Below are 124,154 nucleotides of genomic sequence, written 5' to 3' on the forward strand. Positions count from 1 at the left end.
CCCTGAAAAATGGAGACAGCTATAGTACTTATTCTGTTGGACTGTTGTGAGCATACACAAACAAAAAGTACTTAGAACAGTTCCCAGCAAATGGCGTTTATCGGCAATTCACCAGAACTGCATTAACATCCTTGAGAGCAAGTGTGCTCTGGAATACAGAATACTCGGAGTGTCGCAGTTACACACAATGAATTCTGAACTTAGAAACAGCGGCAGAGACACAGTCTCCCTATAGGAAGGAGAAGGGTGCTAGATTCCACTCCAGAGAAGCTGGAGAAAATTCAGGTTTTGTCTTTGTCTCTATGGCAGCCTCTTCAACCCAGCTTTATTCACTCCTTTACTCATCCTTAACGTCACGGCTAAGAACACCCATTCTGGAGTTGAATTGCCTGGGTTCAAATCCTTTCTCTCGCTCTATAGGGAGGCTAATCACATTCTGGGACAACTGGAAGATTAGGTAGCGACACATTTTTGGAGGCTAAATTTGATATTTAATAAAAATTCAATAGTGAGCATGGATAAGTCCAAACCTTGTTGATCTTCCATTTTTCTAGGTGAACTTTCTTCTAAATGGAAAATCATCCATGGAAAAAAGCTCCACGAGTTTGTCATTGCTATGGGCTTCAGTCAAGCCCTGACCCTTCCTCTTACTGGCTTTGTGACTTCAGAAGTTATTTAACATCCCTAACTGTTCCCTTTCTCATCTATGAAGTGGGGTAATGATATTACCAACCTAAAGAGGTCTGTGGTGAAGATTATACAAGATAACTCATAGGAAATGCCTCTCACCAAGCCTGGGGCATAAAGACTGTTCATTATGTATTAGATGCCGTTACTGTTCCATCAATGAACAAATATTTATTGATTTATTCTCCCATTTCATTTTTTAATTGGAGGAAAATTGCTTTATAGGGTTGTGCTGGTTTCGGCCATACAACAATGCAAATCAGCCATAATTATGCATGCATCACCTCCCCCGTCTCCCTCCATCCTGCCCCTCTAGGTCATCACAGGGCGCTGAACTCAGCTCCTTGTGTTCTATAGGAACTTCTCCCCAGCTATCTATTTTACACTTGATAGTGTACATACGTGGGTGCTACTTTCTCCATTCGTTTGCCTCCTTCCTTTCCCCACTGTGCCCACAAATCCGTTCTCTAGTCTGTGTCTACATTGCCTCCCTGCAATAAGTTCACTAATACAATTTTCTAGATCCCACAAATATGTGTTAGTATACAATATTGGTTTTATTCTCTTTCTGACTTCAGTCTGTATAATAGAACAAATATTTATTGAGCTTTTTTTCTATCAGAAATGCACCTGACGAAATTTGAGTGAAATAAAAGGAAATTATCCTCAAATTGGGAGAAGGATGTGCTGAGGGGCTTCAGAGAAAGACATTCCCCAGGTCCGTTTGCCTGAGGGGCCACTGTGTCCTCAACAAAACTCAGGGAGTGATACCGAGAACAAAACTATGGTTTTAAAAACCAAGCTTGAGGAAAATGGCTCAGTGTACATGCCACTAATCCTGGAGGTAGATCTCTAACTGGAACTCCACCCAGCCAGAGAGCCGGAAGGGCCTGGAATGAGATGATGAGAAGGTTCGGGGGACGCTGGCCTGCGGGGCAGTCAGTGAGTGTGGTTAACTCGGTCTGCACACTCGGGATCCTGTTCCACTGGACCCTCTCAGCACTGCTGCTGAGGATTCTGCCTTGATTCCATGGTGACCAGAGGACCCAGCTGCCTGTTCTGTGCCAAGAACCAACAGGCTGATGGACTTGGTAGGGCTGATTTTTTTACCTCTGGCTGGAGCAAAAGGACTCGAAGATGAAACTAACCAAGAAAACCAAACCCCAATAGTGTTGTAACCTCCAGCTTGAGTTCACACCATCTCATTTGAGTTTACACCATTCCTGGGGTGAAGTCACACCCCAGCATCCTTCCAGAGGCAGGAGAAAGGACACATAGGATGGGCTAGGATCTTGAAGACTATCACTGATACCACGTCTGGGCACAGCACTCTTGTTCACTAAATACTCTCACTCAAGGACGGAATGCAAACCTCAGTGAGGTAGACTCTGAAGGGAGATTCAGTTTGCAGGTTGTCCACTCCAAACCGGGCAGACAGGTCACTGTCAGGCCTGGTGATAGCTGAAGAGCTGCCTTATGTACACACAGGTGGTGTTCAAACATGTTCAGTCAGTTCAGTTCAGCCACTAAGTCGTGTCCGACTCTTCGTGACCCCATGAACTGCAGCACGCCAGGCCTCCCTGTCCATCACCAACTCCTGCAGTTAACCATCATCAAACAATAGATTTTTATCCCCATGTCGCGAATAAGAACCCACACACACAGATTGTTGAGTGACTTTCCATAGAACCAAAGCTGGTTCACAGCCATCTCCATCAGAGCAGCCTGTCTCTCTTACAACCAGAAAGCTTCTGAGAGCTGGAGATAAGAGGTTTCTTCAGGGCCAGCTGGGGTGAGGGAGTGATATCAGATTATAATGCAATCCAGAGTCTTTAAAATTATTGGTCATAAATAGAAGCCTAGAGCTTGTGGAAACTCAAAGAAACATCCTCTGCAGGAGGGCGAGGATGGTGAAGCAAGTCTCTGGGTGGCAGCGGCAGAGATACAAGAAAAGAAGCACAGCGGTGTTTTCCTGAGAAAGCTGGTTTTGTTTTGTCTTAGCACCTTAAAGGACTTCCCGAGGACAGGCAGCAAAGGAGGATTCAGGCTCAGGGCACACTAGGCAAGAAACACAGGGAGGTGGAGTGGGCGAGTAATCACCCCCGCCCTTCGTGGTCACCCCCGTTCCAAACACACACTGCTGGGTGCCCGCTGTTTACATCTCAGTCTAGAGGTACGCCCTCATGGGGTTTCCTTCCCACTCAGGCAGACAGGCCAGGCTGGAAGCCACCTCCTTCTCGACAGGCCAACCCCAGGCCTTGAAGAATGGAGCCAGATTCTTCTGCACCTTCTCAGAGAACTTCCTCACCCACAGGTTCATCTTGCCGGGGTTGTCACTGGGGATGTCAGAGAGGGTCTGGTACTCAGCAAAGAGCTGGGTGAATGGCTCCCACCCAAAGGCCTCCTGGAGCTGGAAAAGGAGGAAGGGGCAGAATGAGGTATAAGTCTGTGAAAGACTGCAGCATACATGTTCACGAGTGTATCTCATTTCCTATGATTTCTGTGTGTGTGTTAAGTCGCCTCAGTTGTGTCCAACTCCTTGCCATCCCATGGACTGTAGCCCACCAGCCTCCTCTGTCCATGGGATTTTCCAGGCAAGAGTACTGGAGTGGGTTGTCATTTCCTTCTCCAGGGGATCTTCCTGAACCCAGGGATCGGACTTGCATCTCTTACATCTCTCGCATTGGCAATGGGTTCTTTACCACCAGCGCCACCCTGTCTCCTGATCTTACTTCTGATCATAAACATGATCATGTGATCATGCTGGCTCATTCCACTTCTTGGTCACAAACCCTGTACTCTTTGAATCTAGTAGGGGGCTACACAAGGAACCTAATTGCTGAAAAGAGGTAAATCCTCAACAAATGACAATTATCTCCATTATCTGTAATTTCTTTAATTAAAAAAAACCACAGTATTCTCAGTTCCTAAGTGTTTTCAATTTAGGCATTAGACAGGTTTGAGCCTGACTGAGATGGAAATCGGTCCCCAAATCTGGGAACTTACAATATTTTTCAGACATAATAAAATCTTTGTTTTTTATTTTTTTTTCAGCCATCTCAGACCTGTGACTATTTTCAAGGCTACTGTTTTTCTCTATAGGACACTGCCTGTGGAGCAAAACAAGAAAGAAGCAGGTATGTCACAAGCTGTTCGACACGCAAGTGATTCGTAATTCATAGGGAAGAACCTACCTGAATGCCATGGGTGGGAAACTCTTATTTGCTAACATTATAGAAATTTTTGATTCCCTGGTGGCTCAGATGGTAAAGAGTCTGCCCTCAATGTGGGAGACCCGAGTTTGATCCCTGGGTTGGGAAGATCCCCTGGAGAAGGAAATGGCAACCCACTTCAGTATTCTTGTCTGGGAAATCCCATGGATGGAGGAGCCTGGTGGACTACAGTCCATGGGATCACAAAGAGTCAGACATGACTGAACAACTTCACTTTCACTTTTCATAGAAATTTAGAGCTAGCAGCGATCTTGGGGTTTCCAAAATCTCCCCTTTTTGTGGAGGAGAATCCTCTGAGTCTGGGGTATGAAACCGCAAGGACAGGTGTATTTTGATCAGCTTCCCTGTGATCTCATGGCTGTGTCCTCACTGACGTGGCCTTGTGAGTCCTCCTGCTCATCTCTGTTAACATATCACCACATTGAACATATTATTACACATATAACATTATGAAACATCTGCAGTGTGTCAGGTACTGAGCTAGGCAAAAATGATTAAGGGCTCTTGTCCTTCCGGAGGTCACTGGTCAAACGGAGAGACAGACGTGTAAGTGAACGAATCACAAAAGAAGTGGGCTTGTCCAGATGATGTCAGGAGAAGAGGACAGGAGAGCCGAGCTCAGACAGGTGACGTGACAGGAAACAGACAAGATGTTCAGTCGCAGGAGGGGAAGCATGGGGAGACACAGAAGCGGAATTGGCAGATGCGTTCCCAGCGGGGAGCAGCTCCGTAAACTGCAGGATAATCAAGGAGGTGGGAAACTGGGAGCTGGAGGTGTTGGTGAAAGTCTGATGATGAAGGGCCTGCGACACCCATCTAAGCGTCCCCCTTTCTTCTGAATGTGAAGGAGCACACTTGAGGGACTTAAACATGGAATATTCAGATTATTTTGGAGTTGGTATGGAAGGTGGATTGAAGGTGGTTGAAGCAAGATGGGGGAAAAATTTAAGAGGCTTTCGGAGCAGAGAGGAGGATGCTGAGGATCTGTGCTAAGGCAGCAGCAGGAGGAAAGACGGGGAGAAGACCTCCCGCAGGTCGGGAAAACAGAAGGTGCCCATCTGTCCTGAGACCAAGTCTTGGACTTCAGGACGAGAGGTCTCCCCAGAGCTTTTGCAGAATGAGCCTCACGGTGAGTGGTCAGCAGGTAGAGTGGAATAAGGACTTTGCCTTACACTTCAGCAGCAACTACCATGGGGGTTCTGCTTCCCTGCAACCCTCAGATTGGCTCTGGAAGACTCCAGATCTGATGCAACTCAGTTATCTCATTGACTGGGGCTGTCTCTCACTCAGATCTTCAGAAAATGAATGAAAAAAGAAAAATCAAAGCGAGAGTTTGGAAGTGCAAAAGCCTGGGCTTGTCACTGACTCCTGACCTCAGGTTCTGGGCCCATCATTTAAATGTGTGATGTTGGTCAGGATGCTTAGACTCTAACTCAGTGTGGCTGTGAAATGTGAGCCATGACCATTATTTAGAGGGTCATGGTTGACAGAACAGGAGATCTGACTGGGGAGTGGCTTTCACAGCTTGAAAATAGTGAACTTCAAAGCAGTATGGGAGAGGGGAAAGGGATTTCTGCTTATTTCACAGGAAATCAACTCACTTCGAGACTTTGGTGTTCTTCTGTCGGGTTGGTTATTTACTTATTCATTTTGAAGACACTTTGGCTTCAAGTGGGTGGTGGAAACCTGACAATTTCGGGGACAGAGTTACCTCCTGAGAGGTCTTCTTGTGATGCAGTTGCCCCTAACACTATGAAGGGATGCAACACTCACTTGCTGAGGGAAAGCAAAGCAAGACAATCAGCATTTCCGAGGCACTCATTAGGGGACGAAGGACAAGCCAGTGAGTGGGAGAGACATGACTCAGTCTCAGGGGTGTCTTACTCAGAGCGTCTGCTCTTGACCAATATACCCACAGACTGTATGTCTCTCTAGTTATTTTTTTCTCATAATAGCTGTCATTTTCTCTTACATATACAAAAGCACAGGAGGTGAGTAGGGGAGGTGTCATTATCTGCATTTTAGAGATATTTGACCTGAGAGGCACCACCATGCAGCCAGGGGAGGTGGTGGGCAGGCTGGTGGGGGTGGAAAGGACTTGGCGAGCTCCTGGGGTCTGGGATGCCCTATGATGGAGGGACTGGGGGCCCCAATCTCCCTGAATTTCTGCTCATTACCTGCAGATATGTTTCCAGAGCTGTCCACACTTCCCAGCTGCACAGAGGGGCTCCATTTTCCAGGTGCGTTTTGATCCTATTCTCCCGTTTTGGAGGGCTCAGAGCTGGGTGGGCCTGAGCCCTGGGGATGCCCAGGACCGTCTCGTGCACATAGACCGACCACAGGTTGCAGGTGGCCTCGGTGGTGTGCGGGGGGAACTCCCACTTCTTCCGCTGCTGGTTGTGCCCCAGCTCGTGCACGGGGCCCCAGAGCCCTTGGCTTCTCATGGCCATCTCATTGATGAGCTGCGGCACGGACTCCAGGTGGCACATGATGGGGTAGCCCGAGTGCATCCAGCCTGGGAACACAAAAGGAGAATGAGGCACGGGGGAGCGTCCACCCAAACCCATCTCCCTCCGTTCCTCTCCACTGGGTAACATTTCCTCACCATCCTGCCTGCACCTGATAATTCCAGAATCTCCCTGCTGACTTAGAAAGCTTGGTCCAAAGAGTGCCCAGCCTCCTTCCCAGACTTCCACTCTGGAGTTACGCCTCCCGCTTTCTCTGGCCCCAAAGAATATTAATTCTTTACATAGCCATTCTCATTACAAATCAGTGGTTCCTTTCATGTGAGTTTCCTTTGCGTGCCAGTCTGCAACATTAGGTCTTGTGTCCGAATCTGAGATCCTTGAGGCCAGGCAGTGTTATTCCTTCTCTTGTAGAAACCACTGTTGTCCAAATTCATGATTTTTAACAATGAAAATCTTGCCCTTTGTTCAAAGATTACAAAATAGGGCCAAAGGAATTTTTTGCATTCCCCCCCACCTTTTTTAAACAAGAGGTGTTCTTCTTTTCTCTAAACCTAAATACTTAGTATAAATCTTTTTACCCCCTCTTCTCATTGCCAATCTGAATTATGGTTGAAGGAGATATCTCAGAGGTTTTAACCTCTCCTTGAAACAACCCTCACCAGCGTCTTGAAGTCCTAGTACCAGTTTTTCTGAGACTGTTCCACCCTTCTATGAACTTTCACCCTGTAGGTGAACAGTATTTACCTTTTTTGCATGTAAACATCATTTCATCTCCATGTCTTCAATGTATTTTTCTCCTCTCACTTTATGGGTAAAATTCTGCCTTACACATATTGGATATTTGAAAAGGCAAAATAAAAGTCAGCAGAAGGGAAGAAATAACAAGGACCAGGCAGAAAATAACTAAAATAGAGAGTCAAAACACAATGGAAAAGATCAATAAAGCCAAGAGCTGGTTTTTTTGAAAGGACAGTCAAACAAACTCTGGCCAGGCTCACAAGAAAAGCAAGTGGACCCAAGTCAACAAAGTAACAAATGAAAGAGGAGAAATACCATAGAGATATAAAAAATCCTAAGAGAATACTATGAACAGTTATATGCCAACAAACTGGACAAGAAGAAATGGATGAGTTTCTTGGATGAGTTTCTAGAAACACACAGCCTGTGCAAACTGCATCAAAAAGAAACAGATAATTTGAACAGACCACTCACTAGAAGTGAAACAGAATTGATATATAGAAAAATACCTCTGTACAAACAAAAAGTCCAGGACTGGATGGCTTCACTGAGGAATTCTACCCAACAACAAACACAGTAGAATTTATACTGATCCTTCTCAAACTCTCCGAAAAGACCGAAGCGGACAGAATCCACCCAAAGCCATTCTAGGAAGCTGTCATCACTCTGATATCAAAACCAGACAAGGACACTACAGAAAGGAAGGAAGAAAGAATGAAAGAAAGAAAATGACAGGCTCAAAGAAATGCAAAATAGTAAAGAAATGGTGTCCACCCCCTAGGAGCATCCCTCTGGAGCACCTACCGGCTGAGATCTGCACATCAGCAACAATCCTCTCTGGACGGCGGAAAGGGAAGGGCTGGGCCGCCAGCCTGGCTATAGCCTCCATCATCTTGTCCCAGAGGCGGAGCAAGGGCTCTGGGTCCTCCAGGGCCCGGAGGTCCGCAGTCGGCACCGTCAAGATGATGTTGTCTGTCGCCAGCTCTCCCCAGGGAGCCGGGCTCTCCTGAACACAGCTCCTCCACGCCTCCAGCGATGTCTCACCTGGAAATAAACATCATGGAACCTGTCACCCACTTCCTCCACCTCCCTTGAGCTGAAAAACTGCAACCCCAGGAGGAGGACACCGAAATATGGAACGATTACGATGCACGTCTACATGCTGCTCAGAGAAGGTTGGGCCCCCAGACGCTCCCCTCTGTTCTGCCCTGAAGTCTCCATGGACACAGGGAGTTCTCATTCCTGCCCCCACTGCCATCTCCAGCAGTCCCTTCTCCTTCTGTCCACCAATCCTTTCGTCTCCGCTCCTTGGCAACCAGCCCCTAACTACACAGCATCCCCCGCTCTCCTGCTCCCCTCCACGTGCAGTCCACTCACCCAGCTTGTAATACGGGGCAGGCACAGCCCTCTTGATGGTGATGGACACGGGCCCCAGGTTACAGCCCGTGGGCACGATGACATAGAGAAGGCCGCCCCAGAGGCTGGAGACCGACTGCTTGGTCCTGTCCATATAGCACTGGTGAGTCACCACAGGGGCTCGACACAGCTTGCTGGCACTCATCAAGTTGTCGGTGTGGCAGCCAATCTGTAACTGGAAAGGCAATTGCACCGTGCGTGGGTGGAGCTGGTTCCCTGGGCCGTGGGTGTTGGGTTGTGTGTGGGGCTGTGTGATGGAAAGTACTGAGCAAACTCCAGCCTCCCCTTTCTGTAAGTGGTGCATGCAGACCATGAGATGGTAGCACTCTAAAAGTCATATGCACTGAACGGTACATAGAATCATATTTCTAGGGATTTAAACAGCTCCACAGTGGACTGACTTCCCTGGTAGTTCAGTTGGTAAAGAAACTGCCTGCAGGGCAGGAGAGCCGGGTTCGATCCCTGGGTTGGGAAGATCCCCTGGAGAAGGAAATGGCAAACCACTCTAGTATTGTTGCCTGGAAAATCCCATGGACAGAGGAGCCTAGCAGGCTACAGTCTATGGGATTGCAAAAGTCAGACATGACTTAGCAACTAAACCACCACCACCACCAGCACAGTGGACCACCATCAGGCAGACCAGACATAACCCTGAGGCAGATACTGACTAGTGTCTCATGGTGCCTCTGTACTAGACAGAACCTGGGCTCCTACACCAGGGATCAAGCCCCTGAGGTGGTTCTGATGCCGGGGATAAGAAGGGAATCCTTGGCCACCCTTCGTGCACAGACAGGAGGCCCATTCAGACACAGTGGGATGTGGGATGTGGGCTCATCCCAGCCTCCCTTCCTTCTCAGACAGATTGAGAGCATCTCGTCTGGAGGCCTTGGGACCACTTTTCTCAGGGTTACTGCAAGTGAGTGCGAGAGGGGAGACTGACCCCCAAGAGACCCTAACGTGGTAGGAAGTGACCCTCAGAATTGAGGCAGGAGCAATTTTAATTTGGCATCATGGTCTATTTTTGTGAGCGACGGGGTTATGCACACCCTTTAGGGATGAAGATAAAGACGTAAAACCCAGAAAGGCCGTGCAGGGAAATGCCTGAGGCTCAGAATATGTCAGGTGTCCTTTCCCCCACATTCCCATCGGAAGGTGGAGCGCTGAGGGCTTGTCTTAGAGGACTGGGTCTGATGTGAGGAGCTCTACACAAGCGCTCAGTTGTGTCCCCCTCTCTGCGACCCCATGGACTGCAGCCCGCCAGGCTCCTCTGTGTCCATGGGACTTTTCCAGGCCAGGCTACTGGGAGTGGGTAGCCATTCCCTTCCCCAGGGAGTCACTCCCTTAGGCACCCAGAAACTTAGCTGCTTCATCTGTAATGTGGGTAGGACGATGCCTTCCTGCATTCTGGTAGAAAAGCGGTGAGCTGGATGAGAATGAAAGCCTGAGGCAGTGGAGGGGGTCCAAGCCTTACCTTCAGGCCGGCGCAAGCTGCGGCTTCACACACGGAGACTTCTGTAAACTGTCCACTTGGGAGGTGCAGCCCCATACTCACCCAGGCATCACCGCCGCCTGACAAAAGGCAAAGCAGAGGCTGAGCTCTTCTCCCACTTGGTGTCTCCCAGCGCCTCCTAGACGTGCAGCCCTGCCCTGCACACCTCAGCTCATCCATGCTTCCTGTCTGAAACCCATCTAGGCCCTGAGCAGAACCCCAGTCCCATCTCCCTGAAAGTGTCTGATGGAGGAAGGAACTGGCCCACCGAACCTTCAGCCCCTGCAAGACCCCACGGAGCCCACGATCCCCCTGCCTGCCCCGCCCCGGTCCCTGGTGGCCTACCTGGGTTGCGTGCATCGATCTCCACTGTGTGTTCTGATAGGTACAGGTCGGAGCCGCAGGACCAGGCTCCAAGCGCCTGTGCCAGCTTGGAGCAGTCAGTGCCAGAGCGCGCCAGCTCCGTGGCCAGGCAGAGCACCACCGCCTCACAGGAGTCGCCGGCCACCGGGTTCTCCCGGCTCACAGCTGGGAGCCCTGAGCAACACAGCCGCCCCCTCAGGAGCCGGTGCAGGGAGGCATAGGCAGGGACCCCCTCCGCGGGAATCTGGAAGAAGCCGGCTCCATCCACTTTCAGTTTCGCCAGCCAATTCTTCTCCAAGTTGCCACCCTTGAGGTTCAAGGTAGCCTGGAATTCAGACAGCGCCCTGCGGAAGTGGTAGTTCAGGCTGTCGGCGGAAGGGACTGGGAAACAGCCCGGGTCCATGGTCCAAGCTAGGATGCTGAGGCCAAAGCTGTTGAGTATGACGTTACCGGGGAAATCAGCCAACACGGAGCGGCTGGGGTTCTGGGAGGCCCACCACCAGGCATGGCCCCCGATCAGCAAGCCCCCACCCTCGGCCACAAACTCCTGCAGCTGCTTAGCCTCCCTGTCGCTGTAAGCGGTACAGCAGTAGACGCACACGTCACTCGTCAGATGGGGCTCAAGACTGCACTCCAGTGCGTGCTCCGACAGCAGGGCGTGCAGTTTTTCTAGACTGGTATTCACCCCAACTTTGCCCGTCTGGCCTTTGGCCAGCCAGCGCACAGCATTGAGTAAAAAGGTTCCCATACTGGGAGCAGAGAGTATGCCCTCATGGGCAGCCAGGACCACCCGGCCCTGGCCATAGCGGGCAGCTGCCAGGAAGCAGCGCAGAGAGGCATCCAAGCCCAGGGGGAAGGCCAGGGCCCCGTGCACCAGCAGCTGCGAGGGGAGTCTCTTGGTCCCGATGTCGAGCTCTGAGATCCCTTCCAGGAGCTGCTGCTGATCCTGTCTGAGGTCCTCCCCACACCTAGAAAAGGAGCAGAGGGGCTGCAGTCAGATGGGGAACCACTGTGACCAGCTCACTGAATCCAGAAATCTGGGTACAGAGGTTACACACTTCACGCCAATTTTCTCACTCTCACTAGTAACACTGGAGATTTGAGTCACTTGTGTGACTCGCTTTATTGCAGTGGTCTGGAACTGAACTCACAGTATCTCTGAGGTATACCTATTACTGAACATAGAAATGAATGAAGTTAAAAAATAGATCTATTCTTCAGAGTAACATTTCTGTAAAGAAGGCAGTATAGAACATCAAATCCCCCTCTCCACATGCTAGCTCTGATCTAGGAATGTGTTACAAGTAAACTCTTCATACTACACTTGAAGATTTATACACTCGTTTTAAAGGGCTTCCCAGGTGGTGCTAGTGGTAAAGAACCCACCTGCCAATGCAGGAGACATAGGAGATAGGGGTTCAATCCTTGGGTCAAGATCCTGCCATGCCTGCAGGAGGGCATGGCGACCCACTCCAGTATTCTTACCTGAAGAATCCCACGGACAGAGGAGCCTGGCGGGCTATAGTTCATAGGATCACAAAGAGCCAGACATGACTGATGTGACTTGGCACGCACTCTTTTTAAAAAGTGTCACTTAAATGTGATGACTGCATTTACTACTTGGTACTGAGAAAAAGAAAGCTGACTGCCAAAAAACTGCTGCTTTTGAACTGTGGTGTTGAAGAAGACTCTTGAGAGTCCCTTGAACTGCATGGAGATCCAACCAGTCAATCCTAAAGAAAATCAGTCCTGAATATTCATTAGAAGGACTGATGTTGAAGCTGAAACTCCAATACTTTGGCTACGTGATGTGAAGAACTGACTCACTGGAAAAGACCCTGATGTTGGGAAAGATTGAGGGCAGGAGGAGAAGGGGATGACAGAGGATGAGATGATTGGATGGCATCACCGGCTCTATGGACATGAGTCTGAGCAAGCTCCAGGAGTTGGTGATGGACAGGGACGCCTAGCGTGGCTGCAGTCCATGGGGTCGCAAAGAGTTGGACACAATTGAGTGACTGAACTGAACTAAACACACACAGGGGGCTGACTCACATGCCATAGTTTGCCAATCTCTGACGCAGAATCTAGGTCAAACTTCTTATTTATAAGAAATATAGGGAACAAAGTAATTTATTCAACTTCACCACAGGGATTCAGTCAGCAAAACACAGACTGTTTTGAAGGAAACACATTCTATACTATGGGGAAACTATTCAGGACAAAGTACCTAGTTTCCTTAAGAAAATAAAACAGCAAGAGAGAAACAGAATTGGAAAGGAAACTCAGTATTATATGAGACATAGAAGTCATATAAGGCTATCAAAATATTTGGGTTTTAATAAAAGATCAATTCAAAAAACTGAAAAAATAAGACAATTATGGAAATGGAAAATGACATTAAGAAATCATTACTTCTTTTAGATGTGATAATGGTACCTTATGCTTATGTTTTCAAAACATAAACAAAACAAAAGATACTTCAGATTCCGTGGCAGAGATGAAAAATGTAGGCGTAGATGAAGAAAAACAAGAAAACAGGTTTAGTTTGCTGGATAGGAATCCTTTGGAAGTATTAAGAGGAATTAGTTGGTGAGATTTACCTGTTTGTCCCTAATACTTAAAGAGAAGTTGGAATGAATCAGATCCACCCTGCTTCTCTGAATAACTCCTCACCTCCCAACCCTTCCAGAGGGAACCAAGTCTAAGTGTGCCAGGCCTTGGGGCTGAGGACACTGCTAGCTGCTTTCTAAATATATGTCTGCCCTTCCTTGACTGGCCTGATCTCCAGTCAAGATCAAACAAGTCATTCCTAAACAAGTCAACCCTGAATATTTCTTGGAAGGACTGATGCTGAGCTTCAATACTTTGGCCACCTGATGCGAAGAGTCAACTCATTGGAAAAGACCCTGATGCTGGGAAAGATTGAAGGCAAAAGGACAAGGGGGGGGGGGTGGCAGAAGATGAGATGGTTAGATAGCATCATCGACTCAATAGACATGAATCTGAGCAAACTCCAGGAGATTGTGGAGGACAGAGGAGCCATGTGTGTTGCAGTCCATGGGGTCGCAAAGAGTCAGACACAACTTAGCAACTGAACAACACGCCCTTCCTTACAGCAGCATCTTGACTTCTTCAGAGGTGCCAGTGCCCACTTAAAAATATTCAGCCCTTCCGGCCCTCTAGCAGCTAGAGTTGGCCAGGTGAGCTAACTTTGGCCACTGAAACATTACAGAGGTCTGATGGTCAGAGCTCCCAGAAAACATATTACTATATGCATTAAAAGAGACATATGCAGCAGGTATATTCATTCTAGCTTATTCTTTGCCAAGGTGTAATTATATTGCCAAAAATAACAGTAGCAATCTTGTAGTCATAACGATGAAAGTGAAGCATCATCATGGGGAGGGGTATGGGTCATGGAAGTGGTAAAGGGGAAGAGAGAGATAGAGGGAGATTGGGAGGGAGAGAGAAAGAGAGAGCAAGAGAGGGAATGAATGAATATGCATGAATGAACCTGGGTTATCGTGAAGCAGGGAGTTAATGCCACAGTCCTGATTATCTGCCTGGACGTCGTCACATGAGAGAAATAAACTACAAGAACAAGCCACTATAGCAAGGCTTCTGCTACCTGTGGCCACGCACAGTGAGTCACTGATTTAACGAGTTATAAAAAACCACAAATATCCAAAGCTTCTGACCTCCTCTAATCTTTCCTTTCCTAGTCCTGTATAGCTCCCTAAGTGGAAACACCTGTCCTTAAAAGTATCTGATCATGGAAATCTTGACTCCTGTCTTCTCTCCCCACTCCAGTTCAGCCCACCAGCCAAGCCTGGAGGCAGGAAGGAGCCAAGGTACCTGTCTCCCTCAAGCTGCGCCTCTGGCCATCACTGTGTCTTCTCTGAGGCTCCAGTTCCCATCAGACATCCCTCCGTCTGGACTCCCAGCTCTCCTGCTGAACAGGCCTAGCATAGCTCCAGCCTGAGCCACCCGGGAAGCCCCCGCCACCAACCCAGGCACCAGACAGACTGAAGAATAAGACAAGCACTGCTAACAGACTGATTGTTGCTCTGGCCACAGACAGCAGGAAAAGTGAGAACTCAGCCCTTCCTGGGCCTCACTGCATTGCAGCTGTCTCTTCCTTTCTTTGTCATGGTTCTGAAAAGCAGTAGAAAATCACGTGTATTAAAGTGGAAGCTGAATGAAGAGGAGGATCAGATTTACTGTGAACATGCATCAGACTCCCGGTAGGGAAACACCACTCACCTGACTAGGAGAGGGATCTTGGGCACCTTCTTGGAGACCTTGAAGCAGTCTTTGTCCCCATAGGTGTCAGTGAAGTACACTCCGGCCACACTGGTCACCTGGTTCCCTGGGAACCTGGACAGCACCTTGTCACTACCGTGCTGACTGGCCCAGGACCAGGCCTGGCCCCCGATGAGCAAGCCCCCGCCACGTTTCACAAACTGGATCAGCTCTGCAGCCATGGTGTCATTGTAGGCACTGATGCAGTAAACCTCCAGGGGTTCTGCTGGTTCTGGGTGAACCTGTGCCTCCACCCCAGAGCCCTCCAGGATGTCTGCCAGGGGTGCCAGGGACGGGTGCACACCAACAGGCGCCCCAGCAGAGGGCGAGAGCCAGCGCACCGCATTGAGAAGAAACGGGGCCAGGCCGGCATCCAGCAGATAGCCCTCGTGGGACACCACCACCAGGCGGCCTCGGCCATAGAAGGAGGCCGCGATGAGGACCTGGCCTTTGTCGTTCACCATCACTGGGAAGGCGGCCTCTCCAGTGAGAAGGAGTTCACTGGGGACAGGGCCTTTGGGTACCTCCCAGCTTGTCACTCCATCCATGAGGGCCTCAAAGGCAGCTGCAGGAGTTGTCGCCATGGTTCAATGAGCTGCAGGAGAAGAAAGCAAAGACTCGGCTTGGTCAGAACAAATGAAGAAACGTGTGGGGGAAAAAAAGAAAGAAAACTAAATGCATTCAGGCACTTCCTTGGTATTCCAGTGGTTAAGAATCTGCCTTGCAAGACAAGGAACACAGGTTTGATCCCTGGTCTGGGAACTAAGATCCCACATGCAGCAGGGCCACAAGCCACCCTTGAGCCCCAATAGTGAGCTGGTAGAGTGGATCCTACATGCCACAACTAAGACCTTATGCAGCCATAAATAAATACATAAATAATGCATTCAGATAAAAACCACTTGTTAGGTTCCCCGAGTAGTAGAAGGCCTGGGGGTTCAGCAGGGAACACAAGAGACAAGGTCCCTGCTTTCACGAATCTAATACTTGAGTAGGGGAAGGAAAATAGTTAGGTAGACAAGCAGATAAAACGCAGCCATTAATAATATTGTTAGATGAATAAAACACAGTGATGTGATATCCAGCAACCAGAAAATTACTTTAGATGGGGTCACAGTAAAGGCCCATAGGAGAGAGTGACATTGAAGCTGAGACCTGAGATTTAAGTTGAGACCTGAAATGCTGCAAGTGAGCACTTTTTTTTTTTTTAACTTTTTATTTTGCATTGTATTGTGGTAGAGTCCATTAACAGTGTTGTGCTAAGTTTCAGGTGAGCAGTGATGGGAACATAACTCAAGTATCCGCAAACACGTGTCTATTCTCTGCCAAACTCCCCGCCCCTCCAGGCTGCCACATAACATTGAGCAGAGTTCTGTGACATACAATAGCTGTTTATCCATTTTAAATATGCAGTGTGGACACATCCATTCGAAACTTCCAAACTATCCCTTCCCCGCATCCTTCCCTCCGGGAGCATTTTAACAGAGAGAAGGCCCATGGGGGCTGGAGGAGCAGAACCAGAGTGGTGTGAGGGTGGGGCTGGATTCCACAGGAGCAAGAAGATCAAAGTGAGAGTTAACCTGAGATGACTCAGTACATTATTTCTCTGGACAAAAAGGTCAGTTGACCTTTCAGAAACTAAATTTGTTCTGGTAGCTTTGACTAAATGAATTGGGAAACACCTCCCAGTTTATTAGGTCTGCCCTCACTAGGGAGTTCTTCACCACTGCTAGGGGAGCATTCTGAGGTTTACCAGGACTTTGAAAATTTGGTGTGCCTAAAACTGAGTTCATTTTTCCCTTCAGAGCAGCTCCTCTTGGATAAATTATTTATACACCAGTCTTCCCATTTGTATAAAGAGAATAGTACATCTCTTGGAGGATTGTTTTGGAAGATGAAGAGAAGGCAGATAAAAATGTCCAGTCTCAGGTATGCAAGGAGAACAGAAATCATGAGTGTCTGTCCCTCTGCTGTGCTTTCTGGCCTCTCCAAGTGACAAGAGCCAGGTAGCAGGTGCGCTGTGTGCCCCAGACCACCTCCATCCAGCAACTGCCCTGGAGGACTCTCCTGGGCACTGGGAGACCTTCTCACCTGGGCAAGTGTCCAGGGCCAGCCCTGAAGTGGCGGTAAGCTGATACGGGGCAAGCTTCCCCTGGGGTAGAGCCATCCTAGGTGCATTCTGGAGCCCCTCACAGAGTTACCCCAGGAATTGGGCTCCAGCTGCCCACAGTGGTAAACAGCTCAGCAAGAGGCCCTTCCTTGCTGGAACAGGGTCCTTCCGGGCTTCCTCCTCTCCACGTCCTCACTATGCAGTTCTGGGCTCACTTCCCAAGTAAACTGCCTGTGCTCAGGTCCTTCTATTAGGCTTGGCTTTGGGGAACCACCAAAACTGACCAACACCAAACCCTTCCCTTCCAAGGCATCTCCTCCCTCCTGTTTCCATATACTGTCAGCCACCTCCATTTGCCCTTGTCCTTCCCACTTATCAAATACCATTCCCTTCAATTTACATTCCTATCCAGAGGATACCAAGCTGGTTTCTGTCCTCAAGATGCATTCTGCAGTCTCATCCACAATTTTCCCCAAGCCTACTCACATCTCTTCCTCATCAGTTTCATCCACTCCCCCAGGTAAAGCTGAGTGCCTCCCCCTGGATTTTAAGCCTGCAGAGTCTGGGCTTTCCACAGTTTACTAGACTTTTTTTTCCTTTCACTTTCTCCACCAATTCTCTAAAAGGCTTGGCTCCTTAAGCATGCCCAGTATTCCCCATAAAACTCCAGCTCCTTTTCTTTCTTTCTTTCTTTTTTAACTATCCTTCCCATCTGAGGGGCTTCCCTGGTGGCGCAGATTGTAAAGCGTCTGCCTGCAATGTGGGAGACCTGGGTTGGAGCCCTGGATCAGGGAGATCCCCTGGAGAAGGGTATGGCAACTCACTCCAGTATTCTTGCCTGGGAAATCTCATGGACAGAGAAGCCTGACGGGCTACAGTCCATGGGGTTGCAAAAGGTCGGACACGACTGACTGACGAAACAACAACTCATCTATTGCCTTATTCTGAATACTGCCCGCAGAAGAGTGATTTCACAAAAAAAGTACCAGTCCCCAGCTGGAGTATGAAGCCAGAGGGTGAATGATTTCAGTATGTGGGTTTGGGGTGGAAAAGCGCAGCAAGAGGTCAGGAAGTCTGAGGTCAAGCCTCTGACAAGACAAGCGAGCTCGCTCATGAATCCGAGCCTCCCTAGTTTTACAGGAAAAGCACCAAAAAGGGAAAGAAAAAACAAAAAAACTGGAGATGAGGAAAAAAGACGTTCTCAGAACCCTGACTACAACTGTCACTACGTTCGCATGCATGCACACGCATCCACAAACACACCCCCATACAACCACACATCTTCTGTCAAATTCTTGACCCAGAAATGCAAAGACGCGAGAGGAAAGCGTTTCGAGACGAGTGAAAATAGGGAAAGGAACGGCGAGAGGAAACCAGAACGTGAACCTAAGGAGACCAGAGACACCGCGACTGCCCACCACCTGGAACGATCTCCGGCCTGCATCTGGCACCTGGGGGCGCACCGGTCTCCCCAGGTCCTCGCCCTCCCCACCCCTCGAAGCCACCCACCCCACCCAACTGACGCGCTTCAACCCGCGAACTCACGCTACGGCGGCGCGGGGTGCGGGGAGCGGACCGCAGCGCAGGTACGGATGCGGAGGCGCTTCCTGCGCTCCGACTTGTAGGCTGGGGAGGGGGCGGGTCCCTCCCGGAGCCTCCGCCCCGCGGCCCCGCCCTGCCCGCCGCACCCCGGGAGGTGTCCTCGGGGGATGGGCAGCCCTGATCCTGGACACCCCTGGGGGTCAGAACCCCCGCTTCCCCAGACCCTACGAGGGATCCTGCTGTGTGCGAGGGAGCTGCGCAAAGTTGCTGTCACGTTTGATGAGGAAAGCACAGGCCAAGTCTCCAATAAGCCAAACTCGGGGCGGACAAGCCAACAACACCGTGACCCACGACCCGGGGTCGGCGCTGGCCCCGCGTGAATCAGGGTCCCTTCCCCTCCAGTCCCGGGTGCGGCGCCCGAGAACAGAGGCTTCCGCGTTGCCCCCACCGGGTTGCTCCTGCGTTGAGGGCCTGTCCCCTGGTGGTCAGTCTCCGGCGGCGCACCGCGCGCCGGGAGGGATTCGCGGGGATCCAGGGAGCTCCATCAGAACCGTCTGGGACTGTAGACAGGAATGTTGCCCAGGGATGTGCTTGCTGGCAAGGAAACGTGCCTGTTAACAACACCAGACACGTCCACTCCAGCTGAAGTGATAGAGGGGCTGCGGCTTGAATTTCTACCCAAGAGGAGTGAGAAGGTCAAAATCAAGGTTAAAGAGGCCCAGATTTGCTGGGAATCTGATTTTGCAGTTTTGCGCAGTCGATACACTATTTTTACTTTTAAGGATTTTTTTTGCTGTTTGTTTGTTTTGTCTTGTTTGTAGAAGGAGAGAGTGACGGTAGGGATGGGGCAATGCGGGCGTAGTTGAGGGTGATTGTAAAGATGTGGACCTTAGATCCCTATTTTATAACCTGTCTCTCCTTCGGGGCTAACACTGGTTATACATGTAAATCATTGCTCTGTTTATGGAGTTACTGGATGTGTATGTTTTTCTTAAAGGATCATGACTGTCTGTTAACAAAAATTACTTAAAAGCATCCATTAATGTCACATCCTCATTGAATTTTCACATGTACTTGACACTTCACTCATATTCTCTTCTGTCTCAGGGCCATGGTCTTCACCAGATCTCAAGTCTTTGTAAAACAGGTGGTACCTCCTCCAGTATCTTCCTATCCAGTTCAATTCTTTGTATTTCATTCAAAAAAATTTATTTCTAACTTCTTCTTTGATAAAGATACACTTGGGTAAACTCCATTTCTTTAAAAAAATATTTTTTGGGGGTTTTCTTTTAGGGTATAGCCTATTAACAGACAATGTTGTGATAGTTTCAGGTGAACAGGCAAGGGACTCAGCCATATATATGATGTATCCACTCTCCCCCAAACTCCACTCCCATCCAGGCTGCCACATAACAGTGAGCAGAGTTCCATGTGCTACACAGTAGGTCCGTGTTCGTTATCCATTTTAAACATAGCAGTGTGTACATGTCCATCCCAAACTCCCTAACTATTCCCCCACCATCCTACCCCCATCCTTCCCCTCCCCTGTACCCATAAATTTGTTCTTTGAGTCTGTGAGTCTCTTTCTGTCTTGTAAGCAAGTTCATTTGTATCATTCTTTTTAGATTCAACATGTAAGAGATGTCATAAGATATTTCTCCTTCTCTGTCTTACTTCACTCATGACACTCTCTAGGTCCAATCATGTTGTTACAAATGGCATTGTTTCATTCCTTTTAATGGCTGAGTAATATTCTATGGTGTATGTGCACCACATCTGCTGTATCCATTCCTCTTAAACTCTGTTTCTTGCCTCTCTGTATAGAACATGTCGTTTCTTCACTGCAGGTCACCCTCTCCTTTGCCAAAAATGAGGTTCAAACTTTGAAATCCAGCTTATGATTCTACCACTTTGTTTCTTTCCCAAGGTCACCAGTGGACCCCTTTCCAAATCTAGTCTCCATCCCTGCCTCCTGGCCTTCAGTACACACCGGGTAAGTAAGTGCTGACTGACTTCATTTTTACTCTTTGTTCTTTAACATTGAGGGGGGAAACAGAACAGGCTGCATTTGAAAGCAGGACTCCATCTAGGGCCGACTGTGGACTTTGAGCTCTATGCCCAGTATCTATGGAAACGACATACCGGCAGGAAAACCAGACCCCCTGGATGGAAGAGCCCCAGGGCTCGTACCTAGACTCTCTGTTGCCTAAAAGAATACCCTGATGATCTGTGTAACCGAATAGAATCATAAATTTTATTATGCTTATTGGGGTTTGACCACAGGCCTATTGATAAGTGTCCACTGTTAACTACCATGGGTTAACTTTGATTGTATCTTTCTTTTCCTTTGTTCAGGCTAGTTACAGGGAATTTGGGGAGGTGGGTTTGGACACGTACACTTAGGGTATATAAGGTTTTCAGAAAAACTGATCAGGGTCCTTGGCTAAGAGGAGACTCTACCTTGGGCCTGCCGGTGTAATAAACTGCACTCCACTATCTGCATTGTCCTTCTGAGTGAGTTTGTTTCCCGGAACGCGTGGCTACAACATTTGGTGCATTGGCCGGGAAACTCCTCACTTTGAGGAGACAAGTCCCATATGGGACTACTCCGAGGCCTTGCGGCTCAAATCTAGAGGGGGGAAGGTACCTTGCCCTTCTGGAAGGATTCTGCTTCCCAGTGCCTGGACCTTTCATGTTAGCAGGTAGTGGACGGCAGCAGGGGAACTGAGCGCTCAGGTGAGGAGGAACCCACCCATCAGAGTGGAAGAGGGGGCCTGATCACCCCCCTGGGAAGGACTAGAAGAGGCATGGACCCACAGGAGAGTGGAATAGGCAGGTGGCAGTGATTGCTTGGTACACAGGTTGATGAATGTGTTAGAGCTTAGGAAGGAAATTTGTGAATGTCACTTAGGAGGTGGTGTCCACGCTGTCTTGGGGAAAATTATTACCAAGCCATCGCCAGGGGGTCGTTAGAAGAAACTTGGTCTTTGTGTGCTTGTATTCTGCCCTCCCTGAGGAGGTGTCCCATCTGCTGTGAAATTCTTGACCCCCTCAGAACTGTCAGGCTAGAAGGAGTGGAATACATCAGTGAGTATGAATTGGCTTTTCCGGAGACGACCTGGGACGTGGGACGTTTAACCCATCTGTGTTTTCATTCACACCTGATGAAGCCCACCAAGTCAGAATGGATTTTAGAAGTTACGGGAGAAACAGTCATGGACCACGTGGTGTTCTGGTTTGGCCATGCCGACTGGCAGGTGAAGACATGCTGATTCCCCTTCTCCCTCTGGGATCTGGCAGGTAAGGCTCTTCTCACCCCATTTAGGAAGGAAGCGGAATGGCAATATAAGTGTTTCATTGAGTGGAAATATCAGAAGTACATAGGGTACTGAGAACTTCATAGACAGAATGAAAAGGAAAAGTAGAAGATGGTTTGAGAAGGTAAGCAAGATGGGGGGAAATGAATCTAAGGCAACTGTATTGCAGTGCATGATTAAACATTTAAAGAAGGGATTTGGAGGAGACTATGGGGTGAAGACGCCTAACCACCTCCACATACTCTGTGAGGTCGAATGGCCCCCTATGGGAGTAGGATGGCCACCAGAGGACACCATGAACTTAAAAATAGTGGAAGCAGTCTATAGTAGTCACAGGAGAGCTGGGACACCCGGATCAATATCCATATATTGGTTCATGGCTAGGGTTAGCTCAAGACCCTCCTCCTTGGACCAGGTTTTGTATCCAGAAGGGAAAGGGAAAAATATTAATGGCACAAAAATTGACTGATGATAAAGAAATTCTGCAGGATTTGGACGAGGATGACCTGTCCCCTTCTGCCGGAGTCCAGCCCCAGCAGGATCCAGGGGGTTCCCTTAGGATGAACGGCGTCGGCGAGTGATAGAAGACATGTGAGACCAGCCTTGATAGGGCCAAGTCTGTCTTTATTTTTTGACAACAGTTTTTATATACCCTCACTCAGCAGTAAAGTCCAGACGGGAATGTTCTAAGTTCTTTATCTCACCATGAAGCTTTCCAAGATCTAAACTAATGCTGGAGCTATTCCATACACCTGAAATATGGTTTTTAATCTTATCCCAATTATAATCTGTATCATTTACCTTTAGGGGTGTTACACAAATCCACCGATAGTTGGCGTGGCATGATAATGCTAACTTTACCCTTAAAGCCTGCAACTCAGTCCCAATATGCATGACTGCTTCTTATAGGGCATCTATTTTTACTTCTAATTTTCTATCTATAATCTCTTGCATAGCTAGAGCTAGAGAAACATTTTTTGACATATCATTAACATATTGAGCAGTATGTACTTGTTGAGTCAATGATACCGCTGCCACCGTGACAGAGGTGATTGCTGCTATCAAAGCCGAAATCCCTAGAATAAGTAATCCTGCAAATCGTCGGGAATGCATTAAATCTTGCAGTTGTTGTAGAACGGCTAAACCGTAATTGTCATACCAATGAGTATCTACTACAACAGGCACCATAAGATAAGGTGGACGTTGAAGCACGACAAAAGAACAAACATTACATTGAGGGGTTAAGCAGGATGAAAGCATGCATTGTTCACAATAAACTATATTTGGTCCACCTGAATAATTCATTTGTATGTGAAGCCTTTTTGAATCATTAGTAAACAAAAAAACGTAAGGGGAATGTAAACAAGCCATCACAGAATAGGTGGAATCATTTTCTGGCCGAGATAAAGTAACAAAGGAGGTGGCAGCAAGGGCTTTCCAAATTTCTGGTTGCCAAAAGGTTTTGCCCTTAGTAGTATAAGACAACATAGGGGGAACAAATTGATTATAATGCCATCTGCTGGCCGCCAACGGCCAAGGGACGGAATCATCTTTCCAATTGTCAATTCTACTGATAAATTCAGGAGAAGACATTGGATTATGACTTGGGTTTGGATTGCTCCAATCTTGTACCGAATAATTTCCACCTCCCGGTATTTTATAATCAGTTTTAGAATTATAGGTACAAGATTTCCATACTGGATATCCCAGGCGGTTGTCTATAGTTTTCCATATAACATCTGACGGAGCAACCTCAATACAATTTGGATATTTTGATGGAGCCTTAAGAAACAAGGATTTATAGGGGTCAAGGACCCCAGGCATACGGGCCTGTAATATCCAAACCATCCGATCTCCTGCAGTATCTAAAAATTCTGGTGTTGGAGAATCTGTCAAAATTGCTTTTTTGGAGGCTCCGACACATCCCTCCTTAGAGGGAGTGATAAAATCTCTTGGGAAATTAAAGCAAAGGGGAAGATCATCTGTTAATCCCCTAAAAGTATAATTGAAGTTAATGGGATAATGATCTTTGTTATAGGAAGTATAGGATCCTCCCAAAAGATGAGGCTGGTCTGTGTTGACCCGTATAGGATCATTGTTCCAAGTAACTACTTAGAAAGTTGGGGAATCAGGGAAATATGCCCAATATCTTTCTGATGTGGAAAAGGTAGCATTTACCTGGCAAGAAAGCAAAGCAAGCATGGCTATAAAAACCCTTTCAGGAGAGGCTGAAGCTCCCTGTAGAGAAGCTATTCCCTGTGTTTGTTGGCACAGCGACTTAATTTGTCGCCATGTGGGTATGGGGGCTTGTTGAGTTGTCCGTGCAGGACATCCTGGTGGTCTTTTAGGACTGTTTCCAGGATTTTGGTCTCCCATACAAAGCCGTGACATCTGTCTAGTGGGTGGATCCACCGTCTGTTCTTCTGGGATCTCCGCGGCCGGTCCTTTCCGAGTCTGTTGTACTTTCCAGGTTGGTGGCGGGGGCGTAGGCAAAGGAGTGTTCTTCCTCTTCTGTGGTCGAAGCAATGGGGGAACTGGATGTATGGGGGACTGTGACATGGTGAATTAGTCGTCCAGGACCCAAATCGGTGAGTCAGCACCCTGTGGAAAAATACAAGCATACCCTCGACCACTGGTTAGCAAGGGATCAGGTCCCTTCCATTGTCCAGAAAGAAGGTCTTTCCATTTTACTAAAGGCTTTATATCTTTTTGTTCTGGGTTCCAGTGATGAAACATAGCTGTTAAATCAGCTTGATCAGCATTAGGTTATTAAGCACAAAGAAGGCATGCTGCAAAATATGGTGCGGAGAACTGTATTTGAATTGCCCTTCTTGTAATTTAAAAATTTGTGTTTTAAGTGTCTGATGTGCCCTTTCTACAATTGCTTGTCCCTGGGGATTATAAGGAATTCCTGTAGAGTGGGGTATACCGAATTGGGCACAAAAATTTTTAAAGGACTTAGATGTATAAGCTGGAGCATTGTCTGTCTTAATTGATTTAGGCATTCCTAGATAAGAAAAGCAGGCAAAAAGATGTTGAACTACATCTTTATAGGCTTCTCCCGTTCTGGCAGTAGCCACAATAACATGGGAGGAGGTATCTACGGTGACGTGCACAAAGGATAATTTTCCAAAGGAAGGAACATGTGTCACATCCATTTGCCAAAGCATATTAGGCAATAAGCCACGGGGATTCACCCCAAAAGGCAAAGTGGGAACTAAAGTAGGGCAGAATTGACAAGTCCTAACAATCTTGCGTGCAGATTCTCTAGGAATATGGAACTGATACCGAAGGGCAGTTGCATTTTGATGATGCATAGCATGTGAGGCTTTAGCATCCTCAAAAGCATTGGCCACTATGGTTGGCCACTATGGTTTGGGTTAGCAAATCTGCCTCTTGATTAAATGTATGGAGCAGTCCAGGTAAATTAGAATGAGCTCTTATATGTCCAACGTAAAATTGTTTTGACCTTTTCCAAATTTGCTGTTGAAGGGTAGATAATAATTTAAAAATTGTGGTTTTATTTTCTGGCAAAACAGCCGTTTCAATTCGAGGAAACAACCTAACTACATACTGCGAATCAGAAAATAAATTAAAAGCCTGGTCTGAAAACTCTTTAAATGCCTCTATCACAGCTGTTAATTCTGCTTTTTGAGCTGACGTTTCTCCAGTATTTAAGACCCCTTTTGAAGTCTGGGTGACAATAGCAGCCTTTCCGTTAGAAGACCCATCTGTAAACACCAACATTGCCCCCTCAATAGGGGAAACTTGACACCTTTCTTGAAATATTACCGGATGTCGAAAGAAAAAATTTAACAAAGGACTAGCAGGTAAATAGTATAAAATTTGTCCCGGGTAATGACCAATGGCAATTTGCCAATCTTCATTTAATAATAAAAGGGCATTTAATTGCTCTTTATTATAAGACACTATAATTTCAGATGGCTCCTTTCCAAACATTTCTATACTTCTATGTCTTCCTTTAATTATTAAAGTAGCCACTAATCCCGGATAACAGGCCATGACCTTTTTAGCCATGGCAGGTAAATATAACCATTCTAGGGGACCCTCCTGCCATAGCACCCCTGTAGGGGCCACAGCTGTGGGCAACACTATAAATTGCCATGCCATATTATAATTTACTCTCTTAATATAATTTTTATTTAAAGCTTCTTCTACTTTTATTAAGGCATCTCTGGCTGCAGGTGTTAGCATTCTGGCAGAGGTGGGGTCTGGATCCCCTCGAAGAATGTCAAACAAAGGTTTAAGATCAGAAGTAGTCAACTTTAAAAAGGGTTGAATCCAATTTATATCTCCTAACAACTTTTGATAATTATTTAAAATAACCAAATTATCTTTTCTAAGCTGTAAAGGTACATGAGTAACTGTTTCATTATTTAGGATTCTTCCCAAATATGTTATAGGCATATTCACCTGAATTTTTTCAGGGGCCACCTTTAGGCCCCAGCAACTCAAAATCTCTTGTAATTTAATCAAAACTTCTTGTAAATAAGCCCTATCTGGGTGTGCTAATAATATATCATCCATATAATGGACTAAATAAACATCTCCATATTTTTCCCTAATACCTTGCAGGGCAGCATCTACAAACTTTTGACACAATGTGGGACTATTTTTCATACCTTGGGGAAGAACCTTCCATTGAAATCTCTGATAAGGTTGTCTAAAATTTTCTGAGGGAAAACTAAAGGCAAATCTTTTTTTATCTTGAGGGTTTAAGGGAATAGTAAAGAAGCAATCTTGAAGATCAATCACTATAACATTGTAACCTTGGGGAACAGCCACAGGGGAGGGAAGACCGGGCTGTAAGGCCCCCATATCTTCCATAGTGGTATTTATTGCTCTTAGATCTTGTAAGAGTCTCCATTTTCCCGATTTCTTTTTAATTACAAAAATTGGCGTGTTCCATGGACTAGTCGAAGGTTCTATATGTCCAGCCTTTAATTGTTCTTCTACTAATTGTCGTGCTGCTGAAAGTTTTTCTGAATTTAAGGGCCATTGCTCCACCCACACTGGATCAGGAGACTTCCAGACTATGGGGTCAGCAGCAAGAACAATGGCCTCTCCTATAAATTTGGATATCCTAAGCCTTGTCTCTCTCTTTTTATTTTTGGGACAACTGGTTTAATTTGTCCCTGTTGATCTTTACCCAGACCCATGAAAGGATTATAACTCATCTGCAACATCTGTGCAGCCACTTTTTCATCTGGGCAATACAGCAAAACTCCCATTTGAGCAGGAATATCTCTCCCACAAAGAGTGAAAGGTAATGAAGGAATCACATAGGGTTGAAAATGTCCCTGGCAATTTTTATCTACATACCAAGGTAAAATTTGTGAGCTCTTTGTCACTGAAGGTGCTCTCCAAATGCCAACTAGCTCATTAGCTGTGGTTTGAGTTGGCCAGGCACTAGGCCAGTCATTGCCTGCAATACAGGAAACATCTGCTCCGGTGTCTAGCAGGCCAGTCACCTTTTTACCATTAACTAGAATTGTTTTCATAGGTCTATTTCAAGAAACCTGTGTAACCCAAAAGGCATAATCACTAGAATCAGATCCTCCGTCCTGATGCTTGGCAGCTAGAGCTTCCTTTTTTACATCAGCATAATAAGGTAGCATCAGCAACTGAGCTATTTTTTGTCCTCTATAAATTTGAATAGTCTTGGTGGGAGGAGACACCATTATTTGAATTTCACCAGTATAGTCTGAATCTAAAACTTCTGGAATCACTGTGATCCCCTGTAAGGATGTGGCGCTCCTGCCTATTAACAGTCCCATAGTTTTTTCAGGTAAAGGGCCATGAACCCCAGTGGGAATTTTTGTAGTGGGGGAGTCAGGTGTTAATATTGTTGTGGTGGTGGAACAGAGGTCCAGTCTTGCGCTGTCTGGGGTTGTTCTGATGAGTTCTGTGATGGGACGAAGGGTATGAATGGATTTAATGTCATTGCCTCAATAGTTGTCAGGGCCTGAGGCTGGCCCCTCAATCCATTTCCCGGCTGTTGGCCAGAAACTAACAAGGTTCCGTTTTTATGGAACTTGGATTTACAGTCTTTGGCCCAGTGGTATCCCCTCTGACAGCCAGGGCAGGGGGTCTTAGGAAGATTGGGGGCCATAACCGTGGAGGTAGAATTTAATAAAGGAGTATTGGTGGCCTTTTGAGGGCAGGCACGGCTGAAATGTCCCATCTGACCACAAGAAAAGCAGGTTTTATTTAAATTAGTATTTTGTCCCTGATTATTTGAGTGGCCCTTTTGAGGATTGCCCTTGCCAGCAAAGAAGGACTGTATTGCCTGTTGATAAGAGCCACCCTTTATAGCTGCAGCTATGGCAACGCCCTGCATCATTGCTGGTCCTACATCTGCGCACTGTTTAATATACTCTCCTATATCTCCAGACTTTCTTATAGGGCGAAGTAAAGTCTGGCAGATAGAATTTGCATTATCAAATGCTAGCTGTTTTATTAAAATCTCGGCAGCTCCATCGCTAGGAATGACCCTGTGGATTCCTTCAATAAGTCGAGATACAAAATCTTCATATGGCTCTTCTGGTTTCTGTTTTATGTCATATAGGGAAGAGGTTAATTCTTTTCCTTGAGGCAAGGAATGCCAGGCCCCGAGAGCACAAGCTGTCACTTGTTCTAGAGCTTTACTATCGAAATTCATTTGGTCTCTAACTGATTGAAATTCATTAATTCCTGCCAGCATTTCTTGCACAATATGTTTTGGACCATATTTATAGTTATCCCTAGCTTGCTTATGGGCCAAATCTTCATATTCAGTTCTCCAAAGTAGACACTGTCCTCCAGATAAACAAGCCTTAGCAACTGCCCTCCAATCATATGGGGTCATCCATCTAGCTGCCAAAGCATCTAATAATGTTAAGGTATACGGGGCTGTAGCTCCATATGAGGAGCAAGCCTGTTTGAGTTCCTTAATCAGTTTAATAGGAAGGGGCTCCCAAGTGGGACTTTCTTCATCCGTATCATATGATACAGGAAAGCAAGCCTCAAGATAGGGGTCAAAATCATCCTCAAGCCTTGAAAGCACCCTTCTTTGTGAAAAACCTGAGGAAAGGTCTTTACCCCCTATATGGAGGGGGAGGCATGGGGGGTCGAAATAGCTCCATGCCTCTTTTATCCCATTTTATGGATACTTTAGGGTTTTTAGAATTGGATTTTACAGAAGGCCTAGTTGGAGATGTATCTCTTAAATTTTTAGGAGCGTCTTGGGCAGAAAAAAGGCCAATCCTCATCAGAATGATAACAAGTTTCTGCTTTCTCTAAATCTTCCTCATCTTGGGGTGAAAGTTGTTTTTCTTCTTCGTCCCTACCTTCTGGATGACTATCCGTGTTCATAACAGCTAACATTTGTCTTAATTCTTGATAGCTTGGTTTGGACTCATCATCGTTTTCATTTTTCTTAACTTTCAATCTTTCAGATTCGTGAGTCGGATCTAAGGCATCTCTAATCATACTCCACAGGGAAAAGGTATCGGTGGGCACCTTCTCCGGTCCATGTAAAGTATAATAATCTCTTAACTGTTTTCCCACCTTTTCCCATGTATCTACATTAATAGTGCCCTCCTCTGGAAACCAAGGGCATTGCTCTTGTACAAATGTGAAAAAGGATTGAAGGCTGGCCTTTTTAACCTTAATACCTCTCTTGTTTAATAGTTGTAATATTACTCCAATAAAAAGTTGCCTTTCTTTTGACTCACTATTACCCATTTTTATTAGCAATTAAAAGAAGAAAAAGGAAAGGATTTTTTGAGAAGAAGGAGCCTGAAACATACCCACCCTTTTACCCTACCTTTCTTATGTAGAGGGGGGCTGTAGCACCCTAGTGGGATTCTGAAGAAACCTAAAGCCTACCCACTTTCTTCACCCTACCTATCTTATGCAGGGGGGCCTGCAGCACCCTAGTGGGGTCCTAGCCATCCCGAAAACTGAACAATGGGGGGAGCTTACCTTCGGGTCCCTGTTTGGGCACCACTTGCCGGAGTCCAGCCCCAGCAGGATCCAGGGGGTTCCCTTAGGATGAATGGCGTCGGCGAGTGATAGAAGACACATGAGACCAGCCTTGATAGGGCCAAGTCTGTCTTTAATTTTTGACAACAGTTTTTATACCCTCACTCAGAGTGTATCCAGGATACAAGATGCTCACTCATATCTATACAGGGTTAGTTTACATTACGTCAGTTTGTCCTTAAGGAAGAACAAGATACTTTCTGCATTTCGTTTCTATAATAAATCTTTACACGTTATCTTTTGGCCTTAGGGCTTATTAACATTTTATGTAAGTCAGGTGAATGTAGGCCTGTTTTCTGTTTCTGTGGTGACCTTAACAGAAAAGTTACCATCTCATAGGGCAACAGTACAGCATGTCACAACATAATACAAATATAACCCTGTTAATACCAACATCAATTCTTCTGCAAAAGTTGTCAGTTAAATTTGTCTAAAAGTTTTACCCCATACAGACTCTGTGGCTCTAATAAGACGGCCTCTACCTAGCACTCCTGGCTAATAATTAACAACTATTTCACTGTTACAATACTAGGGCTAAGTTCTTATTTTTCTAGGTCTATAACTATATTAACAATGGTTACCATAGCACAGCCTTAGCACACTAAAAACAAAAACACAGCAAGCAAACGTTAACCCAATAACCACTTTTATAATAATTTTTCTTATATTTTTTAATTAAACTCCTTCATCCCTCAAAAATGCTCTATATCTATTAGGGCTTTTATATAATCAGGTTCTTTATACTATTCTATGATTAAAATGTCATAAGCAATCATGCATATTAGTACCAAGGGCATAAATGCATTTGACTAACAAACTACCAGCAAAGGAGCTCAAATTAAAACACTCCTTTCACCCTAAATAATCTCATAAAATACCACCACCTGAAAAATTTATTGATTAAAGTTCTAAATTGATTCTTATATGGGAAGAGATCGGGGAAGGCCTTCCTGCCTGTCTCAGAGAAATTAGGGAGTAGTCCATTGAGGCAGGCATCAGAAAGACAGATATCATCTTTAAGGTGAGTGCTGGGGGCAGCTTTGGGGCAGCTTTTCGGAATCCCTGAGAACCTGATCCACCTTGCCCGTCAGGCTTTCTCCCCATGACCTTGTCATGGGTAGGATCTCGTGTGCTGGCTCCCGGCACCCTTCCCCATACTGGATGATGACACGGCCGCCTCCCAGTGAGTGTTCCACGAGGACCGGAGTCCGCCTTAATGCCTGATCCAGGGCCAGGTGAAGTTCCCGCCAGCTCTCCCGGAGATCATAGAGCCATCGTTTCCGCAGGCCCCGATCCCAGCGATGGAGACTTCTGATCAGTGCCCCCAGGATTCCACCTCAGCCAGATCTCCTAGATTTTATCCACCTCTCCTCGTGAGTACTGATGGGAAGGGGGAAGAAAACACAGCAGTTAGACAGAGGCTGCGCTCCGCCAAGGAACAGGGGGAAAGAACCCCACTACAGATGCCCCTCAGAGAGCTACAACAGCCTCCAGTTGAGGACGTATGCGGCATTACCATCAGCCCCCTGTAGCCTATTATTACCAGCCGTTTTCCTCTATGGATATATTAAACTGGCAGAGACACGCTCCACGGTACTCCGGGGAGCCACAAGCCATGATCAGGCTAATGGAGACTATTTGAACCCACCGCCCTACACGAGGTGACATAATTCAACTACCAGTCTCCCTTTTCGGCTCTGAGGAAAGGACACAGGATCCTAACTGAGGCCAGAAAATGGTTAAGAGAAATGGCACCTGAGGGTACTGCAAAGCTGCAGCGGTGGGCAGAACCAGCCACCCGTGATGAGAGGCCCAATTGGAACTGTAACACAGAGGAAGCGAGGGACCATCTGGAGAGATATAGGGCAACTATTTTACAAGGTCTGAAGAGCGGGGCCAAAAACCTATGAGTATGGTAAAACCCAACGAGGTGCTTCAAAGGGAAAGAAAACCACCCTCTGAGTTCTACAAAAGACTGTGCGAGACCTATAGACTTTATACACCAAGAGATCCAGAGGCTGCCGGGTCTCAGATGGTGATAAATGCAGCCTTTGTGTCTCAAGCCTACCCTGAAAATGTCAGATGGGAGGACACCAAGGGACTCATGAATTTTTATACATCCCTGAATGCCCAGTACCTTTGCTGGGAAGAGACTTGCTGTCTAAATTGGGGCCACAAGTGACCTTTTCTCCCCATGAAAGACCCACTCTTTGAGTGGGCTCAACCACCTATTTACTCTTCCTCTTGGTAACCCCTCAAGATGAATGGAGGTTGCACGATCTTCCAGAAGGGAAACTGGATGGGCTAAACAGTGGAGAGAGAGAGAGAGTTGACTTAACAATTCCCTGAGGTCTAGAAGGAAGACAACCCCCTCAGGCTTGCAAAACAAGTCCCAGTGGTAATAGAACCCAAACCTGGTACAATTACGTCAGCACCCACCTTGGGCCTGCCAGACCTTGCTAAGCCGTTTACTCTTTACATGACTGAAAAGGATAAGGTGGCTATGGGAGTGTTGTCCCAGACTATGGGGATGCGGGACAGACCTGTGGCTTATCTCTTGAAGGTGCTGGACAATGTTGCCACTGGGTGGCCAGGATGCTTATGGGCAGCTGCTACTGTTGCCTTACTGGTCCGGGAGGCCACCAAGCTGACTTCAGGCCAAGATTTGATCATAAAAGTCCCGCATGAGGTCAACACTCTCCTGTGAGGGGACCCCCATAAATGGCTGTTGACATTCCAGATTACTCAATACCAGGGACTGTTATGTGAGAACCCGCATGTTACTATTGTGCCTTTTCAGGCCCTGAATCCAGCCACTCTCCTTCCTGTGGGAGAAGGTGGGCCCTCACATGATTGCAAGGAAATCCTAGAAGAAGTTTATGCCAGCAGACCTGACTGGAGAGACCAGCCAATCCCAGACCCAGAGTGGGTCCTGTACACCAAAGGCAGCAGCCTGGTGAAACAAGGACGAGGACTGTCGGGATACGCAGCAGTCACGGAAGAAACCATCGTTGAGGCTAGCTGTCTGCCATCACACTGGTCCGCTCAGCGGGCCGAACTATATGCTCTAATCCGGGCCCTCCAGCTCTCAAAAGGTAAGAAGACAAACATTTACACAGACTCCAGGTATGCTTTTGCTACTTTACATGTACATAGGGCTTTACATAAAGAGAGAGGTCTTCTGACAGCCAACAGAAAAGACATTAAAAACAAAGAAGAAATCTTGACTCTATTAGATGCTGTGTGGGAACCTGAAAAGGTGGCAGTGATGCATTGTTGGGGTCACCAAAAGGAAGGAGTCACCAAAACAATGTGACCCCACTGTTGGGGTCACAAACATGGGGAAACCGACTAGCAGATAAAGCTGCAAAACATGCAGCTGAGAAATCTGGGCCTGCTGGTGTGGGGGATCTATCAGAACCTTTGTACTCTGAAAAATGCCTGAGTTAACTTTGACTCTCACACAGTATACCCCGGCCCAAGACCAGCTGGCTGAAGCAGAAAGGGCCACCAAAAATGAAAAAAAGGCTATGCTGCCCCTGGACATAAATAAAAACCTCGAGGAATACAGTTAAAAGGCACTCTATGTGGACTTTAAACCCTGCCAACACTCATGGTTTGTACCTTCTCAGGATGGGTGGAGGCCTTCCCCACCTGAACTGAAAAAGCAAATGAAGTGGCTCACTGTCTGCTTCGAGAAATAATCCCCAGATTCGGGTTCCCAACCAGAATAGGATCAGACAACGGCCCTGCCTTTGTAGTTGACTTAATTCTACAGGTATGTAAAGCTCTAAATATCAAGTGGAAATTGCATTCAGCATTTAGGCCCCAGAGTTCTGGGACAGTGGAACGAACCAACCGGACCCTTAAAAGAGACGCTCTCCAAGTGGATCGTAGAGACTGACTGCTCCCGGGTGGACTTGCTTCCGATGGCTCTGCTCAGATTCAGGATGACCCCATGGTTCCACGGCTCTTCTCCGAACGAAACTGTGTATGGGAGGCCCCCTCCTGTAATAAAACCGATGTCAACAAATTTGCCTCAGGGAAGGGGAGATGAGATTTCACAGCAGATGGAACAACTGGGTAAGGTAATAAATCAGGTGACTAGGTTAGTACAAGAAAGGGTGCCATACCCCCTGGGGGAACAGATTCACGAATTTGTGCCCGGGGATCAGGTGTGGTCAAGGACTGGAAACATGACTCCTTGGCCCCACATTGGAAGGGTCCATATACTGTTGTTCTAACCAGCCCTACTGAGGTTAAAGCTGCACGTGTCACCCCTGGATCCACCACAGGGGGGTGAAGACAGCATACCATGCAGACCTGGAGGACGCCGAGTGGACTACACAAAGGACCCCACTGATCCCCGCGAAACCAAGATCATCTTAAAGAAGGAAAAGAGATGAAGCTCTGCAATCCACTGCTGCTACAAGGACTTGCTGGTATCATCTTGAGGCTAACCATAGTTTCAGTACAAAGAGGGACCTGTGCTATAATTAAAGTTGAATGTTGTGGATATATTCCTGATTTATCTGCCAATAAATCAGCCACCCTGGATGACATGAAAGGTCAGATAAAAGCTATGTCTGATGATAGTCTTCCTTTTTGGACTTCAGTCTTATCTTGGGTGAAGGGTGATTGGTGGAAAACTATATTTACCATTGTTATAGTTGCTTTGATCTGCTTTGTGGACCCTCTATTTTACAACGTATTATGAACTTTGTAACCCAAAGGTTGATGTCGTTCTCCCAAATTGGAGGTCGGAGAGTCAGGGTGCAATATATCCCTATGAATGATGCTCATACTATGAGTTAAGAGCATCAAGAGTGGGGAATGAAGGAGGAAACAGACAGAACAGGCTCCATTTGAAAGCAGGTCTCCATCTTGGGTCGCACCATGGACTTTGAGCTCTATGCCCAGTATCTATGGAAACGACACACCAGCTGGAAAACCAGGCCCCTGGAAGGAAGAGCCCCCGGGCTCGTGCCTAGACTCTCTGTTGCCTAAAAGAATACCCTAATTATCTGCGTAACCGAATAGAATCATACATTCTGTTATGCTTATTGGGGTATGACCACAGGCTTATTGATAAGTGTCCACTGTTAACTACCTAGGCTTACGGCATATGAATCACGGGTTAACTTTGATTGTATCTTTCTTTTCCTTTGTTCAGACTAGTTACAGGGAATTTGGGGAGGTGGGTTTGGGCACCTACACTTAGGGTTTTCAGAAAAACTGGTCGGGGTCCTTGGTTAAGAGGAGACTCTGCCTTGGGCCTGCTGGTGTAATAAACTGCACTCCACGACCTGATTGTCCTTCGGAATGAGTTTGTTTCCCGGAATGCATGGCTACAACAGCATAATGCTGTGAGTCCCCATGAGAAGAGGATGAGACATTAGGAATGCTCTCACAGGGAGGACAACCGTGTGAGCTCATGGCGAGAAAGTGAGTGCCCTAAGCTGCAGACAGAGCTGTCAGGGAAGCCGAACCCTGCCAGGACCTTGGTCTTGGACTTCTCCTCTCCAGAACCACGAGAAGTAAATTCCTGTTCTTTAAGCAAAAGGCAACTCAGAATTACCTAATCAGTAAGTTCTAACTGTCAGTAAGTTAGTGGTTAAATTAGTCTACATCATACAACGTGTTGACTTAAAAAAGATGCACACCACGAGAATTTTCGGTTAGTTTTTATTTGGAGCAATATGAGAACTGCAGCCCGGGAGAGGGCACCTCAGATAGCTCTGAGAAACTGTTCCAAAGAGGTAGAGGGGAAGGACAGAATATGTGATTCTGGTAAAGGGCAAGTACATGCAGTCAAGCACATAATTTTTGTAGAAAGCTGGTCTTGTGAAGCTTCTGCTAGTCACGAGAAACAAGCATCATCACAAAGGATTTTAGTGCTTTTCTAGAGATGAGGAGGTACAAGAATTGGGCTCATAAAATCGGCTCCTGAAAATATCTCACTATCTGAAGACCTGTCCTGCCAGTTTTCCAGGAGCACAGAGTGCCTCATTTCTGCTCTCCACTCTGAACTCCTTGAGGGGGGTGGTGAAAATCAGCAGCTGTAGCAGCACATGATTTAATTCTTGAAGAGGTCCTTGAAGATGGCAAGAGCTCATGGCAAGTGCCAATCTGTAATTGACAAGTGGAACCCTTTCCTACTGTTAAAAGAAATGGAGTAAATCTGCAAGTACTAGTATGAAAATGTTGAAAAGTATCAGGAGCCAGCACATGAGATCCCACCCATGACAAGGTCATGAGGAGAAGACCTGATAAGCAAGGCAGATCGGGACTTCAGGAATTTCGAAAAGCTGCCCGGCGCTCACCTTAAAGATGATCTTTGTCTTTCTGATGCTTGCTATATTAGACTACTCCCTAATTTCTGTGACACAGGTAGAAGGCCTTCCCCGATCTCTCTCCAAACAGAATCAACTTAGAACTTTAATCAATATGTCCCCAAAGGACGGTGGTATCCTATAAGATTATCCAGGATGAAAGGAGTGTTTCAATTTAGACCCCTTTGCTGGCATTCTAGCCTGCTTGGCAAATGAGTACTAATGCGCATGACCGCTCACAACACCTTAATCATGAACAGCATAAAGAACCTGATCACATAAAGGCCCTAATAGGCACAGAGCTCTTCGGGGGTGAGGAAGCCCTATTAGAGAACACGAAAATATTATTCTAAAAGTGGTTAGAGTTAAAGATTTAGAAAAATAAGAGTTTAGAATTGTTCATCTTAACCAGGAATGCTAAACAGGGGCTGCCTCACCGGAGCTGCAGAGTCTTTGTGTGGTAAACCTTTTAGATAAATTTAACTGAAAACTTCTGCAAAAGGACTGACCTTTGTGTTCATTAAGGAATAGATTACAGAAAACAGCTTTGCATTCACCTAGGTCATAAAATGTCAACAGGCCCCAAGGCCAGAAGATAATGTATAAGACTCTCACTAAGAAGTTGCAGAAAACACCCTGGTTTCCTGAAGGATAAGCTGATGTAATACTAAACTATTTTCCCCTTAAAAAAATGTAGTAACTTAGAATATAAAAGCTACGGTAAAAAAAATAAAGATTGGCCAGACTCTACTACACACCCCCAGTCTGGTCTCTCTCTCCCCCTCTCTCTCTCTCTTTCTCGCCTACGCCGTTCATCCTGAGGGTACCCCTGGATCCTGCTGAGGCTGGACCCCAGCAAGTGGCGCCATGAACAGGGAACCTGAAGGTAATTCCCCACCCCCCATTGTTCAGTCTTCAGGACAGCTAGGACCCCACTAGGGCGCTGTGGGCCCCCCTGCATAAGATAGGTAGGGTGAGGAAAGTGGGTAGGCTTCAGGTTTCTTCTTTAGGACCCCACTAGGGCGCTACAGGCCCCCCCTGCATAAGAAAGGTAGGGGAAGGAAGATGTGTAGGTTTAAGGTTTCTTCTTTTCTAAGATTAAGATCCTCTCCTTTTTTTTCTTCTAATTAGTAACAAAAATGGGTAACAGTGAGTTAAAGGAAAGACAGCTTTTTATTGGGGTTATATTGCAGCTATTAAATAAAAGAAGTATTAAAAAAAAGCTAGTGTTCAATCTTTTTTCACATTTGAACAGGAGCAATATCCTTATTTTCCAGAAGAGAGCGGTTCTCCTGGGTTCCCTTACCCTCCTGCCCTCCACCCCGGTGCTCTTCCCAATGAGATCTCTTGCTTTGTCAGCACGTGTGTCTCCTCTGACAATTCATTTATAAGAGCTCAGTTACGGGCCCTGGAAGGGGTCCCCCTTCCTGCAACTGGTGGGGACTCTTCTTCGCTGAGACTGACATCCTGACCACTCGGGGTACTCAGAGGCCAGCTTGCCTGCCAATGGACCAGACCCAGCCGCCGCAACGGGACCCTTTTGTCCCTGGTCTCCTCCTGACGCAGACAACTGGCCAGAGTGCCCCGACTAGTAAGGAACAAGAGACTTTATTGACCTCTCTCCCCTTCCCTCTCTCTGTCCTCTCCTTAACCCTTCCTATCCTTCCTGTTTTTCTAGTCCCCTGGTCCTGGACGCAGGAATTTGGTCAAAGGGCCTTAGCTTGAGCTGAGGATTGGAGACTGATCACCTCCTCTTGGCAGAGAACTCGAATTCCGGTATGGCCGAGTTCCAGTCCTCCCTTCTCTGGAAGCCCAGGGGAAAGTCCCGTAATGCCTGGGTGTCTGCAGGTGGCAGGAGACATCTGTAAGGCCACCCCTTTTGCCCCCCTTTCCCGCCTCGTCCTCCTGCTTCTTTTTCTTTCCTCCTCTTAAAATCTTTGAAGACATCTGAAGTTCTGTGTTTCTATAGAAGGTTTTCTGAGAGACTCTATTCTTGTATTTAAGGGAGTGTCTGATGAGGGCTGCCAGGTTTATATGTGTGTGTTTTAACTCTGTGTTCTGTGTTGTGATTTTTGATGGCCATTTTGCTTTTTGTTAGAACTTGATTTTCTTTCCCTGTGCCTTTGAGACCAGCCAGGGCTCTCAGGAACACTTATCTAGACCATCTCTAACTCCTGAGACTGAGGGAAATGGGAAAAAGCCTTTAAAAATCTTTATTTATTTCAACTTTTTTAATAAACTAGTAAATTTTATATTGTAATATCTAATTCATGACCAAACTTAAAAAATGAAGCTAAATTTTGCACTGTGTCTGTCTAAATATGTCTTGGTATGTCTTTGTCTCTGGGTAATATTTTTTAGGTTAATTTGAAAAAGAGGTCTAATTAATTGGCTTTAAAAAAAAAAAGGTAAGCACTTACAAATCAAATAATTCTAAATTAAACAATAAATTCCAGGTTCAGGTAAACTGGAAAATATTCAGTATTAAATACCTGATATTAATGTTTGTTTGTTGACCTATATAATATAGACATGTCTTAGAGTAATTAACATCAAGTAAAATATTTTCATTCTGCCTAGGTTTATTATAAATTAAATATTGTTATATTGTAATGTCTGTTACAAGCTTGTCAACAAGGAAAGTACCTCAAATATAGAAACTTAAAAAAAAAATGTAAATGAGATAGGAGCTTTTAGATAAACTATTAAAAATCATACTTTAGAAATGTCTCTCTAAAACAGTCCCTTTAGATTTTGGCAACCTGAATTTCTAGGGTTGTGCTAAATTAAGTGACTGATTTATTGAATAGCTAGATCATTAAAAAAAATAATAATAAGATTCTGAAACATTCATTACTGAACACTAATTTCCTCTTACAGAGAAACTAGAGATTTTGGACTATTAATGAATAATGTTTGATGCCGTCCTGAGATGTTCACTAAAAGGTTTTTTAGAAATTGTCACTGGTATTTATGTTCACCAATCTGTAGAATAATAATATAAAGGTCAATTCTTGGTTGCTTAAGGAAAGTAAGATGTGTGTGTTCAGTAAAGAAGGTATGAGGAAAAAAAAAAAAAAAAAAAAGAAGGTATGAGGAATGAAGTTACATTTTATGAAGGAAAAAGGAAGTAGGTCTGACTTACAGTTGGCTGTTTAAGGATGGGAGAACAAAGTAATGGGTACAGAAAGTGATAGAAACTAGACCCCAAGGAAAGAGTTTTGTGTATAAATAAAAGTTTTCTTGAGATGTTGAACTGCCTTTGATAATGGATTTTAAGTTTCTTTACCTCTGAAGTGATCTGTTCTATGTTTACCTTTAAAATATTCTTTTTCACTTTGGCTAAGTAAATATATTATTTCACAGTGATCTATATGATTCTACCTGACAGAGTACTATAAACCCTTTTGATATTTATTGACAAAACTGCCTAAATAGCTTGACTTCTAGCTGACTTTGGGATGCTTCAGAGGGCCCCTGAGACATCCCAAAGAGCTATTAAACTATCTGAGTTCATTTGACATGTTAAATTGCATGGGAAATATTGTTGGAGGAGTGATAAATCTTCTCAGGTTATACTGTATGGTTGATGTTACTTATATAGATATCCTAGAAAATATGTGAAATTCATAAAAATCTAATATGTCCTGGTAAAATGTTGTCAGTTATAATTTTTAGTTATCATGTTAAAGTGTTACAAGTCGCAGCAATGACCAGGCTACTTTGTTAAGTACAATTTAATTAGATTTTAAACATGCCTTGTATGGTTTCACACCCATGCCTTTAAAAAAATACTGCTAGTCAATCAAGATTTTTCTAAGACTTTTTAAAAAGACTTTTCTAAGATTAACTGATAAATTTTGTTTGTTTGCTATCTGGTAAATTGGTAACAGACTAGAATTTAGTCTACTCTCTATGTTAAGAAAACAAGGTTTTCTTAAAATAAATCTTTCAATAACAGATTATAAATTTCTTTGCCTTTAAGTGATTTATATTTGTTTTTAAAATCTTTTGTTACTTTAGTAAAGTAAATAAGTGCTATTTAGGATCATGGTACGTGTAAAAGCTCATTTTGCTTCTACAAAAAATAATCTCTCACTGTTAGACTTGTGCTATCCTAATGTCCTTAAAACATGGCAACCGTCTACCCCTAAATGGAAAAATTAAAAATGGGTGAACAATAGCTGAAAATCAAAGAGTCAGGGCTATGGAAAATCAAAGACGGCCACTTGGCTTTTCCCAGCTCCCTGACAAACCTCATTTTTATTTGATGGGTTAAAGCCTTCCCTGGCTACAGGGTTAATGTGTCCATAATAAAAAAATCACTAAATAGTAAGTTTTGTAAATTGTTAAACTAAGTTTCTAGTTTTGTTAATTAAGGTTTAGTGTTTACTAAGACTCACTTCTGAGATAGTTCCTTGTTATGTTATATTGCTAACAGATTTAATTAAGTTATTAAAAAAGACACTCTAAGTTTGTTTCTAAAGCTTATCTCAGTAATCTGTCTTTGGATGAAGATCAGATGCCTCATGACCTGCAACCAAGGCATCCTGTGCGGGCAACTCAACAAGCCTCCATACCCACATGGGGACAAATTAAGTCGCTTTGCCATCAAGCAAATAGCTTCTCTACAGGGATCTTCAGCCTCCCCTAAAAGGTTTTTATAGCTATGCCTGCTTCACTTTCTTGCCAGGTAAATGCTACCTTTTCTACATCAGAAAAATACTGGGCATATTTCCCTGACCCCTCACCTTCCAAGTAGTTACGTGGAACAATGACTCTATACGGGTCAACACAAACCAGCCTCAGTCTCTTGGGAGGATCCTATACTTCCTATGATAAAGATCCCTATTCCATTAATCTTAACTATACTTTTAGGGGATTAACAGATGACCTTCCCCTTTGCTTTAACTTCCCAAGAAATCTTATCACTCCCTCTAAGGAGGGGTGTGTCGGAGCCTCCAAGAAAGCAATTTTGACAGATTCTCCAGCATCAAAATTTTCAGATAAAACAGGAGATTGGCTGGTTTGGATATTACAGGCCTGTATGCCCAGGGTCCTTGACCCCTATAAATCCTTGTTCCTCAATGCTCCCCCAAAATATCCAAATTGTGTTGATGTTGCTCCTTCAGATGTCATATGGAAAACTACAGACAACCGCCTTGGATACCCAGTATGGAAATTCTGTACTTATAATTCAAACATAGATTATAGAATGCCGGGAGGCGGAAACTATTCGGTACAAGACTGGAGCAATCCAAACCCAAGTCAGGATCCAGGATCTGTTCCTGACTATGTCAATAGCCTCGGCCGTTGGCAGCCAGCAGATGGCATATAATCAATTTGTTCCCCCCATGTTGTCCTATACAATTAAGGGCAAAACCTTTTGGCAACCAGAAACTTGGAGAGCCCTTGCTGCCACCTCCCTTGTTACTCTATCTCGGCCAGAGAACGATTCCACCTATACTGTGCTGGCTTGTTTACCCTCCCCTTAAGTTTTTTTTTTTTGTTCCCTAATAACTCTAAAAAGCTTCAAATACAGATGAACTATTCAGGTGGACCTAGCATAGTCTACTGTGAACAATGCATGCTCTCGTCCTGCCTAACCTCTCAATATAATATTTGTTCCTTTGTGGTGCTGCGACGCCCACCTTACCTTATGGTGCCCGTCGCAGTGAGTACCTCTTGGTATGACAATTACGGTCTAGCCGTTCTGCAACAACTGCAAGGTTTAATGCGATCCCGATGGTTTGTAGGACTACTTATCTTGGGGATTTCAGCTTTAATAACCGCAATTACCTGTCACTGTGGCAGCGATATCATTGACTCAACAGGTACATACTGCTCAATATGTCAATGATATGTCAAAAAATGTTTCTTTAGCTCTAGCTACGCAAGAGATTATAGATAGGAAATTAGAATTTAAAGTAGATGCCCTAGAAGAAGTGGTCATGCATATTGGAACTGAATTACAAGCCTTAAAAGTAAAGTTAGCAAAAAAAAAAAAAAGTAAAGTTAGCATTATCCTGTCACACCGACTATCGTGGATTTGTGTAACACCCCTAAAAGCAAATGATACAGATTATAATTGGGAAAAGATTAAAAATAATATTTCAAGTTTATGGAATAGCTCCAGCATTAGTTTAGATCTTGGAAAGCTTCATGGTCAGATAAAAACCTTAGAACAATCCCGACTGGACTTTACTGCTGCAGGGGCTGCTAATGATTTTTTTCATACCTTTTCTAACTTTATTACTGGAAAAAATATCCTATCAACTATCCTCAGTTACGCTACTGTGGCAGCCCAAATCCTACTTTTCATTATAATCCTTCCTTGTATTGTCAGAATTCTCCGGCAGAACACTCAGAAGCTCGCGACTGAGATCCATCTGGCTGTCTTAAAAAATAAAAAAGGAGATGCTGGGAGTCAGCACATGAGATCCCACCCATGACAAGGTCGTGAGGAGAAGACCTGATAAACAAGGCAGATCGGGACTTCAGGAATTTCGAAAAGCTGCCCGGCGCTCACCTTAAAGATGATCTCTGTCTTTCTGATGCTTGCTATATTAGACTACTCCCTAATTTCTGTGACACAGGTAGAAGGCCTTCCCCGATCTCTCTCCAAACAGAATCAACTTAGAACTTTAATCAATATGTCCCCAAAGGACGGTGGTATCCTATAAGATTATCCAGGATGAAAGGAGTGTTTCAATTTAGACCCCTTTGCTGGCATTCTAGCCTGCTTGGCAAATGAGTACTAATGCACATGACCACTCACAACACTTTAATCATAAACAGCATAAAGAACCTAATCACACAAAGGCCCCAATAGGCACAGAGCCCTTCGGGGGGTGAGGAAGCCCTATTAGAGAACACGAAAATATTATTCTAAAAGTGGTTAGAGTTAAAGATTTAGAAAAATAAGAGTTTAGAATTGTTCATCTTAACCAGGAATGCTAAACAGGGGCTGCCTCACCGGAGCTGCAGAGTCTTTGTGTGGTAAACCTTTTAAATAAATTTAACTGAAAACTTCTGCAAAAGGACTGACCTTTGTGTTCATTAAGGAATAGATTACAGAAAACAGCTTTGCATTCACCTAGGTCATAAAATGTCAACAGGCCCCAAGGCCAGAAGATAATGTATAAGACTCTCACTAAGAAGTTGCAGAAAACACCCTCGTTTCCTGAAGGATAAGCCGATGTAATACTAAACTATCTTCCCTTTAAAAATGTACTAACTTAGAATATAAAAGCTACAGTAAAAAAAAAGAAGATTGGCCAGACTATACTACACACCCCCAGTCTGGTCTCTCTCCCTCCCTCTCTCTCTCTCTTTCTCGCTGACGCCGTTCATGCTGTGGGTACCCCTGGATCCTGTTGAGGCTGGACCCCAGCAGAAAAGCTTAATGTTTAAAATGTTTTGGTTATGGGACTTGCCCGGCGATCCAGTGGTGCAGACTCCACTTTCCAATATAGGGGGTGGGAGTTCCATCCCTGGTTGGGGAACTAAGACCTCTCATGATTCACATATGACAGAAGTAACAAATTCAATAAAAGACTTTAAAAATGGTCCTCATAAAAGAATCTTAAAAAAATAAAATGTGTTGGTTAGTGTGTGTAATATTATCTTGTTCATATGTTATTAGAAAAAGATTTTATATAGATAACGCAGCTGTTGCTTCTGCGGGGTGTGTGTGTGTGTGTGTGTGTGTGTGTGTGTGTGTGTGTGTGAATAACTTGATAACCGTGATTACCTCTAGGGTGTTTGGGAATGGAGCATATCCTTTATCTACTGTGGTTCTTTTTTTAAATATAGTTTTTATTTTCTTTTGCTTTTATTGAGATATAACTGACATACAGCGGTATGTAAGTTTAGGGTGCAGCATAATGATTTGATTTATATATGTCATCAAATGATTATCACAGTAAATTTAGTGAATACCCATCATCTCATATAGATGCAAAATTAAAGAAATAGAAAAAAATTTTTTCTGTGTGATGAGAACGGTTAGGATTTACTCTATGAACAACCTTCATGTATAAGGTATAGCATGTTTATTATCTTTATCATATTGTACATTATATCTCTAGAACTTACTTGTGTTATAACTAGAAGTTTGTACCTTGTGACTGCCTTCATCCAATTTGCCCTCTTCTCATACCTGGCCTCTGGTAACCACAAATCTGATCTCTTTTTCTATGAGTTTGTTTTTGAAGTATAAGTGATCTATAACATTATGGTAGTTTTCTGTTATATAACATAGTGGTTTGAAGAAAAGCTACAGCATTTAGGGGGGGAGCTTGCCACCTAGCTTCCCAGGTGGTGCTAGCGGTAAAGAACCCACCTGCCAATGCAGGAGACTTAAGAGATGTGGGTTTGATCCCTGGGTCAGGAAGATCATGTGGAGGAGGGCATGGTAACCCACTCCAGTACCCTTGTGTGGAGAATTCCATGGACAGAGCAGCTGGGTGGGATACAGTCCACAGGGCTACAAAGAGTTGGACAGGACTGAAGCCACTTATCACACACACACGCCTACATTCAGAATAATCACCTTGATAAATGTAGTTGTCATCTGTTACTGTACAAAGATATTACATAATTACTGACTATATTCCTCATGCTGTGCATTTCATACCTGCGACTCATTTATTTTGTAACTAAAAGTTTGTATCTCTCAATATCCCTCACCTATTCCCCCACATACCCCCTCTCCCCTCTGGCAACCACCTGTTTGTTCTCTGTATCTATGACTCTTTCTTGGTTATGTTTGTTTATTTGTTTTGTTTTTTAAATTCCTCATACAATATTTCCCTTTCTTATCTAATTTATTTTAGTTAGTATAATACCCTCTAGGTCCATCCATGTTGTTGAAAGTGACAAGATTTCATTCTATTTTATGGCTGAGTAAGGGAATGGCAACGCACTCCAGTATTCTTGCCTGGAGAATTCCATGGACCAGAGGAGCCTGGCAGGCTACAGTCCAGGGGTCACAAAAAGTTAGACACTACTGAGCGATTGAACTGACTGAGTGTGCAAAATTCCCCCCTACCAAAGGGCAATCTCCTCGTAGAAAATGACTCTTATTTTCTTATCTTAATTCGGTCATCACTTCCTTAGAAAAGACTTTCCTAATCTCCAGACTATACTAAATCCTACTCCTGATACACCTATACTAAATACCTGTGCTTCTTAGATCTTATCCGGGTTGTAATTTTACATTCATTTGTATAATCATTTGATTAGCATTATTCCTTCTCATAGGTTTGTATGCTCTGAGTGTAAAGTCTGTCTCCTTTTTGCCCACCATTGAGTCTGTTTCATTTCTGGCATATAGTATCTTAATGAATACATAAGTGTATGTTGAATAAACACGTATATAGTGAATGTTCAAGAAATGTCTGTTGAATTAGTGAGTAAATAAGTCTTTTGTCACTAGTATAAACCTATTTGGCAAAGAACCAAATGCAATCAGGTTTCAGAAAGAAAGAACATGCAGAAGCCTATACCAGGAAGACAATGAGATAAGACAGATGGGAATTTCTGAATACTTCAGAGCAGAAACCAGATATAAAGTGGGGTTAGTTGAGTTCTTGATCTCATACCAGGAAGCAACTGAGCTTTGGGAAGCCAAGTGGGAAATGGACGCTGAGGGTGGTCAGGCAAGTTTCATCTCAAGTGCTGAGTTCAAGATCTCTCTTGTGAGTTTGTTCTCTTAAATTTTAACTAATTTCTACTTATAGCAATCTCAGTCTATTGTACTGAGTACTGGTGAAGTACTATATTTATTAATATTTTTACCATATTGTTCTTAAGGACTAATGAGAATATTTTGGTGTTGATCTAACAGAAGGGTTTCAAACAAAAGTGGTTTTCCAGGGTCAGAAAGCAGAAGCAGCCCCACCATCACCAATGTATCTACCATTCGGGAGCAAGGTTGCCTGAAGAATGGAAACGAAGAAGAACATAAGGGTCCATTTAAAAAACTGGGAAATGAAAGATGGTGACCAGCATGGGTCCAACTACGTCATGTGAAGGTGAGGACCCTCAGGCCTTTCCTCCCACCCGGGAGAACACAGAAACTGGCCTATGAAAGTCAGAATATTCTCACTGGGCACATAATTTGTGACACACTCTAGGAGATGGAGATGATACTGTGGTCAGTAAGTCTAGGGAGAGGAGAAGACAGGAAACTATAGTATCAGATGGATTTATCTAGGTGCTGAGTTGGCTGCAAATTAAGTGCAAGGGAACAGAACGGAAGAAGCAATTATTTCTAATCCGGGTATCAGAGAAGAACTTGCAGAGGTAACACTAAAACCTAGCTTTGGAAAAATGTGCATTGCAATGTGAAGCTGTCGTAATCCACAGCATGAAGGCATGAGTGTGGAAGGCTTAGTCTGAGAAAGAGAAAATGTTCATTGTGAGGGAAGCATGTTAACAAGACATATCCATAGTGGTAGCTCTACAGAGCAGGGCCAGGTTTTAAGTGCTTTTGGCTGGTATGACAATGAGTTTGGATTGTAGTCTCCAGTTTGTAGGAGAAGGTTTTTAAGAAATGTCATGTAAGAAACACTGAGGTTTCCTCCTCAACGTCTATTTGCTGCCCCACCTCCCTTGTCCTTTCTAACCCACTTCCAATTTTATTCAGATAATCCACCTCTGCCCTACGAGATTCAGGGGGATATGAAGCTAGTTCCAGTTCCAAGGTTAGATATGAATTAACTCAAGCTAAGCATGCTAATACATACCCTTTGCGCCGCAATGACTTTTTTGTCATTTGTGTCATTTGTGGGTTATAAATAATATAATACTTCATTGTCTAGCATATGCGATAATCATACACAAGTCAGCATTGTCATTATTACTAGTGGCATGTCAGTCCATTTCTGTCAAATGGAGGAAAAAAATCTCTGCAGTAATTCCAGTTTCCCACATGAACCTGTATGCAGGTGAGGAAGCAACAGTTAGAACTGGACATGGAACAACAGACTGGTTCCAAATAAGAAAAGGAGTACATCAAGGCTGTATATTGTCACCCTGCTTATTTAACTTATATGCAGAGTACATCATGAGAAACGCTGGGCTGGAAGAAGCACAGGCTGGAATCAAGATGCTGGGAGAAATATCAATAACCTCAGATATGTAGATGACACCACCCTTATGACAGAAAGTGAAGAAGAACTAAAGAGCCTCTTGATGAAAGTGAAAGAGGAGAGTGAAAAAGTTGGCTTAATGCTCAACATTCAGAAAACTAAGATCATGGCATCTGGTCCCATCACTTCATGGGAAATAAATGGGTAAACAGTGCAAACAGTGGCTGACTTTATTTTTCTGGGCTCCAAAATCACTGCAGATGGTGATTGCAGCCATGAAATTAAAAGATACTTACTCCTTGGAAAGAAAGTTATGACCAACCTAGATAGCATATTAAAAAGCAGAGACATTACTTTGTCAACAGAGGTCCATCTAGTCAAGGCTATGGTTTTTCCAGTAGTCATGTGTGGATGTGAGAGTTGGATTATAAAGAAAGCTGAGCGCCAAAGAATTGATGCTTTTGAATTGTGGTGTTGGAGAAGACTCCTGAGAGTCCCTTGGACTGCAAGGAGATCCAACCAGTCCATCCTAAAGGAAATCAGTCCTGGGTGTTCATTGGAAGGACTGATGCTGAAGCTGAAACTCCAATACTTTGGCCACCTGATGTGAATAGCTGACTCATTTGAAAAGACCCTGATGCTGGGAAAGATTGAGGGCAGGAGGAGAAGGGGAAGACAGAGGATGAGATGGTTGGATGGCATCACCAACTCAATGGACATGGGTTTGGGTAAACTCTAGGAGTTGGTGATGGACAGGGAGGCCTGGCGTGCTGCGGTTCATGGGGTCGCAGAGAGTCGTACACGATTGAGTGACTGAACTGAACTGAACATGTACTTTCCAACTATGGGCTAGCATTAATAGTCACTGGCCTCCTGCTTCGATTATTTTCGGTTATGAGTTAAACTTAATGTGGTCCCATGTATTCTTTCCCTAAAGGGCCTCAAGGATTTGGAAAGGATTAGGCATACTCTAATTTAGGAAGAAAGATGGAAGAATCCACCTATGTGCATTTAGGGGTATGAGTCACTGGGAAGGTTAATTAAGTCAATGAAATGATCCACAACAGGTGTCTATGGCTGTTTTAAGAACAAGTGCTTTGATGGCCATGAAAACGCATGGCTCAGCTCTCCAACTGCAGGGAGCGGGTATGTAGTTGACAGACAGCCCCAGCTGATGTGTTCCAGAATCCTCGGCGCCAAGGTCACACACACCAGGAGCTTCTGCTGGCCAGTGATTTAATTATGGTGGGGATACTAAGGAGGGGGGCTTCCCAGGTGGCTCAGGGGTAAAAAATCTGCCTGATACAACTTAGCAACTGAGTGTGCACACTAAGGGGACATGGGATGTATTTGGTGGGTGACTTTTGCTCAAGGACTCTCCAGAGGCCTTGACAAAACTTTCTGAGACCTGCACTGCAATGTAAGTCATTCCTTCTTTCACGCTCTCCTTCACTGAGGTTGCAATGACATCACAGTCTGATGGCCCTTCCAGTCTCCTCTGGCTCCCTCTCTATTTTCTCTCACAAGTGTTTCCATGAATAAACCTTAATAAACCTCCAGCATACCTGACCTTATCTGGCTTCTGCCTCTTGGAGGACCCAGGCTAATAGAAGTGGTTGTATCTCCTAACATTAAAATGCTCAAATGTATTTATTAGAATTGTGTTGTATTCTGAGTAAAGGGCAAAGTCATCAGCTTGAGAGTATTTATGAAAGACTCATCCACTACATTTTTCTTTCTTTAGTACATGTAGGATAACTTCTATTCAAATTGTGGGGCTTCCCTGGTGGCTCAAAGGTAAAGAATCTGCCTGTCAATGCAGGAGGCTCACATTCGATCCCTGGTCAAGAAGATCTCTTAGAGGAGGAAATGGCTACCCACTCTGATATTCTTGCTTGGAAAATCCCATGGACAGAGGAGCCTGGTGGGTTATAGTCCACAGGACTGCAGTCCATAGGGTTGCTCAGACTGAGTGACTTAAGTATGCACGCATTCAAATTATAGCATGGTCTATTTCCAAGGGCAAGTTTCTTCCTGCATATTTATTTAAAGCAATGAAACTGGAGTTTGCTGGCCATCTTGACAGGTGGCCAGCCTGAACTCAGAGTTATATAAAGGTTTTCATATTCTCTTTTGGTCTACTTGTGAAATTAATATGGGCTTATATTGGCTCCTGTTTAAATCACAGAGACTTCACAGATAACAGGAGTGGGCATAGGTACAGGCTGCTATATTGTTGATGAGGAGAGGAGGGTCTTCTCTATATTTCTTTGGGTCCTCTTCTTTTTTTTTTCCATTTATTAGTTGGAGGCTACTTACTTTACAATATTGTAGTGGGTTTTGTCATACATTGACATGAATCAGCCGTGGAGTTACATGTATTCCCCATCCCGATCCCCCCTCCCACAGACCCAGAGGGATTGGGTAAAGTGGGTCCTCTTCTTAACTTGAATGTTTTTATACTGCAACCTTGATCATTTTGCCTTCCTTCCCACCCTGTCAGCACTGTCTCAGTTCTCGAATTATTCTAAATGATTTTGGCAATCTGTGAAAGTGCATCTTATGTCCAAATTTAGGCAGTTCATGCAAGGAAATGTTTAATACCTTCAAGAACATATTTCTTACATAATTATATGAGTTCCTATATAGTGCAGATGAATGGACTTAACTTTCTGATGGCCCTCAGGTGTATATACTTGTATTAACACAATCCTTAGCTGCTGACACTGTCATCACTGGTCAATGCATACCTTATTTGTATTTCACTCATTTATTTATTTCTGATATAGAGAGACCTATGAAGCCAACCACCTAACATGACACTTGAACAGTGGAAATAACTTATACTGCCTAAGCTTTCCTTTCAAAGAAATGCTTCTCTTTATGGCATTTAAATCACGAGAATCCAAATAAGTGACATTTCTATAACTCTCTGGAATTAGAAGTGGAATTGTGTTTGTGTAGCTAGATGTCTGAGAAGTTGAGGATCAGCCCACCCCTTCTCAACAGCACTTGGAAGACCGACTCCAATCATGTGGGTTAGTGAAAGAAATCTGTTTCAAAATGGAAGCCAAGCAGGGGTCCAAAACCTTTGGAGGAGTAAAGAACAGGCATGAACGAGTCCTGAAGGTGTTACTTTTGTCAGCAAGGTGGCACTACTGGTAAAGAACCCATCTGCCAAGGCAGGAGACATAAGATTCGATCCCTGGGTCTAGGAGATTCCCTGGAGGAGGCATGGCAACCCACTCCAGTATTCTTTCCTGGAGAATCCCGTGGACAGAGGAGCCTGGCAGGCTACATAGTCCATAGGGTCGCAAAGAGTCAGACACGGCTGAAGGGACAGCACGCTCTCATGGCAGTGTTTGATTACTTACTGGCCTGTTAAGTATGTACATTAGGGAGGTTGTGACCTTGAGTGGGGACGTTGGTTTAGGGACTAGGTAGATCAGAGAGTGATAGTATTAAGAGGAAATATGAAGAAGGATTTCCAATACATGCAGCTGCTGAAGACTGGCAGTAAGGTCAGTACTCATTAGAGTGCTCCAGCTGGCCTCGGAAGGTGGACGGTAGAAGAAAGTAAATGATGTAGAAGGAAGAGACTAGGCATAGCAGTGGACAGAGACCTGGGAGCCCGAAGATGGTTGGCTGTTTCTCTCAACGCAGGGATCCAGTCGTCATGTATGGGTATGAGTTGGACCATAAAGAAAGCTGAATGCTTTTGAGCTGTGGTGCTGGAGAAGACTCTTAAGAGTCCCTTGGACTGCAAGGAGATCCAACCAGTCCATCCTAAAGGAGATCAGTCCTGGGTGTTCATTGGAAGGACTAATGCTGATGCTAAAAGCTCCAATACTTTGGCCACCTGATGCGAAGAGCTGACTCATTTGAAAAGACCCTGATGCTGGGAAAGACTGAAGGCGGGAGGACAAGGGGACGAAAGAGGATGAAATGGTTGGATGGTATCACCGACTCAATGGAACTGAGTTTGAGCAAACTCTGGGAGTTGGTGATGGACAGGGAAGCCTGGCGTGCTGCAGTCCATGGGAGCGACTGAACTGAACTGAACAGGGAAAAAACAGCTGAAAGTCAATTGTAATGCTGAGGCAACAAGGCAAAGAGCATGCCAAAGAGACTGACAGATGCATAGAAATCCTCTGATATCATCTGGTCTCATATACAACTAAAACTTACCAAAACTATCGAACGATAGCTCAGGAAAGCTTACATCGTGGTCTTGAAATGCTCCTAGATTAAGAGACAAACATCATGTACCTTCTTGGGAAAGAACACTTGTTGGCAATTCTCATGAACACCCTGTTGAACATTCATTCACTTAACAGATACTTAATCAGCAGACACATGGTGAGTCAGAGACAAACTTTGTTTTCTGTGGAACACCTGTAGAAACAGGGAAGGGGAAGTGTGTCTGAATAGTTGGAGGGAATTTAGTGTGGTTAGAACTAGAGTGATGGGCAGATATGATGAGCCTGGACACCTTGGGTGTATCCAGGTACTTGAGGGCCTTATAAGCCATTTTAAGGGTTTTGATCGGATTGTATCTTAGTCAATATGTAGCCATGGAAGGATTTTTATTTGAGTTTATTAAAAATTTCTCAGAGTAATACATGCACAAGGTAAAAAATTAAATAGTACAGAAGGACTTAAAATGAAAAACACAGTTTCCCACTCCACCCTTTTAATACTAGTCCCATACCCTAGAGGTGATGCATTTAACAATTTTTATTTTTAGATATTCTGTTAACTAACTTCCTAACATTAAATAATATGTTTGAACAATAATTTCTTGACTTATTAACTTTAGACAATCTTTAATAATTCCCCATTACAAAAGATAAGGATTTAACTTACACTATTCCCACCTTTCATCTGCCTATCCTTTCCCAATTTTTTGATAGATATCACTTTTAATGCTTCTATTGGTTTAATTTATAATTTTGAACAGTAACTAATCCTTTAGTCCTTGTCCCATTAACTGTAGACTTTTCACCCCCATTTTGAATAGACAAGTAATTCTACTCTTCTCTCCACCACTCTTCCCTCAATGAATTCTCAACTTCTTTCTGCTTTCTTTTTCCTTTTATAAGATAGGTTACTTTCAGTTTTATTTCTGGATAAAAGATTAGGCCTCTCATGTTTTGTTTATAGGCTGATCAGACCACTGAATACCAATAAATAGTATTTACATTATTTTGGCTTTGTAAATACTGTTTACTGAGAGTTGGCGGCTCAGCAGTAAAGAATCTGCCTGCCAATGGAGGAGACCTGGGTTTGATCCCAGGGTTGGGAAGAGCCCCTGGAGAAGGAAATGGAAACCCTCTCCAATATTCTTGCCTGGGAAATCCCATGGACAGAGGGGCCTGGTGGGCTACAGTCCATGGGGTCACAAAGAGTTGGCCATGACTTATGGACTAAACAACAAAGTAGAAGCTACGATATTTTCTTCCAAACATATTCAATGTCATGATTCCTATGTCACTTGAAAAGAAATATACCTACCGCAATGACAAATCCAGTCTCTTCTTATATTCCGTGAGTAATTTTTGCTATCATTATCTCATAACTGGACTTGAATTTGATGTATTTTTGTTTTGTTTTCCTTTGTGTTTATTAAAGAATGCATCTCCTCCATTTCTCAAACATTCTAGCTTCTCAAGGATAATGTCTACGGCACAGAATCAGAGTCTAAGACCATGTACTCTCATCTGAAATGGGTCTCCTGGATAATGGTCACTCTGGAGTGAGCCTTCCTGTTGGATAATGGTCACTCTGGAGTGAGACATCTTGGGTGAGGTTCACTGTCTTCTGGTTTCCATTTCTTCCTCTTTCCTGATTTTCATCTTCATTTTGCTGCAGAATTTCCTTAGCAGGTGAGAGAGAATTTCCTTTCCAAGTGCAAAGAAGGTAGATGTTCTGAAAACTTGCATGTCAGAAAACTTCCTTCGTTTGGCTTGCTGTGGAATTTGGGTACAGAGATTTTCCATGTGTGAAGACATTCCTCTATTGGCCTATGTCATTGTGTTGCTGGTGAAAAATCTCCCAATCTATTTCTCATCCCTTTTTAGTTGAGCTAATCATGATGATCTAACTTTATATTTTCTCTTGGCACTTCTAATATCTTTGCTTCATCCTTAATATTCCAAAATTTCAGAAGATTGTGTCCAGACGTAGGTTGTATGGGGGTCTTCTCAATTTGGCAATTTATTTCTGTTCAATTGTTTTTCTTTTTCTTCACAACATTTTCTATGTTCTCTCTTCTAGAAACTCCTAACAGATACTGATTGTCTATATCTCCCCCCTGCCCTTTATATTTCCTATTTCTTTTTGCTCCACATCTGGGAAGATTCCCTCAACCTTGTCTTAGAGTCTGTCTACTAAATATTTTTGGCAGCCTTATTTCAGTTTAAGGGTTCTTATTTTCAATGTTTTCCCTTTCTTTGTAGCATCCTGTTTTTAATCTTACAGATGCACCTCACATCTCTCCAAAGATACAGATATTTTAAGTCATTTTTCCCATGCTAACTCTGTTTCCCCCAGAATTTGTTATATTTTTCAAATCTCTTGAATCCATGCTGCTTTCCTGGTCCCTTCCCCAACCACTCCCCCTAAGGCTCAATGTCTTGGGAATTCTGAGCCGATCATTTTCACTGAAGAATCAATATGAGTTTTTTATATAGTTGCTTGGGCTCCCTATGGTCTGTCTGCTTCTGCAGGACGTCTTTCTGTGACTGAAAGCACTTGGTTACTTGAGTAGGGATCTTGGCTGTCAACAGAGAATTAGCTAATAGGCTAGGGGCTCGTTTATTTCCATAAAAAAGAAATTTACTTTGGAGCACCAACTCCTACCTCTCCTCAAGCAGTTTATCTGATTCCTTTATACAAACACCACCAACAGAACAACCACAATAACAACAGACTTGAAACCAATGGTAGGTTGCCTGTGTTCTGTGCACAGAGGTTGGGGTAGAATGGGAGGGGAATCAATTTCACAACTGACAAAATTCTTTAGTAAATAGACTTTTCAGGTACCCAAGTCTCTTGGGGTTTTGTGTCCAGATCAGCTTATATTCTGCCTGCAAGGAGCTGTACTCTTTCATTATTGTGTCTTCCACTTTCTCTCTTTCAGGAATGTGTTGAGATCTTCTTCACTTACAACCAAATTCCTTCAGTTTTCTTTGCTGAGATGACTCAATTCTCTTTTATGTTTCTTGACTTCAGTTTCAGTGGGGCCTGGGGAGGGAGGGAAGTAAACTTACATGTTCAGTTCATCATCTTAAATTCAAAATCCCGCCGGAAGCTTTTAGACGGGGCGGTGACATGGACAATGTGACATTTGTGAAAGGTCCCCGGGGCTATACCACTGAGACTGGATTAAAGAGGGTAAGAATCAACATAAAAATAATTCTAAATGACTGAGCATCTAATTTTCTTTCTGAGAACATAGCAAGGTCTGGGACACTTGGGAGTCAAGATGCTTTCCCACAATAGCCTGTCAATGAAAATCCAATAAGCTAGCAGAACACTTGCATGGTGCCCTAGGGAGGACCGAAACCCGACGACCCCAGAACCCAGATGACTGGGCTGATACTAAAGGGATCGTCCCAGCACTGTCCACTGGGAAGCACTCCATTGGGAGCCGACCTCAGTCTTCCCTTGGACTGGCATTTGGGGTTTAAAAAAAAAAAAGGACTCTGTTCTGATAAAATTAGATGGGGGGTAAGTACAGGCACTCAAAGTGCTGGCAAGTAAGGACATAAAGGTCCTTCTATTTGCTGCTTCATTTCTTCATTTACTCATTTATTTGCTTGTTCAAAGCACTGTAGTTACTAACCCTCATTCTGCAATCAGAATGCCTGGGTTCAAATCCCAAATCTATCACTTAACTCACAATAAAGGCTTAAGCAATTTACTCAATCTCCATGAAGTTCAGTTCACTCATTTGTAAAATGGGAGCTGTGAGTTTCCATTCCATAAGATTACTGTGAGGATTAAATGAAGCCACCTGTCCTTGGCACATACACAACAGCCCACTATTTAATAGCAGTTATTTTAACTGCTGAATGAATAGTCAGCATCTATGTTTGAAGAACCTACATGATAGATATTTGAGAAGTAAGGGAAAACAATTCTGGCATTGAGAAATGACACAATGAAAGAATCCATAGAAAAACACTGTCTACGTCAAATCCTATTGTCTATGCCTCCACCCAAATCCTAATAAAGCAAATAAAACAGTGTCTTAAAGCAACTAAATCAAAAGACGTAGGAAGGAAAACTGGCTGGAAGCACACAGCTTTCATCCTGGAGCCCCAGCTCTACCTCAAACTACAAAGAATTTGGAGGCTCTCCATAAAGATTGGAAGAAAAGTTAAGACAATCTCTGAATGCACTCAACTAAATAAAATCTGGGTCAGCCACATTCAGTTATCTTGTTCCAGAGTAAAGATTTCTATTTGTGCACAGACTTTGTCTGCCAAACAGCGATAGGAATCTGTGTCACTACAGAAACTCAAACACCACCCCTCAGCTGGCTGCTCCTTATTTGCTAAGCACAAACATCCTCATGGTCTCGTTCTGGCTTTTCAAGTGATTTCCACGCTTAATCAAAGAAGGGATTGTACCGGACAGATGGAATTAAAGGAGACCGAACCCCAAGTAGCTTCAAAAAACCCCACCGTGAATACAGAGGCCTGCCTTTAGAGCACAGGGCAGTGTACCAGAATCCTTTCGTCTGCGTAGAGGGCAGAGTGGGACAGGATTAATTCACTGCATTGTAAACATGCCATAGCAAAGTGCAGCCCTGGTCTAAACTGACGGGAGTTAATTCGATACGAACAGTGGCCGCTCGCATTGTCTCAGCACCTACTAACTGCCAGGTACTGTCACTTTCAGAGGTACTAAAATTTAATCCTCACAATAGTCCTATGAAATAGATCCCACTTTGTAGAAAAGGAAATTGAGTCATAGAGAAGTTGAGGAGCTTGCCCAAAGTCACATAACTGACTGGTCAAAGTCCCAGGACTTGGGTGTAGGGGGTCAACTAGGAGAGACGATGACCTTAACTCCTGGGCTGCGGGCAGAGAGTGGGCCAGCACGAAACAAAAGCACCCCTCAGGGCATGCCTGGTGTCCACGCTCCTCAGAATTACCAGTCTAGGTCTTCACTGCAACCCCGTGAGGCAGGGATCTTTACCCTCAGCCCATACACAACGAAACGGGAGTTCATAGACAAAATGACTTTCCCAAGAGCTAAGCCTTATTAGATGGGCTCTTCAAATGGTACTAGATGGCTTTTCAAAGCTTTTGGAAAACTACCCAAGACACAAAATATAAGTTCTCAGGGAGTTGTCTGAATATCATGATCAATTAGTGTTTCCATTGAGTTCTATGGTAAGGTCTGGGGGAAAATGATAAAAAAAAATCAAGCCCCAGGGAGTCCTCAGGGTGAATACCTATAGCCAGTGATAGTGACCCGTAGGAGCAGAGGCCAAATCTCTCAGCACCGGCCAAGCACAGCGTCAGGAGGGACTCTGATAGCCAAGAGCAGAGGAACGAGCTCATAAATGGAAGGCCATGCTCCTGAGGATTTCTGATTCCACTTTATGTTCATAACCCACCCCGGAGATGCTACTAGGGTCCAGGGGCAATGAGCCGAGAGGGCAAGTCTAGAACTAAGAGACAGAGGTCGAGGAGTGAATCCCCATCTCTGCCTACCTCCCCAAACCTCTCTACCTGCCACCTCGCTGGGCACTCCTTACATCTGTGTGAGGAGGTACAATTTCATTATATTTTCCTTCCATTCAGGCAGATAGGCCAGGCTGGTTGCCACTTCCTTCTGGATCGGCCAGGCCCAGGCCTCAAAGAACGGAGCCAGGTTCTTCTGCACTTGGTGGGAGAACATTTTCACCCACAGATTCATCTTGTCGACGTTGTCTGTGGGCAAGTTGGTCTGGTTCCTGTACTCGGAGAAGAGACGGATGAACGGCTCCCACCCAAAGGCCTCCTGGAGCTGGAAAGACAAGGAGCAAGCGGGTTGAGACACCTGATGGGCAAAAGACCCATCGAACACTCAATGAATGAATGAATGCGTTTAACCCCTTAAATCTCAGCTTCATACCTATCACTGGCCCTCTCCTCTTTTACCTGCTCGCCTCGTGGGCTACTTTCATATTCTGATGATGAGAAGGGCCTCTGAGCCAGTACAGGGCTCAACACAAAGCAGACCCTCAATGAATGACGGTCCAGTGGTCAAAACTGCACTGATTAATATCAGGATTTACTACCAATATCATTGTTCAGCTGTCTCACTAGACTATGACAGTACTAATAGGATATTACATGAAGATTTAAAATTGGCTGAAGTGCAAAAATCCATTGTCTCTCACAGTTGTAAAGTTAAACCCCCACAACCTGGGAACTGCCACCTCGACCCTGACATAATCTGCACTAGCAGGAGGTCTCTATCAATTTGCAAGGTGACCAAAATGGTCTTTAGGAAAAAAAGGGAGTCCAGTAAAAGCAAGGACAATATATAGTCTGTGTGTGCCCTGTGATCAGTTGTGTCCGACTCTTGGTGACCCCAGGGACTGGAGCCCGCCACACTCCTCTGTCCATGGGATTTCCCAGGCAAGAATACTTGGAGTGGGTTTCCATTTCCTCCTCCAGGGGATCTTCCCCATTCAAGGAGCAAACCCACATCTCCTGTGTCTCCTGCCCTGCAGGTGGATCCTTTACCTGCTGGGCCATCTATCGTCCAGGTGGCCAGAGTTAAGAGTAAGGCAGAATTTTAGGAAAAGACAGCCATCTTGGTGCCATTGCAAACAGCCCACAGTAGGTTGGGTTATAGAGCTCGGGAACTCAGAGGGACATTAGCAGTTCCAACCTCAACTCAACTTCACCGAGGAGGAAGTTCTGTCCCAACACAGGGTTACAGCAGTCTCTTGGCAGTCTCCCTGTCGTTTTCGTGGTGGAGAGAATCAACAGTGAGAACTCGAGCAGGTGGAGGGGCCAGAGGAGGGTGCGGTTGGCCTGAGGCTGGGTTCCAGGTGACAAAACCCTATACAGTGAGCTGGGAACGGATCCAGGGGCTGGGGGCTGGAACTGGGTGCTGGGTGATAACTGAAAGGCAGGGGCCGCCCCCACGTCCAGTCCAGTGAGGAATCATGGCTTGCTTACAACATGGAAACTGAGGCACAGACAAGTCATAATGAGAAGACAGTTTACTCACCTAGGAGAAAAAAACAGCTCCTATCCCACACACTGTGTCTGTGTGTGTGTGCCCATGTGTGTGTGTGTGACTGGCTTTAGGGAGCTACTTAGACAGCAGTTTGGTTTCAGTCTCAGGTATGCCTGGGTTTAAAGCCGTGACAGTAGCTATATTTGTAGTATTACCTTTGCCTCTACCACTTTTAACCTTTCTTACTGCTTTCTGATTTTGTTCAGTCCGACTCTTTGCGACCCCACGGACTGCAGCACGCCAGGCTTCCCTGCCCTTCACTATCTCCCAGAGCTTTCTATCTACTCTCATAAATCTCTTCAAAATCCCAGGGTGAATGGTGGGGCTGATGCAATTACATCCGCTTTCGGGTGCTGAAAAGGGATGCCCTGAGGGTTATCATCCACTAGGACCTTCACCCCTGGACTTTGTCAGAGCCTCCCGCAGCCCGGGGTGAGCTGCAGATTAGTGAGAGGTGACCCCCCGGCCACCACGATACTGTCTGCCCAGGGTCTCCCGCAGTGGGGCTCCCGCCGAAACCCCCCCTCCACGCTGGCCCATTACCTGTAAGTACGTCTCCAGGGCCGTCCACGCATTCCAATTTTTCACATTGGGACCCTTCCCCAGGTAAATGCGGACTCTCTTCTCCCGAACCGGGGGCCACAGAGCAATGTTGGCTCGTCCTCGAGGGATGCCCAGGACCGTCTCGTGCACGTAGACACACCACAGGTTGCAGGTGGCCTCGGTGGTGTGCGGGGGGAACTCCCACTCCTGCCGCTGCTGGTTGCGGCCCAGCTCGTGCACGGGGCCCCAGAGGCCCTTGGTTCTGATGAGTTTCTCACTGATGAGCTCCTGCACCGACTCCAGGTGGCACATGATGGGGTAGCCTGCGTGCATCCAGCCTGGGAAAGGCAGGAGCAGGAGAGAGGGTTAGGGCGCTCTCCACCCGCCTAATTCTTCTCTCTGCTGTATCTCCCCAAACACCCAGAATGTTCAGAAAGGCAAACCCAGGCCCTTCCAGGCTTTTCTCCTTATCTTCTCATTCTGTAAGAATGCCTTCATCCTCACTCTGACCGGCTATAGGTACTGAGGCAGGTTTTGGATCACTGTCTACATCACTATTCAATTTTTTTTCTGTTTCTCTGGGAGTGCTCTACCCACGTGGACCCGTCATTATACTCTTTTCCTCAAAATTGAGAACCTGTGCTTCCCCTCCTCATTATGGAGCCGTCCACGCTGGCACTTCTTTACGGTGATCACCTGAGTATGCCAAGGACAACAGGGTCCAGGGGAGGTTTCCATGGTTCTTTAATTTTCACACACTCTTCATTTTTCAGGCTTCCTGACCCACTGGCAACTAGCCCTTTATTCAGTGCTTTCTCCCAACCCCTGTGACCCAGGAAGAGGCCCTCTGCTATCATTCTCCATTCCCTAAAGTCCCCTGACAAATGTCTGTGAAAGCCCAGCCCTTACCGTCTGCACCATTTCCACTGTTGGATAACATCTCCTGACATGCTGACTAAAACTGTTACCTATTTTAACATACTGCGTACATATAGTTTTTTGCTGTTCAGTCACTCAGTCATGTCTGACTCTTTGCAACCTCATGGAGTGCAGCACACCAGGCTTCCCTGTCCTTCACCATCTCCCGGAGTTTGCTCAAACTCATGTATGTATGGTTCTAGGGCCTGCTTTTCATGTGTCACATAACGCTTCCCTGGTGGCTTAGATGCTAAAGGATCCGCCTGCAACACGGAAGACCTGGGTTCGATCCCTGGGTTGGGAAGATCCCCTGGAGAACGGAAAGATTACCCACTCCAGTATTCTTGCCTGGAGAATCCCATGGACACAGGAGCCTGGTAGGCTACAGACCACAGAGTCACAAAGAGTTGAATACAACTGAGCAACTTTCACTAATTAATCTCATCATATTTTCCTATGCCATCAAAATATCTCTTTAAATGTCTTCCTAACATCCATTGAAAGTACATTAATTAACCATCCTGTAACTGTTGGACACTTAGGTAGTTTCTGATATTTTGCTGGGGGAGACAGCCAAGTCTCCTTTTTAATGTAATTTTTCCCTTTCCACTTAAATGGCAAGGATTACATCGCATGTGCTAACTCACTTCCATTGTGTCCGACTCTGCGACCCCATAGGCTGTAGCCCACCAGGCTCTTCTGTCCATAGAATTTTCCAGGCAAGAATACTGGAGTAGATTGCCTTTTCCTCCTCCAGGGGAATCTTCCCAACCCAGGGTTCAAACCCGCGTCTCTTGCGTCTCCTGCATTGGCAGGCTGGTTCTTTCCCACTAGTGCCATCTGATAAAGCAAGGCCCTGAGGGGGGCAGCATACACAGAGGTTTGCCCTGGGCACCCACCGACTGAGATCTGCACGTCGGCAACGATCCTCTGAGGCAGACGCAGCGGGAAGGGCTCGGCCCCCAGCCGGGCCACGGCCTGCATCACCTCGTCCCAGAGGCGAAGCAGCGGCTCGGGGTTCTCCAGGGTGCGCAGGTTTGCGGTCGGCACCGTCAGGATGATGTTGTCCGTGGCCAGCTCTCCCCAGGGACCTGGGTTCTCCTGGATCTGCCGCTTCCACTCCTCCTGGGTTGTCTCCCCTGGAAGACAGGCCACAGGGCTTGAAACTCACTTTCCCAAGTCCCTCCCATTAATACATACCACCGGAACCTCCCCAGTAGGAGAACACCAAGGCCGTCAATAACCACATACCCCTCTAACCTTCTTCTACAAAGGTCCCAGGGATGTGATGTGGTTTGGTCTTTATCTCCTTGGCCTCAAATCTAAAGAAGCAGACCTCCCTTCCCTCTGCCAGTCCAAACCTCTCTCTCTTCCTACACCAGGCAGCCCCAGAGGGCCTCCTCACCCCCCGCTCTCCATGTGCCTCGGGCTTTGCTCCAAGGCGTCCACTCACCGAGCTTGTAGTAGGGAGCATGCACAGCTCCCTTCACTGTGACGGGCACGGTGCCCAGCTTGCTGCTCTGAGGCACGATGATGTACAGGAGGCCCCCCCAGAGGCACGTGATGGACTTGGTGGGCTTGTCCAGGCAGCAGCGGTTAATCACCAGGGGGCCTCGGAACAGCTTGCTGGCCCTGGTCAGGTCATCGGTGTGGCAGCCAATCTGTATCTGGAGCAGAGAGATCCCCGAGCAGTGTGACCCTGGGGCACGTGTGGGCAGAAGGGGACAGTGCCCGGGACAGGGGGACAGGAAGGGTCATGGGTCCAGGAACCCCAGGTAAGTCCAGGCATCCCACCACTTGTAAGCCCTGTGTTTGAAACCCATGGAAGTGTACCCTCCCTCAAGGTCATAAGGAAGACTCTGTAAATCTATTCTCACGGGGTCAAACAGCTTTACGAAGGCTCCTACTGAGACGCAGGCCGGAGGGGCACCAGGTGTGACACAGACGCTAGTTCTGGGGAGAGCCACTCCCACCCAGAGTCCCTGGATGTCTCTGTAACAGAGAATCCCAGGCTGCCCGTTCCATGGTGGTGAATCTGGCTTTGGGAAGTTCCGGGCAGAGGGCATCCTGCCTTCTGACCAGAGAGAAGGCCCAGGAGGAAGCAGTGTGACCGGCTGATGCAGGGAAGGACTGATTCAGTCCTTCCTGTTCTCCAAGGCCCCTGTTCCTGGGCCAGTGGAGAGACCCCTGTCCTCAGCGGTGTCCTGGGACTGTTTTCCGTGGTTTATGGCTAAACAAGTTCCAGAACAGATACAGGCACAAAAAAACAAAATAGATGCTAACCATCACAATGACCCTCAAGGGGGACAGAGCAGGACGGTATCTGAATTTTGCAAACAGGGTGTGTGTGTGTGTGTGAAAGTGACAGAGCCGGAGTGGACTGGGCAAGTGTGTGACGTCATAGGGAAGAAGCCTGAATGTGTAGCACCTCATGCTTCTGTGTGAGATATACATGGGATGAAACGTGAACTGAGATTTACTGGATACCACTGTATTCTAGGGCACCAGCCATCTGGTATCTTTCTTCTCCCCATCTGACATTTAAGCTAAAAGCACAACACTTCAGCCAGAAGTTGGTCAGGGTTGAGCCCTGGGGCTCTGAAATGTATCAAATCCATACATTTAAGTCAATCAGTTAGATGTTCTGCCCCTTAGCTGTTTTATCCTAAGCAACTAAAGGGCAGAAATACATGTCCTGTGTTGCCAACTGAAGAGGAAAATGCAACCCACTCCAGTCATCTTTCCTGGAAAATTCCATGGACAGAGGCACCTGGTGGGCCGCAAAGAGTCGGACACAACTGAGAGACTTAACACGACTTAACAACAACAACATTGCCAGTAGGGTGTGTAGGAGGATTGAATAAGATGCCGACTATGAAAGCAGGAGCATCTGGCTTCTGCGTTATGCGGGGAGGTGGGGCATGCCTTACCTTCAGGTCAGCAGAGGCAGCGGCTTCAGGCAGGGAGACCTCAATAATTTGCCTTCCGGGTATGTAGAGCCCGGTACTCATCCAGCAGTACCTGGTGCCTGCCAAGAGTCAGGGAAGAGCAGGCGTTATCCTCCCCCACAATTCCACCTGCACCCAGCTTCCAAAGACCCGACAGGAGCTCTGCCTCCCTGCCGCCCTGGCTCTCATCTTCCAAGCATTCCCTAAAACCCCAACCTCCACCTCATTGAGATTGCACGGCAGAAGTTGGAGATGGCCCCGGAGGTGACCAGACCTCAGCTGAGCTGCGGAAGTCATCCCCCCACGTTCCTACCCGCCGGGCTCCCATCCGCCCATCCTTCCTCACCCGGATTGTTGCAGTTGACCTCCACGGTGATGGGCGATTCCGAGGGGCGCAGATAGGGGCTGCTGTAGATGTCTTCAATTTCAGGGACCAACAGAGAGAGGTCGCTTCCGGAGTGAGCGAGCCCCGTGGCCAGGGACAGCATGGCACCCCGGCAGCAGTCGTTGATGACGGGGTTCTCACGGGTCGCCACTGGGAGCCGATAGCGACTCAGCAGCTTCCTTAGGAGCCGGTGCACCGACATGTAGGCGGGGATCTCCTCGGCGGGGATTTGCAGAAAAGCCGCGCCGTCCGGGCCCAGCTTGGCCAACCAGCCCTTCTCCACGTTCCCTCTCTTCCTGCCCATGATAACCTGGAACTCAGCCAGGGTGGAACGGAAGTGGTAGGTCCTTATCCCCGCCTTGGGGGTACGAAAGGGCCCCGGGTTGAGGCTTTGGCTGGTGATGCTAATGCCAAAGGGGTTGAGGAGGAGGTTTCCTGGGAACCGCGCCAAAGGGGACACGCCTGGGTTCTTGAAGGCCCACCACCAGGCCTGGGCTCCGACAAACAGGCCCCCGCCCTCAGCGACAAACTCCTGCAGCTCCTTGACTCCGACATCGCTCACCGGCTCAAAGCAATAGACGCTGGCATCGCTGGTCAGATTGGGCTCAATGCTGGTGTCTATGCCCCCCACGGCGAGCAGCCCACTCAGAGTCCTCAGTTCTGTCTGCACCACGATCTTGCCTCTGCGGCCCGCGTCCAGCCAGCGGACGGCGTTGAGCAAGAAGGGGCCCAGTTTACTCACGGTGAATAGGACCTTGTGGCCGGTCACGACCACCCGGCCCCGGCCGTAGCGGGCAGCCGCTATGACACAGCCGTGGTAGGAATCTAGCCCCAGGGGAAAGGCTAAGGCCCCGTGCACTAGCAGCTGGGATGGGAAACAGTCCGAATTGGTGATGTCCAGCTCGGAAATCCCATGCAGGAGCTCATCTCTGTCCTCAGAGAGATCATCCTCACAACTGCAAAAGACACACGTGTTCTCTGTTACAAAGTGCTCAGCACAACACCCAGCACGTAGCAAGCATTCGACTTAGGAATCTCATCTTTAGCTCTTAGGAGAGAACTAGGAGGACAGACCTGCGCTCACTGGGTGTGGAGACTCGTTGGAGGGAAGACAGAGCGCCTTGACACTGATTCTGCTCTATCATTCTCTGTGTATTAACCCTCCAAAGGAAATCTTCAAAGAAGTCCTACTGGGTTTACTCAATACTGTATCTTAAATAGTCTGGATTTAAGTGTCTGTTCAGCCTTTGAAGCCTTATATAAAGAATTGAAGGAGAAATCATGGTTTCATTCTGCTAAGGGGGCTTGTTTGTAATTTCATGCCACTAACTTTCTGCAAATAAAGCCAACACAGAGCTGAGTGAGTGAGTGGATCGAGTGAAGAACCACTATTATCTCAAAAGGTGGAGCAGGGAGCTGACTGGCCTCAACTCTTGTGAGACCCTCCTGTTACTTGAACCCAAGAGGACTGAGTATCTACACCCAGAATTCCATACATTCACTTCCGGCCCAACAGGAGTGATATATATCCATGCTGTAAGGCTTTTCTCATCACCAACAATTTCTGTCTCTGTGTGTGTGCATGCGCAGTCGTGTTTGCCTCTTTGCAACCCTTTGGATGGAGCCCAGCAGGCTCCTCTGTCCATGGGATTCTCCAGGCAAGAATACTGGAGTGGGTTGCCGCTTCCTCCTCCAGGGCATGTTTCTGACCCAGGGATGGAACCTGCATCTACTGCACTGCAGGCAGATTCTTTACCTGCTGAACCATCGGGGAAACTCAAGTGGTCCTTCTAAGGGTAACAAACTCCTATAAGGCTTCAGGACACCTATAACCCCCAGAATGGGGATTCAGCCCCAGACAGTGGGATTATGAAGGGAATGAGGTAGAGTGCTCTCTCTCTCTAAGCTTGAGATCCCAGAGCTGGTTAAGCCCTTCTCATTAACTGTGAGTGACTGTATGGTCAGAGGGAGCTGTAAGGAAACACTGAAAAATGGGGGTCAGGTAGCAGCATGTTTGCAGTCTTGGTGTTGCACCCTCTGTGGTTGGCAGAGCTGTTATTAACTGATGGGGAAACTTCAGTCCTCCCAGCAGGCCCAAACCTTTCCTGAAGATAAAGGCATCTCCCTGTGAGATGGCTCTCCAGCCCCTAGAAGCACTGGCATTAAAGCCACTCATCCAGCTGTTTTTGCTCTGATTCCAGAATCACCAGACAACCCTGTGATTACGATATTGCTCCCAGTGATCATTTGCCTAAAGAAAGAAGTCATTCTTTCTCTGTAGAGCAGCTGGAGTGTTCTATTTATTTCTCCAGCAACAGCTTAGTATATCTTTAATTTGCTGATTTTATTATATATGTTAATAATTATATCATTACTGTTTATAAATAATTGTATTGTATATATTTGTATATATAATACAATATACAAAATACAATAATATATCATATATAATAACTGTATATATAATAATAATATATATAATAATTGTATTGTATATAATATTATACATTAATAAATAAAACTATTATTATATATAATTAATAATAATATGTGCTTAGTTTCCCAGTTGTGTCTTACTCTTTGTGACTCCATGGACTGTAGCCCACCAGGCTCCTCTGTCCACGCGGATTCTCCAGGCAAGGATACTGGAGTGGGTTGCCATGCCCTCCTCCAGGGGATCTTCCCAACCCAGGGATTGAGTTGAGCCAGGTCTCCCACATTGCAGGTGGATTCTTTACCATCTGAGCCACCAGGGAAGCCCAATCAATATTAATATATATATTAATAATATATATAATAAAATCAGCAAATTAAACATACACAAAGATTATGTATACAATATTAAATAAAAATGTTTTAGTTCTTATAATGAGTTCTGTTCATAAATTTTATGCAATTGTCCTACAAGTGCAGTCAGTAAAGAGGTGATCTACATTGGCATTAAGGTTTATACACTGGCCTGTTACAACAAAGTGAGAAACACTGAATGTGTCAAGTCGAGACCCAGGCACTGCGTCAATAGTAGGGCTTCTTCATCAGCAGGACCCTAGGTGAGGTCCTGCTCACCGATGAGGCTGGGACATCGTCAGAGTTTTGTCTGTTATTTCCAACAGCCACGACTTATGTGCAGGGGAAGATAAATGATTGTTTCATTAAAAAACTTGAAGTGGATTTTTACTTTTCCTGTCCCTCTCTGTTCTGAAATGAAACAAAAAGTTACATAAAAAAGAATAAAACCATGATAGTACTAGATTTCAAGAAGAGTGCAGTCAGCAAACAGGGACAGGAGGAATTAATAGGAAATATAAACCAAATTGATCAGAAACCCATGAGAAAAGAAGAATCTGTAACTGCACATAAGTGAAAGAGAAGATCAAGAAAACAAAAACAACAGGGGTTATCATTTGTCCTGAGAAAATGTACTTCAGTAACCAATAATGACCAATCTAGAAATTCAGTGCCATTTAACACTTGAACAGAAATAAAAAATAATTGATGAAAATTAATAGCATGAAATATAAGCAACTAAACTAAATATAAGCAACAAACTAAACAAAGGGAAAACTAACTCCCTCCAAAATAAGTGATACCTGGAGAAGGTCCTAAATAAATATTGTATATCATTGGAGAGTTTTTAGATATATTATCTCTCAGCAGGAAAAAAAAAGAGACAGGCTACTATAAAAAGTTAATAATCAGAATAAAAATATAACTGCCAAATAGATAATCCTATTTAATACAAGAGCAGAAAAATAAGTATTGATGTAGCTGAAGACTATGAATAAATCAACAGACAGGTCGAATGAAGTGATTCATTAAGAGAAAATGAAGGATAGATAAGAAGACTAATGGCTATCAAGAAGTTCTAAAAGCAAAGAACGAAGAAGAAATAAACATTTAATTTGATGAAAATTTCTTTGTGCTGAAAAAAAAGATCTGAGTTTTTAGAATGAAATGACATTACTGACTCAATGGACATGAGTTTGAGAAGGTTCTGGGAGTTGGTGATGGACAGGGAAGCCTGGCGTGCTGCAGTCCATGGGGTTGCAAAGAGTTGGACACGACTGAGCAACTGAACTGAACTGACTATATGAATGCAAACCAGTATAAATGAAATAGAGAAGGTCTGGTCAATTCATAGCAAGTTTATGAGCTTCAGAGTACAAAGAAAAGCAAAAAGCAAATTACTTACAATAAAAAAAGTGAAATCAGCGCCCTAAAAATAGTATTTCAGTGCAATGAAAATATTTCTGTATGACACATAGCTTCAGTAAGACTCTTCACTGCACAGAGAATACTGAAAGTGTCAAAAGGACTTATGAAATTCACCACTCACTAAAGTTTTTCAGAGAACTTACTTGAGGTTACGCTGAAGGTCTAGAAAAACAAAAATAAATACAATATAGGAACAGGTTGTCTACACGAAGCAGTGGTGGGCAAAAGTGCCAATGTGTTGTATAACTAATGCTGAAAAACTGCTGATAAAGTTCTTATGACATTTGATGTGACTGGCAAGAAATCATTCTGAATTAATATGAGCCACAGTGTTAAAAACAAAGTGAACAAAGAAACAAAGCTAAGGTAAAACCAAATTACAACCAGAAAACCAGAGGATTTCAAAACAACTTGGGCAGTAAGGAGTGAGCACAGAAAACTGCAGGATGGAAGAAATGGAATTCTTGTTTTGAGTGAAAAGGTAGATTATAAAAACAAGTTAATTCTCAACTCAGATAGAAAAATGTACATTTGTTAAAAAATTAAAGGCAACACGGTGAACACGGGTATTAGTGTATAATAAAAGGTGGCATTTTATGTTACTGGGAAAAGATGAACTGGACCCATACGTCGCACAAATACACAGAAAAATTTTCAACTGTATCAGAGATACAAATTTTAAAAATGAAACCACACATGCACTGGAAGAAACTAAGAGTGGACTCTTTCATTATTTTTGATGTTCGTTGTTCAGTTGCTCAGTCATGTCCAACTCTTTGCAACCCCATGGACTGCAGCACACCGGGCTCCCCTATCCTTTTACTATCTAGGTGTGATGAAAACATTCTAATTATGACGTCAAATCAGAGGTGATAATAGAAAAGATTAACAACTATTATACAGTGTCTTGATCACTTTAGCTTTCTTGTAAGTTTGGAAATTTTGTTAGTTTCATTTGCATCCAAATTTAGAACCAGTTTGAACTTTGGTTGGGATTGCACTGAATGTATAGATAATTTGGGGAAAAACTGACATCTTAAAAATATTGAGTGTCCTGATCCATCAACATAGTGTATTTCACTATTTCTTTAGGTTTTATTTAATTTCTCACAGTGATGTTTTGTGGTTTTCAGCATACATGTTGTATGACACATTTTATTAAATTTATTTGCTAGTATTTCATGATTTGGGGCCCTGTCTTAACAGATACTGTATTTTTAATTTCAATGACCAATTACTATTATATAAAAATACAATTTATTTTTGTATATTGACTTTGTATCCTGAAATCTTGCTAAACTCAATTATTACAGTAACTTTTTTTGCAGAGTTTTAAGAATATTTTATATAGATAATCATGTTTTCTGCAAACAAACATAGATGTGTTTCTTAATTTTAATCTCTATGCCGTCTTACTTGCCTTACTGCACTGGCTAGAAACTTAAGTACAATGTTAAATAAAAATATCCTTCCTGGCCTTGTTCTTAATCTCAGGGTATTTCACCAGAAAGTATATTCTTGGCTATTGAATTTTCAAAGAGGACTCATCACACTGAGAAGTTCCTTTTTATTTCTGGTTTGTGGAAATTTTATTATGATTTGATATTGAATTTTGTCAGTTTTTTTTTTCTATGTGCATCTATTGAATTATATGATGTTTCTCATTTATTTTGTATTAAGAAAATAATTAAACTGTTAATTAATTTTATATCTGAATCTTAAACCAGCCAAGCATTCCTAGAATAAGCCTTATTTGTCATGATATATTATCCTTTTTACATATCATATTTACAATATTTTATTAAGAATTTTTGCATCTATGTTCATGAGGGACATTGTTCTGAGTTTTCTTATCTTGCAATGTCTTTCTTTGGTTTTAGTATCAGAGAAATACTGGTTTAATAAATCAAGTTACAAAAACTTTCCTATCCTCTTATTTCTGAAAGAATTCATATAGAGTTAGTATCAAAAAAGACACAGTGCAAACTGTAGGCAGTGATTACCTCTGGGTAGAAGAAGAAGTCGTAAGAGGCAGAGGTGGGGGACGAAGGTCTTTCACTTTTTACTCTGCATCCTTTGGGACTATTTCCCTTTTTCCCAGTAAGCATATATTTTGAAATTGAAGAAGGGAAAATGTTTATAAAAAAGAAACCTGAATTGTGATTTAGCAATTTCTCTTCTAAAGTGGCACATCTTCCCGCTTGAATTCACTCTAAAAACTTCTAGTTTATTTTGTGAGAACCAGTTAATACAATTTTATTATATATGGCTAGGAATGTAGTAAGAAGTGCAGGGTTTGGTAGGTATGTACATTCACCCCACCTCACTGGGTCATGACCCTGACTTAACATCGGCAGTTAGCATTCTGTCTGTCTTAGCAATGACTTCCAAGGACTTGTGGATCCTTGTTACAAATAAGTTTATTAATATCTGTTCAGATATTTTATCTGCCTGCAATGCAGGAGACCTGAGTTCAGTTGTTTTCAGAACTACCTGGGAAGTCATATTCATGTTATCTTCAGTAATTTGGCAGGTTTCTTGTTTCATTTGTACTATTTATTTCACATAGATAGTCCATTTTCAAAATTCTGAAAGCTTCATAATCTAGAATTCAAAAGACTGTTTTATATACAATATCCCTTGACTATCTTTCAAAATGAAGTGGAGATTATCTATCTATCCATGTATGACATCAATTTCTAATGTCTGCCAATTCAGGTTTCACAGGAGTGTTTTCAAGCCAAGGAATTTGGAGCATGTGGACATTTCAAAGCATGACTGTTGTTCTACATTCTTTTCTCTGCATCTCTGATGATTGTGAATATACACAGATCACTGAAGACTGAAAACCAGCCTCAGTGGAGTAACAGCTGAAATGAGGGCAAGGACCTTCTACTACACTCAAGCACTTTCCATTTAAAGGTAGAAAGAGAGTGGAAAGCACACGCTGTCACGGTGTGCAGTTGCTAGCAGCAACCTCAGGTTTCTGAGTTCTACTGAGCCTAGATATCACAGCCCTCGTCCTACAACAGGTACTTGTTTTTTTGTATTTCCTTCAAGCCTGGTTATTGGAGATGTTTCTGCACTGCTGATTCTCAGATCTTTGGAAATCATTTCCTTGAAATAAGAAATAATGCCTGAGATTATAGCATATACTCAACAAAAACGCTGCCTTAAATGAATGGATGAATGAACAAACACAGAACAAGAACTCTAACAGAAGCCTGAGACTTGTGTTAAAATGGGACAAGGGCTTTCTTATTAAAAAAAAAAAGAGCAAACTACTGTGGTTGAGTCTCCTGAAACCTCCCTTAGACTGATTACCTAACGATATGTTTAATCAGTGTCAAGTCCCGTTATTGGTAAAGCCAATCCCGTGTCTAGTCCTTGCTTGGTTACATGCATAAAGACGATAAAACAAGGCGGCTGGTCCTGCTGCTGCTGCCTCAGTTTGATGGAAGAAATAGGAAAAGTATCAGTTAAGATATCAATAGCTATACAACTGGAGCAGAACACAAGACTTGGGGCAAAGCAGCATAACGATGGATGCCAGGTACATCTCAATGGTTGGAAACGATATTCATGACCTCATATGCTTATATGCCATAACATGAAGGCTGACGTCAAAACAATTAAAGTGTTTTAGGTACTTTGAACTTGTTTCTTCATTCACTGAATTCTTACAACCACCTTTAAAGGTAGTCATTATTAATTCTACTTTAAAGATGAGGCTTATCTGTGGCTCTGGGTTTTAGAGCAAGCAACAGACATTATTTAGGAACTTATTAAGGTTGGCCTCCACTAAAATGGTGCTTTTCCCAGTATCCTGAGTCTTGAAATGAGGCTGTGTTTATGACAGTGGATCTAGTATTTGTTCAAATGAATACTTAATAGAAAGAAGGTGGTTCTGCACACAAATACAACAGCCATTGCCCTCGGAGCGGGAGGTACAGCGAGGCCGGTGAGGATAAGCGGAAGGAAGAGTAGACACTGTTCGGGGAACAGAGCACCGGTGGTGTGGTCACACAGACAACATGGTGGCTTCAGCTCAGCTCAGTCACTCAGTCATGTCCGACTCTTTGCAACTCCACGGACTGCAGCACCCAGGCTTCCCTGTCCATCACCAACTCCCAGAACTTGCTCAAACTCATGTCCATCGAGCTGGTGATGCCATCCAACCATCTCATCCTCTGTTGTCCCTTTCTTTTCCTGCCATGTGGTGGGTAGTGCTCTACAAGGAGACCATGGTGCTTTCCAGGCAGGAAATAAGGGCAGTGACTCTGAGGCTTGTGCCCTGACATCTGTGGGTGTTCTTACCAGGCTCAAAGTGGATCATCTGGTTTTGTCACTTAGGGTTTTATTTTTATGATCATAAAAGTAGTAATTTCTTCTGATGAAAATTTGATTCATTTTGATAAGACCTGTGGACTGTTTACTCTTAGAAAATTTATCTTATTTATCTTAGTTAGAATGTAATTTAGTAAGAAATGTGCAAGTGACAAAGTCAAAGCTATCTTAATTCACACTTGCATGTTCAAATGTGGGTGTAAAAACAAAAACAAGACATTTGGGCAGAGTAACTAAACCCACAGGGACTTTCAATGTGAACTTGAACTTGCCAGTGATGGAAATAACCTCTGTTCTTCAATTCTAATAGAAACATGTTGGTGTCTAGTGTTGCCTGATACTTCTAAAATGAACTGACGATATGTAATACAGTATTATATAATTACAAGATGGCTGAAGATCCAAATCTTCAATAGAAAGCAAATGATTAAATAAATGAGGTATATATTAGCATTCACATAAATGCCAATTTTAACGATTGCACAGAATGTAATAATATATAATTATTTTTATATTTTTAAAGGTTACATAAAATGTAATCTTTCTATTTTATAATTTTAATAATTTTAAAGATCACACAGAATGAAAAATGTGTATGAACAGAATTCAAAACAGTATGTATATTAAGACGACAAGGGTGTAAAATTATGAATGAATAGGAAAGATAACGTACAGAGATGAAAAGGGTTACATTGTGGGGTTATGATTTAATAATCTTAAAATAAAAATTAGAAAGCAAGGGATCCAGCAGTATTGAAAAAGTGGTTTAAAAGAGTATGCCATGAAGAATAATCATAATTCAAAAATATAGCTGGCCTTTGAACAACATAGGTTTGAAATGTGCGGATCCACTTCTATGCACACACATGCATGATTTAACCATAAAGAAAAAAAATTCAGATTCAGAGAGATATAGGCATAACCAAAGAAAAAACAGGTATGATTTTGATAGCGAAAAACATCTCTTAAGGAAATGAACTCAACTAAAGGGGATTATGCTGTTAATAGAATTCGGCTCAGGTTTTACCATGTGGTTCTTTAGAATGGAGATCTTTGTAAGCTGAAGTTTGATCAACCCTGTGTCTCTGAACAACTCTTTCCTCACTGCACATGTGCGTATGGAGCTGTGGGGTGTTCCAGGAGTGCCATGCCAAGGACAGGCCACAGCTCTTCCCCAAAGTCTCTATATTAACCCTGGTGCGCCTGCCTCACCCAGTCCAACCTCACCTCGCTCTGCTCCCATCAGTCAGAAGTACCTATGCTTTTTGCTCCAAGCATGCTGAGAGGTTTCATGTACAATATAGGGCGTGGCCTGGTGTGATTTTTCTACTGCTAGGACTATTCCAGCTTCTCATCTCTTTCTTCATCCATCCAACACATGTTTACTGAGCACCTGCTAACCATGTTCAACACTGTATGAGGTGCTGGAGGACAATGTGAATGGAACAGGTTGGGTGATGCCCTCAAAGAACTTTCCATGGAGCCGGTCCCTGCATCCATCACCTGCCTCCTTCATTCTCCATCATCACGTGTTTTACTCCCAGAGATAAAATCATCTCTAAGATTTAAGATTAGCATATATGACTTGTGCCACCTTTCTGGTATCTCAGCTTTTGAATTCTCTAGCTCTTACTTCCATCCTAATCCCATCTGGCTGGATGTTTCAAAACCCTTCCCACAGCTCTCTAGACTTTGTCTGTTTTCCTTTTCCCTACATTTCATTTGCAAGCAACCTTGACCTATGACCTTCCTGGATCAGTCATGCCAACCCTGAGATTCAGCAATATATACATTTTATTAGGTCTTCCCTGGTGGCTCAAACGGTAAAGAATCTGCCTGCAACACAGGGGACCCGGGTTCGATCCCAGGGTCAGGAAGATCCTCAGGAGAAGGGAATGGCAATCCACTCCAGTATTCTTGCTTGGAGAATCCCATGGACAGAGGAGCCTGGCAGGCTACAGCCTGTGGGATCGCAGAGAGTCAGACACGACTGAGCGACTAACACTACTACACTACACTATACATTTTACTAAGCTAGATGCCGGGGGATGGAATGGTTACTAAGAAGTTTCTCCCATCCAAGCGCTAAGTCACCTGGTCTGAAAAGGTAGCAGCAACAAGGGACCCTGCCCTTCCTGTGTCTCAGGGTATTGTAACACTCTGGTTGACTTATGATGAATCTATGCTTGAATGTCAAATTCTCTTCTGTTAGCCTGGGAGTAGCCTGAAGACAGGAGCCATTGTCTGCTTTTTAACCTGGGACCAGCATCCCACTGGGCTAATGCACTCACCTCACCAAGACTGGGATCTTGGGCATCTTCTTAGAGACTTTAAAGAAACTCGTGTCCCCTTTGTTGTCGGTGAAGTACACACCGGCCACGCTGGTCACGAGGTTCCCCGGGAACGTGAACAGAACCCTCTCATCATCGCCCTGGTTGGCCCAATCCCAAGCCTGGCCTCCAATGAGCAAGCCTCCTCCACGTTTCATGAACTTGACCAGCTTCTCAGTCATGGTTTCATTGTAGGCATCAATGCAGTAAACCCCCAGGGAGTCTTTCACTTCCGGCTCAACCTTTGCCTCCACTCCAGAGCCCTCCAGGATTTTGGCCAGGGGTGCCAGGGAGGGGTGTACACCCACGGGTGCCCCAGGGGAAGAGCAAAGCCAACCCACTGCATTGAGGAGAAAGGGGGTGAGCTGGGCCTCCACCAAGTAGTCCTCGTGGGACGCCACCACCAGGCGGCCTCGGCCATAGGAGGAGGCCGCGATGAGGACCTGGCCCATGTCATTCACCATCACCGGGAAGGAGGCTTCTCCAATAAGGAGCAGTTCACACGGGACGGCGTCTTCGGGGACATCCCAGCTCGTCACTCCATTCATAAGGGCCTCGAAGGCAGCGGACGGAGTCGCCATGGCTGGACCGGCTTCTGCAGAGAGGAAAGCAAAGACTCAGCCTGCTGAAGAATGGGTGAACAGACAAATGAGCCAAGCGGCTCACTCATCCCTAGCTGGGGCAGCGCTTCCCACTGAGCAGATGAGACCCACGCTGTGAACAGACTCAAGCACTCACCGGGGCTGTCGGTGTCCCCAACCCAGGAGACCTTGTTGGGCCCTGTGCGTTAACACTCTTACTGTCAAACTAAACAAGCTCCACGCTTTTCCGTCATAGAAGGAAACAAACAGAAGTGAAGAACAAAAGCAGAACTGTGTCTCCAAAGACATACGTTCAAGAACTAACTCCCAGTACCTGTATGACCTTATTTGGAAATAGAGTCTTTGCACATGTAACCATGTTACGGTGTGGCCATAGTGGGTTGGAGTGGGTTCTAATCTAATGACTGGGCTTCCCTGATGTCTCAGCAGGCAAAGAATTCACATGCAATGCAGGAGATAGGAGATGCTGGTTCGATCCCTGAGTCATGAAAATACCCTGGAGAAGGAAATGGTGACCCGCTCTGGTATTCGTGCCTGAAAAGTCTCATGAGAAATCCGTGGTGGGCTACAGTCCAAAGGGTCGCAAAGAGTCAGACACGACTGAGTGACTAGGCAGAGAATTTAATGACTGGAGCCTTTAAAAGAAGAGGAAATTGGAAAAAAAAAAGAAGAGGAAACTGGGACACAGGTGCCCAGGGGAGAGACACACAGGCTATGAGAACATGAAGCCAGGCATCAGGGTCTCTGTGGTGTCTCTATGAGCCAAGGAATGCCAAAGATTTCTGGCGAACACCAGAGGTAGGTGAGACACGTAAAACAGACTCTCCTTCAGAACTTCCAGAAAGAACCACACCTGTCACACTTGGGTGTCAAACATCTAAGCCTCCAGAACTGCTACAGAGAACATTCCTGTTGTTTGAAGCTACTCAGTTTGTGGTACTTTATTGTAGCAACCACACGAAACCAACACAGTGGTGCAGCACGCTGTCTCCCCACCCCTGCTCCATCCCACTCGGCACTCGCACTGATCATACTAACCTCAGCGTGGGGCCAGAAAACCAAAAGCAGAAAGTAACACATTATGAATTTATAGCAGATTATTACTCGCACCCGGACATAGCAGAAAAAGGTGTATATGTCGATGGATGTGCAATCACAAAAACCCTCTGCTTCTTCACCTTGAGCCCCCTGCTTAAAGTCACTCTGCAGTCTGACCTCCTCTATGTGTTCTTTACTGAAGCACTTCCCTCATGGGCAGACGTGTTTAACAGTCAGGACAATCAGCCCTCACCATCCTCGCTGACCACTCAGTGGCTCTGGACAATGCCGTTCCCTGGTCCCCGAGGCTCTGACCACCTCTAACCTTATAGCCAACCTCACTGTCTGCAACCTCGAACCACTTCCTTCCTGGCCTTCCCTTTCCTCTTCTGAAAATGCAGAGATTCCTTAAGTGTTTATCTTTGGCCCTTACCACTTTTTCCTGTGAGAGACTATGCTCACTCAAGGTATTATGGCAAAGCAATTATTAATACAAGCTTAGGCTCTGAGTTAGGCTGTCTGGGTTTGAGTCTCAGCTCTGCTGTTTACTGGGATCTGGCAACCTTTCTCAGACTTGAGTTCCTCATTCATTAAGTAGGAAAAATAGCATCTACCACACAGGATTGTTTTGAAGATGAAAGGAATAGCATTGGTTAAGTGCCCTTCCATTATTTATTTTATATATATATATACATTGCCTAAAATTAGTTGATCTAGAGTATATTTTATATATATATGTGTGTGTATATATATGTATATATATATATATACAGACATATGTGTATATATATCTTTGCTTAAAATTACTAGATTAAGAATAATTTTACACACACACACACACACACACACACACACACACACACACACACACACTGTGTGGGCTCTAGTCCATGGGGTTGCAAAACAGTCAGATGTAACTTAGCAACTAAATAACAAACTACTATATATATATATGTGTGTGTATATATATATATATATATAAATATATATAAAATGCATATAAATGCACACGTGTGTGCTTAGTCACCCAGACTCTTTGCGACCCCATGGATGGTAGCTCCCCCAGCTCCTCTGTCCACGAGATTCTCCAGGCCAGAATACTGGAGTGGGTAGCCATTCCCTTCTCCAGGGGATCTTCCCAACCCAGGGATCAAACCTGCGTTTCCTGCACTGCAGGCAGATTCTTTACGGTCTGAGCCACCAGGGAAGTCCATATATATGTGTGTGTGTATATATATATCAATTATATATTATACATACATATATGTGTGTGTGTGTATATATATATACACAAGTATATATACATTCTTTGCTTAAAATTACTTAAGAGTAAGCTATTTAAGTATGCATATAATAAGGAATTCTTATAAAGTGAAAAATATCTAATGTCAGATTTTTACCAACACTGGATTAAGTGTTTATTGACTCTGATTTTTACAGGTTTCATATTTTAGAGCCAATACTAACACTAATGATTATATTTAGTGAAGTATTTCGATGGGTTCTTGAAAAAATCCTTGGCATAGCCCTTGTCTGTGCCTTCCCCAAGCCATGGATTCAAAGGCCCTGGTCCTGACATAACTAATAAACGCAAGACCCCTACTGAAAGCACATTCTGCCATTTGTAACTGTCTCTAAAACTACAAAGTCTTAACTTTTTCCCCTCCAAATTAGCTCCTCTTGGGTAAATTCCATAAGCTCAAGGTCCCTAGTTGTTAAAGAGTAATCTGCACCCCACAGAGAAGATACAATCAGCAGACAGTTGGTTAATAAGGGCTTGTCCTGCCCCTGCTCCTCCTGGGGTCCACAAATAGCTGGGACAGCAAACCGCAAGAGTCACGGTTGTGTCTCCTCTCCCTCCTGCTCCACATCCAGTGGTTTCCAACACACACTGTCGCTAACCTAGTTTAGGTCCTCAGTAATTCATTCCTGGACAAAACAGATCCGGCTTCTACGTCATCAGTAACTGTTCTCACCTTTATCCTTCTACAGTCACAGATTGTATTATTTCTCAGAAAAGAAGACCCAGAGCTTCATCTCTGCCCACAGGGGGAAATCTGAGCTTCCTCTTGGGGTTTAAGGCCTCCAGGGCTGGTTGCTCCTTACTTTCCAGCGTGTCTCCAGCAGCTTCCGGGATACCTGGCCTTCCTGGGCCTGCCCTGCTTTAACTTGAGATTCTCTTTCCATTCTCTTTCTTCCTGTTCCTGCTCCCACATCTTTCAAGCCACCAAAATCCTCCCCTTCTAAGAGAAGCTGGTCACAGAAGAGGAATCTTAAATAGCCAATTAATCTATGGAAATATGCTCAATCCACAGGAAATTAAAATAACATATATGTTTTCCATAAGCTTATATGAAAAGAAGTGGGGTAGGGGGCAAAGAAGAAGGAGGAAGAGGAGGAGGAGAAGATGAAGATAATTGACATCCCATGTCCCAGAGGCTTTGGAAACACTAGCACTGTCTCTGAAAGGCCTGAGAATCTGAAAGCAGTCTGATAGGGGCAACTCAGTTTCAAAGGTGAGCCCATCCTGAGACCAGCAAACCTAATAGCCTTTCTTACAAAAATGAGAGCAGCAGTATTGAAGACATATGCACAAGGCTGCTCACCACTACACAAAACTACAAATGGAGATGGATACATGAAAATCCTAGACGGGGAGACAGATGACAAGGAAGGTTTCCCAGAACCATTTTTGACTCCCAAGGGTGCAGGATCGCTGATCCAACTTCCCCGTATCCCCCAGATAGGCCATGGTACCCACCGTGAGGCCCTGGGGTGTAGCCCCCCACCCACCACCCATACATACTCTGCAACAGCTGCCATACTGTCGGTAGTGAGGATACTCCGAACTCACCTAGAGCAGGGGACTCTAGCTGGCTTTTCTCTCTCTAGCTGGCTTCCCTTGTGGCTCAGCTGGTAAAGAATCTGCCTGCGATACGGGAGACCTGGGTTCTGTCCCTGTTTGGGAAGATCCCCTGGAGAAGGGAAAGGCTACCCACTCCAGTATTCTGGCCTGGAGAATTCCATGCAATAGTCCATGGGGTCGCAAAGAACCAGACACGACTGAGCAACTTTCACTTTCACTGAGCTGGCTTATGGGAGAAGTATCTGTGGAGAAGTGACAAAGGGGATGGACAAAGTGGCCTGGAGATTTGAAAAGGAGGGAACAAGGGAGAAGAGGGGTGATTTCCTGCTGAGTTGGTTTCTGGGCTAGAGGGGTGGTGGCCTGAGGGGAGTGGGGTTTGGGTAGAAACACCGCAGCACCCCCTCTCCGTCAGTTTTCCCCTTTCCTGCACTGTTTGTGAGGCTATCGTATCAGACCTGATCTGATAGCAATGCTGTGAATGTGGCAAGACAAGTTTTGAGAGGGAGAAATGTTCGAGAAAAGTGTGATAATCTGTATTACAAAGCTATTACAAAGAATAGAGTTAAATCTAGTTTTCATCTACCTAGAAGAATGTCCTAGATACATCTGAAGTGAAAATTTCAAATCACTGCAATATGTAGGACACAAACCCAGTTTTGAATGGATAAAGATACTAATAATACTAGTAATTTTAGTAGTAGTAACGGTATAGTGCTTGCCAGGGCCCAGCATTATAAATGCTTTATATACATTACTTAATTCTGACAATAAACCACTGAGGTATGTGCTATCACTATCCTAATTTTTAAAATAGCCAAAACCAAACAACAAAGAAAACAAAAAACTTGATGGCCAGAGGATTTGTTACTTGCTTAAGTCACAAAGGTGGTAAGAGATCGATTTTTCATTGAAACCCAGGAAGTCTAGTACTGCAGTCCATGTTCTTAAGTACCAGAAACACATAAGTCTGTTGCTAGGATTTTATTGTGGTTGCACAGCTGCTCAGTCATGTCTGACTCTTTGAGACCCCATGGACTGCAGCTCACCAGGCTTCCCTGTCCTTCACTGTATTCTGAGTTGCTCAAACTTGTGTCCATTGAGTCGATGATGCCATCCAACTTATACAAGTCTGTTGTTGTTCAGCCACTAAGTTGTGCTTGACTCTTTGCGACCCCATGGACTGTAGCACACCAGGCTCCTCTGTCCTCCACTATCTCCTGGAGTTTTTCTTAGTTAACTTATTTATTTTAATTGGAAGATAATTACTTTACAATGTTGTGGTGGTTTTGGCCATACCTCAAAACCAATCAGCCATGGGTACACATGTTCCCCCCATCCCCATTCCTGAACCCCTCTCCCACATCCCTCCCTACCCCATCCCTCTGGGTTGTCCTAGAGCACCGGCTTTGTATCTCCTGGAGTTTACTCAGACTCATGTCCATTGAGTCAGTGATGCCATATAACCATTTCATCCTCTGCCGCCCCCTTGTTTTGCCTTCAATCTTTCCCAGCATCAGGGTCTTTTCCAGTGAGTCAGTTCTTTGCATCAGGTGGCCAAAGTATTGGCGCTTCAGCATCAGTCCTTCCAATGAATATTGATTTCCTTTAGAATTGACTGGTTTGATCTCCTTGCTGTGCAAGAGACTATCAAGAGTCCTCTCCAGCACCACAATTTGAAAGCATCAATTCTTTACCACTCAGCCTTCTTTATGGTCCAATTCTTACACCCATACATGATTACTAGAAAAACGATAGCTTTGACTATATGGACCTTTGTCAACAAAGTGATGTCTCTGCTTTTTTAATACGCTGTCTAGGTTTGTCATAGCTTTTCTTCCAAGAAGCAAGTGTCTACCTCCTTTGAATTTTTGTATCTATTACTATTATAATTAACAATAGAATGTACATGCATGCTAAGTCAGTTCAGTCGTGTCCAACTCTTTGCAACCCTATGGACCACAGCCCACCAGGCTCCTCCGTCCATGGCATTCTCCAGGCAAGACTACTGGAGCGGGTTGCCATGTGCTCCTCCAGGGGATCTTCAAACTCAGGGATCAAATCTGAGTCTCATTATGTTTCCTGCATTGGCAGGTAGGTTCTTTACCACTAGTGCCACCTGGAAAGCCCCAAAATAGCACAGATAATATAAATTCAATCAAGTAAACCCATTAAACAATTGAATATATAAATGATTAGATTCATCAACTGATTCTATTTCACTCATCCTAAAACATCTTTCTTCATCTCCCAACAAGTTATGCATTTGTCCACCAATAAATCTGATTTCCTCCTCTGTGGAGGTTCCTTGAACTCTGCAGCTGATTCTATCCCCACTTTAACCAGCTAACAGTGACCCCAACACTTGATTTTTAAACCAAATGTTTCTTCCTTGTGTTTGAATCCCTGTTTGCCCTCCTAGCTTCCTGAGCACAGATGGACACAGCCTGGGGGAATCCTTATTTCTCCCCTTAAGTTCTTCATCTTTGGTTCTCCTTATGGATCCTGCTTTCTCTGCTTTCTCCAGGCCCACTAGCTAATGAAACCCAAGGCACTTCTAAAGCAGAAGGTACCTCAGGCACAACTTGCAACTCAGCGGAAAGAGCTTTATAAGTCCCTTGCCCCTACCACAAAGAGGCCCCAGGGTACCTGCACAGGGTCTCCTTTTAAGAGCTGTTTCTGTAAGAGAGAGAAGGTAGAGGGCTTGCTTTGGATACTGTACCACACCTGCATTGTAGCTTGATTTCAAATCCCCAAAGTAGAGTAACTATGTGAGGTCAGGGGACATATTTTATATATTTGGATTCCCCCCAGGAATGAACAGGCACTCCACCGATGAATGACTGATAATGGATGTGGGTATTAAGGGCAAACCTGGGATCACTTCTACAGCATATAGCTACTCTGGCCTTGAAAAATGATTCATATCACAGACACCAACTCTACAGGTCTTGGTCCATTTTTACCATCAAACTCTTGTTTCTTTTTCTTTATATGTCTAATATCTTTCCCAGTGTCCACCATCTTCTGCTAATAGTAGCCATAATCAGGGTGGGTTCAACACCTTTCACATTCTGTTTTAGATATTACCAGCTCAATCTATTGATTTGATTTTCACTTAAAATGGTTTAATCCATACATTTAAAGAAATATGTAAGGCACATAGAGGGCTTCCCAGATGGCATTAGTGGTACAGAATCTGCTTGCCAGGGCAGGATATGCAGGAGACATGGGTTTGATCACTGAGTCAGGAAGACCCGCTGGAGAAGGAAATAGCAACTCATTCCAATATTCTTGCCTGAAAACCCCACGGACAGAGAAGCCTGGTGGGCTACCATTAGAAGGGTTGCAAAGAGTCTGACACCACTGAACACACACACACTAACGCACATGTAAGAATATGGATGTTAAAATACACATAAAACAATACACAAACTTCCATACACCAATCACCTAGCCTAAAAGACAGACCATTACTAATATCTTTCAAGCACTCTTGTGGCCTTCCAGAATCAGTTCCTTCCCCATCTCCATAGATGTGGGCATTCAAGACTTTACTTTTTCTGTTCCCCCAGTTCAACCTTAATGCACTCTCTTCTAAATTCCCAAGTTCCCTCCGGCGGCTCTCTGTCTTTCTCTCATTCATATTTGCTCACTTTTCTCACTCGGTCATTCCCAGGAAAATCGAGTAATGGAGGAGTATGGGCCCAGGAATGAGACCTGAGTTTTTTGTTTTTTAAATCTACCAGCCGCTTCCTACTGTGACCAGCCTGCTTTCCAGGGTGTCTATCACATGGACAGTGTGGGAGAGGGAAGTCAGCTCTGCGGCTGTTGGCGCTAAGTTCTGGTGTGGGATCCCCCTCCCACCTTCCCTTTCCAGGCTCTAGGTCGGCCAGATTTTCCTCCCCAGGTCCAGAGCCAATCTGCAAAGAGTATGTCGGTGACGTCAGAGGAGTGGAGAGGGGGCTGAGATGGGGGAAGCAGGAGGCGGAGGGGTGAGGGGAGGGGAGACCGCGGAAAAGCTCGCGTGCATTGCCATGGAATTCTCCTGGCCTGCTGGCAGGGAGCTCAGGGTGGGTTGGAGGGACACAGATCATCCGCCCCTGTTAGATAAACAGGCAGACAGACACACACCCCAACCAGTCTCGGGGGGGGGGGGGGGGGAGGGGGCAATGGGAGTGGGCGAGGGATCTCAGACCCAGAGACGGTGTTTGCAAAGATCAAAGGGCAGGAGGACAGAAGTGATGTTCCATCCCCAGCTCCCGGTGTGTTCCAGAGCAAGCCCTGCCACCACCCAGGGGCTACGGCAGGCTCAGCGATAAAGCTGCGGAGGAGAGGCCGTTTCTCCAAGGCCAGGCCTGCGCATAACTCGACCACACAAAGCAATTAAACAAACATCAGATGTCAGAACCCGTAGAGAAGCAATGCGGCAGGAGGGACGCAGAGCCGGAGAGCCGAGAACACTCACTCACAGGAAGGCGGACGCAACAGCGAGGGGTTCCGCCCCTCTTTTTAGGCACCCGCAACCTCTTCCCCTGCCCTGCCCGCGCCCCTCGGCCTCCGGCGCCTGCCTCCCCCTACCCGATCTCAGCGCACGGCCACTCGCCCCTGGTCCGGCCTGCTGGACGTCAGGAGAGGGCCACTCACCAGGTCGCCCCTGCAGCTTCCACGGAGGCAGCTGGAGGAAGCAGGGCTGCGTGCACAGAGGGGCCCTGGGTTCTGCGGGGAAGGGGCGGCCTCGCAAACAGCTCTAGGCTAGCGAGCTGGGCGGAGCCCGAGGGGGAGGAGGGGAGGGGCTCCCGACCAGTCTCCTCCCGCCCCCCGCTTCCTTCGGGGCGGGGCCGCGAGCCGAGGGGCGACGCTTGGCAGGGGACAGCACTTCTTTGTGTCGCCGGCCCAGTGGGCTGGGCATTGCGGTGGCCCCCATCCGGGCAGTGGGGGTGGCGGTTTTAATAAAGACATATAATTCTCTGACTATTCATTAGTAAAGGAAGAGGCTGAACAATCCATAGGATACAGTCTACAGAATTATTATTCAATCCTTATGAAGAGCTTAGATCTCCAGTTCATAGGAGGAATGTACTGGACATATTGCCTAGGGAAAAATAAAAATGGTAGAAATTGTTGAATAGGCTCTCGTTTTTATAATAAAAAGCAATCGCGTATATTTGTATTACGGTGCATGAAAGGACAGATTGATCTCTCCCTGCTAATATTGTTTAATCTGAGGAATATTGAAGGGCAACTTTTACATACTTCTGCATCATATGCACGGTTATGTGTTACTTTTGTAAATTAAAAATAAGAATATATGTCAAGCTACCAAAATTGGCTGAAATTTATTCTGCGTACTTGTCAAATCCTTTCTTTCTTGAAGTCCTTTCTATGACCAGCTGACAGTTGCTTTTCACTTCTCAGAATTGCAAGTTCCTACTTTGTGTGGTTACTTCGCTGAGCTCAGGTGTTACTATACAATGGTTAGGAACTCAGACTGTCACCAGATGATCTGGAATCCATCTTAGTGCTATAGTTTACGGGTTAGGTGACTTTGCACAAGTTACTTAATTCTCTGTGCCTCAGTGTCATGACCTATAAAATGGGGATGATAAAATTGGTACCTATGTCACAATCCAAGGCTTAAATCTCTGAGTGAATACCTACAAAGTTCTTAGATCAGTGTCTGGCAAACAGTAAGACTATGTATGCTTGTTAAATAAAATAAATATTCTGGTCATCCTAACATTTAATAGCATACAATGTTTCAGGAAAATGCATAGCTTTTAACCTTGAGTAAGATTTTGGTCCAAATCCAAGTCATTTTTTCTCTCCCCTTCTCCCTTCAACCCCCTTTTCCTAAATTGAATTGTATGAACAATATTCAATAGGAGTATGTGTGTAGGTGAGCTCACTGGCAGGATTTACATAGCGGTAACACCAGGAACAGAAGTCGAGGGATCCCAAATTCAGGATCCTGCTCAGTAGAGGAGTGATGGCAAGGAAGTCTTTTATCTTCTCCAGGGGCCAGGGTTCTTAGCTAAACAGGGAGGGCTGTTTGGCTGACTTGTTTGCTAAGACCCTTTTGGGTCTGAAATACCAAGATTAGCAGCACCAAGATAAAACCCCAAAACACCGAGTTTCATGAAAAATTTAAAATTCAAAACAAGAATGCATATATTGCTTACATACAAATAAATAATAGAAGGACAAAACTATACATGGGAGGGATACAACCTAACTTACCTCTGAGGATGGCAGTGTGACAGTTGGTGGGGAAAAGGCTTAAACGTCAGATTGTTTCTTAAGAAGAGATACAGGAAGGGAGCAAGGGAGTGACGTTGGGAGGGAAAGAGGGAGCTGAAGGAAAGGTGATCTGATAAATCTGTTGTGTAGTTTTCTGTGCTTATCTGTCATTTTGAAAGATTCTATTATGAAAAATGTTTGGAAAGGGCAAGAATACATTAGACTCTTGATGGCTACCTTTCTGGACGAGAAATACAGCACTAAAGAAATAAGAGCCAGAGTGGTAGGAAAAAAAAAAAAAAGCAGAGCCAGAAACAGACATGGAGAAACCTCAGGGAATCCTCTTTGAAAGATGTCTGGCTTTTTAGTGGTCTCAGGCCGAAAACCCGATCGCTTTCTCAGCCCCGCTGGACTCACTCCCCCCGCGACCCCGGCCCAGCCCAGCCGCAGGGACCTCCGTCTGTGCTCCGTGCCCAGAAGGCTTATCTGTACAAGACTCACCCGTTGTCCAGCAATATCCACACCCGCTACTTCAGAGGGGGAAGGGGCTCCTGTGCAGAGGTGTGACTCGGAGAAGCGGCACCCAGTCCGGATTTGATAACTGGGGGAGACGGTGGTGGAACCTGCGGGTGAAGGTGGGCCGCGGTGGGGATGGGGAGGGAGGAGGAGGCCGTCCCGGTAGCTGATTGGCGGACGCAACGGTGGGGGCGGAGCCTGGCCGACTTCCCCGCCCAAACCGCAGAGGCCCCGCTTTGTGTCAGCGTCTGCGCGAAGGTGCCCCCGCAGGTCCAGGATGGAGACCCTTGCCCCAGCCCTGGCAGGGAAGCAGGGCAGTTTGTCAAAAAAGAAACCCATGAGACTGTTTACCAGCCAGCGAGCTGGTTAATAAATAATGATAGATCTTTATATTAAATAATACAGCTGTTTCAGTGAAACATTAATGATCCTACTTTTTTATGTTTCTGTTTTTCTAACAGGAAAAATAAGGATATATTTGGCTACCTTAGGAAGTGGGAAGGGTTGACAGGTAGTTTCTTTTCTCTAGAAATTTTGTATTTTTTAAACGTTAAAAAAATACTTTGAAGTAAAAAAAATAAGACTGTTTAGTAAAATCACCCTTAACCTATATACCCAGCAGAAATGCATACGTATGTCACCAAAAGACATGCACTAGAATGTTCAAAGTAGCACCATCCTTAATAGTCTGGAAGCTACCCAAAACCTACCCTCACTGCTTTCTCATCCCTATCGCAACTCTGTCACTATCTTCTATTGTAAGAGCCTTAAATATGTTTTCAGACCAGCAAATATTGAGAATTTATCATCAAAAGGTCTGCTTTAAAAGAAATTCTAAAGGATATATCTCAAGAAGTAATAAAATAATCTTAGATAGGGGTGGGGAAGATAAAAAAAAATAATAATCTTAGATAAATAATCTGAGATGTAAGACAAAATGGTGAGAGACTTTCAGTTCTATCATTGAGAAAATTCCTTGTTTGGAACAACCTTTCCATGAAAAACAGCAATAAAAGTTGGGTAAAATACAGGAAACAAGGGAAGACTTTGAAGAGCAAACAATATAAACAGAGCCTGAGAAGCTACAATCCTGAAGGAAGGAAAACACAGGATGTGAACTGTACATTCGCTGTGGCTTTTTCTTTTAGAGCATTTTCCAGTTTACAATGCAAGATAATTGAGGCCAAGCAGGAAATGTCAGTCTTACTGGTTCAAGATTACCAAATGAATTGGAACTCAAAGGGTGAAATTTCAGACAAGAAACCTCAGAGAAGTGAATCTAAAAATCTATGTACAAATTCCCTCAAGTCACTGACTGATTTCTAAGCTGTGCATGCACAGGGAGAGACCCAAAAAACTTGCGGAAAATAGTGGCTAAAATGCCAGTCAACTGAGCAGTTCATTTCAGTAGTTCTAGACTTATGGAAATATGGAGGTCAAGCCCCACCAAAGTTAAGTGATTCTTACCAACACTCTCTGCTTTCAGGTGAGACATGAGAAAAACCATGGCATAAGAATAAAACAATGCATAAGACGTAAGGTCTATGCTCTTGGGTAGAAGAAAAATCTGAAATGGATCTGTTCTAAGAAAGCATAAAGCTAACCTTTGATACTATCAAAGTCATCTTCTGTTACTTTATCTGTCTCCCACCTCAAAAAAAAAATCCTCTTTGGAAAAAAATAACATCAACTACAACTTCCTGATTTTTCATTCATGATGTCTCTGTCTAATCCAAAATTTAGAAGCAGGCTAAAAATAAGGATGAATTGTGAAGAATTCAAGAGAAACAACAAAACATAGAAACATAGTTACAAGTGGTTCAGACATTGAGTTCTTAAACAGGAACTGACTTTAAAATAACTGTGATTAATGTAATGTTTTCAAAAATAAGAGAAACAGGCTGGAGAATTCCAGTATAGAATTAAAACTCATAAAATGTTAAAATAGAAAATTTAGAAATAAAAATAATCATTGAAATCAGGAATTCAATAGTTAGCTGTAATGGCATATTAAATACACGTGACCAAAGAATTGGTGGACTGCAACAGGATCAGTAAAAACTATTCAAAAATAACACACAGAAAGAAGAGATGATGCATAAGGAGATGAAAAGATAGAGAAAGAATATAATAAGAATTATGAGACAAAGTAAAAGGTAATGATGTGTAATTAGGCTCCCAGAAGAAAAGGAGAAAGAATGAAACAGAAGCAATATACTGATAATTAATGGCAGAAAGTTCCCCAAAGGGCTGAAAAACATCAAAACTCAGATTATAAAAACTCTCCTCATTCCATAAGCAGAATAAATAAAAAGAAAACTACACCTAGGCAGATTATAATCAAATGCTAAAAACCAATCTTAGAGAGGAAATCTGTAAGTTAGTGAGAAATAAAGGATGTTTTCCATTTAGAGCAACAATAATGCATATGGCTTCTCAAATGAAATGATAGAAACCAGAACACAGTGGTATTGTTTAAAAAAAAAAAAAAAGAAGAAGGTGATCTGCCAACCTAAAACTCTACGCATAGCAAGAATATTCCTCAAAAAGTGAAGGCAAAATAAATATAATTTTACATAAACAAAAGCTGAGAGAATTTGCTAGCAATACAATATAAAAAGTAGTTCTTCAAGATTAAGAAAAATGACCCCAGATGGAAGTACATAACAATAGGAAGGAATCAAGAATCCTGGAAAGAGTAAATACATGGGCAAATATAAGTCAATATTAACTATTTAAATAGACAAAAACATTTTATGGGATATAAAAGCATAAAAATATATAATAACAATAGCACAACTGCAAGATAAACTGTTTGGAAGTTATTGCATTGAGCCTTACACATACCCTGATACTAAAGTCAGACAAGACTACAAGAAAGCAATATTATAGGCCAACATCCTTGATGAATATAGATGCAAAAATCCTCAATAAAACATTACCATAGTGAATCCAACAGTACATTAAAAAAATCATACACCATAAAAAGTTGGGATTTGGTACAGTGATGCAAAGATGTTTCAACATCTGGAAATCAACTTCATTTCAGCTAACAAAATGAAGTATAAAATCATCTCAGCAGATGAAGAAAGAGCATTTGACTCTGTCACCCAGGTAGAGGGCGACAGCCCTCCTTGACAAAAATTGTGAAAAAACTGGATATAGAGGGAATATACATCGACATAATAAAGGCTATATATAACAAGCCTATAGTTATCATACTCAAGAGTAAAAGATTGAAAGTTTCTCCTCCAGGATCAGGGACAAGATAAGAGGTCCCTCCCTCATTTTTTCCCCAAGATAGCACTCAAAGTTCTAGCCAGAGCAACAAGGTAAGAAAAACACATGCCATCCAAAATAGAAAGAAATTATTTTTGTCTATAGATATGTCTGTTTGCAGATGACTAAATTCATTTATTAAGCTTTTCTATATATAAATTTGCAATCAGAGACAATTCAGCATTATTAATTCTTCGAATCCATAAACAGAATATCTTTTTATCTGTGTCTTCAATTACTTTCATCAGCATTTTATAGTTTTCAGTGTATAGATCTTTTACCTTCTTGGTTAAATTGTTGTTGCTGGGTGTGTGCTCAACCATGTCTGACTGTGAGAGCCCCATGGACTGTAGCCCACCAGGCTCCTCTATCTATGGAATTTTCCAAGCAAGAGTACTGAAGTGGGTTGTCATTCCCTACTCCAGGGGATCTTCCCTACCCAGGGATCAAACCTGTGTCTCCTGCATCCCCTGCATTGGCAGGCAGATTCTTTATCACCGAGCCACCTACTTGCCTTTGGTTAAACTGGTTCCCAAATATTTACTGATTTGATGCTATTATAAATGGGATTCTTTTTAAAATTTCCCTTTCAGGAAATTGCTCAATCGCTGTTAGTGCAGAGACAGCTCTGCACTAACAGAGTTCAATCGCTGTTAGTTACAACCGATTTTTCTAAGTTGGTTTTGTATCCTGTAACCATACAGTCAACTGACCTTCAACAAATGTGCAAAGCACACATGATGTGGAAAAGATAGTCTCTGCAATAAATGGTGTTGGAATAATTGGATACTCACATGCAGAAAAACAAAGTTGAATGCTTCCCTCACACCAAATACAAAAAGCAACTCAAAATACATTACAGACTCAAACACAAGATCCCAAACTGTAAAGTTACTAGGAAAAAACATCAGAAAAAGCTTAACAATGGGCTGCACAATAAATTTTTGGATATGACTCCAAAAGCACAGGCAATAAAAGCAAAAATAAACAAGTGGGACTATGTCAAGCCAAAAAGTGTCTGTACAGGGTAGGACGCAACAGTGTAGAGGGAAAACCAACAGAACAGGAGAAAATATTTACAAACCACATATCCAATAAGGAGTTAATAATATCCAAAACACATAAGGAATTCAAACAGTTAAATGGCAGGAAAGCAAGTAGTTCAATTAAAAATAAATGAAGGGCCTGCCTAGACATTTCTCAAAAGAAGATATACAAATGGCCAGCAGATAAATGGAAAAGTACTTAAATCCACTAATCATCATGGAGGTATAAATCTAAACCACAGGATATCACTTCACACCTGTTAGAAGCATTACTATCAAAAAGACAAGAGATGACAAGGGTCGGTGTGGATGAGGAGGAAAGGGAAAGCTTGTGCATTGTTGATGTGAATGTAATTGGTTCAGTAATTGTGGAAAACAGTATAGAAACTTGTCAAAAAATGAAAAATAGAACTACCATATTATCTAACAATCCTAGTTCTGGGTGTATATTCAAAGGAAAATAAAACCAGTATCTGGAAATAATATCTGCACTGCCACATTCATTGCAGCTTTATTCACAGTAGCCAAGATATGGAAACAACTTTATTCATTAATCCATCTGATAAGTGTCTATCAAATGGATTAATGAATAGAGAAACTGTGGTATATATACATAATGGAATTTATTTAGCTATTTTAAAAAAGGAAATCTTTCTGTCTGTGACAACATGGATGAACCTTGAAGGCATTATGCTAAATTTTGAAATAATGCAGACACAGAAAGACAAATACAGTACCAACTTCATTTATATGTGGAATATAAAACAGTTGAACTTACAGAAGCAGAGAGTAGCATGGTGGTTACTAGGAGCGGGAGAGAGGTTGGAAATGAGGCAATATTGATTAAAGATTGCAAAATTTCAGATATTCAGGTTGATTAAGTTCTGGAGATCAAATGTATAGCACAATGACTATTAGTTAACAATATTGTATTACATACTTGAAATTTGCTAAGATGGTAGATCTTAATTGTTCTCACCAAAAGAAAATGGTAAACTATACAAGGTGGTCGATATGTTAATTAGCTTGATTGGGGCAATCATTTCACAATGCATACTCACATGTAAACATCACACTGTACACTTTAATATGTGTGTGTGTATGAGTGTGTGCTAATTCGCTCCAGTTTTGTCTGACTCTTTGCGACTGCATGGACTGTAACCCTTCAGACTTCTCTGCCCATGGGATTTTCCGGGCTAGAATACCAGAGTGGGCTGCAGTGCCCTCCCCCAGGAGAGCTTCCTAACCCATGAATCAAACCCATGTCTCTTGTGTCTGCTGCATTGGCAGGCAGTTTCTTTACCACTAGTGCTACCTGGGAAGCCCTCCCAAAACCTTAACATATGCAAGCTTTATTTGTCAACTATACTTCAATAAACGTTATGAGTTAAGTATGCTATACAATTAGAGTTACTACTAAAATATTTGACCTAAAACTTTAGAACATGTAACTTAAAAATAAAAGAAGGAGTAAAATAGTGGGAAATAAAGGAGGATAAAAGAAAGAATGGTAAGAAATGAAAGAGATAAACCAGAAAAAATTAAGAGAAAATAATAAGATGGTAAAAATAAGTCTAATGCTATTACTAATTACAATAAATATAATTGGGTTAAATTATTCAATGTTAAATTATAAATTGTCAAACATTTTAAAAACCTAGGCTTAAAAAATACATGTATGTTTATGATATATATACTTTTTAATGTATTGGTATCTCATTATGGTTTTTATTTTTTTATTTTTACTTACTTGTTTAAATTTTACTTTATGTTTGACTATAGTTGGTGTACAATGGCATGTTAGTTTCAGGTCTACAGCGAAGTGATTCAGTTATACATATACACATATCTATTATTTTTCAAATTCTTTTCCCATTTGGGAAATATTACAAAATACTGAGTACAGTTTCCTGTACTATACAGTAGATCCTTGTTGGTTATCTATTTTAAATATAGTAGTGTGTATATGTCAATCCCAAACTCCCAATTTATCTCTCCTCTTTACATTTCCCCTTTGGTAACCATGTTTGTTTTCTAAGTCTGTGAGTCTATTTCTGTTTTGTAAATAAGTTCATTTGTATCATTTTTCTTAGATTCCACATATAAGTGATATCATATGATATTAGTATTTCTGTCTGACTTACTTAGTATGATAATCACCAGATCTTCATGATGCTGCCAGTGGCGTTGTTTCATTCTTTTTAATGGCTGAGTAATATTCCATTGTACATGTGTATCACATCTTTATACATTCATCTGTCAATAGACATTTAGGTTGGTTCTATTCCTTGATTGTAAAAAAGCACTGCAATGAACACTGGGGTGCCTTTATCCTCTCAAACCATGGTTTTCTCTGGATATATGCCCAGGAGTGTGATTGCTGGATCCTATGGTACCTCTATTTTTAGCTTTTTTAAGGAACCACCATACTGTTCTCAATAGTGGATATACCAATTTACATTCCCACCAACAGTGTAGAAGGGTTCCATTTTCTCCACACCTTCTCCATCATTTATTGTTTGTGGACTTTCTGATTATGGCCATTCTGACTGGTGTTAGGTGGTATCTCATTGTATCTTTGATTTGCATTTCTCTAATAATTAGTGATGTTGAGCTTCTTTTCATGTGCCTGTTGGTCACCTGTATATCTTCTTTGGAGAAACATCTATTTAGCTCTTCTATCCATTTTTTGATTAGATTGTTTTTTTGTATTAAGCCGAATGAGCTGTTTGTATATTTTGGAAAGTAATCCCTTGTTGGTAGCATGTTTTGCAAATATTTTCTCTCATTCTGTGGGTTTGTTTTTCATTCTATTTATAGTTTCCTATGCTATGCAAGAACTTTTGATAAACAGATCTACAATGAGAAATTTTAAAATCCACCATAGCAGTGAAAGATTTTAATGTATCTATTTTTGTAATTGATAATTCAGGCAGATAAAAAATTGGTGAAGGTATGGCACATATGGATTGCATAATTAACACACTTGTTTTAAAGGAATATGTAGGACATTATATAATTAGAGATCACATATTATTTTCAAGCAAATAAAACTGACAATTTGCTAGGTTATAAAGCTAACTTCAATAGTCCAAAGGAATTGGTATCATAATTCTCTGAATTAATTATAAATTAGCTAGACAACATTACTAGAAGATGATAAAATATTCCTTATGAAAAGACTGTAAATTAAAATACACATTTTAAAAAATTCATGGGTCAAACAAGAAACCATAATGGAAATGATAAATATTTAAAGCATGATAGCAAAATATTCATATCAAATCTTGTGAGATATAGCTGAAGAGCAGTGACACAAATTTATAGCCTGAAGAGCTTATGTAAGAGCAACAGCTCAAAATTAATGAGCTAAGCATACACCTTAAAAGTTCAGAAAAGAAATAACAGAGAAATTCAAAGAAAGCAGGAAGAAGTAATAAAATAAATAATAATGAAGAGAACAGACAGGGGTTTTTTTTGTATGTGTATGTGATCAAATGTATGTGTATGTATGTGTATGTGAACAAAGTACTCCAAGTTCTGGCAAAATTAATCAAACCAAAAAGAGAAAGGAAATATATAAACACTAGTCATGAAAAGGCAGTCATAAAAATAGAAAATATTTAAGTAGATAATGAGAGAAAATGTGAACAAATCTGTTGCATTAGTTTTGGTTAAATATTTTGGAAAATACAACTCATGAAAACTGACTTCATAAGAAAACCTAAATAGTCTTATAAATCCTTCAAGTAATTGGACCAACAAGTTTAATGTCCTCTGACGAACTAAATTCCAAACCTTGAGTGTTTTGCTGGTGATTTGAAGCAATATTTAGCCAGATAATTCCAATCTTGCACAAATTCTCCCAGAGAACAGCAACTGTGAGAATACTACTCATCTTATTTTATGAAAAGATATTGACAACAGGTAAGGTTAGTACCATAAAGAATATTTACAGGCTAATCTCAATTCACACATTTAGATGCAAATATCTAATGTTTATCATTATATCTATATATAAAAGTTATCACATACTTGTAGTTTATTGCAGGAATGTAAAGTTGATTTAATATTAAAAATTGAATACTGAACCTCACTAAAATAACATACTTAAAGAAAAAGTCATAAGAGAAAATCAACTGCCATAGTAGAAGCATTCAACAAAACATTTACTCACAATAAAAGTGCTTACCAAAAGAAGAATTGAACTTTCCTATCATTGGACAAAGCATTTATGAAATAACCATCCTGAATGCAATATTTAAAGCTGATATAGTGACATCTTTTACCTTATTATCTTAAGGCTAAAACAAGATGCCCCTCCCTACTTTTATTTAACATTACACTGGAGGTCCTAGCCAATGTAATAGGACAGGAAAAAGAAACTGAAAATATAAGTATTAGAAAAGAAGAAACAAAACTGTTATTTTCAGAAGATATGACTGCCTTTGTAGCAAATGTGATGCTATAGGTAAATTTAGAGTTATTAATGCAGGTTATCATGTTTGATACATAAACACTATATAAAAGGCAATTGGATTTCTATACACCAGTAACAAACAATGAGCTACAAAATATAATCTTTATAAAACAAAACATTTATAGTAGCACTGAGAATATAATGTACTTAGAAATAAAGTTAACAGAAGTGAGCAAAAGGGAACAATGAAAAATATTACAAAACATTACAAAACACTAAAAAAACTAGTGGTAAGCTAGTTTGGCATTATATATATATATGTATGTAATGGCATTATATACCAAGTTCATAGATGGAAAACTTCACCTTGAAGAGGCCATTTCTCCCCAAATTGATACATAGAATTAATGCAATATCAATAAAAATTCCAACAAGTTTGTTTCCTTGCTTGTTTCCTGTTTTGAAGAACATGACAAGCTTGTTTAAATTTTATATGGAAGGTCAAAGCTCCAATAACTGATTTTTAAAAAATCCTTGAACCAGAAGAAAGATGTAGGAGAATATTTCCTACCAGATTTAAAGATTTATTATAAAACTACTGCAGTTAAAAGCAATTTTGTATTGGTAGAGTTAGACAAATAGATAAAGAAAGAAAGTAGGCAGTTTAAAAGAAACTCATGCATATATGAAAAACGTGATTCATATAAATCACTGTTGCTGGGACAGTTGACTGTTCATATGGAGTAAATAGTAATACAAGAAACTTCCAGGTGGATTACAACATTACCAAATTCAAAACTTTAAAAGTTTTTAGAGGAAAATAAAGTAAAATTGAAATTAAAATTCAAACTTAATTCACTGGCAGAGATAGAAAGACATACAAAGAAAGAAAAGCTAAGCACCAATTAAAAGCAGATATTTGCAGCATATACAGTTAACTAGGTATTGATTAGCATCCAGATTGTATAAAGAAAGCGTTCCAATAAGACAATAAGAAAAAGACAAGCAACCCTATATAAAAATGAATAAAAGGCAGGAGGCAGAATTTCCCAGAGAGAAAGCACAATAGCTCATCATTATAAGAAAATATGGTCAGTTTCATTAGTTATCAGAGAAATGCTCATTAAAATCAAAATAGAACGCTATTTCATGCCTACTAGACTGGCTTAAAATGAAATTTGATAATGCCAAATTGTGACAAGTATGCATAAACAGAGGAACTCTCATCTGTTGCTGGAGAGTGCAAGCTGGCCTAACACTTTGGAAACAGTTTATCAATCACCTAATAAAGTTGAATATAAAGAAATCTTATAACCCAGTAGTATAACCTAGGTGTACACCCTAGGGAACGAGAGTGAACCAGAAGGCACGTACATGATAGTTGCTGCTGCTGCTAAGTCACTTCAGTGGTGTCCAACTCGGTGCGACCCCATAGACGGCAGCCCACCAGGCTCCCCCATCCCTGGGATTCTCCAGGCAAGAACACTGGAGTGGGTTGCCATTGCCTTCTCCAATGCATGAAAGTGAAAAGTGAAAGTGAAGTCGCTCAGTCGTGTCCGACTCTTAGCGACCCCATGGACTGTAGCCTACCAGGCTCCTCCGTCCATGGAATTTTCCATGCAAGAGTACTGGAGTGGGGTGCCATTGCCTTCTCCAGTGTGTATATGCTAGTTGCTCAGTTGTGTCCAACTCTTTGCGACCCCATGGACAGTAGCCCACCAGGCTCTTCTGTCCACACGGTTTCCCAGCTAAGAATACGAGAATGTGTTGCCATTTCCTTCTCTAGGGATCTTCTCGACCCAGGGACTGAGCCCCAATCTCCTGCACTGAAAGTAGATGCTTTACTCTCTGAGCCACCATGGAAAATGGGCCCCAACAATCCCTGCCTCCAGATATTCATGGTCTTGTGTAATCCTCTCATTTTGAGTTTGGGCTGGAACTAGTGACTCACTTCTAATGAAAAGAAGCTGACAAAAATGATGAGATGTCACTTTTGAATTTAGATTACAAAAAGATTCTGTCTTTTGTCTTTGTCTCTGGAAGCCTTCACACTGGTGGAAGCAAGCTGCCATGGTATGACTAGGTCTTATGCAGAAACCCATGTGGCAAAGGACTGATGTGTCTAACCAAAGCCAGTGAGGCCAAGAGTTCTGCCAACACTCATATTAGGTGAGCTTGAAAAGGATTTCCTTCAGCCAGCTTTGAGATGACTATAGCTCCAGCCAATACCTTGCTTATAGCCAGTGAGAGACAGTGAGTCAGACTCCTAGCAAAGCTCCTCCTGAATTCTTGACCCATTGAAACTGTGAGATATAACCTATTTATTTGTTTTGCTGTTTTAAGCTGCTAAGTGTTGGTGTAATTTGTTACATAGCAATAGATAGTATTAATAATACAAATCCCAAATGAGCAACAACCAATAAACGTAGAATGGATAAATTAAAGTATGTTGTTGTTCATTTGCCAAGTTGTGTCCAAGTCTTTGCAACCCCGTGGACTGTAGCATGCCAGGCTTCCCTATCCTTCACTATCTCCCAGAGTTTGCTCAAATTCATGTCCATTGAGCTGGTGATGCTACTCAAACTATAAGCAGTGAAAATGAAGAAATTATCCCCAGGGGTGAACCTCAAAAACCCAAGAATACATATAGTATAATGCCATTAATATTAAAGTAAAAAATAGGGAAAGCCAACACACACACATATATATGGTTTTGGAATATATTAGACACTTCCCTTGTGGCTCAGCAGCAAAGATCTGCCTGTCAATGCAGGAGATGTGGGTTTGATCCTTGAGTTGGGAAGATCCCATGGAGAAGGAAATGGCAACCCATTCCAGTCTTCTTGCCTGGGAAATCCCATGAACAAAAGAGGCTGGTGGGGTACAGTCCATGAGAAAAAGAGTCGGACACAACTTAAGCAACTAAAAAACAATAAAGGAAAGCAAGGACATGATTAATACAAAAGTCAGGGTAGATATTATATCTCAGGGAGGAGAGAAGGATGGGCATGACAGAGGATACAGGAGTGAAGGTCAGGCATTCACTTTGTATGTTTTATATACTTTTTATTTGGAGAAGGAAATGGCAACCCACTCCAGTATTCTTACCTGGAGAATCCCAGGGACAGAGGAACTTGAAGGTCTACAGTCCATGGGGTCGCAAAGAGTTGGGCATGACTGAAGCGACTTAGCAAGCAAGCACACCTTTTATTAATGTTTAAAAAAACCAAGCCGAAGAAAAAAAAGAAAGTAAAGTATTGAATTTAAGTCAATTCACAAAGAAATATTTTGAGGAATGGAAGGATGGATGGGTGGATGGTCAGCTAGACAGATTCATTCTGCTCTTTTATGTCTAGTTGGACTGGCACATCTTCCACGAAGTTTCCAATATCATCTGATTCACGAATCTTTTTCTCCCATACGAAAGGCCTCTCCATTGCAGGATGAGCCAACTCAGTGGCCAGCTGGGGGATGTTTACCTGGGAACTGTTGAATTCAGCACTGACTGCCTCAGGCCCAACGCATTGCAGGCTAAGCTGTCCACCCGGTGCCCCGCACGCACTCTCTCGCACCTCGCCCTTTCCTCTGCAGCAGACACACTCAGCGCCGGATGGCGCCTAGAGCACTTGCGGGAGGAGAGGACTTTCACCTTGGGTTTCTGCAGAAGCCATCAACCCCCCCTCCTGCTCCCCCCCCACCCCGCCCCCGCGCCCAAAGAATTCAAGAGCAAGTCCCCAGGAGGTGAAATGCATCGCCTCCAAGGTTCCTTTCGGTTCAGATCTCCGTGGCTCCCTGAGGGAGCTCAAAAATGCACAAGAAAAACAGGGGTCCCTCATCTCCAGACAAGCAAGGGTGAACAACAATGAAGCAAGAAGGGAACTGAGATGGAGCCTTTAGGATTCACCATGGAAGGGGCCGAGAAGTAAACAGCAAGCAGCCCCCGGTGGACTTGTCCGCTGCCCTCCCCTCGGGGACCGCAGGGGCCCCGTGACGGTCCCCAGGCCTCCCGGACCCCACACAAACGCACGTCCCGGGCATCCCCCCACGTCGCCCCGCCTCCCCGCGCGGCCACCCGCGCTGTGGCCTCTCTCGTCCAGAACCCATCGCGGGCCCACACTCACCCTTAGCCCCGCTATTCCCTGCAGCGCGGGTTGGGGGCAGAGGGCCCGGCTAGGAGCGGGCGGCCGCACTTCCCAGGGGAAAACAGCGCTTCAGGCGAAAAGGGACTGGGCGGCTGACCGAGTTCAGGGACGTGGAACGGACAGGGCGGGACGAGAAGGAGGCCGTCCCGGGAGCTGATTGGCGGCCGCGGTGGTGGGGGCGGAGCCTGGCTTGCCGCCCGAAATCGCAGAGGTCCGGCTTTGTGTCAGTTTCTGCAGGAAGGCGCAGCCTCACATCCAGGATGGAGACCCCAGCCCCGCCCTGGGAGTGCAGCAGGGCAATTTGCTGTAAATCCGTTAGACTATGAACTAGTGAGCGGTTGAAAATGATAATGTATTTTCATAGAGTATAATGCACAATTATTTCCAAGGACAAGTTAAGTCTATGAGTCCTAGGCATATTTTTAATTAAAAGAATAAAGTTGCATTAAAATGGAGGGTATAGTTACACTGTTCCATAAATAGAAATCAAATCTCACGTTGTTTTCATGGAGAGAAGGGATAAGAATGAGGAAGTTGGCTATTGATACTTATCTTCATAACCACTGAATTGTTTTAAAATATCACGTGTTGTCTTACAAAGCAAATAAAAGGGAAGGTATGAAACATTTTTGCTAACCAACGGATAGCTGACAGACGCTGGGCGTGAGGGAGAGAAAGAAAGACACGGTTGTTGAAAACCTGGACTCTGAAATGCCTGCCTCATCTTCTACTAGCCGGGCACGCATTCCATTCCTGTGGATGCCTTAACAAGTGACCACAAACTCAGTGCCTTGAAACAACACGTTTGTTACCTTGCAGCTCTGTAGGTCAGAAGCCCAGAGAGTGAGCGGGCGTCTCGCTAGGTACATCAAGCTGTAGGCAGGGCTCATTGTTCCTTCCGGAGCCTCTAGCGGACTCTCCATTTCCTTGCCTTTTCCAGCTTTGAGAGGCTGCCCAAATTCTTTGGCTTGGGGCCCCTTGCTCCATCAGCCAACAATCTCATCCCTTGGATCTCTGTTTCTGTCGTCACATCCCCTTCTCTGCTTCTCCTCTTCTGTTTATTTCTGAGCAAGTTTGACCTGTTAGTTCCTTTGTGCCCTGGATCCAATAGGCCTCCCTCAGTTCTAAATTCTACTGCCTTTTTTATGCTCATTTCCCTTCGGTCTTTCTGTTCATCTCTTCCTTTTTGCATTGTTCATCTTTGTCCTCCAGATAATTTTTTTTTTTTTTTTAATGTAGGAAGTGTTGTTGTTAGAACACGTTATCAAAACACTTGCCTTGTTCTCTTACTTCTACTCAAAAGTCTGCTGCTACTCGGAGCTCAGAGTTGTTAACATACATGTGACATTTGTGAGAAAGGACGTCCTAAACTCCTAGGGGCAGTGAGTATAAGATCCCAGTCTGCCTGAGCTCCCCTGCCCTCCTTTCCTCCCCAGGCCCAGAGCCAGTCAGCAAAGAGCATGCTGGTGCCGTCAGAGGAGGAGGGGTGAGGGGCCCGGGGTGAGGGGCAGCCTCAGGGGGAGGAAAGGAGCGGAGCAGAATAGCCGGGTCCCCATTGGCCAGGAATTTGCTGGCTGAAGTCTGTGCAGTCTGCTTGTGTTTGCAGGCTGGAGGAGGTTCCCAGGCTGCCCTGGCCTTGTTTCCTGCCAGCCCCCAAAGCACACACACACACACACACACGCAGGCACGCACGCACCCTAAAGCCTGGAGAGCCAGTGATCCTGGCCTCAGGGATTTTGTACTGAAACCCTGTGGTCATACTCCGTCGTCCCCACCCGTGCTCACCCCTTTCTGCTGCCTATGTCTCAGTATTCCTTTTTTTTTTTTTTTTTAAATAAAGGTGGAAATTGGATGATGTATTTTAGCTCTGAAACTCTGTGATCAATTGCACAGCAAAAACAACCCCAACTGAAAGTGGTGGACTCTGTAGGTGTGTCTGGGGAGAATCCGGGTGAGCAGACATGTTGCCTGTGTGCTGTCCATTTTTGAGAGGAGGAGGGATATGGCAAGAGAGAAATGCAGCTGTCTTGGCAGAGAAGGAGAGAGAAAACTCAAGGCCAAGTCTGCAATCTCTCAACACCCATCTGCATCCACCAGGTCCCCCAGCAGCCCCGCCTCTCAGCTGCACATACCTGCCCAGACATTCGCTTTTCCTTTTGCCCTCAAAGGACTCTGTAGTCAGAAACTACCTCTTTGGGTCTGGGTGGCAGGTTGCTCACTTCTGGAAACCTCTGAGAAGTCATCCCCCCTTGTTTGCCTTTCAGTGCCAGAGCAGACTTCGGCAGGGAAGTGCCAAAGTCTTGCCTGTTTTCAGTAAAAGAGGCAAAGGGGAAGGGAGCAGAGGTTGTGAATGCAAACACAAAGGTTGACCTTGCCCTGAGTCAGGGGAATTCTTCCTGCCTTCAAACTGGGACGTGTGGCTTTTTGTCCTGCCTGTAAACTCCGGTTGAAACGTGGGCTCTTCCTGAGTGTTGTGCCTGTTGACTTTCAAACTGGAATTAACTGTTAACTCTCCTGGCCTCCAGCGTCCAGACTCACCTGGCAGATTTTTAGGCTTGCCAGCCTCCATAATTGTGGGAGCAATTCCTAACGTTAAATAAATCTTCATCTATGTATCTATGTGTCTATCTATCCATCTATCCATCCGTTCATCTATGTATCCTGTTGGTTCTGTTTCTCTGGAGACCCCGCCCTCCCCTGAGTTACTCATCTGGAACTTGCTGTCCAGTACTATGTACCCTCCTCAGCTGCTTCCAGCCTCCACATGGCTCTGTTGCTGAAACTCCTGAATGCAGCCCCTCACAGGGGCTTCTCTTTATATAAGTAAGCGTGAACTCAAGACAGGTCTTACTCCCTGTGTTTCCTTGTGCTGTTTTCCCTTTCACCACCCTTTGAGATCTGTGTTGTATAGCAAAAGGGGAGATTTCAGTACCCTGATTGTAACTCTTCACTCTATTCGGGGATAAAACTAATAAATAAGTCGACTCCTGCAGAGTCTTTATGGTTGCTTCCTTCTCTCCCCATTTTCTTCCTTATCTGCTCATGTGACCTTCCCTATGAACTTTCATAGGGACTGAAATAGATGTTTAAAATGGAATTATTACAAACACCAGTGAAGAAAAAAGTTAAAGTTTATGCTCGGGATATTTTGTGGTTTGAAATCAGGTTTTCTCAGTCTTAAGTAAGAACGTCACTGAGAAATAAATGTAATTAAATTAGGAACAGTGGGAGGATGGGAGAAAACTGGAGGATGACTGATTAAACTGGAGAATTATTTTTTAAAAAAGAAATATTAAGTACCATCTCTTTTTTAGGATAATGACTTCCTTATTTTTATGAAAGCAATGCATTGCATAAAGAGATGGGCATAAAGGAAAAATAATAAAGAGGATCATATTGTACACTGTATTTTTAATATAAAAGGTATTGGTCTTAGATTGGACTGCTATAACAAAGATCGACTGGGTGAATCAAGCAAGATATTTATTTCTGGGAAAGACCGAAGGCAAAAGGAGAAGAGGGTAGCAGAGGACGAGGTGGTTAGATAGCATCACCAACGCAGTGGACATGAATCTGAGGAAACTCTGGGAGACATTGAAGGACAGGGAAGCCTGAAGTGCTGCAGCCCAGGTTGCAAAGAGTCGGACACGATTTGCCAACAGAATGACAATGTCTCATAGTTCCAGAGGCTGGGCAATCTGAGATCAAGGTGCCCGTAGGTTTGGTGTCTGGTGATAATCCTCATCCTGGTTCATAGACAGTGTCTTCTTGATGTCCTCACATGGCAGAGAAAGCTCAGATTTCTTCATCCCCTTCCTAGGGCAATAATCCCATTCTTGAGGGCTCCACCCTCATGACCTAATGACCTCCCAAAGGCCCCACCTCCTAATACCTACACATTAGGGTTTAAGGTTTCAACATATGAATTCTGGGGGACATAAACATTCATTCCCTAACAGTGTTACTTTTAAGCTAAACTGAATTCAACAAAGAAGCTGAAGAACTGCTCAGGTAAACGTTTCACCACAACAAGAACATCTGAATATCGCTAAGTGTTCTGGCCCAGGGTTTCCTCCCCTGGGTTCAGCGTGTCCTCTCCTCAGAGCATGACACGTTTGAACCTTGGAAGGCCTTGAGTGCTACAAGTTTCCTTGTTCTTTGCCAAGACCATGGTGGAGGTAGAGAGAAGTTTCCACCTCTCAGAGTGTACTCTGACTTTTTCCCAGGCTACTCTCATGTCATCCCACAGACTCAGAACTAGATAATATCAGTGAGAATATTTAGCATTTGGTACACTCACCTTCTTTCCTTAGTACAATTTCTCAGTGATGGGGTTGTTGGAATGTGAGTGAAAGCAGTGTTTAAGCATCATTCCAGAATGAATCAGAATATAATTTTTTGTACAGGCAGGATCTAGAACCTGGCTTCAAATACCCATTTTTATGTAAGAGGTGACTTGAAGAGAGCCTGGTATATAACAAGGGCCATGCATTTATTATTAAATTATGTTCACTTTCAGAAGTTTGTGAAATGAGGTTGTGCTCCTTTCCTTCTTTGCTGTATGTTAAGAAATATTTCTTTTGTGCTCTTACACTTTTTCTTAAGATAATTTCATTAGATATTGATGGAAGGGAATTTTGGGACCTGGCCTGCTTCTGCTATTTTTACTTGGAAATTCCTCCAGTTACCATCTAACAGAAGTGAGCATTTATGTGAACCAGCACATTTCTGGAAAACATCTGTTTTCTTTTATAAAATTTTCAAGTGATCACACTTTTTACTTTAACTTTAAAAAGTCTTATGAGTCATTTTTCTCCTAGTCACTCAAATATATAGTCTGCAGTCTCTTTTCTCTTGCTGTCTCTCTCTCTCTCTAAATCCCATTTGGAAATTCAAGTAAAGTGGTTTGGAGAAAGAAAAAATGACCTAGCATCCTTCTAAGGGAAGAAATGCGACCCATTTTAAAGCAGGATCAAAAAAAAAGTTGACACTCTTTTGGTCAAAGTTCAGGCTTGGACACTCCTGGGGAGCCACTCTTGGACATTTCCTGGCTTATAGAAGTTATTGATGATGGTACTACCAGAGGCTGGGAGTGTGGGAACCTCCAGATTTACTCAGTCTCTTGTAGCTAGCTTTCTGCCAGGTACCGATTCCCTCAGATTCAAGGCCTAGATTTCAGGCAAGTAACCCTTGGCAAGGACTAATGCTAAAGCTAAAGCTCCAGTACTTTGGCCACCAGATGCGGAGAGCCGACTCTTGGCAAAAGACCCTGATGCTGGTAAAGATTGAAGCAAAGGAGAGGGGGCAACAAGGGGATGAGATGGTTAGATACCGTCACTGATTCAACGGACATGAGTTTGAGCAAACTCCAGGAGATAGTGAAGGACAGAGGAGCCTAGCGTGCTGCAGCTCATGGGGTTGCAGAGTCAGATACGACTTAGTGACTGAACAGAAACAACAAATAATAAAATATGTAAAATCCGGAATGAGTGAGGCATGTTATTCAATTTCTTCTGTTTTTTCTAATTGATCCAGGAGATTTCCAGATTTTAACTTCTTACATTTGTGGAATATATGTCCTTTGTTATAGTAAATTCTATTTTCAATAAGCTGTTATACATTTGTTAAGCTGTTTATATTTATTTAAAAGTGAAACTTTTATTTAAGGTATACCTATTAAAATGTGTGGGACAGACTTCTGTGGAATAATAATTGAGGACAAACTGGTCTATGGATTGCTTTTCTTGTTTTATGTTTGCCAGGTTTAGTACTAGAGCTGTGTTAACTTTCTAGAATCTGGACATGAATAAAACTTTGTCAATATTTTGGTTTATTATATTAACATATGTTTCATGATTACAAAACTATCCTGTTCATTACAGAAAATTGGGAAAATATAAAAAATCAGAGAACAAAAATATTTAAGTCACCTAAATATATTCCCAGTACTAAAGATAACTGTGGTTAACATTCTAATCACTTTTAATTTATCTATATCTGTATAGGTATCTTTCTTGGATTTATATATGTTCAGATACTTATGAAACAAACTATTATGTGTGTTGTATGCAGTTCTATGTTGTATTCTTTTCACCACGATTTCCCCATGACATTTCCCCATGACATTAAACATTCTTTAAATATATTTTTGATAACTGTATAACAGTTCTGCTCACTGAAATTATACTTAGTTATTTTCCATTTTGAAATTAGGTTACTCCAGAAATTTGCTAGTCAAAATAATCTTGTTAAAAGCATCTGTTCTACTTACATCTTGATCTGCATTTCTGATTATAGGATGGATTCCTTGAAGTAGAAGTAAGGAGCCAAAAGACATAGCATTTAAGAAGATTTTTGATACATAGTGCCAATTTATCCTCTAGAAATATACTCTCAACAGCCCAGTGTAAATGTATTCTTCTGGATTTCCAGTGGACTATCTTATTTTCTAAACCTTATATAAGCTTTCCACATATTAGCAGAGACCCCTTTTGGTACAGATAGAAACATGTGTGGCCTAATGGGCTTTCCTTTCCTTTCTTCTGAGTCCAACACATATAGAGCCTAAAATGAGAGAAAGGCACATTTTCTAGTATAAACCAGGTTACAGGGCGGTTATGAAGATTTACTAGCTTAAAATCAGATTTGCACTTCATATATTAGGTTAGCCAAAAATTTCGCTGGGTTTTAAGTAGAAATAAAAGACACATTTTTCATTTTATCCAAGACCATTATTGAACAAGTATTCCTTAACTGAACGAACTTTTTGGTCAACTCAATACCTGCTGCACAAGGCTCCAGATGGCAGTGCCAGTGAAGGCAGCCCCTGCACACGGCCCCCGGCGCCATCTTGGACTGCAGTGCTGTGAGCGGCCTCTTTGCACACGGTCCCCAGCTGCCATCTTGGATTGCGTGCCGTGTGAAGTGCTTCTGCACGCTGCCACAGAGCTGAGCTGATGGCGGCAGCCATTCCACTCTAGCAACTCTGGTCTGAAGAACCGAGTATAAGACCTCTACATGTGGCCCCCTGTGAGCATGTGAAACTGGACTGAGCACAAAAGGGAAAAAAAGGTTAGGCTTTATCTTATTAACCAGATTCTGTTTTTCTGCCTGAAAATTGTTAATGGGCTGCACCAGTGACCCTTGTGGGGCAGAACCCTGGTTAAAAATGGCCCAGATACTTCAAGGGGGTGTTTGTGAGGCCGTGCAGTGAGCTGTGGGGAGGGCTGCAGCCGCCGCCTCTGTCTCCCCAGAGACGCTCTGTGGAAGCAAAGTCGTCTTTCGGGGCTTTGGATTCGGACCTCAGTTTTCTCAGAGGAGAGGGTGGTGAGGCCAGGTCCCCGGGAGCAGATCTGCCTCTTGCTTGCTCTGCTGCCAGGATCCTGGTAGGAGAATGAAGTGAATGGAGATTGCAGCCACACACTGGTATTAATATTTTCTGTGTCTAATGTGTCCTGTTCCTGCTTCTGCTCTGTTCTGCCATGAGATCTTGGCTTTGTGTCTCCCAGCCCTCCAGCTGGGTTGAAAATGAAGGTCACTTTTCCTCCTTCCCTTGCCCTCCAGCTTACCCCCTTGGGATGGGTTCTCTGCAGTCTTCCCATGGGCCTGGTCTTCTGCCTCAAGCAGGGATTTGTCCAGAGAGGCATCAAAGTTTACTCAGCCCCGTGTGCGTGTATGTGTGTGTGTGTGTGTGTGGTCACTCAGTCCTGTCAGATTCTGCCACCCCATGAACTATAGCCCTCTAGGCTCCTCTGTCCATGGAATTTTTCAAGCAAGAATACTGGAGCGGGGTGCCATTTCCTCCTCCAGGGGATCGTCCCTACCTAGGGATTGAACCCACCGTGTCTCCTGTGTCTCCTGCATTGGGAGGTGGATTCTCGACCACTAGCACCACCTGGGGAACACACTCAGTCCTTTACTTGTCTTTTCCTTCTTGGTGAGGGTTTTTTTGGCTCCCTCTTCTGTTGTCACCTTTCCAGTTTAGGATACATCCCCTCCCTCACTGTCATTTTGGTAATCTCGGGACTAGAAAGAAAACCAGTAGGAAAATCAGAAAATGGCATTAACCTGTTCAGAAATGCCCTTGGTTTTCAGGGAGTTGAGGGTTTGACAGAAACCATGGATACTCACATGCAATGGAAGTGACCAAATGTCCTAATTTTATTGGGTTAATTCTAACTTCCTTCTGCCCTTGATCCCCCCTGCCCGAAACTTTATGCTGAGACTCTAGGTAGGTCTCTTGAGCTCTCTTGGCTTCTGGTGGGGATAATGAGATCTTACCTGAAGTCAGGGGCAGGACCATGGTCTCTGAAGGCCCCCTCAGTACTGAGATCTACAATTCTATGAATACTCTTTAAATTCCCAGAAACAAAGTCACAATCCAACAGAATTTCAGTTTTCCCACTCTTCACCGAAGTGTTCTGAGATAAGAAATGCCAAAGAAATGAGATGGTATATAAGTCAGAATACAGATCTCTAAAATAAGAAGGACTGAGAAAATGTATATGCAGACTTCTGACTATCAGTGAATGGGCAAAAAATTCTAACTATGAAATGAAATTATACCAAATCCTCTGTAAGGCAATCATAAAGGCCCTAAAAATGTAGCCTGATTCAGCCAAGGCACAGACAGGAGGCATTTAGAGTCAAACACAACTGAATGACTTGCTGGCATAACCAGCCTGGAAGCCATTTGGGGTTCTTTTTGCTAATGTATAATTGAAGTGAAAGAGGAGGAAGCCAAACGAAGCCAGGGAGAAATATGAGACTCAGGATAGAATGGCTGAGGCTGCATCTTCGACCCAAGGTGAAGTTTCAGAGTTTGATGTCAGTCTGTCTGAAGCTGACAGACTGACAGCTTGAACTGATGGTGGCTCTTTGCTTCTAAAGGCAGAGAGGACTGAGAGAGCAAGACACACCACTTGGGCCAGGAGAGTATGCAGGTAGAGAGGACATCTCAACTTTTATTATTCATGAAGGCTGGATGGGCATGAAATCATAGACTTTACTCTCCTGGGCAGAATTCACAGGAAGTTAAACAAAGGGTCTTAATAGTCCTTTGGATGATTTTGCTAAATAAAGTTTGTTGTTGTTCAGTTGCTAAGTTTTCTCCAACTCTTTATGAGCCCCTGGACTGTAGCACACCAGGTGTACCTGTCCTTCACTGTCTCCCGGGGTTAGCTCAAACTCATGTCTGTTGGGTCGGTGATACCATCCAACCACCTCATCCTCTGTTGCTCCCTTCTCCTCCTGCCTTCAATCTTTCCCAGCATCAGGGTCTTTTCCACTGAGTCAGCTCTTTGCCTCAGTTAGCCAGAGTGTTGGAGCTTCAGCTTCAGCATCAGTCCTTTCAATGAATATTCAGGGTTAATTTCCTTTAGGATTTACTGGTTTGATCTCCTTATTGTCCAAGGGACTCTCAAGAGCCATTCTCTTCTCCAGGGAATCTTCCCAACTCAGGGATTGAACCTGAGTCTCCTGCATTGCAGGCAGATTCTTTGTTGTCTGAGCCACCAGGGAAGCCCAAATAGAGGTTGGGCATTTGAATGAGAGTCCTGCCCAATTCATTATTGATCAACCAACCTTCCTGACCCTTGGGGATTCCGTTATCTCCTCTGAAGGATTTGGCAGTACTTACTTTTTAAAGTGAGATTACCTGGAATATGTGGTTAGAAATGATTTTGCATGCATCTTGATGACAAAATGAAATGCATCTCTGTCTCTCTGTGTAAATCTACCTGTATTAGGTCCTATAAAGCACTTGGTTGTTGCTTTACAAGAAAATATGGGAGTTTCTGAGTTTTTCTTGTTATGAACACTTGCTTCATTTATGATCAATTTATTTTCCACACCGTCACTTAAATTTTATTCTATATAAACAAAAACTTCATTTCAATTACAATTTTTACTGAAAGTTAAATTTCAGGGCAATATCTCTGAAGAAAAATGTGACTACAATTAGACTTCTAAATTAAATTTAAAATTCAACTTCTCATGTTACTATATATGTGAAAAACTCAACAAAGATGTCAAGGTGATTAAGGCCTATATTTCAGATGGGTAAATTTACACTCCTTTGCCTTTTGATCTTGGATCCTTTAAATTGTGAAAAAAAACACCTCATTTTATTAGAAATATAACGGAATATGTAAAATGATAACAGGCATTGCTTTTAATTGTCATTATCCCTTTAGTCTTCTTCAGTCTAGAAGAATTCTTTAGTCTCTCACATTATGACCTTGAAACTTTTGAATACTTTACCAAGAATTTTATATATCTTCAGTTTGCTTTTCTCTGCTATTTCTTTGTGATAGTTTCAGGTGATGCATTTTGGCAAGAGTATCACAGCCAAAATGCATCATCTGAAACTATCACAAAGAAATAGCAGAGAAAAGCAAATTGAAGATATATAAAATTCTTCATTCTATTGGATGTTCCATGATTTCAATTTTTCCTTTTACTAATGATGTTTATGTTCATTACTTGATTAAGGTGATGTCTGCTAAACAGTTGAGAGGTTGTTTCTTTAGCAAAAATCCATTTGGTTTTCTTACAATACCATCTTCCAATGCTATTTTAGTTTAGTGCACTGCACCTTGTATGGTGGCAATGACATATCTAAGGTTGCTGACCTAGCTCTAATTGTATTTACACAGTTTTGAGGTCCTGTTAGCTTTCTTAATTTGATTATTTAGAACACTTTTCTCTCCTTTTTTTCTTGGTATACAGAATCACTTCTCTTTAACTTATATGTAGGAACATTGTACATTGGTTTCCAATATCTTACTTTGAACATACACAAGAAAGTATATTTCTTCAAGTTTACACAACCCATTATAGGGAAGACTAATTAGAAAAATCCTTTTAGTCTTTATAAAAACAAAATAGAATTTATGTATTAGAACTATTTGTCTAAAACAGGTTGCTGGGAAATCATATATAAAATGCAATTTTAATTCTCAGAAGAGATGAAGAAGTTGATGGGAGAGCAGGAAGTGGGATGGCCAAAGTAGACAAGGGGGGCAAGCTGTGTCCACATCTGCCATCATGAGTGGAGGCTGAGCCTGGGTCTGGATGCCACGGGTATGAGTGCTGGGTGGTGACCACCATCTCCAGTCCCTCCAACAGGTATAACCAGGGGGTGAGAGTACTCAGATCCAGAGGTTGTGAAGTAGAAAGAGCAGATAGAAGGCAGCGAACTTGGGAACTCCTGCCTGTGCTCTATCCTTAATACCTATGAGGTGCTGTCTGTTTTCTTTTCTTGACCTCAGTTTTCATGCTGTGGAGAAAAAAGGGACTATTTCAGGACTGGGAAATTCTGAGATGAGAAATAAGGCACAAGAGTAACACAAAGGGAGTAAAAACAGAAACAGATAATCAAGAAAACTTTTGCCTGCTTTGGGCTCAGAGTCTTTAAGCCATGGACACACATTCCTGCGTCCCACGCCTTCACAAAGATCTGAGATTCCAACCATAGCAGTGCTTTGTCTGCCTTCCTTCCTGCCCTCAAACCAAAGAGCTGTCCGTCTGTCCTCTCATTCTTGACATCTGTTAAACTTGCTATGTTCCTGAAACTCTTAGAGGAAAGGTTTCAGTCTATGCCTCTGTTCCTGCTCAGAGTGTGCTTAGAAGGAGATTCATTGTCAGAGAAGCAATGGGGAGACAGATAATAAGTATGGGGTTTAAGAAGTAGGAAAAGACAGTTAAAAAGGAGAATTATTGCCATAGAAACCTCTTTCATTCCTGCCTGGCTTCACTGAGGCCTGAGGAGCTGGCACTTTGCTGTGGAGACACTTCTGATTCAAGAAGATTTATAGACGCAGCTCATGAGGCCCTTATGCTTTAAAAACTCAGAGCTGGGTAAAAAGAAATTACAGAACTATTAAAAAACATTTTAGTCTTGTTAAAATGTGTTTTTTTCCTTTTAAAGGATCAAGTCTAACATAGCTTTATCACTGAGGTACTATAAGAGACAGTCTGCACAGTTGGAGGTGATGAGTTGTTTTTTTTTTTTTTTTTCTGTGAAACAAACTTTATTCTCAAGTGTGATTTTTCCCAGAGGTACAAGATACAGGTGCTTAGAAAAATGGACTTGGCTTTAGGGACTTCCCTGGTGGTCCACTGGTTAAGAATCTGCAGGGAATGCAGGTTCGATCCCTGGTCAGGGAACTAAGATCCCACATGCCAGAGTAACTAAGCCTACACACCACAACTACTGAACCTGTGGTGATGAGTTTCAACAGGCTTTTGAAAATTATCACAAGGGGCTTTCAGGTAGAGGAGCATACAGGAGAAGGAAGAGCTTGTTTTGCACTAAAATACATAAATAAGTACAATTAAAAAACTGAGCTGCCTTCTAAGAATGGAAAGACTTAGTCATGGGTATGGGCTTCCCAATGGCATTAGGAACACCATGCACCTACCTGCCCACAGAACTCTGTTTCAGCGGGTGGGGCAAGGAGAAAATATTTCCTTTAGGCATACTAACACAAAATCAAACCTGTTCTTGCAATGAGCTTCAAATGCCAGTAAGATAATTTGATGACTGCAGTGGCAGAAGGCAGGAAAGCTGTTGGAAAAAGGCTGTCTAAAGAAACTATAATTAGAAGTTTCCCTAATTATCCACATGGTTCACCATGTTCCATGGATGGGCTCTCAGGTTAGTGCAGTTTGGGGCTCAGCTTAGGGCGGGGGGTGAGGGAGGGTTGATATCTTTAAATTTCAAAGATTATTAAAGGCTTCCTTCTGTGGCAGGAAACTCAAAGTCTATCTAAAGGAAAAATACAGTATGAACCCAAAATTAGAGCCCAAAGTGAAATATTTCCATTAAGAGTTTAACCAGATAGGTAGAAAGATAAAAAGAAATCTTCCCTCATTATGAAATCCAAAGAAAACTACTCTTAACATTAAAATTTTTATTCCTTCTTCTCTTTTTAAAAACATATTTGCAAATCACACCTAGTTAATCAATTATTAAAAATAAGTTTTGGAAATAATTGTAGATTCACAGGAAGTTGTAAAAAAATTTACAGAGAGTTTCTGTGTATTCTTCACCTGGTTTTCCCTAATGGTAACATCTTATGTAACTATAGTACAATATCACAGCCAGGAAACAGACATTGGTACAATCCACAGAGCTTATTCCAACTTCACCAGTTCTGTATTCACTCATTTGTGTGTATGTATATATAATTCTGTGCTGTTTTTATCACAGGTGTTTATTCATGTAACCACCACAATCAAGATACAGAACTGCTCCATCACCACAAAGCTTCCACATGCCACCCCTTTACAGTCACATACACCCTAGCAACATACAATTTTAATTTTTGCATCCTTTCACTGTTATGGCCCTAGGAAAATATTACTGAACAAGCAAAAATCCCTGCTCTGTTGAGAAAATACAAAAATTTTCACAATGAATACAGGTGTATCTTGGGGATACTGCATGTTCAGTTTCAGACCACCACAATAAAGTGAACCTTGAAATAAAAAATAAGCAACACATGAATTTTTTGGTTTCCCAGTACACATAAAAGTTATGTTTACCTTATACCGTGGTCTATTAAGTGTGCAATAGCATTATGTCTTAAAAAAGTGTGTGTGTGTGTGTGCGCACACACGTGCTCAATTGTATCTAACTCTTTGAGACACCATAGATTATAGCCCACCAGGCTCCTCTGTCCATGGAATTTTTCAGGCAGGAATACTGGATTGGGTTTCCATTTCCTACTCCAGGGGATCTTCCCAACTCCAGGATTGAACCTGCGTTTCCTGTACTGGCAGGAGGATTCTTTACCACTGAATCACTTGGGAAGACCAAGAAGAAAGGCTTTCCCTCCCTTGATTAAAATATTTTATTGCTTAAAAGATGTTAACCACCATCTGAGTTTTCAGGGACTCAGTCTTTTCGCAGTAGTAACATCAAAGAGCACTGATCACAGATTCCCATAATAAACATAATAATAATGAAAATTTTGAAATATTGCAAAGACTAGCGAAATGGGACACAGAGACACAACATGAGCAACTGCTGTTGGAAAAATGGTGCCAATAGATTTGCTTGATGCAAGGTTGCCACAGAACTTAAATTTATTTAAAAAATGCATATCTGGGAGGCTCAGTAAAATGAAATATTCCTGTAGAAAAAAAATTTAGAGGACAGGGAAGCCTGGTGTGCTGCAGTTCATGGGATTGCAAAGAGTCAGACATGACTGAGTGAACAACAGCTGGAAAGAACTACTCACGGGTGTTTTGTGATTTTAGGAAAGGCATGTCTCTACAAATCTAAGAAGCTATCTTCTGGGTTTCAGGCAGATGGGACAAAAAGACTGAGGAGATTGAGAGTGAGAAATACTAAAGATTTTTTCAGATAATGAAGGCAGATAGAAAAGCAAACCAAATAGCAAACCAGTTCCACTTAGTTGTTGGTGCTTAAGCTAGGAAATTGACTCTGGTAGGGACAGAAGGCAGGTGTTGAAAAATATCAGAGAGGTAACTGCTGACAGATAGCTTGAAGTACTTTTCCGGATTATCTGTGTGAGTCATCCTTTTATAGGTCAAAGTTATGCTCATGTTGGTGCATTCAGGTCAGGGCAGGACAGTGACCTGAGACTGAAGCTTTGAAGTTCCATGGGTTAATCTTTTTGACATTCTTTGAGGGTCTCTTCCCTGTGGTTATAGCCTGGGCACAAGCTTTTTAAAGAAAAAATCAAATAGAAAAGGAAATTCTTTTTTTTTTTTTTCTTTCTTCTCTTATAACATTTTAACAGAAAACTGGAAAGAAGAAAAAAAAACAGTCATTATAGCACCCCTGTTGTTTACCAAGTTTCCACATATCATACTCATCCAGTGTTGATAGTTGAAATTGTGTGCGTGCTTAGTCACTCAATCGTGTCTGACTCTTTGCAACCCCATGGACTGTAGCCCACCAGGCTCCTCTGTTCATGGGATTTTTCGGGCAAGAATACGGGAGCGGGGTGCCATTTCCTCCTCCAGGGAAATCTTCTTGACCCAGGGATCTGATTTGCGTCTCCCATGCCTCCTGCATTGCAGGCAGACGATTTCCTGCTGAGCCATAGGGGAGGCCAAGCAATAGATGGAAACTTCAGCTAATTAAAGCTGAAAATGCATCTATTAAGGGGTACAAAATAGCTCATAGAGTCTCTGAGAATCAGGCTTGGAGTTGAGCCATGTCATGCAGAAGGGTCAAAACTCATTCTGCAGAACTGGTCTGGTGAGGACACCACACCAAAGTCTTCCCTGAGCCTTGATGGTGTATTGTGTGTTGCAGATACCCCTAGGGCAGTGTCATCACTACTGATTCTAGAAACTGGACTTGCTACAGCTTCTAGTGCCAGCCTTTGTTGTTGTTGTTCAGTCCCTAAGGTGTGTCCAACTCTTTGTGACCCCCATGGACTGCAGCGCTCCAGGTTTCCTTGTTCTTCACTGTCTCTTGGAGCTTGCTCAAATTCATTTCCACTGAGTCAGTGATGCCATCCAGCCATCTCATTCTCTGTCACCCCCTGCTCCTCCTGCCCTCAATCTTTCAGCGTCAGGGTCTTTTCCATTAAATCAACTCTTCCCATCAGGTGGCCAAAAGTATTGGAGCTTCAGCTTCAGCATTTGTCCTTCCAATGAATATTGAGGGTTGATTTCCTTTAAGATCAATTGGTTTGATCTTGCAGTCCAAGGAGCCCTCAAGAGTCTTCTCCAACATCACAGTTCGAAAGCATCAATTCTTCGGCACTTAGCCTTTTTTATGGTCCATAGAGAAGTTTTGGACCATACCTTTGACTAGATGGATCTTTATCAGCAAATGATGTCTTTGCTTTTTTAACATGCTGTCTAGGTTTATCGTAGCTTTTCTTCAAAGGAGCGAGCATCTTTTAATTCTATGGCTGCAGTCACCATCTGCAGTGATTTTAAAGCCTGGAAAATAATGTCTGTCATTTTCATTTTCCTTCCCATTTATTTGCCATGAAGTGATGTGATTAGATGCCACGATCTTAGTTTTTTGAAAGGTGAGTTTTAAGCCAGGTTTTTCACTCTCCTCTTACACCTTCATCAAGAGGCTCTTTAGTTCCTCTTCACTTTCTGCCATTAGGGTGGTGTCATCTGCATATCTAAGGTTGTTAATATTTCTCCTGGCAATCTTAATTTCAGCTTGTGACTCATCCAGCCTGGCATTTTGTATGATGTACACTGTATGTAAGTTAAACAATCAGGGTGATGATATCTAGCCTTGACATACTTCTTTTCCAATTTGGAACCAGTCCATTGTTCCATATCTGGTTCTGTTGCTTCTTGACCTGCATACAGATTTCTCAGGAGGCGGGTAAGGTGGTCTGGTATTCCCATCTCTTTAAGAATTTTCCACAATTTGTGATGATCCACTACAATCAAAGGCTTTAACCTAGTCAGTGAAGCAGAGGTAGATATTTTCCTGGAATTCTTTTGCTTTTTCTATGGTCCATTGGATGTTGCCAGTTTGATCTCTAGTTCTTCTGACTTTTCTAAATCCAGTTTGCACATCTGGAAGTTCTTGGTTCACGTACTGTTGAAGTCTAGCTTGAAGGATTTTGAAGATTATCTTGCTAACATTTGAAATGAGTGCAATTGTACAGTAGTTTGAACATTCTTTGGCATTGATCTTCTTTGGGATTGAAATGAAAACTGACTTTTTCCAGTCCTGTGGCCATTGCCGTGTTTTCCAAATTTGCTGACATATTGAGTGCAGCACTTTCACAACATCGTCTTTTAGGGTTTGAAATAGCTCAGCTGGAATTCCATCACCTCCACTAGCTTTCTTCATTGAATATACTCTATGATTTTATTTATATATAATTCTTGAAATGCTAAAATTATAGATAGAACAGATGGTAATAACCAGATGTTAAGTAGAGGGTAGAGGCTGGACAGAAATAGATGTGCCTATAAAAGGACAACATGAAGGATTCTGTGGTGATGGAAATGCTCTGTATCTTGACTATATAAGTGCCAATATGTTGTGATACTGTATTATTACATTATCATATTAATCATGTCACTTGACTATAACTACATAATTACATTATGTATCATACTATCTTATGATATTGTACTGTACTGCAAGATGTTACCATTGGAGGAAACTGGTCAAAGGGTATAAGAGATACTTCTGTATTATTTCATATGATGCATTGATTCACTCTAAGTACAAGCTTTAATTAAAATAAAGTTTGAAGAGACATAGAAGTTTCACTCCTTTCAGTCAAGAATTTTGGGTGACCTTATTGCGTTTCCATTTTTTTAAATTAATTGCTGATACTCTATCAGCTTTTTGTAGATTTAGGTTTTAATATAAATATAATTTAATGGATTAAATAGATGATTATCTTAATTTTTATACAATTTAAAGTTTACTTTCCATTTACAGTTGTTACAAAATATTGGCTATATCCCTCATGTTGTGCAGTATATCCTTAAGCCTATCTTCAGTTCAGTTCAGTCGCTCAGTCATGTCCTTGCAAAGAGGACTCTTTGCGACCTCATGGACTGCAGCACGTCAGGCTTCCCTGTTCATCACCAACTCCCGGAGCCTACTCAAATTCATGTCCATCGCATCAGTGATGCCATCCAACCATCTCATCTTCTGTTGTCCCCTTCTCCTCCCACTTCAATCTTTCCCAGCATCAGGGTCTTTTCCAGTGAGTCAGTTCTTCGCATCAGGTGGCCAAAATATTGGAGTTTCAGCTTCAGTATCAGTGAAATGCCAGCAAATCTGGAAAACTCAGCAGTGGCCACAGGACTGGAAAAGGTCAGTTTTCATTCCAATCCCAAAGAAAGGCAATGCCAAAGAATGTTCAAACTACTGCACAATTGCACTCATCTTACACACTAGCAAAATAATGCCCAAAATTCTCCAAGCCAGGCTTCAATAGTAAGTGAACCAAGAACTTCCAGATATTCAAGCTGGATTTAGAAAAGGCAGAGGAACCAGAGATCAAATTGCCAACATCTGCTGGATCATCAAAAAAGTAAGAGAGTTCCAGAAAAGCATCTACTTTTGCTTTATTGTTTATGCCAAAGCCTTTGACTGTGTGGATCACAAACTGAGGAAAATTCTTCAAGAGATGGGAATACCAGACCTCCTGACCTGCCTGCTGAATGCAGGTCAAGAAGCAACAGTTAAAACTGGACATGGAACAGACTGGTTCCAAATTGGGAAAGGCTGCATATTGTCACCTTGCTTATTTAACTTATATGCAGAGTACATCATGAGAAAGTTGGGCTGTGTGAAGCACAAGCTGGAATCAAGATTGCCGGGAGAAATATCAGTAACCTCAGATATGCAGATGACACCACCCATATGGCAGATAGTGAAGAGGAAACTAAAGAGCCTCTTGATGAAAATGAAAGAGAAGAGTGAAAAAGTTGGCTTAAAACTCAACATTCAGAAAACTAAGATCATGGCATCCAGTCCCATCACTTCATGGCAAATAGATGGGGGAAACAATGGAAACAGAACAGTGGCAGACTATTTTTAGGGGGCTCCAAAATCACTGCAGATGGTGACTGCAGCCATGAAATTAAAAGACTCTTGCTCCTTGGAAAAAAAGCTATGACCAACCTAGACAGCATATTAAAAAGCAGAGACATTACTTTGCCAACAAAGGTCTGTCTGGTCAAAGCTATGGTTTTTCCAGGAGTCATGTATGGATGTGAGAGTTGAACTATAAAGAAAGCTGAGTGCCGAAGAATTGATACTTTTGAACTGTGATGTTGGAGAAGACTCTTGAGAGTCCCTTGGACTGCAAGGAGATCCAACCAATCCATCCTAAAGGAAATCAGTCCTGAATATTCATTGGAAGGACTGATGCTGAAGCTGAAACTCCAATACTTTGGCCACCTGATGCAAAGAACCGACTCACTGGAAAAACCTCCTTTTCTAATTTTGTACCTCCTTTTCTTATATCCCTATACTGCCCCTCCCCACTTCTCCCCACTGGTAACCACTGGTCGTTTTCTATATCTGTGAGTCTGCATATTTTTTGGTATATTCACTAGTTTGTTGTAGTTTTTAGATTTCACATGTAAGTGACATGATGCAATATTTGTCCTTTGCTGTCTGACTTGACTTAGCATGGTGCTCTTCAAGACCATCCATGTTGCTGCAAATGGCAATTTTTTTTTTGTGGCTGAGTAGTATTCTATTGTGTATATATACATATACACCACATCTTCTTTATCCATTCATCTGTGGATGGACACTGAGATTCCTTCTGTGTCTTGGATTTTTAAATCTCCCTATGTGATGCTGTTGCTTTTGGAGCTTAAGTAGTATCATGAGACATGTACGAGAATCTCTGTCATACTGGCCATGCTCACAGAACCCACAAGACCATGTGTGCATACATCAGGGGACTGAAGCACATCTCTCCTGTCTCTAGGAGAAGAAATAAGGGCATCTGGCGCTCAATGGGGGAGAATTGGTATTTACATTAGATTTAGATGCAGCCCCTGTCAGTTCTTCCTAGATTGGGACACTGAAGGTTAAAGTTTGGTTTGGGTAACAGGAGAACATCCTAAAATCTTGGTGAGCTGGCTTCTGTGACTTTTTAGAATGACCTAGGGGTACAATGTAGATGTTGATGGGAGAAGGATGGAGAACAGCCTTCCACAGGGAGAATGGCCATTAAAAATGGCCCTGCCCTTTTAAATTGAGAGTGGAAATAGCAATTACCATCCTGATGTATGGGGCCCCTGAGGGGAATCCATTGGCCCTGTGTTGCCAGTGTAGCTGCTGCCAAGGCTCATTAGGTCTGTGCTGGAGCTGTTTTTGGAGCTCTTGTCGACTTCCTCCCAGTAGTGTCCCTCACAGTCACAATTAGTCCCGGGTGACTTACTGGAGCCCAAGGAATTTGAGTATTATCTATTCTATATGGTCCACCCTTTTATTGGAAAAGAAAACTCTTTAGATCAACTTAGACATAAACAGTAGCAGAGATGTTTATTTTGTCAGACACTGACTAATATTTGATAGGCATCAACATCATGTGGGTGTGTGGGTTTAGAAGATATAGAAACAGAATTGATGTGATCTGTTAAAAATTTTGGATTAGGGATTCGAGGGATATGAAACATGACTGGTGAACTTTTCTTATTCTAAGTATCATAGCAAAAGTACATAGTAAAATAATTCTGCTTTGCAGAAGCAAGAGGCTTGGATATGATATTTTTCAACAGAGTTCTCCCAGGTTTGGAACTGACACAAAGAGATGAAGACACTTAAGGAAGAAACCCAGAATTATGAAGCCTTTAGTTAGGTATTAGTGTTGACAAACAGATGTGGGAGTGTTAGCACATTACATTTTTAGATAGGAAAAGATAAATTGCTTTAAAGCCTCCTGTCTCAATTATTTGCAAAGGGTTTGATGCTCATGATACTATGCTTTTCCTCTTGAAAACAGATAAATTAAAATGTAAGGCAATTAATGGTTTATGCAAAGACCTTCAGTACTTAGGAGATCAATTGGAGTTAGGATCTAGGTTTCCTAACCCTCATCCTAGGGTTGATTCCTCTAGAATTGACTGCAGAGACTGCAGTGTGGTGACTTGCCTGACAGAGGGAACTTTACTGAAAAAGAGAACCCTAGTCTTTAGCAACAGGGGACAAGACATATAAAGAAGGTGAGAATTCCCGTGATGAAACCATAAAGAAAATATTTCACCAAAAGTCAGTGTTAGGTTGCACATGTTTGAGAAGCTGAATTTAAAACATTGGACTTGATTAAGTGGAAGCTCGAGTAACTATATCAAGCTTAAGAGGTTAGCCTAAAGAGAAAAAAACAAGTGATCTTGTAGAGTGTCAGACTCATTCTTGAGATATCAACCACCCAAAGGGCCCTGGAATCTCTGTTTCCATACGTCAAGATGGTGCAGACATTTCTTCTCAAGATAGATACACTCAATATCTACATCAACCAACTCTTGAGTCACAAGTCAGAAAACTCTTTCTGTAAATGAAGGTGCCATTTCTATGGACAGCTCAGCTCTATAAAGGTATGACTTCTTTTGGTCAGCATGAAAGGAACACATCTGCAGGTATATAAGTATGTGGGACCCACAGTTGAATGTTATGCTTCTGTCCTCAGGACTTTCCCTGTCCTGTCCAGGATTGTTTAGAATCCCATAGATTCTGTTTAGAATCAAATAGGTTTAAGCTTAAATGGGCACTTTTTCCTTATTTAAGCAAAAAATCATAACTGACTAAATTAAACTAGTTAGTTGTATTAAGTTACATAAAATAGGTTGTGTTAGGAATCTTAAAACTCATTTTCTGTTTCCATTTTTTGTCATAGAGTGAAGGCATTTTGGTTCTATTTGTTGTGTTAATAACTGGACTAATGGGAGAAGGTACAGGGAGATACTTTTAATTATGGTCACCAAAGGTTATATTTTAACAATGAATAATTGGTCTTTGCTCTCCAAACCTCATATCTGATTTTTCCTATAATTTCTGTGTCATTGCTCATCCCTCCCCAGACTTCTAAGGGTCTCAGTTTTCTTTCATGACCTCTTTTAAAGGAGTACAATAAATTCAATTAATTCATATTTTAAAATCTCATTTAGAATAATTATGTCTAAACTTTTCACAAAGAAGACATTCAATATAAAAGGAATAAATACAGATGCTGTATCTATTTTCTTAATCTACTGGGTGTCTTAGGAAGGACTCTATGACTATAGGAACCAGGAAAATTTGGTTATCATTGTATTAAAATTTAAGTAATCTTAAAAACAGGACAGTGGATTTCAGAAATAAACACACTCTTTGATGGGTTAAATGTAATTTGCCAACTTATCCATAAGTGTTTAAGTATTTAGTTCAGTTCAGTTCAGTTCAGTCGCTCAGTCGTGTCTGACTCTTTGTGACCCCATGAATCGTTTAAGTGTTAGTAGAGTTTTAATAATAGAATGCTTTGCTCTAAAACATGCACAGGATATTGAATGCTACAGTTAGTGTAAAATATGATGATTCTCCTACTCAGGATGTTTTAATTCTGTAAGCAATTACATATCAGAAGATCTGTTAGCCATTTAAGGCTATGATTAAATTTGCAATTTAGAATGATCAATCTGGTGAAAGAGTATTGGCTGCTTTCCAGTAGGCACAGGCTGAATTAGAGAGGTTCAAAAGGAGTTTGTTGACCCTTGAGCAACACAACTTTGCATTGCGTGGGTCTCCTTTTATGCAGACTTTTTCAGATAAATACTACAGTACAGTAAATGGTACAGTACTGCACCATGAGAGTACGGTTGAGTCTGCTGATGTGGAGGAAATGGGAATGCAGAGGGCTGTCTGTAAATTACACTTGGATAGTGAACTGCACCAAGGCTGGTCACCCCTAACCTCCTCATTCTTCAAGGGTCAATTGTAGCTTCAAAGCAGGGACTGTTAGGCTTTAAAAGTCACACTTTCCCTCAGATGTGATGCTGCCCTTCATTTGTAATCATGTGAGGGCTGTAGTAGAGAGATGTGCCCGTGAGTAAGGGAAGCACAGGGAGACGGGCTGCATGCTCTCCAGGCAGCTTGTACAGCGCAAATGGGAACAGATAATATACTCCGCTGTTGTCTGCTACCTCCCAGAGTTTGTTCAAACTCATGTCATTGAGTCGGTGATGCTATCTAACCGGCTCATCCTCTGCCAGCCCCTTCCCCTATTGCCTTAAATCCTTCCCAGCATCAGGGTCTTTTTTCAGTGAATCAGCACTTCACATCAGGTGACCAAAGTATTGGAGCTTCAGCTTCAACATCAGTTCTTCCAATGAATATTCAGGGTTGATTTCCTTGCTCAGGAGTCTTCGCTAGCATTACAATTTGAGCAGAGGGGAAGGGTAATATTCACAGTTGAAATTCCAACATCCAGGGAAGATGTCACTTCATCCATGTTTGTGAAATCATTCAAAAACAAAATATCTACTTATTATGCAGATGTGCTAAATACTCAACAAAAGTTAAGATATGTTTTCCTGTTTTAATACTAGAAAGCTTAAGCGATTATTTTCATACTATCAGTTTTACTGAGATCATATATACACACTGGATCATATATACAGGCTATGTATATTCCTATGCATGTGTATAGGAAAATAAAAAGAGCTAGTCAGAATGAGTAAAAAAATAGGGCAGAAAAATAAAAAGAACAAGATAAAATTGCCCTCTTCTCCTTTTAAAGATGGAAGACACCAAATCTCAAAGAGACTCATAATTTCCTGGAGCTTCAAAGCATTCAAGCCAACTTCTTAGACTTCAAATCTGTTCAAGGTGTTGCTTCGTGTATTGTAATGTCTGGAACTGTGGAGGGAATATGAGGAAAGCACATTTGTTCTCTGTCTCTCACAGGGTACACTCATGTTATACGTGGCAGTGTGCTACTACTGAAGTACGATGACAAGTCAGTTTCTAAAATACTTTCCCCATGTTGTCTACACTTGAGCATACATACACTTTTAAGTTTTGTACGCAAAAGTTGAAATTTCTAACCCAGTCAAACATTTAGTAAGTCATAAAGAAAGATTTACATTCAGGTTCTCAAATTCCAGATTTTTCTATCATTTGCCAGTCTTACTTGTTATATATCTGCCTCTTACAAATCCTTTAAAAATATTTTATTTATACATTTCACCATATTTTGTGTAGTAGGTACATAGAGGGAAGTCTGTGAACTTCAGACCATGTTTACCTTCATTGTTAATCATTTTACTTCCCGTTGTCATCTGCACTTCTCCTCTCTCTGGAAATTGCAGTAACTTAGAAAGATACAGAGCTTACAAAAATTGCTCCGCATTAATTCCAAGGCTTTAACTGACTCTATGAGATCACATCATGTCCAGAGGAAAGTGCTAACCTGTCTCTTATGTAGAGTGGATATAATACATAGTAGAATCAGGCTTGTCTTCTTGATCCATAAATGATCTAGAATATCGGGTCAAGGTTGGCCAATCATTATGTTAAGTATTCTTCTAAGAAGTTATTCTTATGATTCTTTAATTCAACAGCATCTGTTATTTCTGACTCTCTCTGCAGATTAATAATCCTCTGTTTTACATGGGAACAGATAACCAGACTTGGGCGAGAGAATTCATTCTCCTAGGCCTGTCCAGTGACTGGGACACTCAGGTGGCTCTCTTCATCCTGTTCTCGGTCACTTACCTGCTGACCCTGCTGGGGAACGTCCTCATTGTCCTTCTGATCAGACTGGACGGCCGACTCCACACTCCCATGTATTTCTTCCTCAGCAACCTCTCCCTCGTGGATGTCTCCTACGCCACGAGCATCGTTCCTCAGATGCTGGCGCACTTCCTTGCGGAACATAAAGGGATCCCCTACGTGAGCTGTGCGGCTCAGTTATTCTTCTCCCTGGGCTTGGGGGGGACTGAGTTTGTTCTCCTGGCCGTGATGGCCTATGACCGCTATGTGGCTGTGTGCGACCCCCTGAGATACCCGGTCATCATGCACGGAGGGCTCTGTGCTAGGCTGGCCATCACATCCTGGCTCAGTGGCTCTGTCAACTCTCTCATCCATACTGCCATCACCTTTCAGTTGCCCATGTGCACGAACAAGTATATTGATCACATATCCTGTGAAATCCTAGCTGTGGTCAGGCTGGCCTGTGTGGACATCTCCTCCAATGAGGTGGCCATCATGGTTTCTAGTGTTGTCTTGCTGATGACACCTTTCTACCTGGTTCTCCTGTCCTACATCAGGATCATCTCCACCATCCTAAAGATCCAGTCCACAGAGGGGAGAAAGAAAGCCTTCTACACCTGCACCTCTCACCTCACAGTGGTTGTCCTGTGCTATGGCATGACCATTTTCACTTACATCCAGCCCAGTTCCAGCCCTTCTGTGCTTCAGGAGAAGCTGATCTCTGTCTTCTATGCCATTTTGATGCCTGTACTGAACCCCATGATTTACAGTCTAAGGAATAAGGAGGTGAAGGGGGCCTGGCAGAAGCTTCTAGGACAATTATCTGGATTAACGTCAAAAGTGGCGACTTGATAAATCATGAGCATCACTTAGACAAAAGAGCTTTGCCTGTGTGTTCTCCCACTTAACTCTGATATGAAGCTTCAACTTCATTGCCCTGGCAACCAGGAATTGGTGATGCTGGGTAGGAGACTAATTAGTTAGGTTAGAGTGTGGGACATGGACATATCTCTATGTCATGGCAGCATGTTTAGAGAAATAAAGCACTACTGTGATAGAACTGCTCAGTCTCCATTCATATGACCCTAGAATAATGAAAAAAATACCATGTTTTGCTTTATCATTTTGTTTGTAATTATAGGCCTATTTATGGATCTTACTTTGGACTATTTGCTCTTTTTTTAAAATTTAGAAATATGTGCTTTGACTTCCAAATGCATAACTCTTTTTTAAAAACCAGGTGACCCACTCAAATGACTAAAATTAAGAATACAGGTAGTGCTGAGTTCTGGTACAGATAAGGAGCAGTGTGAACTCATTGCTGTTAAGAGTATAAAGTGGCAATTTCTGTTAAGGGTATCAAGTGGCAATTCTTTATAAAATTAACCATATGATTACCACATGACCCAGCAATTTTCCTCTTAGGAATCTTCCCAAGAGAAATGAAAATTGTCTACAAAATGACTTGTGTATAAATGTTCATAGTATTTTTGCTCATAATATCACTGGTCCTTATTAATCCAAAATTTTTTTACAGCTTTATTGTGTTTTCATTGGGAACAAAAGCATTTTTACCTTTAGACTCACTAAAACTAATGTGTGGGATATATATCCATCTCCAGTAATTATATGAATTACTGTTCTGAGGAGAGTGCTGATTAAAAATGTTTTTGAGCTTGACGTTTGAGATCTGGAGATAAAACTCAACCTTTGGGTCTCAGAGGTGACTTAGAAGAA

General features: G+C 43.2%; 3 protein-coding genes and 1 long non-coding RNA gene across 6 annotated transcripts; 2 read left to right on the plus strand and 2 right to left on the minus strand.

Moving 5' to 3' along the window:
* Positions 1-498: 498 nt before the first annotated feature.
* Positions 499-18,393, minus strand: TCAF2 (TRPM8 channel associated factor 2). Its single transcript, XM_061165982.1, has 8 exons — positions 18,355-18,393; positions 14,661-15,294; positions 10,377-11,362; positions 10,014-10,111; positions 8,504-8,717; positions 7,931-8,170; positions 6,098-6,435; positions 499-3,097 (listed from the first exon to the last, which is right to left on the minus strand). Exons 2-8 carry the CDS (start codon positions 15,281-15,283, stop codon positions 2,855-2,857), a joined length of 2,742 nt encoding a protein of 913 aa, XP_061021965.1. The 5' UTR covers positions 15,284-15,294; positions 18,355-18,393; the 3' UTR covers positions 499-2,854.
* A 1,883-nt stretch (positions 18,394-20,276) lies between these two features.
* On the plus strand, positions 20,277-43,465 carry LOC133072589 (uncharacterized). Its single transcript, XR_009696771.1, has 3 exons — positions 20,277-20,344; positions 21,522-21,651; positions 42,393-43,465. It is a non-coding gene; the product is annotated as an uncharacterized LOC133072589 (long non-coding RNA).
* An 8,257-nt stretch (positions 43,466-51,722) lies between these two features.
* Positions 51,723-98,337, minus strand: TCAF1 (TRPM8 channel associated factor 1). Of its 3 annotated transcripts, none has more exons than XM_061165983.1 (9): positions 98,204-98,337; positions 74,040-74,673; positions 63,148-64,142; positions 62,784-62,881; positions 61,307-61,520; positions 60,753-60,992; positions 58,936-59,273; positions 56,915-57,165; positions 51,723-54,387 (listed from the first exon to the last, which is right to left on the minus strand). In XM_061165983.1, the coding sequence occupies exons 2-9, from the start codon at positions 74,657-74,659 to the stop codon at positions 54,378-54,380; spliced, it is 2,766 nt and encodes a 921-aa protein (XP_061021966.1). In that variant the 5' UTR covers positions 74,660-74,673; positions 98,204-98,337; the 3' UTR covers positions 51,723-54,377. The 3 variants fall into 3 exon arrangements, with proteins under 3 accessions (XP_061021966.1, XP_061021968.1, XP_061021967.1); XM_061165985.1 differs by having other exon boundaries at positions 56,889-57,165; XM_061165984.1 differs by lacking the exon at positions 98,204-98,337 and adding an exon at positions 83,229-83,357.
* A 23,978-nt stretch (positions 98,338-122,315) lies between these two features.
* Positions 122,316-123,269, plus strand: LOC133072936 (olfactory receptor-like protein OLF3). Its single transcript, XM_061166471.1, has one exon. It carries the CDS (start codon positions 122,316-122,318, stop codon positions 123,267-123,269), a length of 954 nt encoding a protein of 317 aa, XP_061022454.1.
* Positions 123,270-124,154: the final 885 nt, after the last annotated feature.

Source organism: Dama dama, chromosome 18, assembly GCF_033118175.1.
Source record: "Dama dama isolate Ldn47 chromosome 18, ASM3311817v1, whole genome shotgun sequence".
NCBI lineage: Eukaryota > Metazoa > Chordata > Mammalia > Artiodactyla > Cervidae > Dama > Dama dama.

Bases quoted from the DNA above. Each gene is read 5' to 3' on its own strand.
- TCAF2 (XM_061165982.1), bottom strand. From the start codon at position 15,283: ATGGCGACAACTCCTGCAGCTGCCTTTGAGGCCCTCATGGATGGAGTG. The intron at 8,718-10,013 runs GTAAGGCTTGGA...TTGCCTTTCCAG, and splicing joins CAGCTTGCGCCGGCCTGAAG to TTACAGATTGGCTGCCACAC. The intron at 6,436-7,930 runs GTAGGTGCTCCA...TTGTGTTCCCAG, and splicing joins TGATGTGCAGATCTCAGCCG to GCTGGATGCACTCGGGCTAC.
- TCAF1 (XM_061165983.1), bottom strand. From the start codon at position 74,659: ATGGCGACTCCGTCCGCTGCCTTCGAGGCCCTTATGAATGGAGTGACG. The intron at 64,143-74,039 runs GTGAGTGCATTA...TGTCTTTTGCAG, and splicing joins AAGATCCCAGTCTTGGTGAG to TTGTGAGGATGATCTCTCTG. The intron at 62,882-63,147 runs GTGAGGAAGGAT...GACTCTTGGCAG, and splicing joins GGTCAACTGCAACAATCCGG to GCACCAGGTACTGCTGGATG.
- LOC133072936 (XM_061166471.1), top strand. From the start codon at position 122,316: ATGGGAACAGATAACCAGACTTGGGCGAGAGAATTCATTCTCCTAGGC.